At 32.1% G+C, this 144,179-nt stretch overlaps 3 protein-coding genes across 4 annotated transcripts; all 3 read right to left on the reverse strand.

Annotated features, from left to right (window-relative positions):
- Positions 1-48,881: 48,881 nt before the first annotated feature.
- LOC139511599 (toll-like receptor 13) lies at positions 48,882-63,267 on the reverse strand. Of its 2 annotated transcripts, XR_011662056.1 has the most exons (3): positions 63,149-63,267; positions 58,619-58,824; positions 48,882-52,165 (listed from the first exon to the last, which is right to left on the reverse strand). XR_011662056.1 is itself a non-coding variant. In XM_071298468.1 (2 exons), exon 2 carries the CDS (start codon positions 52,079-52,081, stop codon positions 49,886-49,888), a length of 2,196 nt encoding a protein of 731 aa, XP_071154569.1. In that variant the 5' UTR covers positions 52,082-52,165; positions 63,149-63,194; the 3' UTR covers positions 48,882-49,885. The 2 variants fall into 2 exon arrangements, 1 of the variants encoding a protein (XP_071154569.1); XM_071298468.1 differs by lacking the exon at positions 58,619-58,824 and having other exon boundaries at positions 63,149-63,194.
- A 13,687-nt stretch (positions 63,268-76,954) lies between these two features.
- LOC139511600 (signal transducer and activator of transcription 5B-like) lies at positions 76,955-109,910 on the reverse strand. Its single transcript, XM_071298470.1, has 21 exons — positions 109,697-109,910; positions 105,818-105,950; positions 105,288-105,420; positions 104,188-104,277; positions 103,664-103,756; positions 101,210-101,291; positions 100,324-100,520; positions 97,799-97,953; positions 97,010-97,168; positions 95,117-95,251; positions 94,380-94,506; positions 93,620-93,661; positions 92,760-92,840; positions 91,830-91,922; positions 91,060-91,195; positions 87,581-87,633; positions 83,997-84,091; positions 81,965-82,092; positions 78,872-79,012; positions 78,593-78,653; positions 76,955-77,671 (listed from the first exon to the last, which is right to left on the reverse strand). The coding sequence occupies exons 2-21, from the start codon at positions 105,946-105,948 to the stop codon at positions 77,554-77,556; spliced, it is 2,250 nt and encodes a 749-aa protein (XP_071154571.1). The 5' UTR covers positions 105,949-105,950; positions 109,697-109,910; the 3' UTR covers positions 76,955-77,553.
- Positions 109,911-120,308: 10,398 nt separating this feature from the next.
- LOC139511598 (putative nuclease HARBI1) lies at positions 120,309-132,444 on the reverse strand. The gene is made up of 3 exons (XM_071298467.1): positions 131,713-132,444; positions 130,614-130,900; positions 120,309-121,189 (listed from the first exon to the last, which is right to left on the reverse strand). Exons 1-3 carry the CDS (start codon positions 132,248-132,250, stop codon positions 120,986-120,988), a joined length of 1,029 nt encoding a protein of 342 aa, XP_071154568.1. The 5' UTR covers positions 132,251-132,444; the 3' UTR covers positions 120,309-120,985.
- Positions 132,445-144,179: the final 11,735 nt, after the last annotated feature.

Here is a 144,179-nt window from a genome sequence, read left to right on the forward strand (position 1 = left end):
AATATGCAAAAATTTAGAGGACACTTATATAATACAGAAATTACAAATTATTGATAAAAAAGTAATTTGTGATTATCTTTTAAAACAAAAAAGATATGCATATCTGTCTAAAGGGAAAATATGGTCAGAAATCCGAATTTTTAGCAAATATACAATAAATCTACCTCATTTTACCCAACAAGTAGCACATGAAGGTATATTTTTTATTACATATTTGATTTATTCAGGCAGAACATAGCCTATATGCAAATTTTCATCAACATTTCAATATGGGATTAAAACTGTATCGTATGCCCTTCACACATTACATGATCACTTGTTTTATTCGAGCGTCACTGATGAGTCTGTGGTACTAGGCAAAACTATTTCATGAAATATATCGTATGTTATTCTTTTGTTTAAATTTGAGTATGTCATTTAAAGTATATAGGGCTATGATATGTGTTTTTTAATGATTTCACATCGAAAAAGCAGGAACGGAGTCTTTTCATTATTTCTCTGTTGTTAAAAGAACAAGACAAGAAACACATCAAATTAAAAAGAAAAGGCATATCCAAGACCATATGACACCCTAGCTAACTGCCTCAGTTTGAAACACCATGCAAAAAGACGACATCAAACATTTAGTGGGTCATAAGTATACTCGTCTTGAGAGATGAGGAAGGCCTAAATGCTACCAAATATTTAAATTAGTTTATGGAAGATAACATTGAGAATGGAAATGGGGAATATGTTAAAGAGAAAACAACCCGAACATAGAAAAGACAACAGCAGAAGGTCACCAATAGTTTAAAGCAGCGAGAAATTCCCGCACCCGGATGCGTCCTTCAGCTGGCCTCTAAAACAAAAGTTCTATCTAATGCTGTAACATCTAATTGCCTTGCAGCAAATATTTGATATACATATACAACGTAAAATGAGTTTAATTCTGAAAGGATATATGACAAAAGCCGCTATTAGGTTCCTTAATATGTGCAAATAAATCACGCCAATATTAATACATAACATTATATAAATTGTGTTATTATAGTATTGGATGATATATTAGGAATGGTAATTTTGATGCACAAAATGTTATGCTTGATATCTCTAGGATCCACTTATCATGACGTAATAAAAAAATATAGGCATACTAACATTCTTAACTCACAAATAATACAAAAAGCCATTTATTAACTGAAATAACTGAACAGCAGTCTTTGAGTCAAATAAAAAGGAATTTGACTAACATCAGCATCTTTTGACAAAACATTTTTAAGGAGAAAGATGTTTTTAAGATTAAGTTGTTGTTGGTATATCTATATCTCTAGGGTCACAAACGAATTTTGACAGATTTCGCTAGTTTTACTTAAATGTAAGAAGTTTGAAGGATTAATTTGAATATGCTTAAGGCTTCAGGCTTCAAGATATAGAATTGCTAATATCTGACAACTTGCCTAATGTATCGTAATCATCGCATATCAAAAGGATAATATTTGTAGACTTGTAAGTTGTGATTTTTCACTTGGGGGAAAAGTAGTTTTACTTTATCGTGACGATATTAAAATTATTAGTGCATTTCTATTCAACAATGGTATTATGCATTAAGCCTGAGAATGACAACATTGGTTTATATAAGCAATGAATGAAATATAATTGTGATAGTTCTTTGGAAATTTACCATCATGACACTTTCTCCGAATGGCATACATATTTCATAACGCCATGTTTTTTTAGATGTAAAAAAATCAAAGCAATGCCATGCTGTCAAAATTTGTAAAATTTACATGCCCCTCTACAGAAATGATTTTTAAAGATTACGTTATATCAGTAAATATAAATCAATAGTACACTTTATAGAAATACGCTGTTGAAATGTTAAGTTCTCAAGAATAAACAGACAATTGCATGAAGGTCTTTTCACTGATATGTCAAAAAGGTTGGTTACTTTTAAGCGATATTTAAGAAGTGTTAAATACAACTTTTCAATGAAATATCTTGAGCAACAACGTCCTGTTGCAATGGGAATGTTAAATTCGATGCCTCTATTAAAAAAAGATCCACACACTCTGCACGTTAAAGAACCTTAACTGCATGTATCAATTTTGAGATGTCTGTAGGATCTTGTTGAAAAGCAAACTATGTATCGAAAGTATTGTTAGTGTTCTTTTTGAGATCCAAAGTCCTCTTCATATCAACTCTACAAAAGAAACCAAACAATTTATACAATATAAAATTGAGAAAGGAAATGGGGAATATATGCATTGAAAGATAAAGACAATATATAACATGTACTTATAAACATACGCTGATACTCATATACATGTTTTTACCTTTTTTGAAGAGTTACAGAGTAAAAGAAATCACAATAAGAAATGCAAGATAGCCTACTTTATAACAATAACGATTAATGCCCTATATGTTTTTTTTTCTTCAAGGATCATCACCTGAAATTAACAAATATACAACATTTATGTACAAAATGCAATTTAAAGTTAGATTCTGCTAAATATCTTTGTATCAATTGTTTAGTTGATCAACTGAATTTTCCATTTAACTTTTCAATCAATATGTATTATGTTATTTCAGATATAAAAGCATATATATTTGCAACAATGAAACTATGAAATGGATCAATGCAACATCAAACTATATATGTACTCTACAGACAGAAACATCACATTATCATTATGTAGTTGAAATTTTGTCTAATAATAAGAAATGGGTTATTTATTTCGGGGCGCTTTAAATCACACCCTGTTTTTTGTTGGGTTTGTGTTGCATCACTCTTTAGTTTTCTATGTTGTGATATTTACTGTTGTTTGGCTTTATAAATATTTTGATATGAGCGTCACTGATGAGTCTTATGTAGACGAGAGTGTGTCTGGCGTACTAAATTATAATTCTGGTACCTTTGATAACTATTTACACCACTGGGTCGAGGCCACTGCCAGTGGACGTTTTGTCCCCGAGGGTATCACCAACCTAGTAGTCAACACTTCGGTGTTGACATGAATATCAATAATGTGGTCATTTTTTATTAATTTCCTGTTTACAAAAGTTTGAATTTTTCGAAAAACTGAGGATTTTTCTATCCCACGCATAGATTACCTTAGCCGTATCTGGCACAACTTTTTGGAATTTTGGATCCTCAATGCTCTTCAACTTTGTACTAGTTTGGCTTTATAAATATTTTGATATGAGCGTCACTGATGAGTCTTATGTAGACGAAACGCAGGTCTGGCGTACTAAATTATAATTCTGGTACCTTTGATAACTATTTACGTTTTTGTTTACTTGGCATTTTCAGTTTGATTCGACTCGAGTTTTAAATTTAAAAACGTAACTTTCTCGGGTTGATAAATATCGTGACGTCCATTTTCATTGAACTAGTACATTGCGTTTAGAGGACAGCTGAAGCCCGGCTGCGTGCAGAGAATTTTCCCGCTGTAATGAAGACACATTGCTGCTCTTTGATCGGGTTGTTGTCACTTTGACACATTCCCAAATACAAGTATCAAATTTACTTAAAACCCAGCAGCACTCATTTCTAAAAAACATATATTCTCAGGCTGTTATTGTTAAGGGAAAATGATGTGTAATATCAACTTAAAGTAACAAACAATAATCCCTCGTATGAGAAGCAAAATGGCAGAGACCTAATAACATAGAATTAATTACGAATTAGTTACAACCAATACAAAATGACCAAATAAAAAAGGAACTAGCATATTTCAATACGTATCACCTTGACTTCCAAATATTTGACTTTGAGCAATCATGATGAAGGTAAATCCAGTAAAGCCCTTAGGACGGATGAAATTTATATAACAAATGTACTACGTGTATCATGTTTTACAGCAATGAATATCATCCCGATGGTATCGCCAGCTCAGTAGTTAGTAATTTGTACGTTGACATGATTTAATTCTTTAATGGTTATTTTTATAAATTTTATAATCTATTATTAAAATAAGGTTTCAACTCCGTCACGCAAATATGACCTTATTTTTTTTACTATTATTTCATGTCTTTTTTGTCAAATTGTTCATTCCCAGTTCAAATATTTGGATTTGAGTGTTCTTAATGAAAGTAAATTAAGAGATCACTTGGGGACGCATGCACTTAATAAAATGCTGTTTTACTGTTTGTTCTTTTAAAAATAAATATGTTGACACCACCAAAGCAACCCACATGAGGAAATTAAAAATTAAACTTATTTGTTTTCTCTGCACTTTTAAGAAAATAGCGATCTCAGTTTTGTATATGTCACCGAAGTGGCAAACTACAATTTCCGTTATTTATCACTCGGAAAACATGTTTCATTTTGAAATATACTGCAGCCTGTGGTTATCATCGGGTATTTATATATACTTGACTGTTTGTTTTTTTAAAACAATTTCCTTCCGAAATAAATGATTGTGTCCACAAAAAGACTGAATTTTTTAGAAAATTTAAATCATTGAAATATACTTGAATACTTTTATTCCAGTCTGGTATCAGATTTTATTTACAATTTTCTCTATCATCCGCGTAATATTAGAAGAGACTTCCGTGAGCAAACTAAACTGCGCATATTATTGTTTTTTTAAAGGAACTTAGGACAAACATAGGAACTATAATACTTTTAATACCATCAACAATGAGCAATACCTATTCCGTACAGTAGGCTATAATATATATATAACAAAGAAACAAGTATAACTTTTTAATAGTTTAACTATTTGAATAAATCTATCAACGGCTTTGCATTCTATGTCAACTGTTCAAACGAAACATTAAGTGAGTAAAACTTTTGTATTATTTTAGTAATTTTGATTTGGACCTTAGATAAAATGATCTCAAAATGGAAAGAGATCTTCCTCTCATATAATATGATATGCTATCACATATCCAAGGAAAGTTGTAAGTTCAAATGCAGTATATTTAGTTAATGATTTAGACTCCGAAACAGTAATTATAATAATACTTTATTCAGAAGCAATAAAGCTTATAGAATATACAATTTTACAATATATTTTTGAATGCATCAGTGAAATATGAATACAATAATTATACACAATACATGTATGGCGGAGAATGAAAATAAATTCATATGATAAATAATTAATACAACTACATATTACGATTTTTTTCAATATTAAACAAAAATTTACCTTAATTATTAAGTTCTTTCACATAGTGAACTGATAACAACTGTATAAGTTTAAACGTGGATGGATATTGCCAATAATATTTCTTAATATATGTAGTTATGTACACATTGCAAACATTTGATAGAAATTTGACCTTCAACATAGTGACATGAAAAGCAATAGGGATCGATATCTCATTGTATGTGACCATGTATGGTTTTAATCCGAAATATAAAGTATATACAGCTTAGATTCCGAAAAATACTGTTGTGCTCCATTTGTCTCTATAATAATATTAAGTTACTTTGACCTTGACCTATTAGATGTTGACCTTTAATTCGACAGTGATCTTCCTTTAACTATACATTTATGTAACAACGTGTGCAAGTAAGGTTGGCTTAGTCCAGTTTGTAGTATTTGATTAAGCATCTGGAAACCACTTATATAATTGTACATTTTCATTTTATTTCTTGCAACTTTGACCTAAAATACAATACGTATCAAGATCTTATCAAAATCTTATTATATATGTGCACATGAATGTGACCATTTATATCCAAGTATGGTCGCAATCCGATATCATTAGTTACATGGCATGTTAGTGATTTGATACGATATATATGGGGTCAGTGCATTCCATATATATGATATTAGGTCACTATCACACCGTGTAACGAATTTATCTTACCGACTATCTTCACATGTGGTATTTTGACTAGCGGCCTATCAAAGTGATCAAGTTTTCAATACATAGTGATAAGGTCTTACTTCTATTTGTCTATACAGAAAAATATGCCAACAATAACAACTTATAAGCTTTAGATTTGTTTTATGAATTTATTTCAATCGTTCATTACATATATCCATTTCTTCGTCGGTTGTATCCTTTCAGATTTCTTTTTTTTTGTTTTGAAAGGGAAGTAACTCCGTTATGCAAGCAATACCAACTTGGAAGTTTAATAATGTTTTATGATCTTATTTCAACTTTTCATCATCAAGGACTTCGTCTGTTGAATCCTTTCCGATTTGTCCTCATCACCGTGTTGTTTCTATAAAGGGTTGTGGCATCGTTTTTGTTTTGAAAAGGGAAGTAACTCCTTACTAACCCCATATGGTAACTAACTCTATACTATTTAGGACAGACTTTATCAAATATACATAGTCACCACGTGAAGTCCTTTAACCAATATCTTTATAAGTCTATAGGAGGTAGATAAAAAGTATTACTGCATCTGGAAACTAAAATTACAGATCAGTCAACAACAAGGAGCCCTACTCTAAACAACTTAAGAAAATCCTATGTTTTTTCGAAACATTCAAAGTTTGGTAAACATGAAATTTTAAAAAAGTGACCACATAATTGATATTCATCTCAACACCGAAGTGCTGACTAGTGGGCTGGTGATACCCTCGGGGACGAAACGTCCACTAGCAGTGGCATCGACCCAGTTTTTTTTTTAAATAGTTATCAAAGGTACCGTGGTTATAATTTAGTACAGATGAGGAATTAATAATGTTCAATGATGATTTTCGGGCGGTTAAAAAAAACCATGGGCAAGTTTCCATTTCTTAACTTCATTTTTAAAGTATTAAAATCATTATTTTATTTATATATAATTTTGTAATTGTTTTGTTTTTATTAATATATTAAAACTAATATTATAAATTACCAAAAGAAGAGATTGTGGTATATATTTTTAGTTTAGACTTGAAACATCCCTCTGTAATAATGATCTTCTGTACTAATTTTCAATGCACCATTTATTCAAAATAAACATTTGTTTCAGAGTAACATTGCTATTCTATAAATTTTATAAACTATTTAAAAACTAAGATTTCAACTCACTCAGGCAAATGTGACCTTAGGTTCTTTGGGCTATCATTTTAGGTCTTTTTTGTCAAATTGGTCTTTCACAGTTTTGGTTGTTACATTTATCATTGGCTGTCAAATATTTGGACTTGAGAACGTTCATAATGAAATTTATTAAAATGCTGTTTGTTCTTTTGAAATAAATATGTTGACACCACCAAAGCAGCCCACATGAGGAAATCGTGAATTAAACTTATTTGATTTCTCTGCACTTTTAAGATAAAGATCTCAGTCTTGGATATGTCATTGAAGTGGCAAAATACAATTTCCTTTATTTATCACTCGGAAAACATGTTACAATTTGGAAATGTATTGCCCGCCCGTGGTTATCAACGGGTTTTATATATATATTTCACTGTTTGTTTTTTAAAACAATTTCCTTCCGGGATTATTGATTGTGTCAACAAGAAGACTATATAGAAAATTTATATCATTTAAATATACTTGAATACATTTATTCAATATCCGATTTCAAATGTTCTCTATCAGCTGTGTATTTATAAAAGGGACTTCCGTGAGCAAACAAAACTGCGAATATATCTTTTTTACAAAAGACTCATCAGTGGTGCTCAAATAAAAAAAAAGTTAAAAAGGCCAAATAAAGTTAAGTACGAAGTTGAAGAGCAATGAGGACAAAAAAATCCTAAAAATTTTGCCGCAATTACAGCAAACCATAAATATTTTTTTTTTATAAATTGCAAATATATATTTATTGCAAATGGCACATAGACTTGACAGTCCTTCTTAATTCGATCATCAATACTAAAAATATTCCCAACATGTATAAAAATAGGACTTTAAAATTATAAAACTTTTGCTGGAAAATGATAAAAATAATTTTCTCTTTGCAATAGTCATATTACATTATTAAAGTCAATATTTAGCATAAGCATAGGAAGGGTAAGCGATTAATTTGTTTCAATTGTATAGTCACGGCTACAATCATATATTCCCTAGATTTTTGAAATCACCGAATGTCCTCTTACAATGAGTCATATGACGGGTGCCAATAGTGGGATGGAATTCTTACCCTTCCGGTTCGTATGCTAAAGTATTTAACTTTAATAATGTCATATGACTATTGAAAATATTTTTTTTTAGTTTTAATGATCGAAGTTAGAATAGAACTGTCAAGTCTATGCGCCATTTGCAATAAATATGTTTGAAATTTATAATATAAAAACTTTGAGATAGGCTTGCAAAATAAAAATTTTGAATTGTAAAGTCTAATATAAATCAAACATCATCTTTGACCTGAATTAAAAAAAAAAATCAAATTTTACATTAAAAGACATATTAGAAATAAACTTTCAGAATTACTTTAAACTAACTGTAAAAAGGAATATTCACATGTGTCTAAAATTTATCAGACAAATGAACTCCATCAGATAAAATATTTGTTTTGAAAAATATTGTTTATCTTGTATTAATTTTTCTAGAAAGAAAATACCTAAATATGACGGAAGTTGGTTCTGAGATTTATCCATTTAAACAGTTGTATATATTTAAAAATTTATTCAAAACAATTTTCCGGGTTTACAGTTGCGATCGTTAGTGCATACAGCATTTTACTGTTTTTAAACATCAATATTAAGTTTCGATATATAGTGTACTCAAAATTGTATTGTTCTTACTTTGTAAAAAAAAATATTTAATAAACCGGAAATACGTGGGAAAACTTGAAAACACAGATAACATATTTTGATCATATTGTCGTTAACCGTTTCTTAGAAACTTTAAGCAATTATAAGTATTATACATAATTGTCATGGGGATTTTTGATATTTTAGAATACTTCATGCAATAAATAAAGTGCCTTAATTTCCATGCGATATTTTTAACATAAAACTAGGGAAACATTTGAATATGTAAATTTTAGAATGAAAATGTAAATATTCTATGCAGTACAATATTTGTTCGGAATTTTTTAATATAATCTTTATTGCAAAATTACACACATAAGGGTCAAGCAATGCAAACAAACAATTATACATTTTAAATACAAAACAATGAAATACAATACAATATATATAATAGAACATATTTTAAGAGTTCAAATTATAAATTGATGTGTAAAACACAATAACAAGTTGCTTTCTTTAAAAAAAGAAATGCAATCGTAAACCCAAATGCTTGATTTTCATTATATATTAGATAACTGTTGAATAAAGATGTATTGTTTTACATTACTTTTGTTGTATAAGAATTGGGAACTGACATTGATTGTTTACTTTTTTTAAAATGTAATACCGGTTTCACTCATCAACGTATAGCTCCGACGTACGTTGGTCGTGGTAAAAAAAATCATGCACGCTACAAATACGCTAGGTTGGATGCATTCAACCTGTCAGTCATATCTGTATCGTGTGCACAACGAACTTAACGCGTGTATTGGGGTGCGAGAAGCGTACCTAAGCGTTTATCGGGCGTTCAGGTGACGTATGTTGGCGTTTGTCTAACGTAGATGGAATGTACGCTACGAAGGAAAAAAGTCATGATGATTGAACGTATTTGAGACGTGTCCCGGTCGTATCTGGAACGATAATCCGTGCTTTCGGAGTGTCTGGGACGTTATGGTGTGTTTATTTTAAGTAAAGTAAAACGATTTTGAAGCGTATACAACGTGCCCTTAACGTGTCTCAAACTTATCTGTAGCGTTTTCAACAACCTTGTAGCGTGCATATATTTTGTGCGTGTAGTGTAAAGGTATACGCTTGACACACGCTTGAGCTGAATGAAAATTTTTATGCTCCATTTCATGTAGTAAAAGCGTTCACTAAAGCGTATACCTTTTCATTTCGACGTACTTCAAACTTATGCAACGCGCGTTTAACGCTTGCTTAGCGTTCCTCTGGCGAGCAACTAAGTTACGCATACGGACTTTGTTCATTTTCTGTTTTGACTGATTGTTTTACATTGTCATTTCGGGGCCTTTTTTAGCCGACTATGCGGTATATGTGCTTTGCTCATTGTTGAAGGCCGTACTGTGACCCATAGTTTGTTATTTCTGTTATTTTGGTTTCTTGTAGATAGTTGTCTCATTGACATCATACCACATCTTCTTTTTTTATATTTGATATCTTATCGCCGACCATGCTAACATTGCATGCATGATTAATTTTAAGGGTATCAGTCGTAATTAAAGTGGCACATTTAATTCGTTGTGTCATTGCTTGAAGTATTATTTGAGATTTATGATCGAAATTAAAGCGGCACCTTTAGTGTGCAATTGTTTCTAACTAAAGTTTTGAAAACGTTTTGAGGCGTTTGTTCTTATTTTCTAGCTGCTACAGAAGTAGAAACATCGTTTAATAATTCTTTTCTGACTCTATTTGAACTTTCAATAATTCATGCTCATGTTGTTGAAAAACATACTTTAAAGTTAGAAACAAATTAAATTTGCATGTATTGTATTAACAAACGAAAAACGACAAAACATTTGCATAGTGGTTTTTTTAATATATTTTAGTTGTAGGTTTCCGTTTTATTTTATTTTTTCATATTCAATATCTATTTAAGTACATTTTTAATAACCAATAATCACAAACAATAACTGTAATTTAATCATATGCAAGAAAGACTTCCCTTTAATTTCAGTATAAAAAAATAAATAGCTTTCTTTTTACATCATGAACATCTTCCCTAAACTTAAAATCTAAAATAAAATGCTACTTATACTTTTTTAAAGTTTTATTTTTAATTATTCTCGTTCAGAATATAAATCGCATTGTTTACATGAAATCTTATCTCATATCTAAACACAGCTGGTTTCAACGTTTGACTCTAATTAAAATACTACGCATGTAGGTTAATATTGGCAGCTTGTAATCGTGTGCAAGGAAATATTATATCATAATAAATTTCAGATCATACGTAAAATATCTCTATAGCAACTTAAGATGCTAATGCTTATTCAACAGATTAGTAAGCTATTGCGCATGTAATTGAAAGGTGGTCATAGAAGCTATTGCGCATGTTTTTTAAAGGTGGTCATAGAAAGAACAGAAGTGTTCCGAATAATATCCGGTGTTCCGAAAGACTACAGATATCGTCCAATATATACTGCGTAAACCCTCAGGGTAATTTAATAATTTATAATAAGTAATAATAATTTAAAAGCCCGTTTCCGAGCATATACATAGACTAGATAGTTTTAATCATACAGTACATTTATAATTAATAAGATATATTACATTGACAATAAATGAATAAATAACTTTGCTCTATTGTTTGCACTTTGTAAATACTGCTGTTTCACAAGTCACGCCTCTTTTAGGGAGATATATAATTTTCACAGATATGTTAATTTGTTAACGTTCTGGGGCCGTGTCAATGAAAGTATCCTAGGACATGTCCTAAGATAGGTCTTAGGACATTATTTAGGATGGTCTTAGGACGTGTCTGAGACATGTCTTAGGATGTAAAACAAAGCTGTCTTAGGACAGTCCTAACGGCTACGATGATCCCAAGACCATCCTAACACGTCATGTAGAGATTTGTATGACATAGATTGAATTGTATTTTAGAACCTATATGTAAAGAGAGGGAGGATGACTCTTATATAGAAAACAATTAACGCAAAAAAAAGAAGTTTTTACGGAATACTAATAAATACGTTATTAAATATGATCAAAGATATAAATGATTTTAATACGAAAACAAAAGTAAATGGTCACAAAACTTTGTGATATTCGTGCTGCAATTTTAGTACATAAACTAGTTTTGTCCTTAGGTCCACTCGATTTCATTACATGTATCGAATCAGGATTAAGTAAAAAAAGAAGTAAACTTTTTCCCATATTTGAATTATTTAAAATATGTTGCTTATGATGATAGTATTGTTTAGGCTTCAAAAAAGACAACACGAAATAATTTAATATAATACAATTAAATCTTTAACAAACATTAAACAATATTCTTTTTTATTAATTTTATCTAATGATAGTTTAATATTGTATTAGTATTTTTAGTATTGAGTTTATGCCATATTTTTGTTTTTATTACGTTTTAGGACGATGTCACCTTTAGGACTATCCTAAGACACCTAATTGTATATCCTAACTTTAGGACCAAATTTAGGACATATCTTATTTTAGGAGACTTTCGTTAACCCGACTTAGGACTAAGACGTGTCCTAAGACTATCATAAGACATGTCTTAGTCCTAGGACAGCTTCGTTGACACGGCCCCTGGTTCCCAGATATGATCTATGTGTTTCATCTCATAGAGACATAACTTGCGAATTTTACCAGGATGATAGCGCCTAAATTCTTATTAGGTCCATAAATGGAGGTAAGGGTGGTTTTTAATTTTAGTGTAAGTTTAAACTTTTAGAAGTTCAGGGCATATAAAGGTTGAAAATATGCCGCACAGTCCTATATTTTGACCTTTGAAAAAAATAGTGCAAATCAACTTTCCGTTCTGGGATATAATTTTTCACGAAACTTCACAGTACAATTGGCATAGTTTTAGCCGCATTGGGAGTTCATATGGAAAATTCCATGGTCTATATTCACAGAATTGCATCCTATACACTATCATGGTGTTTAAAAATTAATTAAATACAATATTAACCCAAGAACAAATACCACATCCGTACTAAAATTAAATTTAGTGTCTGGAATGTATTTTTAAAAAATTATTTACTAATTAATATTGACACTGATAAATTAACATTTGTAGACGACTCTCTATATATCAACAAAATAAACTTTTTGCACTTTGATATATATGGGAAGTTTTTAGTTTCCTTTAATCTAGGTCGATTTTATATATCATACAGAAACAGGTACACTAACATAAAAGAGGTTTTAAATGACTATTAGACATTAATTTGATTGAAAAGAAATAGTTGATGATTGAAATAGAGGATTTACTATCCCACGCATAAATTAAGTTTCTTTGAATAAGTGTAAGTTCTATGTCATCAAATGTCAATCATACATGTGTAAACCTCACGTATACCGTGATTGAACGTTGTTGTACAATAAATAAACTCATCATAGATACCAGGACTAAATTTAGGATATACGCCATACGCTGTTTCGTCTACAAAAGACTCATCAGTGACGCTCACATATTAGTTTTTAATATACTTTTTTAAACTCAAACCACTCCGCAATTTCTCGTTTAATTTTTTTACTGTAAAGTTGCCATTTTGGGGCCTTTTATAGCTAACTATACAGTATGGGTTTTGCTCGTTGCTGAAGGTCGTACGGTAACTTCTCTATTATTTGTCCTCAGATGGAGAATTTTCTCATTGGGCAATCATACCGCATCTTCTCATTTGTATACGTACTATCTAATGATAGTTATGACATGTTGAATGTGGCCAACCGAATTAGATTACCAGGTATTTATCACAGATTTTGTATTTAATTAAATTATTATCACGACGGGTGCAACATGTTTAGCAGGACCTGCATACACTTCTCTACCTCAGTCATAGATTACCTTGGCTGTATTTGGCAAAACTTTTAGGAATTTTGGTCCTTAATGCTCTTCAAGTTCGTACTTTATTTGGCCCTTTTAATTTTTGTTGGATTCGAGCGTCACTGATAAGTCTTTTGTAGACAAAACGCGCGTCTGGCGTATATACAAAATTTAGTCCTGGTATCTCTGATGAGTTTATTTCAGGAGCACCTTTTGATTCGTTTTGCTCAGTCTTCAGTTTTTTATGTTGCATTTTGTTTACTATTGTTTGTCTTTTTGTCTTTTAATAATAAGGGGCCCCCAATGACATGAGGAAAAGGAGCGCGCTCCAGTCACTCTTCTTTTGTTACCGCAAACTACTAGATTTTGGTTTTGTAACTGGGAATTATTTCAATCAGTAAAGCGGAATTCAACATACTGTTTTTCACGGTAATACAGTCAGTAAATATAGATACGATTAATCTGAGCTTATTGTTCATTGATTAATCTTAATCTTAAAGGTTTTTCATTTAACACCGTAGTAAAATGATTGAATACTGTTTTATCGGCAGTTGCACGATTTGGTTTTGATAACATAAATAACGTAGCAGAACGGGATGAATAAATAATGCTGTACAGTTGAGTGTTTTATCCTCCATCCAGTCGATCCCATTCACTTATATTTTAGTTCAATGTATTTCTCAGATTGTTTTCTCGTCTTCATATCAAATCATGTGGGTGTGTTCTAATTGATACTTTAGTCTGAAAGTACATGATTATTTTAACAGTTGAAATCCACTTTAAACTAGCTTTCAGTACATGTATTTACAAGTAACTAGCTTTCAGTACATGTATCTACAAGTACCCTTTGATCGACATTTTGTGTCTTTTATTTCTTTGCTATTAGTTCTTTTGTGCTTTGAATCAACCTATCAAATGTATACCTTTTGTAATAGTTATCATTATGGTACAAATCAGTCCTTTAATCCATCACACTCTCTCAAGGATGGTCTAAATTAATTTCAAATGCATAATTAGGCTTTAATACAATTACATCCACTGGTAGGTTATTCCCGGTCTTATTATCAATTTTCTCTTTTCTTTAGTTTTTGTCCTATTTTTCTTAATTATTCTTATTCTTTAAGACAACTATTTTGCACATTTTGCCTCATATTTTCTATTCTGTAAACCCCATCCAGCCACCACAATAAGCATTTATAATTGTTCCTGATAACACAAATTTAGTGCTGATGATATACATTTTATATTCTATCGTCTATAATTTTCAGCAGATGTTTCAATACCATAATATTCTGAATGTGATCTTGGTTTAAGTTATTACAGTCATTTGAGATAATTATAGCAAAATGTTTAATAAATTGCTTTTATTTACCGTAACGGTTATTTTCTTGGCTGGAAGATTATTTTGTAAAAACGTCTTTATGAATAAAGAAACAAATCTGCGAGAGGGGCAGTCATTTCTTGAAAAAAATATGTGCTTCAAATGTAAAACAAATGTTTTGTCAATACACTATATATATCTAATAAAGCATTTTGATGTTTTCAGGCCACGAACATCACTGAAGAGACATGTATTGTCGAAATGTGCATCTGGTGCAGGAAAATTGGTACCGTTAATGTTATTATTAGGTCGAATCAAGAGTGCTTTGTTTTGATATATCAAATGTTTGATTTATTTCTTCCTACTAAATCCAACAAAATATACGAATCGTCGCTGGCTTATCTATTAAATGAAACGAGGTCCTTCTAATTCCTTCAGTTAGTTACATATGTATGAATGGGGATTACTAGCGAATGAGTAGAGAAGTCAAAAGTTATATGCTTTTGTAAGAGAGAGGAAAAAAGGATTTTGAAGCTGAAGAATGCATCCTCATATGATCCACGCCTCCCAAGAGATGGTAGGTTTTTTTCTAACTGCTAATAAAAACAGACTGTACAAACGAATTTCAAAAGGTTATCAATTTAACACTGTAATGCGATGTTTGTGTTTATAAATTAAAATATTACCATCCTAAAATAACAATGGATGTGAATTATGTTTTCTATTTTTTAGTTTGCTTGTGATATAATCAACGTCACAGTGTTTTACCAGGTTTAACCCACCATTTCTTCTTAAAATGTCCTGTACCAAGTCAAGAAAATGACAGTTATTGTCTTATAGCTCGTTTCAGTGTGTGTTGCATTGTCGTTCTTGTTTTTTGTTGCACTTTAGTGTCTCTGATGTTTCGTTGTTTTTCTTTTATACTTGATGTGTTTACCTCAGGTTTATGTTTGTTACCCGGATTTTTTTTCTTTTAATCGAATTATGACAATCGAACACAGCGGAGTACTTCTGTTGCCTTTATTCATCCTTTTTTTGGATTTCCTTTATGCAAACGAACTCTCGTTTACATAGAATATAAGAAATATATTAAATTGGCTTCCATGCACATTTATTATAGCGATATCGTCTTTGTAAATTATTATTTTAAATTTACTGTTTGGTCTATTTCAAATAATATCCATTTGACGTGGCTCGGTACTTGTACATCCCGTCATTATGCTATCAATGACACATTTTTGTATCTTGTCTTTCATGTTTGCTAATGTGCTTTCTCTAAATGCCTTTTTGTTTGTCTTTGTTGACATGTTTGCTACTTTATTAGATTATAACACAATGTTGACTGCTGTACCCCTATTTTGGACATATTCACCAATTACCTTTTTTCAGACTGTTTTAAATATAGTGGAATTTTATGCGACTACCATACACGACGTGGGAGGTTTAGCTAGCTATAAAACCAGATTTAATCGACCATTATCTACATAAGAAATGTCCGAACAAGTCACGAATATTGATATTGTTATCCATTCATTTGATGTGTTTGAGCTTTTGAGTTTGCCATTTGATTAGGGACTTTCCGTTTTTTGAATTTTCCTCGGAGTTCAGTATTTTTGTTATTTTTACTTTATTGAAAACCTTGACAGCATGACATTGTCCATTTCCTATCCTTCTCTAGTCTTACATATGTCTATTGAAAAGTATTTGATTTAAACAATTATAGAATATTTATTTCTTGAATTTTATTATTTGTAAAAGAAACGTGTTTAAACCTTTTACTTTGATTAAAAAGCACGATTAACACAACTGCTTACATGAAATAGAAAAAATATGTCTGCTTATTAAAAGATCTAGTGTGAATTCTAAATACGATTGCTTTTAAAATTGTGATGCGGAGTATTTTTGAAATTAATGTGTTATTTTTTGAGTCATTAAAAGAGAGACGAAAGATACCAAAGGGACAGTCAAACTCATAAATCGAAAATAAACTGACAACGCCATGGCTAAAAAGGAAAAAGACCAACAAACAATAGTACACATCACACAACATAGAAACTAAAGAATAAACAACACGAACCCCATCAAAAACTAGGGGTGATCTCAGGTGCTCCGGAAGCGTAAGCAGATCCTGCTCCACATGTGGCAAAAGAGGGACGAAAGATACCAAAGGGACAGTCAAACTCATAAATCTAAAACAAACTGACAACGCCATGGCTAAAAATAAAAAAGACAAACAGAAAAACAATAGTACACACGACACAACATAGAAAACTAAAGAATAAACAACACGAACCCCACCAAAAACTAGGGGTGATCTCAGGTGCTCCGGAAGGGTAAGCAGATCCTGCTCCACATGTGGCACCCGTCGTGTTGCTTAAGTGATTACAAATCCGGTAAATAGTCTAATTCGGTAGGTCATATTCATGAAAGCGGATTGTAGTTACGACGTAAGGAACATATCCGATATCATTTGTGAAACGGTTATTCCATAACGGTCAACCAACTCGTGATGGCGTCCGTAAAATTTACGAAGGGATGATTTCAACTTCACCATTTGGAACTCTTGGTTTAATAGCTTCCTTGTGAGCAGCAAACCTCTATCAAGAAAATCATGATAGGAAATGCAAGCACGGGAATATCGTATCAATTGGGAGATATATACCCCGTATGCAGGTGCTGCTGGAATGTTGCTACTTAGAAATGGAAAGTTCACAATTGGAAAGCTGAAATCATCTCTTTTGTCGTAAAGTTTTGTTTTCAACCGACCCTCATTGTCAATTTCTAGATGTAAGTCAAGATATGAAGCCGACTTAACTGTATCTGTAGTATCCTTTATCTCTAGTTCGATTGGATAGATGCGTTCCACATAGTCACCAAATTTTGAATTGTTTAGTGAAAGAACATCATCTATATAGCGGAAAGTAGAGTTAAAGGATATTGCTAACTTCTTATCTTTCTTCCTAAGAAGTTCCTGCCGTCGTGTTGCTTATGTGATAAAAAAATCCGGTAAATAGTCTAATTCGGTAGGTCACATTCATGAAAGGGAAGGGGATTGTAGTTACAACGTAAGGAATATATCCGATATCATTTGTGAAACGGTTATTCCATAACGGTCAACCAACTCGTGATGGCGTCCGTAAAATTTACGAAGGGATGATTTCAACTTCACCATTTGGAACTCTTGGTTTAATAGCGTCCTTGTGAGCAGCAACCCTCTATCAAGAAAATCATGATAGGGAATGCAAACACGGGAATATCGTATCAATTTGGAGATATATACCCCGAATGCAGGTGCTGCTGGTATGTTACTACTTAGAAATGAAAAGTTCACAATTGGAAAGCTGAAATCATCTCTTTTGTCGTAAAGTTTTGATTTCAACCTACCCTCATTGTCAATTTCTAGATGTAAGTCAAGACATGAGGTCGACTTAACTGTATCTGTAGTATCATTTGTCTCTAGTTCGATGGGATAGATGCGTTCCACATAGTCACCAAATTTTGAATCATTTAGTGAAAGAACATCATCTATATAGCGGAAAGTAGAGTTAAAGGATATCGCTAACTTCTTTCTTCCTAAGAAGTTCCTGCATGAAGTCAGCCTCATAATAATAAAAAAAAAAAAAAACAAGTCGGCAAGTAGAGGGACACACTTTGTTCCCATGGGAATGCCGACAGTCTGTTGAAAAATACGTCCTCCGAACGTAACAAATATGTTGTCTATCAAGAAATCAAGCGTCTTGATAATATCAGTTTCAGAGAATTTTTTATTTGAATCAGAGTGATCCTTTACAAAGTAGGATTTATCCCTCCTTAAGACAAGATACTTGTATCTACGTTGGCCATTCTTTTTAATGAAGCAAAGCAATACCAACTCTTTCAATTTGTCTTTTAGTTTGGAATGTGGAATACTTGTGTAAAGAGTAGAAAAGTCAAATGTTTTAATACTGTTACAAGATGAAAGAGAGTTAGATTGTATGTCTTTGATTACTTATAAAATAGATGTTAATAATTTAGAAAGAGGTTTCGTGGAGCACTTGGAAGACCTAGCAATATACCGTTGTTTGTAAGGACACTTATGTAGTTAAGGTATCCAATACAGTGATGGAAGATCCAGTTCTTCATCTTTGGTTGAAATTCCAAAGGAACATAGAACAGACCTATGATTATCCAGGATTTCCTCTTTGGTAAGTGTCGTGAGGATATATAATAAAATTGAGAATGGAAATGGGGAATGTGTCAAAGAGACAACAACCCGACCAAATAAAAAACAACAGCAGAGGGTCACCAACAGGTCTTCAATGTAGCGAGAAATTCCCTCACCCGGAGGCGTCCTTCAGCTGGCTCCTAAACAAATATATACTAGTCCAGTGATAATGAACGCCATACTAATTTCCAAATTGTACACAAGAAACTAAAATTAAAATAATACAAGACTAACAAAGGCCAGAGGCTCCTGACTTGGGACAGGCGCAAAAATGCGGCGGGGTTAAACATGTTTGTGAGATCTCAACCCTCCCCCTATACCTCTAACCAATGTAGAAAAGTAAATGCATAACAATACGCACATTAAAATTCAGTTCAAGAGAAGTCCGAGTCTGATGTCAGAAGATGTAACCAAAGAAAATAAACAAAATGACAATAATACATAAATAACAACAGACTACTAGCAGTTAACTGACATGCCAGCTCCAGACTTCAATTTAACTGACTGAAAATTATGATTTCATCATATGAACATCAGGAACAATCCTTCCCGTTAGGGGTTTAGTATCATACCATCATAACATATATGAGAAGAACATAACCCGTGTCATGCCAACAACTGTTTTTAGAATAAATGTGTTTAGTTCCGATGTTATGTTGAATTTCCAAGTGAATTGTCAATACCTAATTTGTTTATCAAGCAGTTAATGTTATGAGTTTTACACACAAAACGATGTTGTTTGGAACTTTATCTGCGGGGACAACAACATATCTGTCATGGAGGTAGGATAAGTGTTTTGCAACATTTGGGTCTTTAAAGATTGACGTAGCATGGGCATTGATAGACCCATTCAGTTTCTTAATTCTGATTTGTATCAACGACCTCACTGCCTTAATCAATTCGGAATGAGTGTCTACGTCTTCCTTCTCGCGCTTAGCCCATTGCCTGGCATAATCCTCGACTGAATCCATCAAAATTTTAAAGTTGTATTTCCAATTGATGGATTTAGGCTCACAATATTTCGGACCTTTCCAAAATACATTTCGTAGAGAAGTGTTATTAATAATGTTGAGGTCACCGGTAATAACGTGGCCAGTCGGATTATATGTGAATTGGGAACTAGCACAAGTGCAATCAGGAGCTTTAGACTTGAAGTCGTCAATATCGAGATCCTGCAAAACTTGTTTGTAATTGAATATTTTCGTTGCAATAAGTTTGGTATAGGTATAAAAAATGGTTGGTACAGACTGGTCTTTGAAATAAGGAGGTATTTTCGATTGAACTAATTTATGATGAAGGAAATTGCCCAAGTTGACGCCATCGAGACCTTTGTTGACAAAGGAAAGATTAAGGAAAGATCTTTTCTTTTTTTCATCTTTTCCAATGCGGACTGGCTTGAAAAGTCTGTGACTTTCAATATCCGAAATTATAGCTTCAAGTTTGTATTGAATGAGTGTTTGTAACAGTGGATTCCAAACATTAATTGAACAGAGAATGAAGTTTTGAAAGGGGTAATGAATAAAGTTTCGTGCGAATGTGATGAATACCTAACGGCTTTTGTATAAATGGCAGGAAGGCATTAATAGATTCATCATGCAGAGAAGGTGATGTATAATGACGATGACCATGACTGCGTCTACGTCGAGGAGTAGAGTTGAAAATATTCATCACATTCACCGAGTAGATGGACAATTTTATCGATACTGCAGAAAACCTGAAGACTTAGGAAACATGTTTTAATTACAATACTGGTAGATCTGAAATCTGTCTGCATCACCAGCAGTTATAGAAATAAGCTGTGACTAATGATCAATAGGACGCTGTCTTTTATGTCTTAAAATTCACAAAAAGTTCTATGGTTAATTACGACATCGCTTTAGAAATAAGCGAAGAGATGGATTTATGCTTTTCAAATTAAGTTTATCTACTGCATGAACAATTAAAAACATCAATATTAAAATTTAAAGACAATTTCAAAAGAATATATCGTTTAGGGCTCACCAGGAGTTGAAAATATGGCCGTGTTAGCACCACACAATTCACTTGCAGTACTGACAAACAAACCTGCGTCTGGAAATTTTTTAAAGCATGACATTATCATTGCTTTTTCACATACAAATGAGGTTATGACTGGCCACGGGCTGCTCACACCCTTTCAAAAACCTAACCCTATTGGTTGTCTTCATCTTGCATCATCTTAAAATATATTTCTTAAAATGAATATACCGGTAATATATTGGCATTATCTTTATTTTGGGTAATATTGCTGGATTGGAAAAGTCAAGGTTTCGACCATTTCTTCTATGATCTTTTTTGGTTAATAATCTGATAACCTAGTTATACAGTTACATCACCTTAAAATTAAATTCAAATATGATTTATTATATATAGTTACACATCAGAAGAAATTTACTCTTGTTCTATATTTGTACATAGTGCCACAGGTTGCGATGATAATAATTGACGTGTCTGCATCTATGGCTTCTTTGAGAGCACATGTCTAATGTTAATGGTATTTGTTATTAGCTTAGAAAAGTCCCATTTCTATGTCAAGTCACAGTTATTATATGTGAAGAGAGTGCATAAATATATTGCTGACATATCTCAAGAAATCTTTTTTTTTTAGGAAGATCAAGCTGACATATTTAAATATTGTTTACATCTTTATATACAGATCATTATAAAATAGATAATGTACAAAAAATAGGAGATAAATAGAAAGAAATATGTGATTATATTTCACGTTTTATAAAGAATTTTCATGAAAGAAAAACACTTTTTTCTTTTGATCGAGGATGGAAAATGCTGGCATGTAATAACAATAAACGTGGAATTTCTTAATTTCTTTCATGAACGTTCATAGTGATGGTACAGAGATACAGGCAATCCACTCTATATTGTAAATGACGTCTACAAAATGCACATAATTGACGAACTATTACGTTTAGGGCTATATAACCAGGTTCAATCCACCATTTTCTACATTTGAAAATGCCTGTACCAAGTCAGGAATATGACAGTTGTTGTCCATTCGTTTGATGTGCAGCTCCTACTCAGACTTTGTAAAAGGTCACCAGTATATTCGAGATCTTACAGCTCTTACTCAGACTTTGTAAAATGTCACCAGTATATTCAAGAGCTTGCAGCTCCTACTCAGACTTTGTAAAACGTCACCAGTATAGTTAAGAGCTTGCAGCTCCTACTCAGACTTTGTAAAACGTCAGCAGTATATTCAAGAGCTTGCAGCTCCTACTCAGACTTCGTAAAACGTCAGCAGTATATTCAAGAGCTTGCAGCTCCTACTCAGACTTTGTTAAACGTCAGCAGTATATTCAAGAGCTTGCAGCTTCTACCTAAACTTTATAAAACGTAAAAAGTTGATTAACCAGGGGTATGTAAAAGAGCTTGCAGCTACTCTCAGACTATGAAAAATGTCACCAGTGTCTGAGCAGAAAGTTGATGAACCAGGGGTATGTAAAAGAGCGTCTCGTCCTTTTTCTAAAAAAGTTCATCGGAAGGTACCAAGACCTTGTTGATAAATATTTCGTATCAACTTAACAATTGATACATGAGGTTCTTGATGTATAAATTCTGCGTACTGATGTTGTTTATAATCTAAAAAACGTGTTAAGGTATCCGACCCACAATAACGATTTCCGGAAAATTTTCCGGAGTTTACCGAGATCTCAATTTTCTTACCACCTGGTTATTTTACGCCTAGGAAGTGAAAGTGTAACTATTATTTTTTTAAATGATTTCTAAAATGTCAGAAAGGCTTAATTAAAGTATTTTTTCATAAACAATAAAGTAAACGCTCATTCTTTGTAAAAAATCTTTATATTGTGTCAATCAGGAAACAGAAGTTAAGGTAAACAAATATGGCTGACTCGATCGGCTGCCGAGACATACGGGGTCGTTTTAGCAAATAAAATAAGCAGATTGACGTCTCTTCGTCTCTTCGCTTTGTGGAAAACATTGAGATAGAACACAATTATGAGTGTGGAAACCATGTGTGTGACTTGGGTGCAACTGGCTGTGAAATGTGTTGTCCCGGCATAGGCAAATTGGTAGGAAGTAGGAAAGTAAATACATCGCGCACTTGGTCCTCTGGGAGAAGATTGGTAGAATGGGCAGTTCTTTTAGACAATTTGAAGTTCTGCAAACAGTGCAACATGGATCTGACCGATGACTTTGTGAAAGGGGAAATGAAGTGTGGTTTGTCTGCGTATCTGTATGTTCAATGCAGCTCATGCATGGAGTTGAACCGTGTGCCTTGTGGCTCCCAGCATAGAGACCCCCAGTAAACCAAAGGCCAAGGGGATGCCAAGCTTCAGTGTCAACACCACACTTGGAGCAGGTAATTTGCATTTACAAATATAAACATTTTAAAACATGAACATTGAACGACATATACATGTACACATTGACCAACCCTATAAATGATATATCAACATGCCTGCACTGAACAACATGATATCATGATATGAAAAGCTAGATTATTTTTAATCCAGGTCAGTTCAATTTTGTAATAATTCAGAAACAAACATCAAATCATTGAAGTCAAGTTCATTTAAGGACCTGTAGGCTGTTGTCTCAGTCTAATAATTCTAAAATTTACTTTAAATTGTAAAAATATTGGAATTAGCTCTCACTGCACTCAATGTAGGCGTGTTGGGCTCATGCATCAAACACCAACCAATCAACCAAGTCATTGAAGTTGAAGCAAAAAACTTAAGTCAAATCAAACATTTTACAAAAGTTGAGTGTGACAGTGGAACTATTTGGAAGAAAATATTGCATGATTAAGACAGTTGAGGTATTCACGGCTACTCTCCAACATGTCAAACAGTTGGCATGATTTGATGAACTAACATGGCTTTCATACTTGTCACCTGGACATGGACACTGCCATGAGTCATGACATTAATAAATTGATACTTTGTCATACATGTCAAGTGACATGATATTGGCGTGCAATACACGCTTTTTCAACGGTTTACACGCGAGGATTTTGTCGCATGGCGTGTACACGCTTTTCACCACTTTACACGCAATTACACGCTTTTTCGTTCTTTTCATGTTTTGGTCGATAGTGATATCGCTATTCTTGGGTTTTTTCCTTATTCGGCGATACATACCGAATAATTCGAAGTGGTCTGGCTGTCATATTGTTTATTTTTCTATATGGACAAACAGTAAAATGTAAGTAAAGGACAAAAGGGGGGGGGGGGCACTGTAACCCAGATCTGTTGTTAACCACAAATATTTTGCGGATTCTTTTTTTATAGTAAGAACTCTTACATTCCTTGATAAAAATGTTAACTATTTTGCATGTTGTTTATTTGCTAATTATGGGTCGGATACCTTAAATTGTTCTTTCAAATGTCTTTCTCCTATTATTATTAGTACTTTTACTGTGTGGATTGTTTTCTGCGATATCCATTTAACGTGGCTTGGTACTTATACATCCCGTCAATTTGTTTGTATTATCTTTCAATTTTGCTGATGAGTTTTGTATATGCGACTTTTTGTGTTTCTTTGGATTAAATTAGTTACATACTTTTGATTTTAAAACCCTGTATGCCAACATTACCATGTGAAATTATAAAATTGTTTTGTCTAAACATAGAACGACAAAATTTCTTCCTAAGTGACGTATAAATTTTCTGACGTCAGACACGCGAAGCAATGAATGTGTTTTTAATTTGATAGATGCTTGTCTGCTTTTTTTGTAAAATTGTAACACCGTGATGACTGGTGAACCCATATCTTTTGACTATTTCATTTATTATGTCTGTTTTGTTCACGCATCGTTGTAAATATAACGGAATTTGTTGTATTAATTGTTATGGACTTTCCGAATGGATTTTCCACTGAGTTCAGTATTTTTGTGATTTTACTTTTTTTTGTAAAAGTGAGAGGTTAAGCGCAATAAAACCAGTTTCAATCCATTTTTTTCATTAAATTTGAAAATGCCTGTACCAAGTCAGGAATATGACAGGTGTTGTCCATTCCTTTGATGCGTTTTGTCATTTGATGAAAGACATAACTCTGCCAAGTTTTTCAAATTTTATTCAAATTTTATTTGAAAAATACAGAATAAACAAGATAAGGAGGTATAATTACGATGCACGCTGGAACGTGTAGTAAATAAGGCGTGCATTTATATTTACCCATCTTTTGCCATTCGAGATAGTTGTTTAGTTTACTATATATATACAATGTTTACTGTCAACGACATTTTTTTTTGGTTGACGTCATTGTCAAAAAAAAAGTAAAATCGCAAAAATACTGAACTCGAGAGGAAAATCTAACGGAAAGTCCATAATCACATGGCAAAATCATATGACAAAACACATAAAAAAAATAAATAACGGTCTATTTCTGAAAATTACTTCTTACATACTTTGGAGTTTTTAACCCTGTATGCCAATATTGCCCATGACAAATTTTTAAATTGTTTGTATATACATTGAACGACAAATATATGTGACGTATAAAATTTTCTGACGCTAGACACGCGAATCAATGAATGTGCTTGTAGATAGATGTTTTTTTTATTCTGTTAAATTGTTCCTTTTAAAATTGTTACACGGTGAGGACTGCTGTACCCATATTTTGACTATTTTATTTAGTATGCCTGTTTAGTTCACGCATCATTGTAAATATGACGTAATTTTATAAGACTCATCAAAGGGGGTTGTTTAGCGCTGTAAAACCAGGTTCAATCCACCATTTTCTACATTTAAAAATGCCTGTACCAAGTCAGGAATATGACAGTTGTTATCCATTCGTTTTGATGTGTTTTGTCATTCAATTTTGATTTGGCCATGATTAGGGACTTTCCTCTTTGATTTTCCTGAAGTGAGGAATATGACAGTTGTTATCCATTCGTTTTGATGTGTTTTGTCATTCAATTTTGATTTGGCCATGATTAGGGACTTTCCTATTTGATTTTCCTCTGAGTTAAGTATTTTTGTGATTTTACTTTTGATTAGTTTAATTCCATCTATCTAGCAGCATTATATTAAAGAAATTATGAAAATAAATTATGAAAGTACTACAAAAAATGTATCAAATGTGTGATATATGATCAACAAGCAGCTGTTACAGAAATATTACATAATTCAAAAAGAAAATGTAACGACAAATGAAATATATATTCGGTCTGAAGAGAACTGTTTCCCTGCATAAGACAGCTTAAGTAAACCCTTTAAGAATATTGCAAGGTTTCTTTCCAATTCGTACTAGACGTGTCATTTTTTTTATCTCATCTTGAGGATTGCTCCATGATTTAGGAGCATATGATTTAGTATTTTTCGTATTTGATCCGTCTCTTGTTTTTGTAAATCTCACGTTATAGGATAGACACTGAGTTTCGTTCCTGTCAGTTTCAAGTTTTAAATCTTCCCACTTTAGTTGTCCAAGTTCATGTGACCCGCGTAGACCGAAATGTATGGTATTCAGGTACCAAATGGTACTAAGCAAGCTGTCCGGATCATCTGTACCAAAACCCCCCGATCCTTATAGTTTTTCCTCGTCTTCGGACTCTTAAGCTTCTGCATGATTTGGATGATACCCGAGGTAGAATTATTTTAAATGCTTTTTTTGTCTGTTAAGCAATCTCGAGATTGTTTTCAATTGCTCATCTTTCATTATATCCAATGGATATTTATTTATCATTGACTGAAATCAATCAAGATTTTCAGGTTGAATTCTCTGTCAATATCTGGAATGTCATTTCTGTTTTTTACTTTATATCTTTCCGTATCCCAACAAAATTTCTTGATCCAAATCTTGTGGTTGCATTGAGTGTATTTCCCTGAATTAAATTTTGGTATTAATGAAAACTGCATAAAAGATTTTACTGCTGAGTTCATTTTCCTAATAGTGTTTAAGTTTTCCATTTGTTCTATAAATAAACTCATCATAGATACCAGGATTAAAACTTTATATTTACGCCGGACGCCAGTTTCGTCTACAAAAGACTCATCAGTGACGCTAAAATCAAAAAATGTTTAAAAAGCCAAATAGAGTACAAAGTTGAAGAGCATTGAGGACCAAAAATTCTAAAGGTTTTGCCAAAAACAGCTAAGGTAATCTATTCCTGAGGTAGAAAATCCTTAGTAAAATTTTTCAAAAAATTCAAAGTTTTGTTAATAGTTAATTTAAAATTATGAACATATTAATGATAACTCAAGTCAACACAGAAGTGCTGAAGATTGGGCTAGTGATAGCCTCGGGGAAATGAATCTCCACCAGCAGTGGCATCAAAAGTTGCTGTTTCATTTTCATCATTTTTTAACAAATCTACTGTTAATATAAAAAAGAAGATATATAATCTATAAAAGGCCCCGAAATGACAATGTAAAACAATCCAAAAGTGAAAAACTAACGGCCTTATCTATGTACAAAAAATGAACGAAAAACAAATATATAACACATAAACAAACCACAACCACCGAGTTACAGGCTCCTGATTTGGTACAGGCACATACATACATAATATGGCGGAGTTAAATATGTTAGCGGGATCGGGACAGGAACACACATACATACTGTGGTGGGGTTAAATATGTTAGCGGGATCCCAACCCTCCCCAACCAGGGTCAGTGGTGTTACAGTACAACATAAGAACGAACTATAAAAGTCAGTTGAAAAAGGTTTAACTCATCAAATGGACAAAAATGCAAGTGAACGTGACCGGGTACTTGGACTTCCCAACAACAAAAACAATAGGTACAGATCTGAGAGTACTCGCAGTTAACTGATTACTAGTTCTAAGCCACTATCAACTAATAAAAAAAATCATGCATGTAAGACTAAATTATCAATCCGGACACATCCAGCATCAAATGGATTAAGTGTAAGGACGTCATAAACAGTCAGATGAAAAACATGACCTTGTGCAAAAACATGATACAGGTATCGACATATTGTAGATCCATGAATATATATATATATATAACATACTAGCAATTTACTGATAACAAAATCAATATTTATACCAATACCAATAAAACAATATTCAATGATCTTATTACAGTGTTCCATTGGTTACCTTTTAGAATAAGTTTATTTAAAGAAGCGATAGGTTTACCATGATCATTTCTAAATTTCCGGACACGGTTAACAACATTTCCGTAAAAATTAGGATGTGCTATCCCGTTTGAATTAGGTACAAGCAAACTTCAAAACCAAATCTTTATATCCATGGAAAAAGTATTAAGGTTTTAAGTATTTAAGTAATTTATGGTAACGAAATCCCTAGCTTAATAATTTACCAGTAATACGTTCTTTAAAATTATGCGTTTTGTTCAGCCATTAGGTTAAGATTTTCTTCCGAAATAGTGCTCAAAACATTTCGAAATCCCAATTCGGTATTGTTGGATTTTGTCAGTTAAAGCTATCATCGAGGAAATCTATGTCTGGTATTTGTGGTATTTGTTGAGTTTCTTATGTTTGTTGCTGGGTGTAAGTGTCAGCACTATCAACGTGTAGTCATTTTTTTACGGTGGTGCATTTTGCACATCAAATTGTGGGACTTCATAGTCAGTTTGCAAGTATAATGGGTCTAAATACTCACCAAAGACGTCAGAGTAGGGATCCATGTTTATGAAAGCAGACGAATTGTTTGGAACGTGACTTACAAAACTATAGAGATTTTTTTTTCATCTATTATCAGTGTGTTTGTGTTATGTTTAAATACAACATTATATCAATTAAGATTCTTTTTATTTAAATACTTAGAGACTTCGTTTGAAATAACACGTTGTTTCGATTTGTTACATTAGCTACGAGAACGACAGAACCCTACAGTTTCCATCACAGCGGTTAATGATATGAATGACGTAACGCTTTTTCATTGGTTAACAAAACAAAACATATCCTGCCCCACTACTTTAGCGCATGTCAATTACGAACTGACCCAATAATTTTCATTTCAAGGACGGTACACTAAAACTGACATTATTAGCGAGTACACATCAAAGGAAAAATACACAAACTACAGATAAGATAGTGTCCTGGATAGAATATCATAATAAAAAAATATATAAAATAGTGTCAGCAGACATAAAATTTACTCTACGTTAAATTATGTCCGACGAAGATTTATTTCAAGGGGAGAATATATTATATATTACACAGCCGTTTGCGTTTCATTTGTTTGATTTAAAAAAAAAATATGTAGCACCGTAGTTTATAAAATACCCTTCCTTCTTTATCTCCGAGCCAAGCAAATTACTCTGCTATGTATAATGGCATTCAATGGGTTGATGATTATGCACCTTTTCTTATTCATGTTCATGAGCACTTAAAAAATAAGCGATTTACCATAACCAGATGGCAAGACAATCATTGAATTACTATGGTATGCAGCTGACACAGATTTAAACTGCAGAGGTTTTAAAATCGAGAACTCTTGTCTTCCTTTTTTGTTTATTGTTGCCAATGCTATTTTCGTATGTAGCAGGGCGTTATTGCTGGCATCGTCATTTTGTCTCACTATAGGATATTCCTTTCTAAATATATAGATTTTGGTCTGGTTCCCTGTATTTTTTTATGTCAATTAGGGAAATGTAAAAACGGATGGTTAGTCATTACCGGATCCTTACCGGTATATCTGTCAGAGCCAAACAGATACAGGACAGGGAACCAGTGTAGCGATAGTGTCGATTGATTCCTCCTGCTGCTGAATTGATGTTCACAGAAACTTTTATACTTTCAATTATTTTCCATTCCCCTAAATTGGCCTTGAAGATTGCATTTAGTTGCAATATCTTCCATAATTTCCATATTCTTGTTCTTCCTAACACATTGTTCATTCTTGTGCTTCCTAACACATTGTTCAAATACCAAACTTCTGTACTCGAACGGTTTTTTAAGTTCGAATATAAAACCAACCATTCAAAGTCCCATTTGCTTTGTGTATCTTCATCGGGAAAATAATTATCTTCCGTCACTGCGAATGCATTTGGAAGGGCTGGTCTGCAATCTCCAGAATATATGTTATTGTTGAAGACCATACAGTTGCCTATAATTGGTAACATCCACTTCGTTTGAACTGTAAATTTTTAACTACAGGAGTTGTCTCCTTTGCATTCATATAACAAAATATGTTAAGACGGGGTACTAGGAAACGGACTGATGGCAGTGTCGGGAGAACCTCTGTTACGTTTATGAATCTGCATCAGTAAATCAACTCGTAAAAGATGGCAGGACATTTCAATTGTCACGAGTGTGTACCATTCCATTCCAATAGTCTTCAAGGAGGTTCGAACCATCTATTCCTCAAACTACTAGTCAAGTCTTCCACGGAATTCAGTCAACCAGAAATGATTATTTACATATTCCTGATTTACCGCTGGATTAACAACAACGCTTTAGTGAGCTGCAAGTTTATTATGCCGACTAGTTTCACCGATTAGATCGGCGTCTTCAGGACAAATTTTATATAATTTACAATGACTGAAGTACAAAAAAATGGTATCAAAATTATTACGTCATAAAGTATTTACTCCATTGTCTTTGTTGTTCCTGGTTACCAATGTATGAATGAATGAAATGAATAGATTACAAATGTATGTACATAAAGGTAGTAAATTAATGAAATAAAATGAAATAAAAAGTTAAATATTATTGTCAATTGTTTTTAAATACTAATATATTCCTGATTTGTAAATAAAATAGCTTTATGTTTGATATATTCAACCTATTCCGATATTTATTAATCCATGTATAAGTGAAACAAGATGCATCTTACCCATGAATCTTTCCATAAGTAAATATTTAAATTTGATTTGAATAATCATAAAGCAGTGGCAAATACTACAAATCAAATTTTTGTTTTACCAGTCATCTTGAATAGAAGATACAGTCATACACAAATTAATATATTTAAAGTAATGATCTTTCTATGATAAGTTATGCTAAGGAGAAGTGAAAATACCTAAAAGAAAATTCAAATTCATAAGTCGAAAATAAACTGTTAATGAAATGGCAAAAATGAAGACAAAGACACATTACACAAAAAAGTACACCAACCCAACATGTAACCCGGTAGGGTAAGCATATTCTGTTCCACACGTGACCCCCGTCTTGTTGCTCATGTAAGTACGATTAGAGCATATCCGTCGTCATCTGTTAAACACGTATTTCATAACGGTAAATCAATTCGTGATGTTGTCTTTTAATTTAAGAAGGTGTTTCAAATACCTGTATTAATTTAATATCTTTATTGTTAGCAGCAATCCTATATCATGGAAATACAAGTGCTGAAATATAGTATCAACTGGGAGATATATTATGTATAACAGTAAGAATAGAAATTCCCTGTAAAAAGGCAGTCAAATCTTAACAGAACTGTAACTTAATGATACATGTATATCAAGATCCAGCACCTCACCCAGCACACTGAGTTACCAAACTGGTGTGTGTCAGTCCATATTACTTCCATGGTCAGTCTTATAATATAAAACTGCGTAGGTTCATATCGTTAGATTTATCGTTTGTTTGGATATTTTTAGGATCGTTGTAAAATTATATATCTTAAACTTTGTTAAAATACTATTTTAAATTGTTCAATTCGTTATATTTCATAATTTTGTCAAGTGTACTTTTTAAAGTTTTAAATTTTAAAGATATAAAAATGAATATATATATATATATTCCATTTTGATTTGAGGAAAATCTGTTTGAACTGTAATGACATGGTCAGTCAACTGATTTGTTGCAAAGCTGATTACAGGTAATTATAACATACAGTAATTTTCCATTCAACAGTGCGTGTACTCTCCGGTGTGTATACTGTAAAGTTTTCTAGAGAACATCCTGTCTACGTGTAATACAGATTGATGGCATTACACACAATTTCTTCTGTTAAATGTGCTTAGGTATCTATGTTTATTCCCTATTTAAACACCACAAATTTTTCGAAGAAATTAATAAAAAAAATCAATTATATGAAATAAAGAAGAAAAGTAGCAAATATCAACTTCAGTAACTAGTAACTGCGCATTGAGTAAACATAATTTCAATATTGCATGAACCAACAAATGGAAGTTTTTAACGAATACAGCCCTTGCACGGTCGGTAATGAATCAACCTTTGACAAAACGTATACATGTAGGTCTATGTATAGAAGTGTTTAAAAAGACCAATTCCTATTGGTTATATTTCTCACTATAGGACCTTAGATAACTAGAACTAAGCAGTGGTTGATCCAGATATTTTCATAAGTGGGGACCCATTGACTGCCAGTCATGCTTCGGTGATTCCCTATATAATCTCCCATTTTCCAAGATAAGTGTGTGGGTGTGGGGGGGGGGGGGGGGGGGGGCTTGAAAAAAACCTAAATCCGCCTCTGCTAATTGGGAAGTCATTTTGTCTGATACACACATATAAATACCTATTATGTACAAAAGGTAAACGGACAGAAAGTCACAGGACAAAAAGTCACAGGACATAAAGTCACAATGTTGGTTTATATACAATAGTTATAAAAAAAATACAAAAGTATTTTTGTGGAAATAAGTGTTTTTTATTCAAAGAAAATATTCAGAAAAAATTAATTGTGACTTTTTGTCCTGTGACTTTTTGTCCGTGACTTTTTATCCTGTGACTTTCTGTCCTACATTCGTACAAAATGCTTCAAATATATGCATATATAATAATGGTGCGTGTAAAAACCGTTAAGGATCTCCTCGGTGCACGCAAGACATGTAAAAAGTCACTAAGGACATGTATTTTAGTGTTGAGGGTATTCATTCGATTCATAACTTATTTCATAATCTTGTAATTTTTGTTTTGATAAAATTTGAGACATAAATACATGTATTGAAACATATATTACATGTATTATATGTCTCTGATAAAATAAAACCAACTTTAAAGAAGTTATTTAAGTTTGAATCGGCTGTCACCTGTGTTTTGCATTGGGATGCCAAAACATTAATGTTATTTACAAAAATGCCAAAACCTGCAAATATATTTTAGGCAAAAAGAGACATTTATAAATCGATGATTTTTACACTAAACGTTTTTGTAATTTGTTATAGAAATATTAATAAGTACATGTACATAGTTTTATCGAGGATTTGTATAGTAACTATACACATCCTTGGTTTTATAAAGTCCTTCATTGCTTCAACCCTTGGTGAAATTTAAATGGCGAGACGATAATTAATAAACTATCTATTTATCTATCGACATGCGCCGTTATTTGGGATTTTAGAATACGTCACGGATGACCGATGATCATATTCAATACCAATCATCATTTGAATTTTGTCAATTGCATGATCTTTAATGATAAGGACTGATTGGTGATGGCAGAGAATGTGTCTCTGTTGATGGTTATAAACACATAGAAGTAAACTTTACAAAAAAAAGTTTACTTGGAAAAAAATATAAAATTATATGAATATGCTAAATAAATTTTTCTTTGGTATGTAATAATTGAAGACGTTTAGAAATATAAAAAATCTTCACATAGTTGGGAAATTTTCTATTCAAGTTATATCATTTAAAAACGTTTAGAAATATAGATCTTTTTCGATGTACAATTTTGCCCGCTTGGAGATCTTAATAATTGTTTGTCTACTTTCGTCTATTTATATTGCTGAAATTCTTTAATCAAGGATTTGTACAAGCCCTTGCTATAATATAATGAATCTCGTCGACAATATCTTCATAATAACTTAAAGAACAGATACAATATTATCCTAAATAGTTTGCCATCTAACAATTCAAAAAGAAATTTTGAGTCGAGACTGAAGTACCAAATCTTTAAAATCTTTAGAAGTAAGTGAGCGTATTACCCCCCCCCCCCCCCCCCTTTTTCCTTCTATAATAAACTATTGAATGAATCTGAATCTATAAAATTTCTTTGTAAACGATTTTGTGTCTTAATTTGTGTTTGCTAATTAATTGCGGTCCATGCTGTCAAAAGTCAAAAATGTCACCTTGTGTATAAGTTATTGATAAAAAAAAATATTTGAATCCGCCAGAAGAATAAATCATTTCCTGAACTTAAATACATTTATCTGTAAATAAAGACAATTTGCCTAAAACATTCTCGCATATATTTCAACAATTGTAAAATAATTAATTCAACTACTTTCTTTTCCTTTTTACTTTTCTTCTTCATTTTTTTTAATACCCATTTCTTTTTTATCCTATTTTCGGATAACACGTTAGCAGTTGAACGGAATTAAGTACATTTTTTCAGGAATTTACAACTTAAATTTTCAACAACAAAATTCCACAATTTTTTACTTGATTTTTTTTTCTGTTTTGAAGGCGCCACCAGTGACCCCGTAGCACACATAACCAACACCTCACATGGCGTATTCACGATGTTGAGGTATAGACATCACATTTATCAATATACAGCAAGTAGGTGCCAGTAGTAGGCGAGTGACTTTAACCATAAAATTAAATTTTTAATGCACCTACCTAACACACGGCTAAATTATATACCATTTGAAAGCTACACATCTGTACTATCTGTTTTGCCCGGTCGTAAAAAAATCGTACGGTGCAATTTCCGTCAAATCAAGATCAAAGGTCAAGGACGAATAAGTACATATTTTCTAAGATTTCATCTTGATTGCATAATATGACTTTTATACACTAAATTCATATATGCAAACAATTTAAACTTTTAGCAGAGAGATTAACAGACATTAATCATATGCATTTTTAAATATTTAAAGCGTTTTTTTGCTAGACAGCACATGTTTCCTGAAATTCGAGCAAAAGTTAACAAAATGTGTGAAAACCCAAATTTTTCTATCTGATGCAACTGCTAATCACTTAAAACTAAGTAAAACCCTGTTATGACTATCAAAGAAGTTTTTGACATCATAAATTTCTTAAAATTATGCTTACTTCTAATCAAACAGCAAATCATAACAACTCATACAGTTGCCCAAAATACCACCATCTGCGAAAAAACAGCATTTCTTCCTATTTAAACATTGTATGTTGTCAATATAAGATTTATTCAACAAATTCTTAAGAAATTGAAAAATTTAAAAGTAAAAAAATATGTGCGCAAATTATACTAATGCTTGAAATAAAGGGGGCGAAACTAAGATATTGCAATCTGCATTTTAACTACCAGACTGAAATAATTTAAACATCTTTCGACTTTTCTAATTGTTTGATTTGTAGCTTTATTATAAATATTGATGTAGTGAAAAGACCTTTTATTTATTAAATGTGAACCATAAAAAAGAAATTGAAGATTTAGACAAACATAAATAGAAAATAAATTGAAATTTCAAAGAATTAAAAAACTAGTAAAAACATTAGAAAAACATGACTTCTTGATTGCTTAAATTGCGTTGTTCATTGTTTAAATGCATTAATTCATCAAATAAGAATAATTGTGAAGAAAAAAATCCATTATTACGCAACGATTCTAGTTACAACTAGACTTCCTGAATAGCTTGAATGACTAGTTCATTTTCATACGAGGATGACTTCATGCAAAGAGTTTCTGATGACGACTGAAAAGAAGCTAGCATTATCTTGAAACTTCACTTTCCACTATATAGATGATGTCATCTCACTGAATAGTGCCAAATTTGTGACGATGTTGGAATCGTATTTTCCATTCAAATTGAAATTAAAAGACTCAACAGATATAGTTAACTCTATCACGTATCTTGAAATCGACGATGAGGGTTGGTTGAAAACAAGTTTTACGACAAAAGAGAAGAGCATAAATCAACCCATAAAAACACTCCTTACTACCAAATTATAAATTTTTCATTTCTATGTAGCAATATTATAGCAACGGCTGCATATCTATACTACTAAAGGAGGAGACCGATTTCATTGAAAATCCTCTGAAACAATAACAAGTCCGAAATATTTATGATATGACGTATAAATGTAGGGTTTTGTATTTCCTTAATTTGTCTTTGCATGCTCAGTCGACGTATTGCCCGCGAAATTAAATAAACCTTTTTATTTAAACACTTGCCCAATTGTAACGCGATTTCGCGGAATCTTCTTGTGAAGTATATATCTCCAAGTTGATGCAATATTTCAGAGCTTGCATTTACTTTCACGATTTTCGTAAAAGTGCGTAACTGCTCACAATGAAGATATTAAATAAAGGCAACTATAGTTTACCGCTATTCAATAGTCATCAATCGATTTACTAGTAACTGAAACAAATCCAGGTCACAAACCAAAACCAAGGAAAATGCATCAACTATAAGAGGAACACAACGATATAACAGAAACACTGAACTGCTTCAAAAACAAACGCCAACACACAAAGAAACAGATTAATGGATACCAACTGTCATATGCCTCACTTGGTACAGGACATTTGAAGGAAAATGGTGGTTCGAATATGGTTTTAAACCAAAGTTCAAATGCAAAATTGAAATTATCCCTTAGAACATTTTATGGACGCCACTACTAGTTGGTTGACAATTATGAAATATCTGTTTCGCCAGATGACGACTGATAAGTTCCAATCGACGTAACCAAAATACCGTCATCTCTGCCTCGATTGTCACCTACCGAATAAGGCTTGGCACCGAGTTAGGAATTACATAGCCACAAGACGGGTGTCACATGTGGAACATGATCTGCTTACCCTTTAGGAGCCCCTGAGTTCAAAGTTCAAAGTAAAATAATACCAAAGGGACAATCAACATCTCAAACCATGAATCAAATAAACTTAATTAAAACAATGAACAAAATTAAATTAAAGTCCAAGAGACGAACAACAGTCCACAAAACACAGCATACCATGAAAACGATCACTGCCTAAAACAGCGAATGATCTTATGAGGTCAGGAAGGGTATTCAACTTTTTCATTTTTTTTATTTCACAACTGCTTATAGTGTTTTACATACACACTGACCTGCATTTGTATTTTAAAAGCTTATGTTGAAAATGATCAAAGCATCTTTTATTCAAACAATTAAAGCGATTAAACTTCTAAACACATTTAATATGACTAACACGATTTTAAACTAAATAAGAAGCAGCAGAATTCTATTTAGTTCGTTTACATCCCGCTTTTGACAAGCAAGTGTTTCTTTACAAGGTTACTTATTTCAATGTTGCCTACGATTAAGTCGCAAAGTCATGTTTTCATTTAAACATGATTACAAAAAGTAAATAAGTTTGACTTCGTAAAAAACATCTTTTTACCAAATTTTCTCGAATATATTCTTTTCGAACTTTAAATACCCCTTCTTTTATTATGGACAATCATTCTCCTCCCTGATATTGACAATAAGCGATGTGTTATCTTAACATAGCATAACAAAATGATCACTATTTGCAGCTGGCAGATTTTTGGGCAACTGCAAACACTTCAATACAAGGCTGTTCTATGAACAATAATTAATAATTGCATCTTAAAATTACAAAACAAATATTCCTTGACCTAAAACATATACATTTATCTATTCTTTTAGCATACAAATGTCGATTCCCCAAGATATATTTTGCTTTTGGAACAATTTTTCAATTTTTTAGGATTGATGATAAATTTCAATTTTTCGGGAAGTATTGCGCATCTAACCTCTTATGTTTTGTTTGATTTGGAAATAATGTATCATGTTCCATAAAGTTCATATGATCTTTTGGAAAATTTTATAGTACAAGATTTAGAAAATGGCTTTTTGTTTAGTAATTGCAAAAATTGGAATGTTTATTCATGACCTTTGACCTTGATTTAACAGAAAATGCACCGTATGATTTTTTTACGACCGGGCAAAACAGAAAGTACAGGTTATTAGCTTTCGAATGATATATAATACAGCCGTGTGTTAGGTGGGTGCATTAAAGTCGTTAACTAAGCGTCTTTTTGAAATAAGTCACTCGCCTATAGGTCAGAATTTGTTAATTGAATTTTACCTGTAAAAGGGTCACTACTAGCTGTCAAATTCATGTTCATCGATTTTAATCAAATTCACATAACGTGTGGTGTTGAATTGCTTATTAAAATTTCACGCACAGTCTTGGCTGATATGCATAAAACCATTATTTCATGAACCTGCATGAAATATTGACTTATCACAGAACTAAAAAAATAAACCACCGAAAGTCCACATAAGAGGGTATGGTATGGTGGATGTGAATTAACAGAATAGACAATAGACAATAGACAATAGACAAACGGGCAAAGAAAAAAAGGAACAAAGAATAGTGAAAGAAAAAGAATAATGGTAAAACGTGTAAGTCATTAAAAATATAGCTTAAGAAAAGAAGCCTCTGTCATCACATTGAGGAATTTACCCAAGGTTAATTTTACGGCGGATTTTATTTTGGATTAAAAATAAACACAATTGACAAGTTTCCTTCCCCTGCATTTTCGATCGCACCTGTAAATAGCACGTTGGTCTCAAATAAAACACTGATACATTACAACACTTGCCGTCAGTATATGAAAATATTAATTAAGAAGGTAAAGAAAATTAATGCACGCACACTATTGATCACTATTATCCTTCACAGGCCTAAATCGTTAGTCCGCAAACCACGAGGGTGATAAAAAAAACCCAGCACTTTGAACACAGCAACCGGCATGCTATGAATTTGAAAGCTTCCCAAATTAGCAACTATCAATTTCTACCCATAGAAAACTTTTGTCCTTCTTTATGAAAAATGAAATATGTTGATATTAATGGTATAAAGGTTAAATCAATTTATTCATATATTTGACCGACTAGAATTAATTGGGGAATTTAAACCAATTCCTATTTTAAGTGATAAAATTATTAAAATTTATATCAGATCATATCAGGGTGATTGAAATGAGGAAAAGGGGGGGGGGTGGTGGTGGTCAGGTATTTTTTGGGGAAGAAAGAAGAGAGGGTGAGTCCCTTGGGGGTAATCCCCACCCCCTTCAATTTGAGAATATGCTATTATCTTGTAAACGGTTTAGATCCCCACCCCTATACCATATATATTCTTGAATGGGACAATAAAATGAATCAATAAAAATTAAAGGGAAATCCCTGGGGTCACCCCACCCCGTTCAATTTGAGAATGTGCTATTATCTTGTAAACGGTTTATAAACCATATATATTCTTGAATGGGACTATAAAACAAATCAATTAAAATTAAAGGTTAGTCCCTTGGGGTCACCCATCCCTGTCAATTTGAGAATGTGCTATTATCTTGTAAACGGTCCAGATCCCCACCCCTAAACCATATATATTCTTGAATGGGACGATAAAACAAATCAATTAAAATTAAGGAAGTCCCTGGGGGTCACCCCATCCCGTTCAATTTGAGAATGTGCTATTATCTTGTAAACGATCCAGATCCCCACCCCTAAACCATATATATTCTTGTATTGAACAATTAAACACATCAAATGAAATATAGGGAGAGTCCATGGGGGGTCACCCCCACCCTCACATGTTTGAAAAACTTTTAAATGGTTGAGATCCCCAGTGGTTGAGTGAAAATAATTCCGGATCACAGGGGGAGGATTCTAGGGGTTGGAAGTTCAACTTGGAACCCCCCCTTTTTTTTTGGACAATCAATGCATTTGAATGGGAACATATAGTTGGAACCACCCCTCCTAAATCCTGGGTTGGGAACAGGGAACCCCCTTTATAAAATGGCTGGATCCATCCAGGCATACAATCTAGCTATAAAAATATGAAATAAATCAAACAAGGAAATTAACGGTGTAGGCAACTGTTTTGAATTAAAAAAAAAAAAAGCCTTTATTAACAATGTTAAATTTTGTGTGCATTTATTTTTGCTTATTTTCAATAACAAATAAATAATGGACAGAACTGCGTGATTGATTATTGTAATTTACGAAAAATCTGCATACATGTTATAAAATGGGAAGTAGAAACTGGGAATTTGTCAAAGAGACAACAACACAACCAAAGAGCAGACAACGGCCGAAGGTCACCTATGGGTCTTCAATGCAGTGAGAAAATTTTGGCACTGGTCTTCAGCTCATAAATATGTCTCAGAAATGAGAATGATATACAGCTCTCATTTGCATTAATAAAAACCTCACAATATGTTCTGAATATCAGAATATACAGTATTGCAAGATACTCTCATATTGTACACATGGAGCTGAGAAACTGTAAAATTAATCATGCTAATTTAACATTTAAGTCCTCGGAATTAATCTTAATATGCATACAAAGGAATATAAGTATGCAAAAGACATATATAATATAATATAATATATATGGTCTTCAAAAATAAGAGTATCAATGCTATTAATTTATGACAAGGTCTTAATCAAGTAATAATTTTGGTTTGTTTAAATATTTTGCAGGTTAGTATGACCTCCTTTTTTGTGATGATGTTTTCCTTTTAAGCTGGGAAAAATTGTTTGTATCAACAAAAATAAAAACACAAAGTTAATCTAGAATTATGTTTTTATCATTTTTTTTTATGTTTAGATCATGTAGATTGTCAGCAAGATGAAAAAAAAAAAAAATATGCAGCTCAAAAGTCAAAATGTGGATAAGCTGAGGTCCAAGGTCCTACTTTTGCAGATTTTCATATTTTGCATGAATGAATTTAAAGTTTATACCATGGACAGCAGAGAAAGAAAAAAAAACTTTTCAATTTTCCTGCTTCTGAAGAATAAATGTAAAACATCTTGTTTTTGGTAAGTTTTATGCTCTGTCTTAATAGTGTTTGTGTATCCATCTGTCCAGTCCTTCCTCTAAATTGTATCCTCTTTAATTTTTTGGTGAGTGTTTGCCATGAATTTCAGTAAGTAGCCTGAGGATTTACATATATATATATACTCAAAATTTAGTACTAATATTAAGGGGTTTTAGCATGACATCCTGTCGAATGCTTGTTAATCATGTTTATGTTCCAGAACATATGAGTATTAAGACTACGCGTACAGTCTGCCCAATTTTAAGAAGTTGGTCAAGTTTATTAGAAACAAATATACATTACAGATCAACATAACTGAAATCTTTAATAGATTAATACAAAAAGTTTAATTGCAGTAGAAATAAAAATACATGTTTGGTTGAGCTCTGGTATTAGACAGTACAAGTACCGGGTATACTCAAATGGTCTGATTGTATGCATATGGTCGGACTGTAAGAGTATACTTATATGGTTCGGACCGTAAACGTACGATTCAAATACTTATAAGGTCTGGAACATTTATACATGTCTTAAAACTAGTATCTGACAAACACGTTGGTGTTTGTGAACTTGGTAATAAGTTATTCGATAGAAATATAATGTTTTCAGATTATAAAAATAATATCCCATATTTACTTTTAATAAAGAAGAAGATTATTGATGTATGTATAACTGTAAAATGAGACAGCAAGCCAACAACACAAAAAATAAGTATAAAACAATATATTTTTTTGTATCAATGTTATAATTTCCAATATGTCCGAAGATTTCAAGGTATTTTTACATTGAAATTAAACACAAATTGAACTCTGTCAGAACTTCAAAAGCTTAAAGATATATTGTTTCTGTTGTCTGCATTTTGTATAATATATTGAACATTCTAGTGAATAATGGAATATGTTATTATAATTGCCTAAAGTTTTAACATTAATCTGTATATATGTATATGATATATATAACTTGGGAAAATACCCAAATATTTTAAAGAAGAATAAATTAATTGATTGTTATATACCGGTAGTATTAGAATAGGAAGATGTGGTATATTGCTAATTTGACAACTCTCCATCAGAGACCAAAGGATGTAAGAGGTTAGAAACTGATGACACTGGACAACCTTTAACAATCAGTAAAATCCATACCGCATAGCTATTTTTATTAAAAATCATATTATTGCTACATGTATGCAAAAAAAATAATATAATACTTCAGATTTTATTGGTTCTTTTTCAGAATGATTGAAATTCATCGCCTAGAATAAATGGAGAAAACATAGAAACAAGACCAGAATAAATTCAAAGACAAAAGTTGGATCAGCTATTATTTTCATCACTCAGTCAATGATTTGAAGATCTTTTAAATACCAAAAGATATTGAAACCACAATAATGTCAATGTTCTGTGCTGAATAACCAAAAAGTGGACTATAAGATCACACAATGCTGGATGATAAGAAACTATAAATGTTTTGTGTGGAGAGATATTGTGAAAAAAAAAATAGATTTACTTAAATAGCTGCTGTAAATTCAAGAATTATTGTGAGGGTTTATATTTGCAAAAATTGCAACACAGTTGTAAAAGCAATAATTTAAACTCCCATTTAGAATTATTTTATATGAATAAAACTGATCTCAAAATCGTAAAAAATTAAAATCTCATTTTAGTCTTAAATGACAAAAATCCAATAATAAATGCACGCAATAATTTCTGAATTTACAGTACTAGTATGTTCAGCCTTATATTAGAGTTTTTCATTGATTTCAAATGGTAAATAATAGTGTTTCAAAGTATTCTATAATTCATAAATAAACATATATTGATACTTACATTATCTACTTTGCTGTTTAAAAGTTAAGTTTTGAACAGTTATAGAACAATATGTTGAATTAACATTTCCAAAGAAAAAAGATATTCAATTAAAAAGATTCATCTTATAACAATTTACTACCAAATAGAATACATTGTAACATACACATTACTGTATATTTATATCTATATATTTATAATTTGAATCCCATAGGATTTTATTTTGTCCCATGGGATATTAAAAATCCAATGGAATAATAATAATCCCATGGGATTTTTTGTGTCCCATGGGACAACAAATATCCCATGGGACTACAATTATCCTATGGGACCAAAAAAAATCCCATGGGATAATGGTAAATCCCATGGGATTTTGCCCTGTCCCATGGGATATTGAAAATCCCATGTTTTAATAAATCAAATTGCAAAATAAATATAATAGTAACAGTAGAAAACAAATGAAATTATTGAATCCCATGTAATTCCGCACATTGTGGTTATATACATGACACTGTAGCTCTTATTTGAGGCGGCGGCGGATTTGCAAATGAGTGTTTTGCAAATTTAAAGTGTCCAGTGTTTATATATACTCCATATGCAGATGTTGCCTGACTGACTGTTGATATATTATACATTTTATAGAAATAGAAAGTTAACAATTGCAAAGCTAAAATTATTTCCTTTGTAGTACAGTTTTGATTTTAAACATGCTAAGCGTACTTATACGAAGAATCTTGCAGATCTGCCTACTATCAACATGTATATAACTACTGGAGACCAGGTAAGAATACTATAAGAGATATAGTACTTTTGTATAACATATATGCGACTAGTTTCCAGAATAATGATTATAGGCTTGTTTGTATGTCAGAGATTGCGTTAACTATTATTTATTCCCTTTCAGAACATGCATGACATATTTGCCGCTGGACGTATACATTTATCAACAATCTGTTTTGAGATATGCCTTTGCTTCGTAATCAATCTCTGCACGAGGCATATATCAATACAAACATTACAATGTATAAATTCATATTTAATCACATTTTCTGTATATAGCAGCGTTTAATGAAAGCGGCGTTTGGTATTGATAGATGCTCCGAATATTCTTTTAAATCCCTAGGCTGCATCTGTTTGAATGTAATTTTTGAACACATGACATATCTATGAGAAAAATAACATAGGTCTTTTTTTAAACCAGTCCAAAAAATTTAAAAACCACATGTATTGGAAGGTTTGGGAATTTTAGTGACCGCGTTACGTTGAAGGACTGCGTGTTGGCTTGTTTATTCTGTTGTTTTAGGTGGATGAATACACAAACATAAGTATGCTGGATGTTGATTAGTTGAGAGTCGGTCTACATTTTTCTTTCAAGTCTTTACGTTTCACATATTTCACATGCTATATTTGCATCATTTAAAAGATCATCACACCAAGAGAAACATTCAAACTTTTGACGTCTGTTATACATCTATTATAGCAATGCACAAAGGGTTTGTGAAATGTATCTACAATGTACGTTTTGGGTTTGAATGTATTTATTCATCCGCGTCCGTAAATAAGAAGTACAGTTCTATCAGTTGCCAATCAGATTTGCGCCTCAAAAACTGGTTGGTTTATCAGCTTAAAAGACTGTTTTGTCCATCGGCTTCAAAAAACTGTTTTGTCAATCAGATGCAAAATATTGTTTTAGTTTGGAACTCTAATTGGTTGTCTCTCAATCAGTTTGTGAATTTTTAACAGGGGTATTCTACTGTTGCCTTTATTTGCCCGTCACCTTCAAAAGACTGTTTTGACACTCAGCTTAAAAAAAGAATATTAAGACCGCACTCTCTACGGGAAACGGCAACTGATTCTGTTGACGAACATATATTATATTTATTGTTATACTGGTGTAATGGAATTTCAAAATTACCTAGGAAAACAAACGCGGAATAATTTGGATTTGAATCAAACCTTACTAATTGTGGGTATTAAACTCATAATAGATAACAGTATTAAATTATTGCACGCCACACAAAGCTCGAATCAAGATAGCTGCTATTGTTCTAATGTAATAATATATCTTGTCAATCTCGTATTCATGCACATAAGTTAATGCGGGTTTTAGCAAACAAAAAATTGGCATGATTTGTTGTAGACGCCATGAAAAAATAATTCAAAAATAAACGATATATTTGGGGAAAACCAACTAAATGTCCCTACAACCGCACTTGAAACATTATGCAAACTCAATGATCTTCCTTGAAACCTGTATTTTGAAATGAACAAATTACTGTCATAAACCTTTTGGTTATATATAATACTTGAAACAAGAATTATCAACTGTACACTTAACAACAGGAAGGAATGAATAAGATGTATTGTCCAAACGTTAATTTATTTCTTTGTATTTACAAATTGAATGTTCTACGTGACCTATACCTCTATATCACTTCTCATTTCCCTTCGTCCAGATTTGTCATAACAGAAAATATTGGATCTCGTAAATGTGCGTGAAACACACAAATGCTACATTGTATATTTTGATGTTTACTGCCGTAAATTTCCTGATGCTCCAATGGACGTCCGGTAGTAGACATTTCCGTATACGTTATTGTCTGTTGTCTATAGCGTGTCTGTGAATATCAAGATAACTGAGTTGTATGACCTTGTCACTGACAATAATTGTTCAGAAACCGCATAGTTCAACAAGTTTATCAATTATTGTTATGTTATTGCTCTTTTAAATGATTAAAAAGACAAATGTCTCTTGTCTTATCAATTAAAACAGTGTCTATAAACACTATCATTTTTCTAAAGAGTATGACATGTTAGAAAAAAGAGAGACGAAAGATACCACAGGGAAATTCAAACTCATTACCACAGGTTAACAGACAAAATATACAGACAAACATTTAGACCCAAAACACAACATAGAAAACGAAGGGACAATTTCAACTTCACCACTTAGAACTCTTGGTGCCATAGCTTCCTAGTAAACAGCGGCCCACTATCAGAGAAATCATGAAAGAAAAAATAAGCCTTGAAAAATCGTTTCAGCTGGGAGGTATATACTATGTATGCAGGCGCTGCTGAAATATTGCTACATAGGAATGGAAAATTCATAATTAAGAACCTGAAACAATCTCTTGTGTCGAACAGCTCACTTTCAACCGACCCTCAATGTCAATATCTGGATGTTTTAAGATATAAGGCAGACTTAACTACTATATCTATTGTGACCCTTTTCTCAAGGTGTAATACCACAAAATCATGGTACGTCACATCCATTTGTATACGAAGATAGGTCGATAAAAAATATTCCCTTGAATATTATAGTTGTAAGTAATAATGCTTCATTTTAGTGCATTAAGCATTTCTGTGTCATAAAAATATGTCTTGGGTATTTCAAAGCACCATTATTTTTTTTATTTGGGGTTTCTTTAGAATATTTTGTAAACTTATGGTTACATGGTTACTAAATCTTGTACACATGTTTAATAAGGGGAAAATTTTGATTGTTTAACTTCCAGTGATATTTATTTTTTGATGTGCATTGAAATGTTTTTTGAAATTTTTCTATTGTACTGGACAGGATAAAACTTAACTCATGCCAAGTAATTCTTTATTTGAAACAAAGATAAATTCTGCACATTTTTTGAAAAGTGTAAATTTAACAAAGACTAATAGGGGAAATCAATGATAGTATTACACCTCAAGATCGATGGGATTCAAAATAGTCACTAAAGTTTGAGTCATTGTTTATCTCATTACTTGATTCAATATTTGTATCATCACCTTCACCTTCTCTGTCACAATTGTCTTCATGATATATAGATTTTCCAATGTGATTAGTTAATGTCCTTATTTTAATTTAAACCTTCCAAGCTTATGATGCTGAATATGTTCAAAGCATTGAAAATTTATTTCTATTTTCATTTCTTCAAAGAGTTGCTTCCAGTTGTTTTGTCCATAAATAATGTCAATATCATCATTGTTTATTATGTGTTTGTCTTATATTATCTAAAAAGGTAACAATACAGCCTGTGCTGGAAAATATTTATCTGATGGTTATTTCCCGATACCAAAAGATACAGCAAATCAGATTTATAGATATTGGGCAATCTTTTGAAGAATAAAAACAGTAATGATGACTCGCTCTGATGCCAGAATGGCCGTTTGCAGTCTGTGAGACAATCGTTTCATATTTTAATAAAGACACTATTCATGAAATTAACATTTTTATAAATAAGAAGTTATAAGAAATAAAAACTAAATTAAAAAACATTAAAGATCAGTGCAAAATATAAGCATGGAGAAGCAGGTAAAGGGCAACTTCCATGTTATTGAAAAAAAAGACAAAATCAATGGAAAATGGAGACAAGAGCCAAAAGAAGTAATTATGCAGGTGCAAAGAAATTTATGAAATTTTAGAAGGGGGGCTATTTCCCGATTATTTTACACCTGCAATAGGTGCATATTAAATAACTGAAATAGATTACTTTAGTGAATTTTTTTCTGGGAATTTCAATGAATTTAACGGAAAATGTTAAGGATGTATATTTGAAGAATACGTTTTCCGGGAATCTGCCTTAGAAACTGTTGGGGGAAATTCTAAATTGTTAAATGTATTTGTCATTTACTGACATAAACTCATGAAAAAGAAAAATTGTGCATTGAATTCTCATCATGCTTATATAAAATATGAATTTATCTGTTAACATATATAACCTTATTGTTGTAATACAAAACAAACCATGAACCCCTTTGAAGAAAACAATTTTAACATTTCGTAAACTCAGTGATCTTTATTGATGCCTGCTTTACCCTAAGGGTGACTGAGGAATTGAAATAGCCTTCGTTTTCTTCCACCTTTTAGGTGGGTACGTTTGAATGTACGGGATGTCCAAATACCTAACCACATCCAGTGAAAATGGAGACCTTAAATCTGATGCCTCAAGCAAAGAGTGCCACTCTCTACATTAAAAATAGTTGCAACAACACTTTGAGTGGTCGGCAGATAATTTGTTGTGAAATATAATTTATGTCTCCATTCAATGTATTTGCCACATGACGTTAATTTACCAACAATCAATGAGTTATTGAAATATATTTTGAAATAAACAAATAATTTCCAATAACTATTATGGCATACTTTTTATATGTAAAACATGTAAAAAACGCAAAAAATAAAATGTTGTGTTTACAAATTAGAATGCAGTTACACTTTAGATTGCAGTGTCATTTTTTATATTTCTGTAACTCATTATTTAATGTTCATATAAGGGATATCAGATGAAATGGTTCTGGCATGTGTGGTAAACGCCCGAAATGTAACATTGTATATGCTAAAATAAATGTTTAGTTAGGACAAATGACCTTAATTTCAATGAACGCCCAGTTGTAGATATTTCCGGTGACATTATTGTCTGTTGGTTAAAGCCTCTCTGTGAACATAAAATCCGACTACGTTTTTGTGTCCCTGTACAACTTGGAAAAAAACCCTGCATAGTTCTAACTTAAAAAGAAGGCCGACTATGGATTAAAAATAAATTCACTCTTGATTTTACTTTGATCGGCAGTTAAACATGAGTCGTAGTGGGAAGTAAGTTTGGTTTGTGCGAAATGTATAAATATGCACCTTCGTTCGGTAAGTATAGTGACGTTAAATCCGATGCCTCGTGAAAAATATCCTTTTAACTCAACGTACATTGTAGGTGGTGTGATGCTTAATTTTTGTTCCTATTTGTTTTCCTGGTGCAGTGCTAATTTTCCTCTAACCCCTTATTACAAGAATATTGTAATGTTTTAGTTAATGCGTTTTATTCTTTTGATCTATATGGTTTGAGATTTTACCGTTACTTATATCGTAAGCCTCCAAATTTCCAAATAACAGTAGACGATGTAGGTAAAGTATATTAAAATTATGTTGCTCTTTCCTGATGATGGAGCTGAACCAGCATTACTACGATGTTTACAAGGTAAACTAATTAGAATGTACATTGTCATTGGTTTTACTTGATTGTTGAAAATACAATACATTGTATTTGACACAAATACGAGATATTCAAAGAGGAATAACTTTAACTAACAACTAAACATACAACTATGACCAAAAAAAAAAAACTTCTAACAAAATACGGAAAAATTGCAGTGTGAGCAATTTAAACGCTATAATAAAAACATCGTCATATCTTGAAATAAATGAAATGTGAACGGTGGTCAACAGTAAAACGTAAGAAACAATAAAAATACAACATTTGGGATAATAATATATATATAGCTAGTTCTAACCTCTCGTTAGAACTGTCAGCATAATCTGCCATGGATCTGTTATGAATAGTTTAAGACAGTTCTAGGATGAAAAGGTAATATATTTTCGAAGGTAGAACTGTAAAGTACCAGTTCTGGTGTAGATCTAATTTTTGTTTGTCATAAAACATGTTGATGTCTAAAATAATGACATATACCATGGGAGTAATGACACATGTTTTGCTCGCATCAAAATTCAAATGATCTTAAACAACAATCCATTATAGATTTATTTGATATTTACTGTCATAAAATTTAGAATTGATTTTAAATCAATGTATCTCCTCGTGCACAGCTCTGATTATTTGTCCTATTTTGGTTTGATCAGCTCCAACGTTTGTAGATGATTCTGGATGACTCAAGCATCACTTAAAAGACATTAATTGTTGCAATGCGCATCTAATTCAATAAACTTACTTCTCGTTATTTATCATTTAAATCTTTTTCGTCAAGGTTATTTGTCAAATAGTGGTGGTTTGTACATAACCAGCCACTTCTGATGTTGATATGGAATTCAAAACAAGTGTTTTTTGTTTAATCGCGTCGTTTTAGAGTATTGCCGCAAAATGCATATACATTAACGTGTCTCTTTGCCAGTCTGTTGCAGAATCCATAAAGTCTGAACTGCTTTTTTGGCAAATAAATTGTCAAAGACGTGGATTTTAGTACTGATTTCTTTAACTTCGGTCTCCATTGAGAATTATATTATGTTTATGCGCATTTAGCCATTTTTCGTTCTCTGTAGCAGTCGGAGCTGTCCAATACGGTCACTTCGAAGTCAAAATTGTCTGTAAGGGACAAATGCATCCTTGCCGAATGAAAACCTGCTGATCTATAAACCTTCTTTTACATCATTATTTTCTATCGAGAATATGGTGGGTTTTTTTTGTTTTTTTTTTTGCTGGTAACCATCTGCATGTATTGTAGCATCTTTTGTTAATTAGGTCCTAAAAGTGCAATATGTTTCTACCTCTTTCTTTTGTGTGTCTGTATTATCCTTTTAGTAGTGATGGTTGACTAAGGAATTATGAAATCTACCAGAGTCTGGCTGTATAACTATTGCTTCTATATTTTTCCATATATTTTAATTCATAGTCCGTTTTCATGCTCATAAGTATACACCAGCTAAACTATATATAACCTTTTAACAACGAACATTTATAGAAAAGATTGTAATATTTTAATGAACTTAACCTGAAATTTTGGTTTATTACGTCAGAATTTCAGAATCAAAACTCTGTATAGAAAAGCTTGCGGAGGAGTCGCGATTTTCATTCTTAGTGTAACTTGAAGGGATACACTCGACTACTTTTTTCCAAAATAATTCTGACGCTGAACCATCTTCTGACCATACCATACAATCCGTATTGTTTATTACATTATAAATTGATTCATTTAAGGAATTAAAACTTATGTCTTTTAATATAAGAGGTATAATAGACAAATCAACTCTGGAAATCCCAATATGGTTTGCAATATCTAACTGAAACTTACACCACTTGTCTCTTGCAAAATTGTCGGACAGTATAAGAAGACATGTTCTACTTGCTTCAATGTTTTCTGTTATGTGATCTGAAAACACTGTCCCCAGTCGGAAATCACGATCCCGTATACAAAGCTGTAAATGATGCAGGGTCTCAAGTTTGGGAATCAAGTGTTGTTTTACCCAATTGAGATCGTTATAACTATATGCTACGAAACTATCATAGACATATCCTTTGTTTGATATCAGGTTATAACCATCTCTCCTCGATTTACACCGGTACAGTTTAAGTTTTATTTGAAATCGAAATATATAGCATATAAACGATGTCACCAATATTGCAAAGAGAGCCATCAACGATGGTATAATATATGTAACTAAACACAAAAATGTTCGCATCGGATGATATTTCAATACTTTAGAATTTGAAATAGAACATCTCCATACGTGTTTGTCTGTTGTTATGTTTTTGGCGGAAGTAGTATCCATCCATTGCCTTAGCCATGCTAGTCCACAGGTACAGGAAAACGGATTTCCCACTAACAATAGTGTTTTTAAAGATCCTTCTCCGTTATTCCATGATTCGGGAAAAGATGTTTTGTTGATTAAAGAAATACGATTGCCACGTAGATTTAAAATTCTCAAATATTTCATTTCATCAAAAGGTTCACTATCTTTCCATGATGATATTCTATTTGAAGCCAAATTAAGTTCTTCCAACACGGGGAAAATATTTTGTTTGAAAGTTGGTAAATATTCAATTTTGGCATTTTTTAGTCTGAGTTCCTTCAATCTTTTCAATGGTTTAAAAATTTGAAACCAGTGATATTCAGTTAACTGAATTCTATTATCAGACAGGTCAAGAAATTCCAATTGATTGCAATTAAAAAAAAGTGATTCTGGATGAAATCTTTCAATATTATATTCATTAAAATAAAGAATACTAGTGACGGAAAACGTCAGATTTTTCAGAGATTTACTACTAAAAGCCTCAGGTTCTATTCTTTGAAGCTGGGTTCCAAGTCGATCCAAATTTAATACTTCCAAGGATGTCAGCTTTGAGAAGGTGTTGTTGTTAAGTACACGAAGAGATAATTCCATTAGATAAAGAGTTCTTAAATTATCCAAACACGTTAAAGGAGTAAACAGAGAGTCTATTTTACTGTCATCTAAATCAAGTCGTTTCAAATTCGGAAGATAGCTCTGGTTTCCATTGCAGAAATTAGGGACCTTGGAAAACCATGTACCCGAGAGTGATAACGTCTCTAAGCTTGATAATCCTGCAAAGTTATAATGGAAGTCAGAAATTCCTGTCCATGACAGATCTAGTATGCGTAAGTGGATCAATTTCCTGAAGACTTCACCATCTAGAGACTTTATAAAGTTGTGATTAAGATAAATCTCAGATATGTGTGTCGATATAAGCCCGGCAAACATGTTCATTGGCAAGTGTGTCAATTCCATATGTGTTAAATATAGTCTTTCTATTCTTGAAACAGAAATACTATGTAAACTCTCAGCAATAACTTCAGGAACAAGTCCATTGTTACCGGACAAATCAAATTCAATCACTTTATTTAACCCTTTGAAAGCATCTTTACTTATGAGTTGTATCATGCAATTTTTCAATTTCAGAATTTTAACTGAACTGTTTTCTACGTTATAAAACGTTTCCCGTGATACATTAGAAAAAATACCATTTTGTATAGTAAGATTGTTGATATAGCTCGGAATAAATGGTATTCTATTCATCGTTTTATTCCCATCACATACAAATGAATTCTTTATTATTTTGCAGTATGCCGGACTTCTATTTTTATTTACAATTTCGTTTTGATAAAACGTTCTTCTTGTACAAGTGATAATCATTATCAAATAGAATGCGTAATAGTACCGTACCAGGAAGTAAATCATCTTAATCATATTAATCGTTTTATAAATTGATAATATTAAGCACTATATTCTCCGTCTATACGTACTCTTAATTTTTTGATGTTGGGTCTATACCTAAAATTAGAAGAATGTATTTTAATATATATTTATCAATACGAATTAGTCTGTCGAATCCCAGTTGATTTCTATTGTTTTATGAATTGAATCCTCTTTTTTTGTTATTTTGTTGGGGTTTAAAAGTACATTTTGTATGTAGCGGAAGCCCTTCGTTCTCAATTTTGCGCGCAGTCAACGCTTTTGGAACCTTTTCAGTCTATGGAAGAAGCGAATCGATAAGAACTTTTCTTACATCACATAACGAAATTGTCTTATATCAATTGTAAATATGCAGACATTCCATGCGGAAAATATTGTTTTCGGCAACGAGAAATTAAGAAAATACTAACTTTCAAACTTTTTGTTCAAATATAAACAACAATTGATAAAATTGAGAATGGAAATGGGGAATGTGCCAAAGAGACAACAACCCAACCATAGAAAAAAACAACAGCAGAAGGTCATCAACAGGTCTTCAATGTAGCGAGAAATTCCCGCACCCGGAGGCGTCCTTCAGCTGGCCCCTAAACAAATATATACTAGTTCAGTGATAATGACCGCCATACTAATTTCCAAATTGTACACAAGAAACTAAAATTAAAATAATACAAGACTAACAAAGGCCAGAGGCTCCTGACTTGGGACAGGCACAAAAATGCGGCGGGGTTAAACATGTTTATGAGATCTCAACTCTCCCCCTATATCTCTAGCCAATGTATTAAAGTAAACGAAGAACAACAGATAACATAAAAACACTAGGTATTCACCATGGTTATAACATTGACAATGACAAAATTTGGAAATTAATATAAGAAAAAGTACAAAATTGTGTACACGTCTGGAAAAGTCGAAAATTGACTTACTCTGGAAAAGTCCTTATTATTAAAAATTTAATTATATCAGTGTGTGGATATGAGTTAGAAATAAGAGGTATACCCGAAAAATACAAAAAAGAATTGAATAAGATAATATGGAATTTTATTTGGGATGGGAAAGTGAATCAAGTAGACCGGAAGGTTTGTTGTTAAGATGTTAAAAAGGGGGGCATGGGGATGGTAAATTTAGATAGTTGGATAGAAAGTAAATATATCAAATCTTTATATTCGATATTACATAAGCCATTATCTAGTTGGAATGCAATAGGTAAATTTTGGTTAAAAAAATGTGATAAGAAATTTGAGGATGAACTTTTTCTGTGTAAATGTTCTGACCTTTCAGGTCTTGAGATAAAAAACCTACCATATTATTACAAAAGCGCTTTACAATCGTGGTCAAAATTGACAAAGATCACACAGGGTATATTTAACGAAATGGAAGTAAAGAAACAGCGATTATTTGGAAACTCAAATATTTTATTTCAGGGCGAATCTTTATTTTATTCTTCCTTTTCAAAAAGTCATATCAAAACTATTGGTGATATATGGGACGATAATACCAAAGATTTTAAATCGTGCAATGAAATATATAGACAATTAATAGATAAACGTAATTGTATTTCGGAATATTCACGAATTAAAAGTTCCATACCACAAACATTCATGCAGATTTTAAAAAATAACGATGATCAACCTGCTTTAAAAAGCAACAAAATAAAAATGTCTGAAAACCTTGAATTTTTAAATCCAGACAATAAAATTATTAAAATCAAGGATTTGACATTAAAATATGTTCAATTAAACATTAACATAACTGAGACCCCTAAGTGTCAAACAAAATGGGAAAATTTGTATAGCGAGTGTATATAAATTGGGAAAAAATTTGGCTAAATCTAAGTAAAATGAATATTAATAGAAAAGTTAAAGAATTTCAATGGAAATGTATACACAGGATTATATATACTGAAAACAGACTGAAAATAATGCACATGTCAAATGGAAAATGTCACTTATGTGATGAAATTAATAATATTGAAACTCTTGAGCATTTATTTTATCAATGTATCAATGTTAAACCATTGATAGAAACGGTTGTTAGAAATTTACAACTTTGTAACCTTATAAGCGACGAGGTTCTCGTTGAAAAAGATATTTTATTAGGAACTTGTACAGAGAATTCGAATAATTCCATTGTTAATGCAATAATACTTTATTTCAAATGGGCTATTTGGAAAATACGTAATAAATGCAAATTCGATAAAATTAAACTGAATGTACAGTCTATACAGGCTTTTCTAAAACTGCACATGAAAAACGAATTAAAATTTCTTCTGCTACGCTCGGATATAAAGTATATATGCAAAACGAAAATTAAACTCTTTATCGAAAAAATTTAGGAAGATGTACTTAGTTCTACTGCTCTAAACGAAAGGTGTGTTCGATTCCATATATATATATACTTATCTTATTGTATGTTGTGTATAAAGTAGTGAACAATATTTTATTATAACAGAAAGAAAAAACAATATTTTGTATTGTAATTATTATTTAAATCTATGTCTGTGCATATTAGTTACATTAGTAAATTACCACATATATTATGCTTCGTAATACATTTGTACTCACCACATGTGCTTTATCCTTTTTTTATAATCCATAAATATATATTAAAGAATACTTTCAAATTCTGTTCAATCACATCAAAATTTTTCAAGTCAAACTATAACTTATTTTCGCAATCAAATTTTAAAGTTTTTCCAGTTTAAATCAACACATGTTTGTTCAGTGAACCGGATATACGATAGTGATTTTATACAGTGATGCTTATCAGGTGTGAAAATCAATTGTATTGGTTATTTAAATATAATTATGTATGTAAAACTATTGTATAAACTCATTTGATATTTTCCCTGTTCAAGTGAGGCTGTTAAAATACAGGGGCCCCTAAGTATGCGACCTGGACTACTTAGGTATTTATATAGCAGGAAATGATTGAATAAAATATTTGTTATCGTTAAAAAAAAAAAAAAAAAAAAAAAGTAAACGCATAACAATACGCACATTAAAATTCAGTTCAAGAGAATTATCATTCTGTCATTGATATTCGCTTAAAAAGTTAAATATAGCCTTACATTGCTTTTATTACAAAGGACAGAATAACGCCATTTTCACACACATACCAATGCAAATGTCGACGGAAATGTAAACATGCTTGAAGACCGTACAGTGACATATAGTTGTTAATGTCTGTGTCATTTTGATCTCTTCTGGACACTTGTCTCATTGGCAATCATAATACATCTTCTTTTTTATATGGAACCTATAGATCATTAGATATTCAGACACTTTACAAAAATTATTTTTATTGCATTGAAAACGACATTTTGTGACTAAATTTATTTCTTCCGTACGGGCTTTTTCGAGAGCAGTCCGGGCTATTTCGAGTGCGTCCTTGTTTTATCGAGTGATTCTCCACATTTCGTATTGCTAAAATTGTTATGTGTTGGTGTATTTACGTTTAAAATCTATGAAATAAAGTTTGGAATTAAGTACTTTCAAGGCACATGGTGTATTATTGCGAACCCAATTGAACCTTTCCATAGATTCACCTGATAGTTACCTGTCCATTTAAACTTTTGGCAGTTCTATTGTCCCATCTAAAAAATACAACTGGTATTGTTCTCTGTATAGTTTATTCACTCAGACCTTTAAATTTCTTCTAAGAGAAATCTATCACTCATTGATTAATCTACCCGAGTAAAAAATTAACTGCTAAATTAGATGGAAATAACATGTTTACTATTTATAAAAAACTGTATATGAGTTTGAATGTATTATATTTTCAATCTGTTGAATGTAAACACTGATTCAAACATTAATAAAAGTTGATTTCTGAAAAAAAATCAACATTATTCCTATTTCGAAAAAAAAATTGATAAAAAAAACCTAAAAATGTTTATGTTCATATATTAAGGCCTTCTTAAAAGTATTCTATAACTAAACAAAAACTAAAAGATGCAAATTTTCATACGAACAATACTTTTTATTTTAAAACAAACTTTTTATGATTAAATTATTATTTATTTTGAACAGATTGAAAAAAATATTTAATTTATTTTAATAAACATCAAATTACAGGCATTTTTTTTTATGTGAAACATGTAATTTCCATCAATTTAGCAGATAAACTTTTTACTCGGGTAGATTAATCAATGAGTGATAGATTTCTCTCAGAAGAAATTTAAAGGTCTGAGTGAATAAACTATACAGAGAACAATACCTGTTGTATTTGTTCAATGGGACAATAGAACTGCCAAAAGTTTAAATGGACAGGTAGTTATCAGGTGAATCTATGGAAAGGTTCAATTGGGTTCGCAATAACACTTGCATTTTATAAACACGTATCGTTCATTTGTATGTTTTCTTTTTCTCACATCTTATAAATTGCATGTACATTATATATTCGTGATGTCAAAAATCTTATGAAACTTATAGCATAGACAATTCGGATTGAGAAGTACATACATATTTTGTGTGAGATGAGATATACATGTATGTTTGTTTTTAAAAGAATATACATCCGATAATTTGTCTTGTATCTTGTATTATTTATTTTATTTGTTTAAGAAATGGAACCGAAAGTGTTTAAATGCTACTACTGTGAGGAGGAGTCTGATTATGCACATGTAATAATTGGTCATACAGCAACTAAACACTATCAGAACGTCCTTTCAATAAAAGAAAAGTGCCTAAAAAATAAAATTTATGGATATCTATCTATTACTATGTTGTTCCTGATGGCGATCAAAGCACTGGACCATATAGCTGTTGATAGCATATAATATACACATTTTGTATTTTCCATCATTTCTAAAGGATTTAGGCTTATGAATTATTCATCTCATTGTTGATTATATATGCAATTTTATTCAAATTTTATTTTCAATGGCAATACAAATGGGGTGGATAAAGTGTGTGTGTGTGTGTTTTTTTTTGTTTTTTTTAATTTATTAATTTTTATGAGGGTGGGGGCAGGACTCTTTTAGTAGAATATCTCTTATTACATAGCATTTTTCTGATTCATCACTGTTGTCTATTAGGTTTCTTACTCCTTGTTTTTTAATCTCCGGGGTTCACCACATGAAATATTTTTAACTGTAAAATCAAAAGTAGCATGAAATGAAGTTAAAATAAATATGAGTTCCCTGCACTTTGTTCTACATTTTGTAAACACCGCTTTGTTAAGGATCAAGTAATTTCTAAATGAACACTGGAAAGTAGTTAATTTGTAGAACGCCATACGAACAGAAAATTTGCATTAAATTAAAAAAAGCTTCATTTTGATCAACGTAGTAATATCTTTTTGATGATTTATTGGGTATATATGATATTGTCCTTCACTTAATTAAAGTTATAAACTAGAAAAGTCATTTTTTTAATTCTAGAATACCTTTTTCTTATTTAAATTTTCTGTAAAAAAAAACCCGGACGATTTCATAGTTGCTCTCGACAAACCCCGGACAATAACAAACACTGAATTATTTGGTTAAATACAAGGAAATTGTGCCTCTTTATTGATCAAAACATGTATAGTAGTCAATATAAGATGGATAGTTACAAAACACTATTATAATTACGAAATAGCAGTTAATTGAACTTATCGCATGTTTCATCACTAGAAAAAAAAATCCGTTTGAAATGAAGGTTGATATTAGAAGGACGCGATATTGCTGTTATGCAATCAAAATAACGTATCATAACGGTAGGTATAGTGTCCGGCTAGGATCGTGTTTTTTCGAGTGATTTGGTCCATTTTTTTCGAGCGTAGTTCGGGCTTTTTTAAGTGATAAAACATGCGATAAGTTCAATTATAGAATATTTCGTAATTATAACAATTTTTAACATTACTACCCATCTTAATATATTGATTACTATATATGTTTTGATCAATAAAGAAGCTCAATTTCCTTGTATTTAATTAAATAAATCAGTGTTTGTTATTGTCCGGTTTTTTTTCGAGAGCAACTGTGAATTCGTCCGGGTTTTAAGACAAATGGTCCGGGTTTTTTACAGAAAATGTGAAGGTATTCTAGGTTTAAAAATTACTTTTTTCTAGTTTATAACTGTAATATTAATTAAGTGAAGGACACTATAATATATTCCCAATAATTAAGTCATCAAAAACATACCAAATGAATCTTTTTTTTCAATTTAATGCAAATCTTCTGTTTGGAGAGCGTTATACAACTACTTTCCAGTGTTCATTTAGAAATAACTTGATCCTCAACAAAAAGGTGTCTAGAACATTATGCAGGGAACTCATATTCATTTTAACTTCATTTCATGCTACTTTTGATTTTACAGTTAATAATATTTCTTTTGATGAACTCCGGAGATTAATAAGAGAAACCTATTAATAAAAAACATAAAAAAAAACACACACACTTAATCCACCCCATTTGTATTGCCATTGAACACAAAATTTGAATAAAATTTTAGATAAAATCAAATGAAATGAAAAGTTCATTAGCCTAAATATGATCCTTTAGCAATGATAGACAAATACAAAATGTGTATATCATATGCATTCCATTACCGGCTAGATGGTCCAGTTCTTTGAACGACACCAGGAACAACATTGTAATGTCTTGAGTAATATTCATATTTTCCACTTTTTAGACACTTTTCTTTTATTGAAAGGAAGTTATCATGGTGTTTAGTTGCTGTATGACCAATTATTAAATTTGCATAATCAGACTCCTCCTCACAGTTGTAGCATTTAGTCATTTTCGGTTTCCATTTCTTAAACAATAAAATAAATAATACAAGATACAAGACAAATAGATAATGAAATATCTAAGATGTATACTTTTTTAAGAACATACATCTCATCTTAAAGAATATATGTATGTACGTCTCAAATCGAAATGTCTATGCTTATGTTCCGGACCATATGAGTATACTCATATGGTAAAACTGTACGCGTATGGTCTGACCTTAAGATAGATATAGGAAGATGTGGTATTAGTGCCGATGAGACAACTCTCCATCCAAATAACAATTTATAAAAGTATACCATTATAGGCCAAGTTACGGCCTTCAACACGGGGCCTTGGCTCACACGGAACAACAAGCTATGAAGGGCCCCCAAAATAACAAGTTCAAAACCATTCAAACGGGAAAACTAACGGTGTAGGGGTGGGTGGGTCGATTTTTTTTTTATAAACGAAAGATATATTTATGTTACTTGGCGAAAAAAGTAATAAAGTGGCGAAAAAAATATTGTTTTGGCGAAAGAGGTGCCGAAAAGATAAATAATGAAACCCAATTTGGGACCATATATGTATACATTAGAAACGATTCAATAATACAATAAACTAATCATAACAATGACGGGTACATGAAATGTATTAATTTTATAGTTCAAAAGCTACACAAAACAACACAAGTTACAAGTTGAAACCCATTGTCTTTCAATTTATTTTCTTAATATGGGTGTATCTGTTTTCTGTCCGTCTCTAGTATCAATTATTAGACTCTTTATCATATTGATTTTTTTTTGTCAGTTAGTAAAACAGTTGAAGTTCAACTCTTGTTTAACAGTTCATGAAGACATTGTTGGAAGTTATCTTCCAAGTCGGCATTTTGCTGTTCAGTAATAGTTATCCCATGAGGTCCAAATACTTACATGGTCCGGAACACTAACATTTGATGGTTGACATCACGGATATATACTGTACATGTAATTTAAGATGTAAGAAAAAGAATATATACAAATGAAAGATACTTGTTTCATGATAAAATGCAAGTGTTGATACACCATGTGCCTTAATTTGGACATTTATTTTGTAGTTTTTAAATGTAAACGCATAACATTTTTAGCTTTAAGAAATGTGTATAATCACTCGATAAAAAAAGGACACACTTGAAAAAGCTCGGACATAAAAAACTAGCTGAATTTACTCTCAAAATTTCGTGTTCAATGCAATAACAATAGTTTTTGTAAAGTGTCTATATCTAAGGATATATAGATTCCATGTATGCATTTCCGTCGACGTTTGCATTGGTATGTGTAAGAAAATGGCTTTATTCGGTATTTTGGAATAAAAGCATTTTAAGGCTTAATTTAACTTTTTAAACGAAAAGCAATGTCAGAATGATACTATCTTTATATCTCAGATGCTAACATATCATGCATAACCTTGTATATATTAAACTCAAGCTTCTTTATCACGTCTTGTTAGAAAAGAAGTCTGTTTGTTTACATTTTTGATCATATTCACTCGAAAAAGCCCGATAAAATCACCCTAAAATTCACGATCCTAGTCGGACACTATACCTACCGTGATTTTAATGATACATACATGTAATGTATTAAGAAGAAATATTGAGGTTGGATTTTAAGATACGTTTATCTGAATTACATCGAAGTTATTTACCTTTTATATCGTATTGTTCTCTATGAAAAATGAACTTGAAATTTAGGATACTACAGACTCAATTTAACTGCATGTGTCTAATGCGACATATGGATATAAGGATTGGCATCATACGGGAGACAGAAAATGATATCACTTCGAACAAGTAAGGCCAGCAAAACCATTAGATATTGAATTATTAATTTTACTAGGCATTATAAGTTAAGGAAAGGTAATTCAGTGAATGCACATCAAATATTAAAAAGATTTGAATACAAGTCATTATATGTATAGGAAATATAAGAACATTCACGCACTCTATATACTAGCTTCTGTTTCGTGTGTTTGAGAGCAGTTTTTTTAAATTGTATTCATTCACATGTTCAATATGGCATATACTTTGTTAAAATTATGCGGAAATGAATATCAACTTGTTTATTTTGAATTTTTAACCTCAGAGAAATTCTCTATTTTTAAAGAGTATGAGTCGTTTCCGGTCACGATTGTTTACATGTGAATCAGATCAATTGTATAATAGATTGAAAAAGAAATCCTTAATATATTTGCGATCTGTAATTTCGCATTACGCAGTTGAACATATACATGTACCATAAATAGCACAATTTCACAAAAGACAGACCTGTGCAATGGAACAGACAGATTACTGTAAATTCATCGAAATTGTTAAGTTTAATGTCTATTATTAGATTAAAAAAAAATACATTTACCTAATAACTATGCAGACGAGCATTTCAAAATTTCAAACGGAAGTGAAAATTGATTTTTTGAAAAAGTATAAAGTTCAATTACCGTAGATACATGTAAATGTAGTTCTAAAGAAGACAAATATAAAACAGAACAATTGATTCGATGTCCCCACTCATAATATTAAGTGTGAAAATGTTGATACCAGTTAATTCACATAAAGGTTTACTTAAACTAAAAAGTAACGGAAAACGATAGGGGTATTTCACCAATTGATAACGATGTGTATTTCATAAAATAGGTCCTGTTATGATTCATTTTGCCAGCTTGATATTACTATACGATTGCATGGATTGGATATGATATTATTCAAATTGATTAAACGAAAATTACTGTTAAACAACGTATTATGAAAGTAATTTTAGTATATTAAAAACAATTCTATTTTGTAGTTAGCCAATAGACAGAAAGGTTCTCATTACTAGTTTGTAGCAAGATGAAAATGTTTGAACACTCTTTGTCATGAATAGGGAATAAGAAAAAGTCATCATCGAAATGCATTTAACGTATTTTCGTTTGCCTGAAAGCACAGCTTTTGTTGGCGAAAAAAACTCTAAAGATACTGCCAACTTTTATACTTGAAGCTATGAATTCTGTTCAATTAGATACGTTCTCAGTTATATGTTCGTTTATGCATTAAATAAACTAATAAAAGAAACATTTCTAAAACTAAATTTTTAAATTCGCAATTAAAATACAAGTAAGATGCAGTTTGAATTCAAGATGGACGAAAGGTATTTTGTCACTCCAGAAAGGAAACTTATGATTTACAAAATTAGGAAAATTTAGTGCGAGTGACAACAAGATTGCTTCTCCACAGGGACCAAATCTTTAATGTCAAAGAAATTTACATCTGTAGGCCACCTTACACCAATTCAACAATAAACAAACAAATCCGTACCACCAAGTCAATGTAATGGTGTCAGACCAATTACTCCCTCCAATTTAGAACGTAAAAGTATCCCTACTCTGACACAAAATAGTGCTTTTGATGTCCTTGTTTACTTACACTAACCAACAAATTTACAGAAATGAAACTTTTGGTGAAAGGGAAATATATCTAGACCATTTTGAGCCAAAATTTACTTGTCTATGAGTTTGCATTAAAAAATTGAGGATTAATACGCTCCATAGTATACTTAGTCAAGATTTCCAGAAAACCAGGGGTTATTTTTGGAGTACCTCTGTTTGAAGGTCAGTTATTTTGTTAGAAGGCTTTAAAGGTATTCTGAAAATTGGCATGTAGAAAGCTGATACATGTACAATTCAGGATATACCTGGTTTCTATGAAGTTAAACTTAAGGTAAAATATTGAGAAAGCTGTGAAAATGGCAAAATTTGGTTGAACAGATAGGGATTTTTAATTGGTGGTCTGACACCTAAAGGGCCCCGAAATGAGATATGTAAACAATTCAAACGAGAAACAAATGGCATTATATAGGAGGACAACAAAGAACGAAATACAAATAGAACATACAAAAATAGGGGGAGGGTTAAGTACTAACAGTATGATATTGCTCATAACAAGAGCCTCGCGAGTGTTGTTTATACACACATATCCAAATGTTTTTGTCCTGCAGTAAGTAGTGTGTGATGCTTGTGGATCTTTGGTTCGAAGAACGGAAGTTTTTGAAATAGGCTACATTTTTTTTCGGAGTTGATTGTTAACATTTGAGTTCCATTAGATTTGATAAACTTGAACTTAAGTTTTTTTTGTTTATGGCAAAGTAAATTGGATGATCGAGTTATAATAACTGTCTTATACATTGTTACATACTGTGACAGACTGACTGTGACATCACCCGTTTGTTCGGATTAGTTAGTAAACCAATCACTTTCAAATAAACAGCTGACGGAAGTTCTTCTACAAGACTGACAAGCTAAGGACAACATAATATGGACAACATGAACAAACGTGAACAAACGTATCAAGAACTACTTACGCTATATCTTGCTGGACGAGTTTGATGTTAATAACTTCCGTGTTATAGTTACAGATGTGTACTTTTATAATATCACTTACAGTTTTGCTAAACGGCATTTAAACACACATCATAATTATGTGTGTACTTATAAAAACTAGTTTTACCTTTCTTTAAAAACCTTGTCTGACCTCAGCATCTCAAATACAGTTTATAGTAAATGTTTTGAGAACCGATAAAATATGTCTAGTTAAAGATTTTTTTCTTTAGCTTTCTTTCATTAGTTTTACATCAAATTGATTATTTTCAAGAAAAAATAAATAAATAGAAAATCTCTATCTAACTTGATGTTTTCTCAAATTGACCACGAAAACATCACTTATCCATGTATTTACATGCAATTAATGTGCCGTTTAAATTGAATTAATCACCTGAAAAACATAAAATCTAGGAGTATTCAGTAAAGAATTTGTAAAAAAACGATATTACTTAAAATTTATGCTTTGATAATTTCCCTGCAGAGGAATTTCACATCCTTACCTCTGATTAATAATTTATGCAAGTATATAATTCAGTACGTTTAGATTTTTTTTTCAAATATTCGAAGAAGACATTTTGTATGTACTGTGTTAAAACCAAGATAGATTTGACGAAGAAACGTGCTTTGTTTTTTACATTAGGTAGAGGTAGATCAAATAGAACCGATAACTTTAAATGTCAACGCATAGATCGATCTGCATTAGTACGATTGAATCGAAAATAATATATGCGCATGTATAGCGGCAAAACTACATGTGTATAACAAAATGCAGGATCAGAATAAAAGGGCCGATGCATGGACCCACGAAGAAACGGTCCTTTTAATTGAATTATTTGGGGATGAAAGAGAACACAATAAATTGGAAAACACATCAAGACGAAACCAGGAAGTTTTCCGTAGAAGAAGGACGAAAGATACCAGAGGGACAGTCAAACTCATAAATCGAAAATGAACTGACAACGTCATGGCTAAAATTGAAAAAGACAAACAGACAAACAATTATAGTAGACATGACACAACATAGAAAACTAAAGAATAAGCAACACGTACCCCACCAATCCGTAGAATATGCACGGTTTATATGAAGGATAGAGTATTACACTTTATTCGATCAACCAGGATTGTAGTCGGAGAATTAAGAGATTAAAAGCAAATTAAAAGGCAAGAATAAAAAGTATAGAGGGAAAACAAGGATATCGTTTCCGTACCACGATAGAATAGACACCATAATAGGAATACGACCTTCATTGAGTCCTGTATCACCATCAGAATTATTAAATTCCAAGGATAACGCGAGTGATAATGCCGGGGAAAATAATCCCAATGAAAACAATTGGAGATTTGTGTATTTATTTTTGCCTTTCTTGTATTTTAAAAGCGTATTCGAAATATCAATACATTTTTGCACTTACACTCGGTTGTAACTTTATTACATTGAAAATTATAAAAAAAAAACACAATTTTTCTGTGTACATCCCGTTAGTAATTTCAGAATTATATGTTGTATATGGAAATTACTTGTGTAGACAGAGGCTTATTAAAAGGGGGTACCTACATTTGTGGTTGCTTCATGTTCATTTTATATGTCTCAATCAAAACTTATCCTAGTTTGATTGACTCGGGTTCCCTTTTTAAAGAACCTCGATACGCATTTAACATACAAATGAAATATATGTCAAGCAATGGGCTATCTAGTCCAGAAGGCGTCACAGATTATTAGCCTTTCAAGACGTCATAATCTTATGGAACAAGCTAAGGGCTCACAGTTACTACCAATGAATGAACACACTTTGTATTCCATATAAAATGAATTGAAGCTTTATATATTTAGACACGGAAGATGAAGATGACACAAGTGACATGTCCAGGCAACCTGGGACTCGACCAAGATCAGAAATTCCCGGACCATCAAGATCTGGAACCATCCAGACCAGGGTCAACAGGAATACCAACAAAGCAGAGGTGAAATATAGCACTATTATTTAAAAGAAAACATATGATCCATCAATCCTTGAGACAACTAAAAAATATTACACGGTAATTCGCAAAATGTAAAGAAACATCGCTTTAATTTTTGTTTCTCGTCTTCCACTCGGAGCAAACAACTCTCACTTAACCATAAATATTTAAGACGACTCCTTGCACAGGTCTGAGCAGAATTCTTACCAATTTGGCTAACGTCACTGTATTGTGAACATCACTGCAGCTATGAAGATGTCAATAAATTAAAATAAAGCTTTGACATATTCTGTCATAATAATACCGGAATAGCCCGACAAACATACTTGGCTGCATAGATCATATTTTGTGTTAATTTCTTTTTAGAAGGTAAAAAATCATTTTTAAAATAATGCAATCTAAACTACGTTGCATACTCGCACATTTTATATGATTGCACTGTATTGAATTTTCTAGGAACAAAAATGTAAACAACAAAAAGAAGAGACTTAGCTGAAAATATGAGGCAATGGAGAAAACATCAGAAACATACAGTTTTGGGAGTTTGAGGAAGCACGTTCAAAACTAGAAACAGCGCAGGAAGAAAACAAGTAGAAAGAAGATCTTTAATGATGGAAAGTTAACTAGTCTTAGATGCATGAAATTTTTTAATAGCTGTTAATTACTTTGAACAAGCAGTAAATGCGAGTATTCTTGTATCTGTTCCTAAGTTTCCATTTTGTTGTTGGGATATACAAGTACCCTTCTACGTCTACTTTGTGTTTTTGTTAGATGTATTCTTATTTGTATCCATCTGATGAGTTTACCCTTTTTCAATTGATTTTAGTCTGTTCTTCTGTTGTACTGTTACACCATTGTCCCAGGTTAGGGGGAGGGTTTAGCACCTAGGCTATTAATATGTTAAACCCCGTTACATTTTGTATGTGCTTGATTTAAGTCAGGAGCCTGTAATTCTGTGGTTGTCGTTTGTTGATGTGTTAAATATTCGTTTTCTGTTCATTTATTGTAAGTTAATTAGGCCGTTAGTTTTCTCGTTTATGTCATATTGGGGTCTTTTATTGCTGACTATGCGGCATGTACTTCGGTCATTGGTGAAGGCCGTACGGTGACCTGTAGTTCTTAATTTCTTGTTCATTTGGTCTCTTGTGGGGAGTTGTTTCATTTGCAGTTATACTAAAAAAAATTTTTATTCTTGGTCGATCATTTACGCAGTTTTTCAACATACCATTAACGCAGTTTTTCTACTTATGAATTCGACGTTTACTCAGATACCTGAATATTTTGACACATTTGGACAAACTCTCGCGTTATCCTCAATGAACTTTTCAAACTACTGTGCGCTTAGACAAGTTAAAGGCATGTAAATGTGTAGAACGTAAATAAGATTTCACGGTATTTCTTTTGATTCATTTTGGATTGTTAGCTGGTTCACTTGACAAATACTTAATTGATATTTTTCTAATTGCTACTGATATTTTGACCAATTTATGACAATTTTATTACAGAAAAATTGTTCGTCCGATCTAATAAATCGAGGATAATGAATGACGTAAAAACAACAAAACTCAACAGTTACGGATACCCTTTTATAAAAAAATAATACAGTTACGGATATCAGTTTTTACAGTTACCAATATCATCGCGTGTTTTTCGACGACCAAATTTTCCATTTAGCGGTCAAACTAGTAAAAAACCCATAGTATATCAGGTTCAAATTTAGTAAATAATTTTAAAAGACACGAAATACCGAAGAATAGAACATAGTTATAACAAAATCGACAAAAGAAATATTGACCAGAAACATCGTCCACCATCTTTGGATATACGTTATCGCAGTTACGGAGATCACATTTACACCAGTGATTATGCAAGTTCCTTGACACACTTTTTTGCTCTAAAATGACTGAAAACTTGAAGAACACCAATATCAAAATTTGAACTTGGCAATCAACAGAAACAATAACTTCATTCAAGTTTTGTCAAGTGTGTGTATCAGTGTATTAACACATACATTTTATTAATTATTTCTATTTATACACAATGGTTACAGTTTTACGGGTAATTAGGTCTAATCGATTGCATTTTTTAATTGAATTGTGAACACAAGAGGTTTATATATAACCGATAGAGATCGTTAAGAATAAAGAAAATGTGAACGCTAACTGGTTCTATTTACATCGATTAAAATTAGATCGATAAAAAACAAATGCTAGTGTGAATGGGATCCTAGATCACATTTATGTTAAGAGACCAGCTAAATCCCGCCTCCGGGTGCGGATTTTTTTGCTGTGTGGAAGACCCATTGGTGGCCTTTTGCTGTTTTCTGCTCTTTGGTCGGGATCTTGTCACATTGATACATCCCCCCTTTCCATTTGAAATTGTATTACTCGACTTAAAAAAAAGCTATATTTAAAGAAGATGTGATAGAATTTCCAATGAGACAACTTTCTAATAGAGACCATATGATAAGGAAATACCTACAGGTCGATAGCTTAAAACGCTTGGCACAGTGCAGGCGGTGAAGTCACGTTGTCACAGACGCAGGTGTTTGATATCCAGGTGCTAAAAGAACCAAAAAAAGTGCTAATACAAAGTTGCAGTTTTAACTTTAATTTGTTGGGATATATTTTATTACTTACACAGGGTGCTAGTGACCTTATACGATTTGTATACCTGCTTTATTGATTTCAAAAAAGCCTTTGATAAAGTTTGGCATGAAGGCTTATTTTATAAATTAAGAAAACTTGGTGTTAGTGATCTATTTTATAATGTTGTTAAAGATATATATAGTAAAACTTTATTGTCAGTGAAAATTGACCCTACAGTTGAACGGCAAACGATTTAATGGCTTCATTGGTCACGTGATAAAAGGTCAGAGTTTACGATTTTTTTGTAAACGTGCATGCCTCGTGGTTTTTGGACTCGTATCGTCTTATTTGTACTCGTACATTAATAAAAACCAAAGTGTTCAATTCTAGATTGAATAAGCTTTCTTATTTTATATAATTATAATAAAAAAGTATTGTTAAAATGTTATAAATTCACGAGCGAAGTGAAACTTTTTTTCTGAAAATTTGCGTAGGTCCACGGAAAATCCTTAATAAATCCTTAAATAGGTTTGGTAACGTGTTGAGAGGTATAAAATATGAAGTAAAACCATTTTTTGCTCCTAATATTACAATATCAGATCACAAAAACCCCGGATACGCAATTCTGTCAGATTATTCGTGGCGAAGCGGAGATCAAAGGGAGATAACTCGGTACGCGCATCGTAGGAAATTGCAAGTTCACAATAGTAAATATGAGTAAAATTAATGATTGCAGATCTATTTCGACGAGTTCTTGAATACCGTTCAATATTCCATGTTCCTCTACTGTTGTAACATTAAAATAGTCATGGAAGTTCAAGTTCTTACAGGTTTTTGAACACTTCCAAAGAAGACACTTACCAACATTTTATATCAGACTGACTCTCTGAAACTTGAATATATTGTATATATGCTCAAACACCCTTTTAGTAGATACAAGGATACAAGATGGGTTTATCAGTCATTTGTCAGAAGAACCTGTGTAACAATAGAAGCAGAAGCAGAAGATTACATTTAAACAAAAATATGGGGGAAAAAAGGAAATACATGTATATAGTCTTCAAAATTGTGACCATTACCATAGATTGAAAATAAAATCAATCTGAAGTAGCCAGAAGTACATGTACAATTTTTGTTTTATTATAGCTGCTTTAAGATACAGTTGCAGATCTCAGGGAGTCTGATGATTGGAACCTCCTCTTTTTATGGAAGATTAATGCATTTGAATGGGATCATGCATATAGTTGGAACCCTCCTTTTTATCCTTGGTTGAGAATACCACCACTTATGTTTAAAATTTTCTGGATTCACCCTGAGATAAGAAACTACATAAGTTGCACAAGTTCTGTTGCTTGCCTTAATCAAGAGAAAAAATCTGAACATTCAAAGAACCAGAAAGGGATTTAAAACATAATAATCAACACAAAGATCACTGAACAAAAGCTGACTATTGTAATCTGACATATCCTGCAGTTATCATAAATCCTGTTATATGTATAAATATTTGAAGTTTTGCTTTATATTTTTTCTTCTTTCTTATATTTGAATTCAAAAGTCCTGCAACCAACTGTTAAGTGCTTGATAATCAATTATTGATTGGATAATAACATCAGCTGACCAGTAAATAAAATTTGAAAATGCTTAGTTGAAATAAAATAGTGGTATTATGTCATTAGATATACTGAATCAACTTCAAATTTAATCCAAATTCACATTTACCTGCACTAAAATGCATAGTCAATTGGACTACAAAAACCTGAGACTACTTCAATGTATAACATAGAGATTGTGGTCACCTCCCATGTTATAGTAGTCTTAAACAAAAACAAAACTGACTTCACTTAAATACAGTATGTTCAGAATTTTTTTGAAAAAGGACAAAGTTCAAAAAGAAATTTATTATTCTGATATCAGAAATAATCTCATAGTATCAAAGCAGAATGTCAGTTCTTTTAATTGAGATAACCAGTTCAATCACATTATTTTCTTTTATAAAAAAAAAATGATATTATCTGGATTTACAATCATTGACTAAGCTTGTCATCAACTCACTTACTTTACAAATGCTTTTAAAAGTTAACCTGTCAGTACTAAAATAAATAATTGTGGTATAAGACAAGATATTTTATTCAAATTAAAGGGCATATGAAGAGCAAAGTAATGTACATGTATTACAATGATTTATATATGTGTATATATAATGGATCAATGATGTTGATATAAATCAGATAAATATGGAGATAACCAACTCCATTCTTAGATTTTAAACCACAGCTAGTTCAGAGCCACACATATATTTGAAAAGGCATATAATAATTATATCTTCAATTAACAGGCAAATATTCCCAAATGCCCAATTAAAACATTATCTGTACTCTCTATATATATTGATAACTTTCTGAGTTCAAACCATTTATTTTAAATTGCAACACAGTCACTTTTCAATGCCTCTAGGTTTTCTTAAAATAAAGAGCCAATTAGATTTGTCACTTGTGCTTAACTTTTCACAACTTTTTTTTTAACTTATTATTATAAGAGAGGGACGAAAGATACCAAAGGGACAGTCAAACTCATAAATCTAAAACAAACTGACAACGCCATGGCTAAAAATAAAAAAGACAAACAGAAAAACAATAGTACACACGACACAACATAGAAAACTAAAGAATAAACAACACGAACCCCACCAAAAACTAGGGGTGATCTCAGGTGCTCCGGAAGGGTAAGCAGATCCTGCTCCACATGTGGCACCCGTCGTGTTGCTTAAGTGATTACAAATCCGGTAAATAGTCTAATTCGGTAGGTCATATTCATGAAAGGGAAGGGGATTGTAGTTACGACGTAAGGAACATATCCAATATCATTTGTGAAACGGTTATTCCATAAGGTTATTCCATAACGGTCAACCAACTCGTGATGGCGTCCGTAAAATTTACGAAGGGATGATTTCAACTTCACCATTTGGAACTCTTGGTTTAATAGCTTCCTGGTGAGCAGCAAACCTCTATCAAGAAAATCATGATAGGAAATGCAAGCACGGGAATATCGTATCAATTGGGAGATATATACCCCGTATGCAGGTGCTGCTGGAATGTTGCTACTTAGAAATGGAAAGTTCACAATTGGAAAGCTGAAATCATCTCTTTTGTCGTAAAGTTTTGTTTTCAACCGACCCTCATTGTCAATTTCTAGATGTAAGTCAAGATATGAAGCCGACTTAACTGTATCTGTAGTATCCTTTATCTCTAGTTCGATTGGATGGATGCGTTCCACATAGTCACCAAATTTTGAATTGTTTAGTGAAAGAACATCATCTATATAGCGGAAAGTAGAGTTAAAGGATATTGCTAACTTCTTATCTTTCTTCCTAAGAAGTTCCTGCATGAAGTCAGCCTCATAATAATAAAGAAACAAGTCGGCGAGTAGAGGGGCACAGTTTGTTCCCATTGGAATGCCGACAGTCTGTTGAAAAACACGTCCTCCGAACGTAACAAATATGTTGTCAATCAAGAAATCAAGCATCTTGATAATATCAGTTTCAGAGAATTTTTTGTTTGAATCAGAGTGATTCTTTACAAAGTAGGATTTATCCCTCCCTAAGACAAGATACTTGTATCTACGTTGGCCATTCTTTTTTATGAAGCAAAGTAATATCAACTCTTTCAATTTGTCTTTTAGTTTGGAATGTGGAATACTTGTGTACAGGGTAGAAAAGTCAAATGTTTTAATACTGTTACAAGATGAAAGAGAGTTAGATTGTATGTACTCTAAAAGATCTTTTGAATTTTTAAGTATCCACATCTGATTCACGCCACCTCTAGAATAGGCAGTTTCACAATAACTTTGAAGCCCGTCTTTGATTGCTGATAAAATAGATGTTAATAATTTAGAAAGAGGTTTCGTGGAGCACTGGGAAGACCCAGCAATATACCGTTGTTTGTAAGGACACTTATGTAGTTTAGGTATCCAATACAGTGATGGAAGATCCAGTTCTTCATCTTTGGTTCTTAAAAACTTATAAAGGGGAAACTGACATTTATGGTATAGTTGCCAATGACATAACAGCCTGGAAACTTATCACCAGAGTCCAAGTCTCTGTTAGCAGTGACAGTTAAATTACAAGTCACTTGACATACATCAACAATTAATACATTCCATTGTTTTAAGGCAAATGAGGAAAATAAGAGTAACAATAGCTTTTGCCTTACTACATGCACAAGAGAATATTAGAAATTATAATATAAATTAGAAAATATCAGAGGCAAAAAAGACAGGACTTAGCCACTGGACTTTTAGTAAAGTACCCTTACTAACCCTTAGAGGAGCTGCTGTATACTAGAAAAAATTATATTGATGATTTGACCCCATCAATCAGCATTTTAGCATTACATTATTGTCAATTGCTATCTGCTCTATTTGTTCCAACCTGTCATGAGAGTCAAAATGTATTCCTAGGGTGGGAATTAAACCCATGTACGTTCATTTACTTTATTGTTCTTTGTGTACACAAAATGTACATGTCCATGAAATATATCAAATGCAAAAAATGCTGTAATGTATCATTACACCCTCATTAGTTAAGGACCAAGTAAAAGAAGTCCCTGCACCTACCTAGACGTATTTCTTGGGTAAGATTTATTATATAACTATTGAAAGTATAACACCATAAAGGTTATTGGTAAGTATATAGTAACATAAACGTGCAATTCAAGTAAACAAACTGTCAAACATAAACAATCTACCACGTGTTTGTCTGCTGTGCTTGAAAACGACCCATCAGGCTTATTTACACGAATTTTTGCTCAAGCAGACAGTTAAATATGTCCGTTTACGTTATGGGGTCTGTTAAGAATGTATTTGCTGTTATAAAATGTGTATGCATGGAAATATAAGGAAGATAACATTGATTTTTACCGTAACTTTTGAATACACAACATTCCCAAGGTATCCCCACAAAACACATGGCTACTTTGTAACGACGGCTGGTAACGTGTAGCCACTTTCTAACGGCAAATGCCATTGGATGATCTTCAAAGATCAATAATAAAATTGCTAATAAATGATTGGATACGAAATTCTGTCAGATTATAAATAGGTGAAAAATGTAAACATTGAAATCCGCCATCTTGACGTAGGAAACAAACTAATTTTCAGTCTTGGATGAAAGGACATTGCGCACATTGCCAGCGTATCATGCATAAACAGTCATCTGCAAATATATCTTTCAATTTGTGTTTTACACTTACTTTTCTATGTTTTAGTTAATTTAATGTTTTAATTTACTACAGAATGGGACATCGTTCTCAAAGATGCCGTAACAAAAATTATAGGTGGCGCTGTTTGTGGGCGTAAACATTTTACATACGGGTTCTTTTTTTGTCGACAAATTGACCTCTATCTGTCAGATTCAGGCGTTTGCCTTCCAACTGCTAATCATGTAACTGACACTTTTTCATCTTTTAAATAGGAGTGAGACAGGGAGCTATTTTAAGTCCCATCTTATACAACATTTTTGTTAATGATATTCCAGAAATATTTGATGAGGATTGCTTTCCAGTTAAACTAAATAATACAAAACTTAATTGTCTGATGTATGCAGATGATCTAATTTTGCTTTCTGAAACTCCTAGGGGTCTACAAGAATGTCTTGATAAACTACAGATCTATTGCAATAATTGGGGACTGGAAGTTAATATTACTAAATCCAAAGTCATGATTTTTAGCAATTCTGGTAGACTTCTTTCTACTCAATTTCATTTAAATAATACCCCCCTAACGAACACAAAAAATTATACCTTCTTGGGTGTCAAATTTAGTATTAATGGCAAATTTACAGATGCCCAACATGAAATGTATAATAAAGGGTTAAAGGCCTTATTTAAACTAAAAAAATGTTTCTCAGGTCATAAACCAAAAATAAAAACTCTCATTCATGTTTTTGACCATACAGTTAAATCCGTCTTAATGTATGGCAGTGAAATATGGGGTGACATTAACTTTCACAAACTAAACACTCAAGGGGATAACTATTTCAAAAAACTATGTGGAGACCTGGCAGTAGAGAAGGCTCATTTAAGCTTTTGTAAATTTATACTTGGCGTAAGTAAAAAAGCAACAAATATTGCAGTTATGGGTGAACTGGGCAGATATCCTCTATTTTTGGAGGTTTTGTTAAATATGTTTAAATATTACATACTTTAAAAAAATCTGATGACTTATTATTAAAAGAGGCTTTCAACCTCTCAAAATCTCTACATGATGAGCAGAAAAAGAGCTGGTATACCAGTATTCAAACTTTATTTAAATACTTTAGCATCAATGAAAATTATGCACTTAATTTAAAGACGAAGTTAAAAAACTATTTATGCAAAAAGATGCAATCAAAATATGATTTAATATGGCAAACTGAGCTTAATAATGATTTCAGAGGCAATAAACTATATGGTAACAAGCTCAGAACTTATAGACTTTTTAAAAGCAGATTTCGCTTAGAAAATTACCTTTTGCAGGAAAATTTTAGATATAGACATTATTTAACAAAATTCTGTATCAGTGCTCACGATTTAGAGATTGAGAGGGGAAGGTACAAAAATCTGACAGTGTCAGAACGTATCTGTAAATTGTGCGGTACCGAGGTTGAGGATGAAATTCATTTTCTTCTTCAGTGCCACAAACTTTCAAATATTCGTTTCAACTTTTTAAATGAAATAAAACAACGGTTTAAAAATTTTAGTGGTTTAGATATTAAATCACAATTTATTTGGCTAATGTCCTATGAAGATATTTTCATACTCCAGAAACTCGGAGAATTATTGGAAAATTTATCCTCATATAGGAAAGTTTCCTTAAATGATATATTGATATAGAAATGCCCAGTGACCCCCCTTATATTATTAATTTAAACACTGTGCTTGTTGTATTCTTGTAAATATTTTTTGGTTTGATTGGTTTTTTTTTTTTTTTTTTTTTTTTTTTTTTTATAACATTGTGTCTTAATCATATTGAATCACTTGTAATCATTTGTATGTAATTAATGTTGATTGTTCTGCTCCTTGTGGGCGCTTTGATTAGCAATAAAATATATTTGAAATTTGTATGTGGAGTCAGTAAATTCAATATGGGATGAGAGCGAAGATCAAATCTCCATATGTAATTAATTGACCCCATATATATCGTATTGGGTCACTAGCACACTATGTATCAAATTTATCCTACCGACTATAGTCAAATTTGGTATTTAGACAAGTGACCTATCAAGTTATCTATTATTTAAAACATAGTATTTCTAACCTACTCAAATTTGGTTATACATTTGAAAAAAGACCAATGCTAACAATAGCAACTGGTAAGCAGTACATGTGTTTTATGGATTCCTTTCAATCGTTTATCAATTACTTCGTCTGTTGAAACCTTTCAGATTTTTCCTCAACACCGTGTTGTTCTTAACTAACGCGATTGGTTTGAACCAATCATATTCAAATTTTTCAAATTCAAAATTCAAAATTCAAATATTTATTGCCATGTAAACTTTAAACATTAAGTTTGTGACATACAAAATAATAAACAATATAACTATATTTCACATATATATATATACACAATCATTCATTTACAGTAAATATTCCAGTGTCCCCTGTCCTCAGTTCTAATGACCTTTTGATGTAGGACCCCAATTTATTTACTTGTGATGGTGTTGATGGATTGAGTATAAAAATCAACTTTTCTTCATCAGATAAATCTTTAACAGAAAAATTAAAATCCAAATTGTTAAAAAAGTTATTTCTTAGTTCCAAATTTAATTTACAATCTAATATAAAATGTTTTTCGTTTTCTAATGTTTTATATTTAAGGCATAATCTCTGCTCTTTAGGAATATTAGTATGTCTGCCTTTTTCTATATCTAAATTATGGTCACTAATTCTTAGTTTTGTTATTAATTTTCTATATGTAAAGTTTGATGTTCTTAAATAGTCTTCAAAACATAAATTTTGTTTAAGATTCTTATATAAATAAAGTTTACTTTTTTCATCAATGTTTTGCATCTTGTCATGTATCAAATTTTCAAAGTAGTTTTTAGAGCTTGTTTTTATATAAACTTTAAATGAATTATTTATTTTTTTGTCTGAACTAGTATTTTGTTGAATTTGTGCTATATCTAAATTAAGTTCACTTAGAATATTTTTTACATATGTAAACCAGGAGTATACTCCTTCTGAGTCTAAGTTTTTACTAAGCGTGTAAGCTTCTTTCAAAAGAGGATTTAACTTACAGCATTCAAATCTCTTTAAATATAATAAAGTTTGTGTTTTAATATTAAATTCTATAAGAAGTCTCCCCAATTCAGCTCTAGTTGCAAGATTAGATGCATTCTTTCTTGTTCCTAGTAAAAATTTACAAAAATGCAAGTGTAATTTTTCAATTGGACTTTGTTCTGCAAAACTTAAAATATCTACTTCTTTTCCAGAATTTAAAGCTCTATTTTTTGCTCTAAAAAGAGATATATATGTGTCTAAATATGTAACTTCAGAGTTGTATATCATTATTGGTTTTATGAGGGAATCAAAGAGGTGGCATGCAACTTTGTAAGTTTGGTAAATTATTCAAAGACTTTGTGTAAGCTTTCAACCCAAATAATGCTTTGGGCTTTTTTGACAAGTTCTTTAGTACTATGAGACATGTTGCCATTGCATTTAATTAATAAGCCTAAAAATGAGTATTCTGATACATTATCAATGTTACTGTTTTTAAAATTTAAAAATGATTTTTCTAGTTTAGAGCATGTCCTATTAAATATCATAGATTTTCATATTACTAGCAATGTTAAGTAGTTAAGCTAAATATGTATGCGTAGTTTCTAGTTTCTGTTTATATATCTATGTCATCATCTTAATTTGTTTATGTGCAGGGAAGAAGCTACACAAGTCAACTAATACCAAAAAGTCAACTGTACAATGTACGCCAATTTGTAAACAGCCATTGTATTAGCCATCCTGTGCTTATCGACGACAGAGAATACCACCATCCTATGACCAACATGAATATGCGTTCTAAGATAGTTATGGTTTGGAAAAATATCTATTGACATCAATACCTTACTAGTCGCAAAACGAAATCTGAAATAATTGGTGACAGGTCATCGCAGATAACACAACAGCCTTACTGATTTCTTTAAGTGTATTTCATTATACAATGCCATATAATTGCAATTGGAACCAATAGTCGAGAATGTAAAGCTTTAAATCAGAATTGTATGTTTTAATATAACAATAATATAACAATTAAAATAAAAGAGCTGAGCTCGAATGCCCGACGTAATGCACATATTTTATTTATACAAGGGCACTTATTAAAAAATATATAACACTTTTTATAAATATCAAAGAGAAATGAAGGTTTCAGAGGACCTGTAATGCGATTTCTATTATAATGAATATTTCTAAGAATTGAACATATGAGAGCACTATTAGTGCATAATGCAATCAATGTTTCCAAGGGAAATAAATATTTTTTTAAGTAAATGATCAGCACGGATTTCCGATTGAGGCCGAGACATAAATGATATAAACCTTAAAATATACATAATGCGGGATTTCTCGCTACATTGAAGACCTGTTGGTGACCTTCTGCTGGTTTTTTTCTATGGTCGGGTTGTTGTCTCTTTGGCACATTCCCCATTTCCATTCTCAATTTTATAAAAATCTTACGAGAACTGCAACAATGCAATTTCCAGTTATATCAATATATCAAAGTGGCATGACCGAGCGGACGGACACCCCGATTTGTATTTCCATCGAAACGCTTTGCACGGGAAACAAAAGAGAAAGTTATCGGCTAGTGTATCATCTCATCTCAAAATCTTCCTTCAAAAGTTTATCGAAATCGGTGCCAGCTATGAATTCCATTAAAGCAGCGTCACAATCCTGATCAGTGATATCTTCTTGTTCGTCTTCTGATGAACTACAAAAATTATGGAAAAAGTTCAGAAATATAATATTGTGAAACATTTTTTTTTTATTGTCACTTTTGGCAGTCGTTATTCCAATGTCATTGTGACAAAAGTTCATGGTAAAACTTTATCAGGTACTCTTAAAGAACGAATTACGCTAAAAGTAATTTATTTTTTCAAAACAACCCAGTAGTAGTAAGATACAAACATGTATACGTCAAGAGTTTATGAAATGTTCCACATGATACATAATCATAAATGCATAATATACTTAATGTTTGAACTATTAGCTAAATAAATTACTTTCAATGAAAAACAGGCCTAAAAATATTGAACAAGAAAGTAAAAGCAAACTAAGTGATTGAAAAACAAGAACTATCTTTAAAAAAAGATATCCGACGTATGTAAATTTGAGTATTATGTTTAAAACTATCATTTCGATAACCTTCAGAAGCACAAAAATACTATTTAACTAACGTTTTCTCTGTTTGTGTTCAGTATTCTCGGTCCTCGTATCTTTCTGTTTACATTCACCAAAACCCCGCGGAAATCTCATATGCGTAGGTGCGTTCTTAAAGTCATGTACGTTCGTACAACAAAGTTTACATAAAAAATTATATAATAATTATTGTCCCGAATAAACAGCTGTCACGGATGCAAAGAGCTATTGGAGAAACAATTATTTTAATAAAAATATAAATCTTTGTAAGATCTAGTTCAAATATTTATAGTTTTTCACTTGCTTTCCATCACGATATAATTAACGAGACGTTTTTTTCAAACACAACCAAATCACCCACCATGACAGCATTTTGTCCAATCACAGAAAGGATTTTCGAGTATGCGTATTCTGTTGCCATAGTTAAGCGTCCTTAAGTTCAAAGGGCACAAACCGAAACTATACCGACTACGTCGGTAAAACATCAGATTACCTCATTTTTATTGTCCATATAAATTTCTCATATTCGGACTTTCCGTCTGTCTTCGGAGAATCTGAAAAACAAATTTGTGATATAATATGGAACATGAAATAAGCATTTCTTTTTTCGAAGCCTTTAATTTATAGGCGCAATTTTAATTACTTGGAAAAATTGCATTACTAATCAAATGTACATTATAACGTAATGTATTCAAGCGATGGCACTGCCACTCTGAATAGTTTGGCATCATTCAGAGAATATATATTTTGTTACTATCAGAATTTGTCTTACCATCAGAATTTGTCCCAAAATTGTGTTCCTTTGGTTTATTTGGGTATAAATGTGTCCATTTTGGTGTGTCCATTATGAGAAGTGGCAATGAACGTATCTGTAGATCTTTACATGTAAAAGGAGACGTGTGATGAACACCATCTGAAGTAATAAAAAAAATCATAAATAAAGACTTGCATGTTATGGTAGTGTTTTATGTGAAGTGATTTGTTTTTAGCTCACCTGGCCTAAAAGGCCATGTGAGCTTTTCTCATCACTTGGCGTCCGTCGTCGTCGTCGTCGTTAACAATTTTTCAAACATCTTCTCCTCTGAAACTACTGAATGGATTTGAATGAAACTTAACATGATTGTTCCTTAGTATATCCTGCACAAAATGTGCGCTTCGATTTTTGATCCGTCAAAAAACATGGCCGCCGTTACTTAAAATAGAACATAGGGGTCAAATGCAGTTTTTGGCTTATATCTCAAAAACAAAAGCATTTAGAGCAAATCTGAAATGGAGTAAAAATGTTCATTAGGTCAAGATCTATCAGCCCTGAAATTTTCAGATGAATCAAACAAACCATTGTTGGGTTGCTGCCACTTAATTGGTAATTTTAAGGAAATTTTGCAGTTTTTGGTCATTATCTTGAATATTATTATAGATAAAGATAAACTGTAAACAGCAAAAAAGATCAGCAAAGTAAGATCTACAAATAAGGTAAATGACCAAAATTGTCAATTGACCCCTTAAGGGGTTATTGTCCTTTAATGACAATTTTTCACAATTTGTTCATCATATTTGCTAACTTTAAAAAATCTTCTCCTCTGAAACTACTGAATGGATTTGGTTAAAACTTAGCATGATTGTTCCTTAGATTATCCTGCACAAAGTGTGTGCTTTGATTTTTGATCCGTCAAAAAACATGGCCGCCGTTACTTAAAATAGAACATAGGGGTCAAATGCAGTTTTTGGCTTATATCTCAAAAACGAAAGCATTAAGGGCAAATCTGACATGGAGTAAAAATGTTCATTAGGTCAAGATCTATCAGCCCTGAAATTTTCAGATGAATCAAACAAACCATTGTTGGGTTGCTGCCACTTAATTGGTAATTTTAAGGAAATTTTGCAGTTTTTGGTCATTATCTTGAATATTATTATAGATAAAGATAAACTGTAAACAGCAAAAAAGATCAGCAAAGTAAGATCAGCAAAGTAAGATCTACAAATAAGTTAATATGACCAAAATTGTCAATTGACCCCTTAAGGGGTTATTGTCCTTTAATGACAATTTTTCACAATTTGTTCATCATATTTGCTTACTTTAAAAAATCTTCTCCTCTGAAACTACTGAATGGATTTGGTTAAAACTTAGCATGGTTGTTCCTTAGATTATCCTGCACAAAGTGTGTGCTTTGATTTTTGATCAGTCAAAAAACATGGCCGCCGTTACTTAAAATAGAACATAGGGGTCAAATGCAGTTTTTGGCTTATATCTCAAAAACGAAAGCATTAAGAGCAAATCTGACATGGAGTAAAAATGTTCATTAGGTCAATATCTATCAGCCCTGAAATTTTCAGATGAATCAAACATCCAATTGTTGGGTTGCTGCCACTTAATTGGTAATTTTAAGGAAATTTTGCAGTTTTTGGTCATTATCTTGAATATTATTATAGATAAAGATAAACTGTAATCAGCAAATATGATCAGCAAAGTAAGATCTACAAATAAGTCAATTTGACCAAAATTGTCAATTGACCTCTTTAGGAGTTATTGCCCTTTAAAGACTTTTTTCACAATTTGTTCATCATGTTGACTTACTTTAAAAAATCTTCTCTTATGAAACTGCTGTATCAATTTCAGCCAAACTTAGGCTAAATGAGTTTCAGAGTTTCAGAGTATCTAGTATAAATTTTATATTTCATTTCCTTGTATGTCAAGAAACATAGCTCCTATGGCTAAAATAGAACATAGGAGAAAATGATTTTTTTTTGCTTTTGAAGAAAATAGGACGATTCAAAGAACATTTAAATAAATTGAAGAGCCAAAATAATCATTGATGAGAGATTAAACCAAAAAAATTCAGGTGAGCGATTCAGGCTCTTGAGAGCCTCTTGTTTATAAGTTAGTGTAATGACTTATCGTTTAAATTAATATGAAAGATTACAATATATGGACTATTAACCGTACTGAAAATTGTCAATTGAGGTAGTATTGCCTATAATTATAGTTGATCGTTGATCATCTCAACGAGATTGATTTTCTCGCTTGAGCCGGTACGGCGAAAGTGAGAAAAGCAATCGATTTGAGATGACCAATGATAATCTGTTTATCGTTATTTTACCTTTGACAACAGTGTCAATTTCAAGTCAATTTCATTAGCAACGCCACGTGCGCCCTTAGTTTCAGCGATAATGTTCATATTACTCGAGTCTTCTGAGATAGGAAATTACCAGTCAGTAAGATGAAAGGAAAATTTCGTAAATAGGGATAATCTGCTTAATTCTTTAATACAAACCGTACACATTTTTGAATGAAAGGTTTTTCAGGAATTTTTTTGTGGGGTTTATTTTGGAAATAATCGTCAGTTTTCATAAATGGTTCTAATTGTTACTACAAGCATCGCCTGTGTATGGTGTATATCTATCTTAGTTCAAGATTTTCATGATAGAGGTATGCTGCTCAGAAGAAAATAAATAATCAAAGAGTATTATAGGAGGCAGATGAAATCATTCCTTTGACAATTTAACAGTTTGTTTGACCGTTCTGGAATGTCTGTTTAACAGATGGCTACGTAAAAATTCCTCATGTTGTAATCACAACCCCGTCCTTCTCTTCTTGAATTAATTCAACCCTTTTCACTGGGTTTGTACTTTCATGAACAACATGAAAACTGCTACATGTAGATCAGTACCTACTTACCCTTCTGGGTCACCATTTTTGGTGAGTTTCGTGTTGCTTAGTTTTAAGCTTTTAATGTTGTGTTTTAAATCGTTTTTTTGTCTTTTAATCGTTTTCCGTTTTGTTGTTTTTGAAATACTAGTTCGAAGCCCCTTTTGATGTATTTGCCACTCGTTTTTAATTCAAGTATAATTAAGCCAAAGTACTTACTGCCACGGCTGTAAGAAATTGAAACTCCTCCCAACAGTGAGGCACTGAAACGGCAGATGAAATTTCCCGGAGAAGAATCTTTCAAACACATCTCAGCTTCGGCTTTACTTATAAAACCAGCAATGTTTCTAAAAGTAAAAGTAAACTAGAACACACCCGCGAAATCGCGGGCATTCAGAGCGGAGTATGTAAAGTGTTGTTAGAAGTTTTATACCTCCTCCTTCATTTCCAAACTTCCCAATTTTTGGTTTTCTATCAATTTTAATATGAACATACATTTAGTATGTTATGAACATTTAAGTAAGGAGCCTGTAGTTCAATGGTTGTCGTTTGTTTGTGTGTTACATATTTGTTTCTCGTTCCTTTTTTGTACATAAATAAGGCCGCTAGTTTTCTCGTTTGAATTTTTTTACATCGTCATTTCGGGGCCTTTTAAAGCTGAGTATGCGGCGGTATGGGCTTTGCTCGTTGTTGAAGGCCGTACGGTGAACTATAGTCGTAAATTTCTGTGTCATTTTGGTTTCTTGTTGAGAGTTGTTTCAACATGGCAATCATACCACATCTTTTTTTTTTGTAATCAATGAATTTTGTAAAATATCTAATGAATGGAGAATTTCAGAAAAGGTATCAAAAGTTCACATGAATAATTTTAGCGCTTATCTGTATATTACTATATAAATAAAGTGTATTTACTTTCAATTCTTAGTTTAGTAATCATTCATGGTGGTCAATTGACATAGTATACAGACCCTCCATTTAATAAACTTTGAACAGAATTAAAATACACTTCATTCGTACTATTTGTTTGTTCAAAGTATACAGAAAAACGCAAACCGGAAGTATAATCTGACTTAAAATTTCGTCCAATGACGGGACAATATCCGGATGCCTTTTTTCTCGTTTTTCTCCCAAAATAACTCAATCTGAATAATCATATGAATGGATGACAAATGCGACTATGCACTGTACATATAGGACACAGAGTCGTGTTGATTAATTTACTGTGGAAAGAAGAGAAGCGACACCAAAAATGAGGTCTTCTCGTTTAATAGTATAGATACGTGTTTAGGATATCTAATATTTTTCGTCTCCAGTAAACATTTTGTTATTTATACTGTTAGTGTTTTACACCGCAAAAACGCTATGTGGAGAATAGCAGATATAACGGTCGTCCGTCCGTTTATCCTCCTGTTTGTTCATTTAAGCACCATGAAATGTCCAATGCTTGCTATATTTATTTATCTTTTAATTTAAATCAAGGGTTTATCACCAATGCCTTTACGATATCAATTTATGCCATTTTGCATTACAGTCAAATCTACATAAAACTACATTTTGCATTACAGTCAAATCTACATAAAACTACATTGTTAGCCAGGTCACATGTACAACTATTGTTCGTCTTCTACAATTACTACATATTAGTTGTCTATGAAGCAGTTATTCCTTATTCAAATAAAATCAAAAACACTTTCAAGCCTCCATTTCATAATTATTTTTTTTTAAATTTAAGATCTGTATTCCTAATGTTACTGGTGACTGACGCTATTCAAAAACTTTGTACACCAGTTATGTTCCATTGAAATAGAAATTATATGGACATGTTCATTGCTAGTGCCTCAAATATTATTATAAGTTATCCCAAGCGTTTACTTTTCGCAATATGTATGTCTAAGGCGAGTTCTCAAATCAATCGGTTCGAATTATTTCAAGAGAACTTATGCCGCTTGAAATATAATTTATATATTATATCTAAAGACCTGCACTTTTTGTCAGATTTTTACTTACTGTATATCAAATGGATATTTCAGCAAGGTCTTAAACCAGCACTTATAAACTTTTTTCACAAGATGTATGTCCAATGGAAATCATAAAATATTAAAAATGCAATGTTAGCGATCTGACAATAAAACAAATTTATTTTAACCACTTTAAATAAATAAAAAAAGAGCGAACAGAACAAATTGTAATTTAATTAAGACATTTGTGACATTAAATTTGCCTTTAAAGGTTAAAAGAATACTTAACTTACCCTTCGTTCCAAGCGACATACAAATAATCCTTTGTAAGACGCATGGTATTATAAAACAGGTCCCAGAAAGTGAAATCATGCTTCCTCAAGTTATCCTGAAAAAGAATAATAAATAAGACGACGTTTATCAATTTTCCGTTAACTACAAATCATTTGAAAATCTTAAAATTATGTGTAAATTATTTAATGTTTTACAGGTAATGTATACAGAAGATACATTATTATTTTGGATTAGTGTTGTCTGTTACGAATCGTCACTTATTCATTGTGCCAATTGTTTATATGGACATTAAAATTCAAAGATCGAAAATAGACTGACAATGGCATTGTTAAAAAAGGAAACTACAAACAGACAAATAATAGTACATAAGACACCAAAGACTAAGCAACTCGAACGCCATTAAAAACTGGGAGTGCTCGCCGGTGCTCTGGAAGGGTAGGCAGATCCTCCTCTGCATACGGAACTACACATTAAAATATGTTTTGTTTCGAACATACATATAAGCAGAATTGTAAAATAATATTTCATTTTTGACAAAATAAGCTAAAAGAACATGTATCATTGGCTTGCAAGTCGAAAGTTAGTCATTTGAATCTTTATTCATGCAAACCTCTCAACCCTGACTACGCTCAGCTTGGATGTCGAATGTTTAAAAAGAAAAAGAATATCATTATGGAAAGTGAGACTAGGCAGGCAACAGAAATGGTTTTTTTATTGACAGGTTCTGCCCACAAAAATCATCGATATACCGATACAATGGTAATTAATCGGTTGCTTTAAGGCTTTGCAATGGAATCAATTAAATATGGAGCCTTTATAGGAAGTTGTGACGTGTGAGCCATGGCTACGTGTTAAAGGTCGTACGTTGACCTATAATTGTTGTTTTACACATTGAGACTTGGATGGTGAGTTGTCTCATGGACACTATCACATCTTATTTCTATTTCATTGCTACCTTAGTGCCTGCATTTCTTTTGCCTAGGATTTAGTATTCTTATCATTTTGGTGCTATTTCCGTTATTTTGAATAGATCTTTAGAACGCTTTGAAGTTATTTGTTGTATTGTGTAGCGTCTACTGGCAATTTGGTGCAATTAGGATTGATTTATTATAATGTGCGACAAATAATGAATTAGAAAATATATAACCAGATGCTCCGCAGGGCGCAGCTTTATACGACCGCAGAGGTTGAACCCTGAACGGTTGGGGCAAGTGTGGACACAACATTCAAGCTGGATTCAGCTCTAAATTTGGATTGTGATTAAATAGTTGACACAGCATAGGTTTCTGACACAGAATGAATGTGGTCTAATGAACTTAAAAAAAATATGTTTGCCTTTGAACAATTCACTATGCTGTTGAATATTAATCCTCTCAAAAAAAGGTTTGAAGAAATTTTCTTTTTATTTATGAAATCTGAAATGAAAAAAATTGACCCCCCAATTTTTTTTTCACATCCCCCTTTCCCTTATTTCAAAACTGATCTCAATTCAAATTTCTAATGAAGTTTGCAACAATAACTACTCATTTAAATACATCATAAAATATTAAAATGTAAAAAAAGTTCTTGTTATTACTGAATGGTAAAGATTGTTTTAATCTATCAGTTGGTAGTAATAGTGAATATACATTGTATATTGTATAAAACAATGATTTAAGTTGATTCAACTACTATTCTGGACAAAGAAAGATAACTCCAATTGAAATCCAATTGGAATTTCTTGCTATTGCACAATATTGTGCAATTAGATATTTCTTGCTATTGTGCAATACTGTGCAATTGAAAATATTTGCTATTGCACAATACTGTGCAATTGAAGATTTCTTGCTATTGCACAATACTGTGCAATTGAAGATTTCTTGCTATTGCTGAATACTGTGCAATTGAAAATTTCTTGCTATTGCACAATACTTAATATAATAATTTTGGATCCTGATTTGGACCAACTTGAAAACTGGGCCCATAATCAAAAATCTAAGTACATGTTTAGATTCAGCATATCAAAAAGGCCCAAGAATTCAATTTTTGTTAAAATCAAAATTAGTTTAATTTTGGACCCTTTGGACCTTAATGTAGACCAATTTTAAAACGGGACCAAAAATTAAGAATTTACATACACAGTTAGATTTGGCATATCAAAGAACCCCAATTATTCAATTTTTGATGAAATCAAACAAAGTTTAATTTTGGACCCCGATTTTGACCAACTTGAAAACTGGGCCAATAATAAGAAATCTAAGTACATTTTAAGATTCAGCATATCAAAGAACCCCAAGGATTCAATTTTTGTTAAAATCAAACTAAGTTTAATTTTGGACCCTTTGGACCTTAATGTAGACCAATTTGAAAACGGGACCAAAAATTAAGAATCTACATACACAGTTAGATTCGGCATATCAAAGAACCCCAATTATTCAATTTTTGATGAAATCAAACAAAGTTTAATTTTGGACCCTTTGGGCCCTTTATTCCTAAACTGTTGGGACCAAAACTCCCAAAATCAATACCAACCTTCCTTTTGTGGTCATAAACATTGTGTTTAAATTTCATTGATTTCTATTTACTTAAACTAAAGTTATTGTGCAAAAACCAAGAATAATGCTTATTTGGCCCTTTTTTGGCCCCTTATTCCTAAACTGTTGGAACCAAAACTCCCAAAATCAATCCCAACCTTTCTTTTGTGGTCATAAACCTTGTGTCAAAATTTCATAGATTTCTATTAACTTCAACTAAAGTTATAGTGCGAAAACCAAGAAAATGCTTATTTGGGCCCTTTTTGGCCCATAATTCCTAAAATGTTGGGACCAAAACTCCCAAAATCAATCCCAACCTTCCTTTTGTGGTCATAAACCTTGTGTTAAAATTTCATAGATTTCTATTTACTTTTACTAAAGTTAGAGTGCGAAAACTAAAAGTATTCGGACGACGGACGACGACGCCGACGCCAACGTGATAGCAATATACGACGAAATTTTTTTTCAAATTTTGCGGTCGTATAAAAACAAGCTTAAACAAAACAAGCATAGATACAATTAAGAGTCTGTCGTCGTTAGTTCGATTGCATGTAATGTTTCCATAATGGTACAATGTACTCTAGAAAAAGGCGGCATTACATTAAGAGGGTTATAATTGATAAACATGATGATCCTTTATAAACAAAACACTGTTGTTCATTAAACCTACGCTCGGATTTTAACTGCGATGAGTGTACACTTTTTGCATGTTAGTATTAAAAGTTATTTGGATCAGCCAGATATCCTTAAACCCTTCCTGCAATTAATGTATTATGAGCATCCAAATCATGTTTCTCAAGAATACATTACAGACATGTATTATCATCAATATAAACAAGTGCCAACATCAAGAAGTTAGCTCTGAAATAGCACGAGAAACGACTGTTCGTTTGATAAACAAATATTGCTTTACGAAATGAACCATATCGAGATACAGAACAGGAGTATATCATTGGAAGGAACCTTTTCATATGTTAATAAAGGAAATTGTGAAACATTCACTGCAATTAATGTTATTGATACTCGGATATTGTGAAGAATAAGTCTGAATATATTCTAGGATTACTAACCTTACAGAACATATCAAAGGTCACGTGGCAACTTGCATAATTACTTGATTCTCCTGTAATATATCATAAACATCTATAATACTAAAATACTGAGGTCCAATTTTTCAGCCGTCATGGGGTAAAAACGACAAATCAAAGAATTCAACTTTATATATAGCTAATATAAGATAATGGTGTAGATTAAAAATTACACCACTCCAGACCCTTTTGTTTTCCCACATAATTAATATTGCTAATAATTAACAAGTTCCGGGTCGAATCCGATACCGATAGTATATTCACCTGTTACCTGTTATATATGGAGAAGACGAAACTAAGTTGAAAAACTTGTGTTTAATCCATTTGTTTTGAACAATAAAATATGTGTAAACTAAACCTGTTACCTATTATCTTATCTGTACGTTCCGCATCTGACAGGCGCACCACCAAACGGTGTATTTAGGATTTTGGTATATACACGGGTCATAATCACAGGGTTGACATTACTTAATTCAATCATTGTCAAATTGTTCCCTATAGTATTTTAATCAGTAAGACTTTCTAAGATAACAATACGAATACTAAGTCGTATAGTTACAGTTTTGAATTTGTTTTCAACTAATATAGGACAAAGCTGTTGATTAAAAAAAACTCCATTCCAGGACCTTTTGTTTTCCAAATAATTAATATTACCAATAATTGATAAGTTCCAGGTCGACGGGTTCACACAGAAAGAGTTTGAAAGCAGAGAAAACTTTGTATCTTATAATCGGCATGACTTTATCAGATGACAATACCAATACTAAAACAAGGCTTACGCATAGTTATATACTTCAATTCAGTCACGGGTGTGTTCTAGTAAAGATAAAAGTTACCTCGACAAACATTGCATATGAACGTCATAATCTTACATCAAGTCACGAAAGGTATCCCTTTCACGATCAAACACGTCTAAACGGTCATTTTGATCCTCAGATGATTTGAAAAGTCTGAACCAAGGAGTATGAAAGTCATGTTCAGTCCATTTTTCAGATTTATAAACTACGGTAATTTCAGTTCTGTTAAAAAAAAATGTTTGCAGTCAATTCAGTACTGTTCAGTAACTTTTCAATTTGGTATGTTGTCAATTCATACAGGTAAATTGGTATGTTGTTAACTTATACAGGTAAATAACAAGTACTGAACAGTCTGAATAGATTTAAAGTGAGTTGTCTGAATTTTACTGGATTAACTGCAGTAGATAAGTCTGAAAATTGACTACAAAACCCATAAAATGTTACCCAAGGCATGACTTTATACGACCGCAGAAGTCGAACGTTGATCAGGTGGTGCAAATATGAACAGGTACAGCACTTAATTTGGATTGTAATCAATTATTAGACACAGCATAGGTTATTGACACGTATGAATGTCTTCGAACTAAAAAAAAAATATTTACCTATTATGATCCAAAATCCAAAATTTATATACGCTGTTGGATTCGGCATACCAAAGAACGTCAAGAATTCGAAAGAAGGCTAACATTTGGACATCACTTTTGATCAATTTGATAATAGGTCCCAAAACAAATTTAGTCTTGAAAATAACTTTCAACTTCATTGGGGAATCTTACAGGCAGATATCCAGTACAGCCATTGGAGCACAAGTTGTTCCAACTTATACCAGTTAAGGAATGGCGTATTTGGAATCTCAAAAGTACGAACGATCTAAATAACAGTTCGATTTCAAATTCCAAACATACATTTTAGATAATTGTAAACGTTAACTAGATTGCTTTTTTCATATTGTGGACATCCAGTTTAGAGAAATTAAATAAATTTAAAAACTTAATCAATGATATCAACAAAAGTTTCCAGTTCACTATGGAATTGAGTGCTATACAATTACCGTTTCTTCATATTTTAATAATAGAAAAAAAAATACTGAAATGGAAACCGATATTTACTTTAAACCGACAGATTCCAAGCAATACTTACTTTTCAATTCTTGTCATCCAAAACACACAAGAACAAACATACCGTTCAGTTTGGGGAGAAGAATTTGTACTATTGTCTCTAGTGTTGAAATGAGAAATAAAAGACTTCAAGAATTAAACGAAATACTATGTATTGAAATGAGAAATAAAAGACTTTAAGAATTAAACGAAATACTATGAGAAAGACAGTATCCAAAATCGTTAATCAATAGTAGAATTGAACGTGCAAAAGCTATAGATATCCAAAAACTAAGAAGACCAAAAAACATTCTGACCCAGGAAGTAATTTTTGACATTTAAAAAAAAAATCATTGTCGAGCCGCGGACGAGATGCCCGTAAAAACACGGTAATTAATACGAAACAAGTATTACCATACGTCTCATCATACAACCCGAGAAATATAGAAGTGTTAGCGTATATAACATTATTTATCTAAATGTACCAACACGGATGAAAGATCAAAGAATAAAAAGAGCCCTTGCCACACAGAAAATTATAAAAAGGAAAAGACATTCAAAATCTTTAAAGAAGTTACTCACCAATGCAAAATTAAATAAAGATGATATATCTTCTTCTGTCAAAAAATGCGGGTTTTCGTATTGTGGGATATGTAATTAGTTACCGAAGGTACCAGTATTTTAATTTAACACGCCAGACGCGCGTTTCGTCTACAAAAGACTCATTAGTGACGCTCAGATCAATATAGTTATAAAACCAAACAAGTACAAAGTTGAAGAGCATTGATAACCCAAAATTCCAAAAAGTAAAAAAAAAATTGTTATGGAAGGAGTATCATATGAATTTAAATTGGGGGATATTTTCACTATTAAGAACTCTTTTATATGCGTCGGGAAATTTAATTTATGTTATTGTAATAGTGCCAAAAAGATTATATTGACCAAACAGGAAACACATCACAGAAGAGATTTACTGTTCACCCTAAACACATCCGACATCCAGAAATTAGTATCATTAACGTTAGTGAACACCTGGATTTATGCGCTACCAATAAATTATCAAAATAATATATTTTCACATTCTACCAGTTTTGACGACCTGAAGAACTGAGAATAAATAAGAAAATATGTTCAGTCAAAAGTAAAAAGCAAGCATAAACAGATAAGACGCTCCTTGTGTAATGGTTAAGTCCCTTTTATATATTGTTACGGACTAATTATCGTGACGTTAAATTATCATTAGCCACATTCATAATCATCAATGATTATCACAAAGATGTAAAACCGGTTGGAGAAAAATGAAGAAAACTAGAGGACTTAAAGAGCATTTTGAAAATACTTTTTTTATACTTCTACTAGTGTGGACGCAGAATTCAATTTGAAGTAATAAATATATTATTTGTCTGAATATCAGCCCAACAATGTTAGATCTTTAGATTTGAGGACGCAGAACTCGTGCTACTGAGATATCGTGGCACCAAATCGCCTTGCACTATGCCCAATGTGCTAAACCACTCGACCACCTAGGCTCTATTTGATATATACTCATAAACATTCAGATTCTTACCAAAGAGTTTGGAAGCAAGATAATTAAGATGATCTTCAGTTAGTCCTCGTCCTGTTTCATGTTTAAATTTTGCATTCAAGAGGTTCGCTAATTCATGCCATGGCACTGATGACGGCACTTCAAATAAAGTCCTGGGCTGTGAAAAAAATTGAACGTACTACTTTTAATGAATGGAAAAATAAAATTACTATTACAAAATCTTAAATTAAATACCTTTTCCGATTGAAATACTTCATCACTAAAGTTAATAGTGAACAGATCAATGTGTATGCTAGCCTCGATGCTAACTCAAGCTTTCCTTAGCAAAAAAAACCTAGATTCGTTTAGTTTCCGATGATTATATTTTGGTTTTGCCATTAGGATTTATTTGTTGTGCTACATGTTCCTGTGTGTCATTTAATACAGTATGTCGTATTTCTCTCAGTGTTTCAATTAGACCAAACACTCTCCTTCATACAATTGAAAGGTTAAGCACGCTATAAGACCAGGTTCAATCCACCATTTTCTACATAAGAAAAATGCCTGTACCAATCAGGAATATGACAGTTGTTATCCATTCGTTTGATGTGTTTGAGCTTTTGATTTGCCATTTGATTTGGAACTACCCTTTTCGAATTTTCCTCGGAGTTCTGTATTTTGGTGATTTGATTTTTTACAAGCACCTAATTCATTTTTTTTTACCGGAAAGTTATAAATTTCTAAATGTGTTGTTTTTATTGAATTTATTAGACTTGATTTTTACGCCGTACAATCGTGCAGATCACACTTACCAGAGTAGAGAATTGATGATCCCATGAAATTGTTGCAAGAGCCTGACACTCCTGATTAACATGACTAGTAATTATCACAGGAACTGACAATGCCTTAAAAGTAAGATGAAATATTTCAATGACCCCATTCCACATAAAACACAAAATATATCAAACTAAAATGAGCAGTTTCACAATGTGGTCTTTATAAAACGGCATTCACATGACATTCTTCAGTTTAAAAACAAAAAAAAGTGCCGCCGTGTGCCACATGTGGGGCAGGATCTGTTCACCCTTCCGGAGCACCTGAGGTCACCCCTAGTTTTTGGTGGGGTTCGTGTTGCTTATCCTTTAGTGTTCTATTGTCTGATTGTCTACTTTCATTTTTAGCCAGGCGTCGTCAGTTTTTTTATTTCGATTTACGGTTTGACTGTCCCACTGGTATCTTTCGTCCCTCTTTTATGCCCAACAACTATTATTTTTACATAAGAATAATCATGAGGAATAAGAAGTGAAATCGTCTTGAAAAATTGGCACACTAGGAGCAGGACCTGGTTACATCCTTAGCACCTGAGCACACCCCAAGTTTTGTTGAGAATTGGTTTGTCTTGCCGATGCTTAGGTTACAGTGTTCTTTTTTTTGTAGCTGTGTAATGTTAAACGATTATTGTGTCGTCTTTACTTTGACAAGTGGATATTGCTTCAACTGAGAAAACTTACAAAATAATGTTCGAAAAATAAAATGACAGACATGAACCAACGACCAGTGTACTCTTTTTGGTCGTGTAGCTCTTTACCTAATCGAGTATCTATACTATTTGTGGTAAAATCAAACTGCGAGCAGAGCTTCGGATCGATGCATCATATTTTGAATGTGCTACTTTCAAATTAAACGAATGGTAACTAGGTATTGTTTCACAATGGTAAAATCGTATACTGATATGTACTTACCATGAGAGGTGTGTGTAAATCAAATTCTCCTATTTTTATTTTTGTTTCGAAGAGTATGCAATATTTTTCCTCAGCTATTCTCTAAAAATAGATATTGATAAATAGATTCGGTTTTTGTTCAGAGAAAAGGGTTAACTAAAGTTATGTCTGATTTACTTTCCCAAATGTTACGTAAATTTTGTTTACATTTACTGACCGAATCATAATTGTTGAATGCGCGAAATTTACAACCCCAATACAATTCTAAAACTGAGCATTCATTTATAAACTTCATATGGTAGAAACTAAGATATACTAATATATTAGGAAAAGTAACAAAATGATAGAGAGGAGCAAGATGATAGATCAGATTAAAGCAATACAACTAAACTTGTCATAGGTACCAGGATTAAATTTGGATTTACGCCTACAAAAGACTCGTCAGTGACGCTCGAATCCATAAAAGTTAAAAAGCCATTTAAAGTACGAAGTTGAAGAGCATTGAGGACCAAAATTCCTAAACGTTTTGCCAAAGGTAATTTATTCCTGAAGTAGAAAAGCCTTAGTATTTCAAAAATTCAAAAGTTTAGAAAACAGTAGTTTTATAAATATGACCATATCAATTATGATTCATGTCAGTACAGAAATGATGACTACTGGGCTGGTGATACCCTTGGGGAATTAAAACTCCACTAGCAGTGGCATCGACCCATTGGTTGTAAATAAACTCATCATAGATACCAGGATTAACTTTGTTTTTACGCCAGACGCGCGTTTACAATTGTTGTAGTTATTGTCAAACTGTTTTCTGATCAAATTGTTATTAGAACGATTTGAATTGACGATTGATTTGTAAGCAATGGTATACAGAAAGACAATACCTGACCACCCTTTCTTGATTCTCGTTTGAAGTCCTTTAAAACCTACAATATAAATAAATGAACGTACTTAAAATCTGAATATTACACTAACCAACCCTTATATATGAAAATAAAAAGCATCAACACCAAACCCGACAAGTCTCTTTTGAATTGGTTTTCATTTTTTTCTGTAGCTGATTATACCGCATTGGTTTTGCTCATAACTACAGGCAGGCCGTAAACTACGTAACATTTCTTGCATCCCCGTCATTAGGAAATATGTTATGTAGTTGTCTCATTAGCAATCATACTGCGAACTGGTTAATATAAAGATCATATGTCCACGATTTGCGTACATTTATACATGGATCTGAAAACACTGGGTTCTACTTTAATGGAAATAAGTACAAAGAAGGTGTGTACCATGACGACAAAATAAGTTGATCACACAACAGGTCGTTAAAACAGAACGTAGATTAGAGCGTTTTCAAATTCTTGTAAGTGAAACAGGATCTGTGTATCAAAATGTTAATGATAGATCATTAGATCTTCTTATTTTCAAGAGAACAATAAATATATTCGTGACGCGTATCACAAAATTTCTGTAGCCCACAACCCAACTACACAGCGTTACCTAAATTCACTGATTTACAGTTCCTTTTCTACTAAATACATTTTATAGTTGAAAAGTATGTACAAATTTTATCATTTCAAATGGGTTCAACCCTTAAAATTAAGATTTCAATACGAAATTGTTATTGTAGCAATATGGAGAACGTACCAGGTTTTTAAACTTAGCATGAACTTTTCCAGATGGAAGAATCTCGACTGTAGATTCATTGTTCAAAAGGTCTCTTATTGTTGACATATCAAACTTATGTGTGTGAACTGTCCGAGCTTGTGCTTCACTAAAACAAAGAAATAAAATGTGCTTTACCACTGTTTACTATAACAAAGAAACAATTTGTGCGTCTCTAAAACAAATAAATGAAAAAATATCTATATCAGGTTTGTTCTATTCTAGAATTTGGCATTCTAATTATGAAGCAGTTAAGTTATACACCTTTATTTGTATTCATGCCACATGTCTACAATCGCCATCCTTGTTATTGTTTACCAAATCAGTTTCACATATCAGCTGTCTGCGACAAATATAAAATAGGCCAAAAAAATAAACGACGTATGAGTTTGGTTTGTAATTCTATGATCTGTAATACATTTTGCTTGTTAAATGACAACATAACCGGCGAAACGCATCGGTGTATTTAGATGAGGCAAATGTTGTTTGAAGTACTTTGGTCATACAACTTCCTCGTTTCTATGTATTTAATACATCACTGGCTTACAAATTCTTTGCTAATGTTATTTGAACCCACGAAATTTTTTAATTATATATTCATGTGCATATATATACAGGTACATTATATGTCGAGTTCAATTTATTTATCATATTTTACTTGTATGAATTCTAGAGTTATATTATAATTATAACTAATGCATAAAAGTAATCGTACTTACTTCAATATGTAGGCGTGCACCGTTGGCAAACGAGACTGCACATTTAGCGTCTTACCAGCTAGAAAGGAAACACTTGCCTCAAATTTATTATCTTTCCTCAAAACCTGTGGTGGCTGCTGCTCAACGATAAATGTTCTACATTGGAAGCAAATAAAATATATGATATCAAACGAAAAACAAAATTAACCCAGAGGCGCTTTAAAGGGGCACTAGCTGCCATTTCATGTTCACCGATTTGACTCAAATTCTCATATTTTATTTATAACAATGTAAAATAGTTATCAAAGGTACCAGGATTTTAATTTAGTACGCCAGACGCGCGTTTCGTCTACATAAGACTCATCAGTGACGCTCATATCAAAATATTTATAAAGCCAAACAAGTACAAAGTTGAAGAGCATTGAGGATCCAAAATTCCAAAAAGTTGTGCCAAATACGGCTAAGGTAATCTATGCCTGGGATAAGAAAATCCTTAATTTTTCAAAAATTCAAAGTTTGGTAAACAGGAAATTTATAAAAATGACCACATTATTGATATTCATGTCAACACCGAAGTGTTGACTACTGGGCTGGTGATACCCTCGGGGACGAAACGTCCACCAGCAGTGTCATCGACCCAGTGGTGTAAATAGTTATCAAAGGTACCAGGATTTTAATTTAGTACGCCAGACGCGCGTTTTTCCAAACAATCAAAAGTATAAAATAAACAATTTACAGGACATGGTCTTAATAAGACGAAGCTTCGTTTCGTGTGAATTTTAGCCAAGACGCCATCTAATTAATTTTCGAGTTGACCTTATATGACCATATAAGCGATGTAAACATAAACGTAGATTTATATAAAGATTAAGCAACTCGTGCAATTGGATTTTTATAGGTCTGTTAAATTTTGTATTAAAGATTAAACATTTATGTTTACAGTCGTTTAGACCTTTAAAGAAAGTTTTTGTGTGCATCAAATCAGTCAATCAAATTATTTACATTTATTTCACTTTCAATCTTGACATTCTTTTCCTTTAAGTAACCATACACGGACAATGCATGCGTTATACTATCTCTTTCTACGGGGTTTAATTGGAGTTCACATGAATACGGATTTAATGAGGTCGAATTATTCACTTGCAAGTGAATAATTCATTATCAATGTTTATTAGCTTAATTTGACAAAATTGAACCATTTTAGCTGATAAAAGCAAATTAGTATTTCACTTTTTCACTTTCATAAATGATTGAACCAACACAATCATCTTTTCGATTTTTCGTATGTCTCGTAGCTAGTGCCCCTTTAACAAATAGATGGAAAGAGATCATCAATGTAAGCAGTAACAATAACACGGCTAAACAGTAATAGTTGGTATAGTAATTATAGTTGGTGGTGAATTTATTCAGGCACAGTATGATGGCAGTTTTTATTAGAAACTCCACAGCTATGTTCTTCCGTGCACTGAGAAAGCGTGTTTTTAATTTATCATTGACCTCCTCTCAAACTGGTGCTTTCGATATATTGTACCTTGTTACATCTTCGTTTGCATTAGACGAAAGTAGCAGCACATCGTTTTTGTTTGGGTTTTGTGTAATCATTTTATAATGTCCTACATCCTTGCGTTTCTATTGATCAATATTTTTGTTCAGTATATTTGTGATTTTACTGTTTACCAAACAATCAACTTAAACTATTTAGATACCATTTACATTGCAAATTACTGGTTTCTCGTTCAAAAATGATATTAAAAATTGAACTTATACAAATGGATGTAGTGAAGATAACAAAATGTTGTATTAATGAACTGATTGGCCTTTCTTAAACATCTTTTCTTCTGTTCCATTTTAAGATATACCAAGAAGCTCTTAATTTTAAAACACACAAAAAAATAATTGAACAGAAATGCTTACCCGCAAACCAAATCGACTAATAACTGTGCTAGCCTTTGCTGAACTGATGTTGTAGTGAGTGAATTTTCAGGTTTTTCCAGTGGTAAGAGCTGTAATATTTCCTCTAGCTTTTGAATGTCTTGAAGATTTTTTACTATAAGAGTCTGTAACTTCTCACATCTGTCGACATAAAAGCAGATTGTTTTGGTATTACTAAGAATTTGAACATGTTAAATATCTTAAGAAAAACTTTTTTTAAAGGTTTTACATACGCCTTGGGTTTTGCCACAAATGACATGACAAACATCATCTAAAGGTATGAATCATATTTAGTCTCGTACTCATATAATGTACGTGTCCTGTACCATATACAATTTCTTCCTTGGAATAACATAGATATAGGAAGATGTGGTGTAAGTGCCAATGAGACAACTCTCCATCCAAATAACAATTTAAAAAAAAGTAAACCATTACAGGTCAATGTACGGCCTTCAACACGGTGCCTTGGCTCACATCGAACAACAAGCTATATACATAGTAAAAAAGCGGCATTCAAAAGTGTTTTTATAACAACTTGATTTATCCAATATACAAATGTAGATATATTTTACGAAATGATTAATATCATTCAACACTATAATATTCAAGTACTTTAAGAATTGTTAAATAAACAACTTTCAAAACGGTTTTTAAACCTATCAGTTAGAAGGCAACATTCATAGTGATCGAAAGCAATTAACAAACAATAAAACAAATAACAAAAGGATAAATTGGAACACTAATCAATTGCATTCTAAGTAAGATAATTACTTTTTCTGGAGAAACTGTAAGATGGACGAATCTAATGGAACTCCATTACACGCAATCTGTTGTCTGTGTTTCCATTTAGGAAGATCCATGTCAAGAAAGGTTTGTTGAATCTGAATTAATTCTTCAACAGATAGTTGCAATGTCTGAACAATGCTCTTAAATAAAAAAAAAAAGATTTAAAGTAACATATTTACATTTATATCAGGAAAATGTTATTAGGTAATGCTAAAGGGACACTTGCTACGAGATATTCATTTTTTTAAGTATGAATTGTTTTGTTCAATTAATTATGAAAAGAAAAGTGAAAGAGTGAAAAAATAATTCGCTTTTAGCAGGCAGTATGGTTCATTTTTGTCAAATTAAGCTAAGAAACATTGATGATGAATACAAAATTACTATTCACTTGCAAGAGATTGATAGTTCGACCTCATTAAATCCGTTTTCATGTGAATTTCAATTTAACCTCTAACCTATAGATAGATATTGCATGCAGTGTGCGTGTTCGGTTATTAACAGAAAAAGAATGTTAACATTGAAAGTGAAACAACGGTACATCATTTAATAGACTGATTCGATTCAGAAAAAACATTCTTATACAGGTAAATACGATGATTAACATATAATTACAACCTATAATATGAAATTAAACCGATCTAGAAATATCTATTTGCACGTGTCCGCTTTGTATTCATATCTGTATTTATGTTCATACGGCTTACATGACAATCGGAGAAATTCGGTCAACTCGATAGTTAATGAGATGGCGTAAAGACTAAAATAAATACACACTTATCAAGTCTTAGTCATAGTATTGAGCCCATGCTCTGTAAATTATTTATTTTAGACTTTTTTTTTTAGATAAAAGGGGGACGAAAGATACCAGAGGGACAGTCAAACTCATAAATCGAAAATAAACTGACATCGCCATGGCTAAAAATGAAAAAGACAAAGAGACAAACAATAGTACACATGCCACATCATAGAAAACTAAGGACTAAGCAACACGAACCCCCTCAAAATCTGGCGGTGATTTCAGGTGCTCCAGAAGGTCAATCAGATCCTGCACCACCCGGTAAATAGTATAATTCGGTAGGTCACATTCGTTGTGAAAAGGAAAGTGAATTGTAGTTACGACATAAGGGACCTATCCGATATCATCTGTGAAACGGTTATTACCGGAATCTGATGTACAGTAGTTGTCGTTTGTTAATGTAATTTATACGTGTTTCTCGTTTCTCGTTTTTATATAGATTAGATCGTTGGTTTTCCCGTTTGAATTGTTTTACACTATTATTTTTGGGGCCCTTTATAGCTTTTGATTCGGTGCGAGCCAAGCCTCCGTGTTGAACGACAGTACATTGACCTATAATGGTTTACTTTTAAAAATTGTTATTTGGATGGAGAGTTGTCTCAATTGCACTCACACCACATCTTCCTATATCTAATTACATAACGGTCAGCAACTCGTGATGACGTCCTTAAATTTTACGAAGGGATGATTTCAACTTCACCATTTTATATTTTGGGATTTTTAAACTTGATTAAAATAGAAAATCAATAAAATGTGATCAATTAATTTAAATATTTATATATGTTAACGAGATTCATGTATGCAGTTATTCCATATAAGGTAGATTCATGGTATACCGCCGTCTTGGATTGTACAATCACAGTACAAAATCGGTCTAGTTATTTCCCTAAATCTGCAAATTTGGAGACAGATTTGCAATTCAATGGTTAAACTGTTTTTATCTATTTAAAGAAAACTTGTTAATTAATCGTATTATACAAAATATTTTAACAAATTAAAGAAAACTTGTTAATTAATCGTATTATACAAAATATTTTAACAAATATAATTTTTTTAGGTGTTAAAATCATTTTATTCAAATGAGCCTTATAAGGGAAAATAACTCTTTTAGTACAAAAGTTATACTGAGCTAATAGGGATTTTATTTTATTTTTATTTGTAGCAAGAAAACAACTTCGGTGACACCATGTTTTCTTTTTATTTTCTTAAAATATATTATGAAACCTTTCTTCTCAAAATTTATTTTAAAATTCTATCTCATAAATGTTTTTTTGTATGCACACTAATGTGTTTTTTCATGAACAAACTAACCAAATTTTGGCAATTTTCAATGACTCATAGCTTGAAAAATAGCACAGTGACCCATACTTTTTATTAAATTTTTGAAAAGAGCATAGTAAAATCTTCATTTCGGCAAATTATAAAAACATTCTGTCTCAAAAAATATATACTTGTGATCTACCATAATTGCCACCTTCATAAATGTCAAGATACATAATACATGTACTAAAGATAAAGGATTTATTCTTTTATTTATGTCTCAAAATCACCATACGCACTTGAAAAATATCAAAATCAAGGGAACAGCGCTTTTATTGCTAAAAATCACAGTTCAGCTTAACCTCAAGCAAACACCCTTACGTCACTGTTAGCTCAAATTTCAGAGACATTTTTGGCATGATGTCTTGGACGATCTTGACAGTATAATACTTACATTAACAAGATCCCAGATATGTTTTATGGATATTTTCAAGTGTTGACCTATGAATTCTTTTCTAGATCTAGTTTTTTCACTTTCCTCATGGAGTTGTAATATTGCGTCCATGTCATCCTGCTTTAAAACATCTGAATTGCGATTTTCCACTTCAGCAACTCTTTCCTTTATGTCTTGTTCAGCTTTTTTGAAATGCGCTGGTAAATATATAATTCAAATACAATACATAATATTATAAAAAGAACAGAAATACCTCGCATAGTGTATGTATGTCATTGTTCATATTCTATTTATAATCAGATTTTAAAATGTTATACATTGTACTATGGAAATATTAGATTGTATACATAAATGCCGGTATACGATAACTTTTGCATTTTAAAAAGAATAACTTTAAGAAAATAATATCACAGGAGATGGTAAGTGTTTTGTCGTTACTTTAAAATACTAACATTTGTCTGTTTGTCTCTTTCTTTTTTAGCCATGTCGTTGTCAGGTATTTTTTTTAGATCTGTGAGTTTAACTGTCCCTTGAGTATCTTTCGCCGCTCCTCTTTTATTTCCCTTTTGGGTTTGTTTAATTGGACAATTTTGTATTGATTTTAAATAAACTCATCATAGATACTATGCACATCATTTTTGTACGCCACATGCACGTGTTGTCCACAAAAAAACCTTCACTAGTCTGGTAAAGCTCAAATCACAAAAGTTAAAAAATATCACAAATACAGTAGGAAGTTGAAGAGTATCGAGGACCCGCAGATCTTTTACTATTTCTGCTAAAGTTATTACAGATTTTTAAATTATAATCCAGCTAGAATTAAATGATGCTTGGAAAGAACATTTATAACAAATAGCTATGGAAAACATGTTTGTTTACAATCTACCTGTAACTATTGGTAGTTCCCTCAATAGTATCACAAATTCCTCTTGTTTCTTTTTGAATTCTTTGAGACCACCATCAATTGCCTATAAGAAATATTTGTATATTCTGACGTCAAATATATACTTTGCAACATATATAAAATTAGTTTTAATGCTTTCCGAACCACACATGTTTGAAATGGGCCTAGGAGTCGTGTTTGCTTCTTCAAGAGCGATTGTATGTCTATATTTTTAACGCAAACCATAAACCTTTAACCAGATGGCACAGCTTTATATGACCACAGAGGCCGAACCCTGAACAGTTTGGGCAAGTATGGACACAACATTTAAGGTTGATACAGCTCTGAATTTGGATTGTGATTAAATAGTTGACACAACATAGGTTTCTGACACAGACTGAATGTGGTCTAAGAACTTAAACTTAAAAACTTTAAAATTTGAAATTGGACATTTACATATTATGGTCTAAAATCTAAATACATGGTTAGATTCAGCATATCATAGAACCCTAAGAACTCAATTTTTGATGAAATCAAATAATGTTCAATTTTATACCCTTTAGACCTCAATGTGGACCAATTTGATAACCAGGCCCAAATATTAAAAACCTAAATACATGGTTAGTTTCAGCATATTGAAGAACCCCATATCTTCAATTGTTATTGAAATCAAACAAAGTTTAATTTTTGACCCTTTGGACCTTAATGTAGACCAATTTGAAAACGGGACAATACTGTGCAATTGAATATTTCTTGCTATTGCGCAAAACTGTGTGATTGAAAGTTTCTTGCTATTGCGCAATACTGTGCAATTGAAGATTTCTTGCTATTGCACAATACTGTGCAATTGAAGATGTCTTGCTATTGCGCAATACTGTGCAATTGAACATTTCTTGCTATTGCACAATACTGTGCAATTGAAGATTTCTTGCTATTGCGGACTGTGCAATTGAAAATTTCTTGCTATTGCACAATACTTACTTGAAAACTTGGCCCATAATCAAAAATCTAAGTACATGTTTAGATTCAGCATATCAAAGAACCCCAAGAAATCAATTTTTGTTAAAATCAAGCTAAGTTTAATTTTGGACCCTTTGGACCTTAATGTTGACCAATTTGAAAACAGGACCAAAAATTAAGAATCTGAATACACGGTTAGATTTGGCATATCAAAGAACCCCAATAAATCATTTTTGATGAAATCAAACAAAGTTTAATTATGGACCCTTTTTGCCCTTAATTCGTTGGGACCAAACTCCCAAAATCAATCTAAACCATCCTTTTGTGGTCATAAACGTTGTGATAAAGTTTCAAAGCTTTCTATTAACTTATACTAAAGTTATTGTGCAAAAACCAAGAAAAATGCTTATTTGGGACCTGTTTTTGGCCCCTAATTCCTAAACTGTTGGGAACAAAACACCCAAAATCAATTACAATCATTCTTTTATGGTCATAAACGTTGTGTTTAAATTTCATAGATTTCTATATTCTTTTACTAAAGTTAGAGTGCGAAAACCAAATGTCTTCGGACGACGAAGACGACGACGACGACGACGCCTACGTGATACCAATATACGACCAAAACATTTTCAATTTGTGCGGTCGTATAAAAACCTTGAATATAAAGTGTTTAGTAACAAAAGGATGTAGATCATATTATGTGTAGCAAATGCAAAAACAAAATCACTGTGTTAAATTGAATAAATCTATATTGTTAAATTTCTTATATTTCTCTACAACAATGTCAACATGTATAACAATTAAACATGTAATGCTTGTTATTAAAAACAATCTTAATATTGTATAGGAATAAAAGGAAACGGGGAAGACCTTTTAAAAATCCTTTTGGTTAGTTTAAACATATTTATTTATAGTGGTTTGGGAAACAAGTTTTTGCAACTTATATTAATCCCTTTCCACTTTGCGGGTGCGAGTGCTGCCTTGTAGCGGCATTAGCCTGCTCTATTTCGACATCAACAAGGGTGTCTTTAACGTGCAAGAGATATGGCTCTCTCTTAATACGGGTCAGCCATTTATCGTCCCCTTCCGACGGACTATCATCGTTTCCTCGGGACCATACTCGCAAATGGTGTCAAGGGAGAGCCGAAAATTCAGTTCCTGAAATTTTCATCCCAGACGGGAATCGAACCAGGAACCTTTGTGTTAGTAGTCCGATTCACTAACCACTACACCAAGGCTCTCCTTTTGGTTGATGTTAGAAGCCCGAGTATTTTAAAAAAGTATATCACGGACTGGTAAGAAATATGTTGCCTAATACCTAATTAAAATAAATATTCTGCTCAACAGGACGCAGGAAATAGTTGTGTACTAAATCTCAAATCAATTTTCGGAATCAATTTACACGACCTAACAACTCATGTGGAAACGAATATTCTATTTGCAACAAAGCATTCCTCCACCAGAATATCAAACTGACATGCCCAAATACAGACTTACCGCATCCCAATTATTTAAGTTATGGAACTCCTCAGACATTTGTAGAATGTTCCCGTCAGTATATTCGTCATGGCCTTGTGTTGTTATTATATCCTACAACAATGAAATGAAAAGATCTTTAATTTTCTAGTCATATCAAAAAGGTTAGGAATATTTCTATTGCAATCATTAGTAGAATATTGTTATTATGCGTCATATTGCGAACTCTTCACTCACATTGACTTAGCTGGATAACACTTTTCATTATTTAAAAATATTTGAATTATCTAGTTAATAAAAGAAGAATATCAACAATGATACGAACTTAAAGTTCCTGAACGTTTATCATTTAACACCAACCGATACCTATTTTCTTTTATGTTGTTCTAGTTTGTTTAATTCATTTTTCAATTCAATGAGATTGAAACATTTGTAAAGAAACGTTTGATGGTCTTTTTGGTTAAAGTCTTCATCTGAGCTTAAGTCCCTGAATCGGCAGTATGAAAAAATAAAAACGCACTCTGTTACCTCTAAATACAACTTACACTTTGAGATGCTGCCAGCAACTGTTCTTCATACTTAAGACATATCTTCATATCCCTTACAAAATTGAGCGGTTCATTGATATACTTATTCTGAAAGTATTTTAAATGTGTATATCAGATAATTGAACTTGATCATGAAAACAACTTATTGTATTGCTCTTAAAACTATGTTATATATAGATATTAATAACGCAAAAACAATAGCCGGCATATACCAAGGTGACATTAAAAACTTACAAAAGAAAAGACGACGAAAATACAAACAAGTTCATAAAAAGAATACAAAGTCTGAGAACGACGTACTCTCGATTCAATATTATGTTTAAGGTGGTACCTAACACTACAGGGAGATAACTCTGTAAAGTCAGCTAATCGTTTTGATTACGTTGTGTTGTAAATGGAATATTAAGCTTCTCAATGATCAAAATTGATTTTTGTCAAACTGCTATATAACCAGTGTAATTTTTCTGACAAAACAGTTGGTTCAAAAATTTAGAAATTTAGAAATTTTTGTTTTAGGGTCAAAGTAAATAGAGCCAAATTAATTTTATTGAAAGTGTTGGGTACCACCTTAAGCAAAGTTAATATACTGATTCATAAGTGGCACCAGTCATGATGTTCGTGTCAGGATTATCACTTGATTATAAAGTTCATATAATGTGAACATGCAAGGGCGTAACATGTCAAGTATTATTCTCCAATTATTTGTGATTTAAATCTTTTTTCTTCACTCTTTCTACATATAGCCATTCCAATATATTGTTTAGGGGTATATTTAAACAACGATGTCAATCAGAGCTGACTCAAAGAATCAATATTTACAATCACTACTCATTTGTAACTACTACATGTAATGTACTTACCAGTAAGTAATTTGAATAAAGAAATAAAACTTAAACCCCTTTGTCACTAGCTTTCATTCAAAAGCACCAAACATAAGTATGTATGTATTTCCCGTTTGCGGTTTTGGCAAAAAAGGAAAGTTTCAAATAAAATTGTTTCTAAATAATTTTTAAACGATAAATGATTTGTTTCCCTAATTTTCGTGTATATATTTGTGTGTGCATATCTTACTGTTCAGAATTATTTGAATGCGTTACCTCTATAGAAATCAGGCATCCTTTGAATTCAGGAATCACTTTTGCTTTATTTTGAATAAGTTGAAGCAGACCTTGCAGCAGAGGTAAGGCATTATTATTCCTATGACTGTCATCGTTTTCGTCAATTTGATTCCTATGTGTTTATGATAGAACCGAATCAAATGGTCAACAACATAAAAACAATACTTAAAATTATTAAAACTATGATAAATGAAAATATCCGATCCATCTGATCGTGTGGATCTCATTTAACATTAAACGTCATCTCTAAATTAATTATTGTTCTTTTTTTTATACTTTGGACAATATTAACAATTGTATTTGCTTTCCAATTAATTAATCAATATTTGTAAAAAGTAAAAAAAATGGTACGATTTCTTATAAACCTATTTTAAATAAAGATAAAAAAAAGATAATATTTCAAGTTACAGGACGGTGTTAACAAAGGTAAAAATAAATTACAACATGAATGAATATGTGCGCTTTTATAGCTGACTATGCAGTATGGATCGTATGCAACACAAACTTACCAAGGTTGTTCGTCTATCCATACAGAAAAACAATCTCTGATTTGTATTGGGAAAATTTCAGCATACGTAGAACTCAATTTTGACAGGAATTCTACAGGCATCTCTTGAACTTGAGTCCATTGCTGTGACATTACTTTAAATGAAAAAAAAAAAAATACAATACAATTTGATGCCACTCAACTTCTATGTGTTATTACAGTTAAGTTCTAAGATGATTTTAATGATTTTGACTAAATTTTTAAAACATTGTAAATTGCACGATCCGCAGACAGATATTCTAATCTACATTGTTGAAATGTGAAGCAATTTAATATTTATGCTTCTAAGTTATCAAATATATTTGATTAAATTCTTAAAACTTTGCAAATAGCAAGATCCGCACACAGATAAACAAATATGAAATCTGTACAATCTTCTACAAGCAAATTCGGAATATGATAAAATATAAATTTGGCATTTATACTACAAAAAAAATATCATGCTAAGTGATTAAATTTTCTGTGAGTTACAATATTATATCTGTTAGTTCCAAGAAGTAAACAAAAAAACCATAACATTTATTGAAATAAGACATGTTGACTACATTTAGTTATTTAGAGGTTATACATAAATGTTAAGAATGATAAAAAGATAGAAATGGCAATATAAAACCAGAGGCTCTGAAGGTATAAAACCACTAATTCAGGGCCGGTCTGAAAGAACATACAAGAAAGTAGTACATATTTTAAACAAAATAGTTTCTACGCATAGATGTATCTTTGTCAATAGCTGGTATATTTGGGTATTTTTGGAATCAAATGAAAGCTTGGTGACTAGGGATCACTTCCGGGAACCAGTACACTGTAATATGCAATATATAAGGTATATTGAATTTTTTCAGCACAAGTTCGGATAAGGTACAGTTTTGACAGGAAATAATAGCCAATTTATTTGAACTTAAGACAAAGTAACCATCAATGCTCCATTGAAGAATTTAACATAGAAAGCAATGTGGCTATGCATTAGTGGTTTTATACATGAAGAGCCTGTGTATATCACCTGTATTAACTGATAGTTTGGATATCCTGTAATGTTTCAATCATATTTAATAGTTTTTGATATTAGATATTATAATGATATCTAGGATAATAACAAAAAAACCTGCACAATTTTCGTTGAATCACTAACTCAGGGGCAGCAATCCATCAACGGGTTATCGAATTCGTCTGAAAATTTCAGGGCAGATAAATCTAAATCTGATAAACATTTGTGTTTCCTATCAGATTTTTGCTAAAGGATCAAAAACTGCATTTCATCCCCATAGTTCCATTTTTAACCATGTCGGCCATGATGGTTGGAAGACGGGGTCATCGGACACATTATTACAACTAGATACTTTAGTGATAATTGTGGCACATTTTGGTTAAATTTGGGCCATTAGTTTCAGAGAAGAAGGTTTTTTTGTTAAAGTTAACAGACGACAACGACGTCAAGTGATGGGAAAAGGTCACTTGACCTGGGATAAAAATGTATACTACAAAAATAAAATGCTGAATGAATGTACAGTTTCTTAAGATTTCATCGACTTTTTTATGTCTTATAAACCTCAAAATAAGTAGTTAACGCTTTGTTTTTAGTAAGGTCCTATAATTTAAATATTATTTGATCAAAGAAAAAAACAAATTTACTGTTGAAAGTGATTTCTGCCATTCAAAGAAGGGACTCTATTCGAGATTAAATTCCTTTATTTGACTTTTTAATATTTCGTTTTTTTCGAGCGTTACTATTGAGTCTTTTGTTGACGAATGCAAGTCTGGCACAAATACCAAATGTCAATCCCGGTATCTGTGATTGAGTTTAATTACAACCACTAGGTCGATGCCACTGTTTGTGGAGTTTTTATTCCCCGCGGGTATGACCAACCAAGAAGTCAGCACTTCTGTGTAGACATAACTTATCATTGATTTGTCATAATTATCAATTCGCTGTTTACAAAACTTTTGATTTTTGAAACACTTAGGCTTATCGACCTCAAAAATACAAAATTCCAATCCATGTCTCTACGACAAGTTTATTTATATATGGACAAGTTTATTTTTATATATAGCAGTACAATTGTTTTCTTTTTGCGTGTTTAAACCGATGTGAATATTAAATAACTAGAGGCTCTAAAGAGCATGTGTCGCTCACCTTGGTCTATGTGCATATTAAACAAGGGACACAGATAGATTCTTGCTGCTTACAATCGACAATTATCTTTATCTATAATAAACTTGGCCAAGAAATTACAGTGAAAACTATTTTGTAGAAATTTACAAAATTAGTGAAAATAGTAAAATTTGACTATAAAGGGCAACTCCTAAAGGGGTCAATTGACCATTTTGGTCATGATGACTTACTCTTAGGTCTTAAATAAACTCATCATAGATACCAGGAATAAATTTTGTATATACGCCAGACGCCCGTTTCGTCTTCAAAAGACTCATCAGTGACGCTCGAATCCAAAAAAAAAAAATAAAAAAATAATAAAGTACAAAGTTAAAGAGCATTGGGATCGAAAATTAATATGCTGTACAGTATTGCTGTTTACAGTTTATCTCTATCTTTGATATTATTGAAGATAATAACCAAACACGGGAAAATTTTCTTAAAATTACTAGTTCAGGGGTAGCAACCCAACAACGAGTTGCCTGATTGGTCTAAAATTTCCGGGCAGATAGATTTTGACCTGATGAACAATTTAATCCTTGTCAGATATGCTCTAAATACTTTTGTTTCAGTGATATGAGCCAAAAACTGCATTTTACTCTATGTACTCTTGTTAACCATGTCGGTTATCTTCGTTCGCGGCAGGGTCATCGGACACAATGTTAAAACTATATACCCTAATGATGATTGTGTACAAGTTTGTTTAAATATGTTTCAGTAGTTTCAGAGGAGAAAATTTTGGTAAAAGATTACAAAAATTACAAAAAATTGCTTAAAACTAACTATAACGGGCAATAACTCCTGAAGGGGTCAACTGCCATTTTGGTCATGTTGACTTATATGTAGATCTGACTTTGCTACACCAGTATTGCTGGTTACAGATTATCTATGATTATATTCAAGATAATAACCCAAAACGGCAAAATGTCCTTAAATTTATCAATTTAGGGGCAGCAACCTAACAACAGGTTGTCCGATTCATCTGAAAATTTCAGGGCAGATAGATCTTGACTTGATAAACAATTTTACCATTGTCAGATTTGCTCTTAATGCTTTGGTTTCAGAGATATAAGCCAAAATCTACATTTTACCCCTTTGTTCTATTTTTAGCCATGGCGGCCATGTTGGTTGGTTGGCCAGGTTTACGGACTCATTTTTAAAACTAAATACTCCAATGTTGATTGTGGCCAAGTTTGGTTAAATTTGACCCAGTAGTTTTAGAGGAGAAGGTTTTTGTAAAAGTTAACGACGACGGACGCCAAGTGATGAGAAAAGCTCACTTGGCCCTTCGGACCCGTAGAGCTAAAAAGTTGGTAAAAAGTTTAAATTAATTCATGCATCACACAAACGTGACAAGCCTCAAATCTAATTACATCTTTATCCGAGCACTTAATACATTCGGAAATTGAATTATGGTTTTTCCCCTAATAAGCTCTTCTTAATGATCCCGGATTGTCTGTTCTGAATATCTATAAGATTATTAAACTAAACTTCGTAGTATAAATATACAGTATTTGACTTTTGATTAAAGTATAAACCGCACAGAAGACAGATTGTACTAATTTATCATTGTTTAAATTTAAACCCTCGCAAATTATGTCTGAACAAGATTACCATGTTAAAAGATGACTATTTTATATTGATTTTATACCTTTGAAACAACCTAAATATTCAATAGTGCGTAGTACTTACCGAGAATGGTCTCCTGCTTCAGTTCTATGAAACTATCCCTATAAGACTTTTGTTATTGTAAATTGAAAGTACCAAATATAAATGTTTTTTTTTATAACAAAAGGTTTGATTGGTCTCTCCGAAAAATATATCCAATCACAATGGATGTTGTAAACAACTATTATTAGCAATTTAAACTCCATTTCATATAAATGAATACACATTTCGGCGAAACGGATTAAAATAGAAATCTTTATTTAGAACTAGAAATTTTAGTTCTATTTTTAAATAACATTTAATATTATATACCGAAAGAAATAATACGAAATTTTAACTCTAGATTTGATGTATGATTATTTTTTTGGAATACCAAGATATACATACCTTTGCTAACATATGCTTATTGTTTATCTCAAACTTCAGATTGATTTCATGCATGAGTATAATCAATGAATAAAAACACATTTCAAATAATCAATACAGTAAAGATTGCGCCTTTAGTCATTAATGATCCAATTCAATAGTCTGTTTGAAATATTCAAAGTTATATCTGTTTTAAATTCTAATTCATCAACCTGCTGCCATTAATCTCGAGTTCGTTTAACTCATTTAGAAACGAATATTATACTTCATTCAGTATAAATAATGTCAATAATATTTGTTACGATTTCAATACAGGGTGTCATAAACGCAATGTATTTGATGATAAACACAACAGGTAACTGGTTTACATTTAAATAACATTATCAAGATTATTTGTGACTTCATTTTAATTTGTTTTGATTATAACATGTATAATTCGAACATACTTTCGCCTATTTGTTAGGTGTTTTTTTTAATTTGTAAACCTTTGTAACAAAGCAAAAAAAGAACAATGAGATAACTACCGAACCAAAACTTCATATTTGCATATTAAATTTAAGCAATTGAATTGAAATATTCGGCATACAGATTTGAGTTTTCCTCGATTTCTGTATTTTCTTTTAAAATGACCTGAACATGCTGAATGATGAAATATGTTTCTAAACTGTTAAAAAATGTACAACAGTATGTTATCATTAATGTCAGCTTTGTTCATAACTGACTTAACAAAATCAAAAACTAATTTTAGACTGAAAAATTTACTAGTATCCGGCGAAAACAAATAAAAAAATATTCTTATAATTTAAAAATGGAAACACCCATCTAAAAACAGATATAAATGTACGTCATTTCATAAAAAAAAACAACAATATATTCATATGTTCATGGTCTCATTATTAATACATTTCAATCTGAAATGCCCATTTTGATCTTAACATTATCTGAAAAAAATCTGAACCTCGGAATCCATTCATTTAGAAATTCTTCTGATGTTTTTGGTCTTTTTGTTCTGTAGCTCTTATACTTGTGACAAAAGTACGAGGTTAAGGCTGCTATCAAACCACTTAAAGCAACCAAAAATCAACCGATTGTTACAAAACTGACCATTTTATCGAGGAGTTAGTTGTAAAAAGTCAGATACATTACAGATATTGTCCATTTAATTGTTCCATTGGTTCATATAGTCAAGCATTTAGCTTTGTCAGGTTCTATTGAATCCACCTTGGATTTTATTTTATCTTTTATTAACTTACATTCAGTAACTTCACGTCGCTTTTCGAAGGCTAATTGTTGTTTTTGGTTTAAATGAATGAATTAGTGAAAAATTTGAAAGTAGACCTAGTTAATTTTAATGACTGAAATCAAGTGTCTAAACAGTACTGAATTTACATAGTGTATCACTTGAATGTATACTAACAGACTGATCGTAACTTTGATAATTAATTGACCATTTTTTTTTTAAATCGGTTTATCGCAAAAAGCTGTGTCACTGATTTATTTAACTATCTGTATAATTAATTAGTTAATCATATATAATGTCATATAAGTTATTTATTACAAATAATTATACATTCATCTATCAATTTTTACCTTTATACCCGAGAGGTTAGTTATAGAGAGAGACGATAGAAGTAAAAAACCAAAATAAAACTACGCATAGTTTAACCTTTCTAAACGAGATGCAATATTAGTTACAGAGAGAGACTAGAAAATCGAAACTGACATATTAACTTGAATTATTACAAGATCAGCCTTAAGTCGATACACTTACACAAATGTAGTTTAACCTTTCCAAATGAGGTGCGAGGTTTTAAGAGAGAAAGACTATAAAAGTAGAAAACCGACATATGTAAATTTATTACAATCATGATTAAATGAGGCATTGAGTGCTTCACAGTTTCATTTTTTTTTTGCGTCAGCTTTTATCATTTTGTTTTTGTAATATTAATAGAAAATAGTTTTACTTTATTTATTATTATTAATTAAATGAAACAGATTTTAACCTAACCTAACATAGAATAAGCTCAGTTCTAGATAATGGTCATGCTTAAGGTACTGTAAAAGAAAATTTAAAATTGTAAAACTTAACACTTATTCATTAAACCAATATTTCATATTGGGATCTTCCTGATCGTCCGATACCATTAGTTCTGACTGAATGTGTGTACTCCTTCTAATAATTTAAACTATTTCGGACAGATAGAGGACAATTGATACTCTTGACTTCATTGTAACCTAACGATCACAGCGAGAGTAACGAATAATATCAGGCTTTTAATTTACATTGGTCCGAGGATTACATCTATATTACTAACGTTCAACACCTGTGTATAATTTCTTTTGTGTTGTTCCTTGATGCGTTATTGAAGACCCATTCAAAAACTTAAAACTGATTAATGTGATCATATAAGAAATTACCTTCAGCAAGCTACATATTGGTCAGTGTTCAGAGCTATATCATATGTTATATCTCATTTCTAATAGCATGTAATCACTGATGATATGATATTAATATCACTAAACCATCGTTACTGCACAGTGTAACTTATTTTGAATCAAATAAACATGATAAAGTGAAGATCATATAACTATCGCTACAATATTGTTAAATGTATACTACAAAAATATTAATTACTGTTTTACATCACTAGGTCGATGCCACTGCTGACGGACGTTTCGTCCCCGAGGGTAACACTAGCCCAGTAGTAAGCACTTCGGTGTTGACATAAATATCAATTATATGGTCATTTTTATAAATGTCCTGTTTACAAAACTTTAAATTTTCGAAAAACCAAGGGTTTTCTTAGCCCAGGAATAGATTATCTCAGCCGTATTTGGCACAACTTTTTTTTGAGTTTTGGGTCCTCAATGCTCTTTAACTATGTACTTGTTTGGCTTTATAACTATTTTGATCCGATCGTAACTGATGAGTCTTATGTAGACTAAAACGCGCGTCTGGCATATTAAATTATAATCCTGGTACCTTCGATAACTATTCAATCATTTCAATTTTTATCACATTCATATCTTTAACATATTTTAATTACAAACTATTCTCAATTTCTATAAAGGAAGAGCCACGTAATTAGATGACAAATATTGTATCCTCGAACCCAAATATTAGATTGCAGACAAAAGAGAGAAAAAACAATTGATCTGAATTACTGCATTTACAATTGTTGGATAAATACTATGCCATACATTTAATTAACCGGGAAAATACCATTAATCCAGAGAGAAAACCTCAGCATCCCCCTTCCTGTGAAGGTATCATAACATAAATAACTTAATCAAAATTGTATTGTTCCTGATGTTTTTATCTATTTAAAAAAGAATAACAGGTTCAATATATTTGCTTAAACGAACACCTATCCAGTCAGGATTCTACTTCGACAAAGTAGGGATGACGCGCTGTCAATATTGCTCTTGGAAACCGATAAATTTATCCACATTGCACCATTACGAGCCGTATATGTCAGTTGTATTTTAAAAGACAAATGTATCAACTACCTAATAAGCATCAGTTGATGATCTTGTCTGCATTGATTCAACATAAAATTATTGTATTATCGTTTGTCAGGTGGAATTTTCAAAAATTCATAAATATTTAAAAAAAATTCTAATTAAATACTTCGTGGAAGGGCAGACTAGATTTTTTTAGTGGTTAAAGACTATAAACCCTAGTTATCACACACAAAAAATTATAATTTTTCAAAGATATGCATTTTCGTCATCCAACTTGAAAGACTGTCGTCAAGTATTTTAAGTAAAACAATAGCTATACGAACACACCTTCTCTGTTTTTGTGATTCATTAGATAGCTAAATATATTTCACTTGACCCATATATTTCATCTTTTAGTACTGTGATTTTTTTATGTTATAAAGTCAACTTGTAGCTTTGATATATAAAAATGATAGAATCTGAAGCGAGACGATGTATGACATATTCCTGCTTTGTGCGTTATCAAGACAAAATAGTCAACTCAAACACGCCCTAACATAAAAAAAGTGCACTCGATTTTCTCTTTTGATACAATTGTTACCCATTTTTTGGAATTCTTTCTTGAGTAACATAATGGAAGGGCAGACACGAACATTACTGAACTAATAGATTGATATGTTTTCTGTCCATGGTAAAAAATCAAAAAAAATCGGAGGTTATGCATTTCTACATCCAACTTGAAAGATACCCATGTCGTAGACTTGATATCTAATTGTTCTGCTTAACTATGTATTAGATAAATTGAAAACTTATGCAAATGGTGTTTTTAAAATAAAACACTTCATAATTGAGAAGAAAGTTGTCATTTTATTTGATTCTATTAACTTTTAAAATGTTTGTCACTATAGTAAACATTACAGTAAGCATTTATCGCCTTCTCTAACAAAGAGCTTCGATTCTTTTGTTTTCTTTCAACCGGGTTTCCACCTGTATCTATTTGTTCGTATTATTGCATTTATAGAATTGAACTTGTTTTCATAAAGTGTAAACTATAAAAATCTACTTATATATTAATATTCATTAACAAATATTTTAAAGAAATAGCATATTGGATAGTTTTACAAACCACCCAGCATAACTTTAATAACACTATTGAATGCAACTGTTTTTTTTTAAATAAATAATTGAATATTTACTATAAACGTGTTTTTGTTATGGTTACCTTTTACGTATTAAAAGTTTTATTGTAATACTATTACAACGCATTTATCAAATAGTTGTTATCAAATACTTTGTTTTTATGTTTAGAGTAAAATAACAAAAATATCGAAATCAGATGAAAATTCAAAACTTAAAGTCAGTAAGCAAATGACAAAACCAAAAGCTCAAACACGTCAAACAACAGATAACAACTGTTATATTCCTGACTTGGTACAGGCATTTTGGTATGTAGAAAATGTTGGATTAAACCTGAATATATAACTACCTAAACCTTTTGTATGACAGTTGCATAGTTTTCCATTTTATTGACAATGGGTGAACGAACAAAACGGCCATTATATTAGGTAATAATGTCAAAAGTAAGATCACAGCAGTCAACATTGGGTTATAATCTTAATAATAACAAAAAAAGAGACAAATTTTTCATTAAAGACAAACAAAAAGCTATAAAGAAAAAGAATATATATATATATGTTGGCATTAATTTTTGTTGCACTTCAGTGTTCGCGTTGTTCCATTTGGATTTTCTCTTACAGTTTATGTATTTCCTTCGGTTTTGGTTTGGAATCCGGATTTGTTCTCTCTAAATCTATTAATGATGGTTGAACAGCGATATACTTCTGTTGTCTTTATTAGTCTTTAAGATATACCTCAAACTTGACTATATAGTATATTGTATTACAATTGTATATCACCCTGATAAAGCCTTTGCATGTTAAATTAGTTTTTTAAAAGCTAACAACGAGCCTGCGTTGTGGCCGATTGGCTGATGTGTTTTTTTTTTTTAAATAGTTCTTTTTTTTACCCTATTTTCTCCTCCGCACTTCAACTTACACTGTAAAAAAAATGATTTTGAACAAAAAAATCAGTTCGAAAGCCATGTTTAGTCTTTCAGTCATTTCTCACACAGGTTGACTTGCTGTAAAATATAGTATTTTTTGAATGATTAACATACAGTCATTTTAAATCTCTTCATTAGTTGTTAATTATCTATACAAAACTACATAATACTGAATTTTCTGAAATGCTACTAAACTCAACTGGGTTTATGTTAAGAAAAGACTAATACTATCTTGAGACAAAACTACGTAATTGAAACAATAAACAAGATATATTAGTCTTATGTCACTCTTGACGATTTTTATATACCAAAGTCAAATTGCATAACTCGTCCGGAACATGCATGAAATATTTGCCACTAGACGTTTAGCAACAAACAATCAAAGAATCAAATTTCATGGACAATTTTTAATCAAGAATATACCTGCGCCCAGTTGTTGCTTGTAGGCCAAGACCTGTTTAACATAGTAGTCTTAGGATAAGGACGTGTCCTAATGAAATAAAGGACACATTATTGTCATAAGTGGGTTGATCAAACATATTGCAACTAAGGATATTCCTAGGAATTGTGTCTTAAAATGGTCTTTGGATGGCCCTGACTTAAGAAAATATTAAGTATGGTATATTAAAAAAACAAACATGGCTGCCGAATATATAAGTTTACAAATACGAGCAAATAATAATCCTAGACTATCGTATTCCTCTGGACTATCTGGATGACATTGACATTATACGCATGAATATATTATCACGTTCATTGATTCTAGACCTTTGTAGACTGTTTGAAAATGACTTTCAACAACCCACAATGAGATCACGAGAATTCCTAGTATCATTGGAGATAATGGTGGCTTTTCGATTTTACGCAACTCTAAGTTTTTGGTTCGTGAATGCAAATGTTCACATCATCTCAGAGTAAAGTCTCGAAAACATTACCCGGGATGTAACCGAATGTTTTAGTGAGAGTTTGTCAATCGTATGTCATAATGCCTACAAAACCAGTAGAGTTCCAAAGTGTTATTAAGAATTCTAGATCTATAAAGTAGCTAAGGTTCCAAATGTTGTGGATGCAATAAACGGCACACATATTATAATTTGATCCCCGCATGTAGATAAATATATGTATATATGTGAACAGCAAGAAGTATATCTCCGTTAATGTTCAAGATGTATGTGACTCTGATATGAATATATTTACCAAGTGCAAAGACATTTCTGTATATCATAAGATTTGACAGTACTAATTTATAAAGATTTCCCGCCAAAATGGTCTCCCTTCAATTAAACTTCTTTCTGTTGACAATATGGCTCCATAAATAATTAAATTTTATTTCAAATCCAAGCCATCCTCTAATAAGTGTTGATCAAAAATATTATTTAATTACTTTTCATCGAAGATTGGTTACCATACGAGATATTTATTGATGAAAATTTGCCTTTCGTTTGTTTTTTTTTTTTCATTGAAGAACAAGTTGTGTTTGCAAGTTTTTCTCAAAAACGAACTTGTAACAACTCCCTAAACAACTGGGACCGGTTGTTCAACTTGTCGTTAACTTAACGTAAGCGTTAAATTTAACGTGTCGTTAAATACTCTAACGTATCGTTACTTAACCCATGGTTAAAATGGTGTTGTTCAACTTGGTTTAACGCCGTCGTTAGTTAACGATGACGTTAAATAATTTAACCACTCGTTAAATATTTAACTAAAGTTTAGAGATTATTCTCTTTACCCACAATGCATTGGTTTGTTAATATTTACTTCAACATGGCTGACAGGTCTTCTGCTAAAACACAAAGGGACAGAAAACCTAACTTCAACCAAGAAGAAGTAAATGTAATTCAAGATCAAGTGCAAAAGAATTACAAAGTGATTAACGAAAAGTTTGGGGATGGTATAACCAATTCCAGAAAGAATGCTGTCTGGAGCAGGATTTCCATCTTGGTCAGTGCTCTGGGTGTTGCCAACAGGTCTTCCAAAGACTGTAAAGACAAGTGGGCTAACACCAAGAAGGTGGCTAAGAAGGTTTTTAACAACCGTAACAAGGAGCAGAGGGCTACTGGTGGTGGTCCACAGCCAAAAAAACTGAGTCTGGCCATTGAAAGAACAATAGACCTTTGTAAAGACTCAGCTTCTTTCAAAGGTCTTGAAGGAGTTGAAAGTGTACTTGGTATGTATCAGTAACTAATCTATACTCTTTTGTGAATATGTTAAAATAATAAATCTTTAAATGCTATTAATTATTCTCTCCGATTTCATGCAACCTTTGTTAAAAAAAATCGCCGATTATTTATACCATGTCATCAAAATTTGACAGGCATTTAGCTGATTTATTAATCTTTAATAATGTGTAAGCTTAGTATTTAAATGGCATTCGGCTATATTCAGTTTTACTCAGTGAATAATAAGTATTTCAATTCATTTGGTCAATTATTTATGTCGTCTGCATTCTAGTATTTACGTCCTAAATATTAACCTTGAAAGACGCTCAGCATGCTAATGAACATATTTGTTTTTGAGCCTTATTACCTCATGACACACATTTTTCTAGCGATGGATGATTTCAAATATTGTCATTTGACAATATTGTAATGATAGTTTGGAACAATACATGTTCAGTTCAATTTTTTTGTTTATCCACGAAAGAACCTCCTTGCTGTTATTTCCCTTTGATTTGTAGCCGACAGGACCATGTTTCTCGGACCCTGGCTAACCCGTACCTTAAATTCGACCGTGGCATTCGCTCGTAAAGGCCAAGATTTTAACAATTTTAATAATCATCTATGTTGATCGTTCAAGATTTGGAAAATAAATATATATAGATGGTGTTAAACTTTGTGGGATATGAGTGAAAAAAAATGTGGATAAAAAGGGGGAGGGCTATACAGTGAGAAATGTATGCACAGAAGTGCCACTGGAATAGGTCATTTTTATTTTGTCAAATATACCGAAGGGGACGCAATATCAACACTGTAAAATGTAGATGGGCCAGCAATTTTCATTTAACAATAAGCAATGTAAAGATAATTTTTTTGACAGCGAGTGAGATTGCGAGTTTAAATCCAGCATGGGCAGGTGCCCTCTAATCCTTGATGATAATTGACTAAGGATTGGATACCCTACCTAATGTCGGGTGTTTACTCCAGCTTCATCCATCAATAAAAACTGACTTCAACGAAATAGCACGATTGTGCTGAAAGCAGCGTTAAACACCAATATTCATTATTCATCAAAACCAATAGATTTACTAGAAAATTATTTAAAATTGTGCAATACTGCCTTACAATTGAACAGAAGTTGTCTTATGATATATAGTTTTGTTACTGACCGTCTCGTTTTGGTTGTCATTGATGCATATGGTTTGTCAGGCTAGGTCAATGAAAGCAAAGAAAGAATGTCTGACAAAAAAACTCTCTTTAAGTAAGAAAATTTAACAATAGACACACGTCTATTCATCATCATGATAATTATAAAAATAACAATCTCCTTATTATATTTTCTAGATGACAACTCAGCAGCATTGCCAGAGGAGAGTGCAAGTAATTCCCAGGACCTGTTTGATACCCCTCCAAGCCAACCACTTTCCCAATCTGGATCTGAATCCATTCTTCAGCCATTACCACTAATATCGCTTCTACCGGCTGTAAATATCCAGGTGCCACGCCCAGTGGCTGCAGTAGTTGAGCTGGGGACTCTAACAGCACAGAAAGCAGAAAATCCAAAGAAAAGGAAAGCAACTGCTGATGATGTTTATGGGCTTAATCCAAAATAATAAAAATCGATTAACATATTATTGTCTTATAATGAATGGCTCGGTGTTAGTTTGAAGACTGTCATTATACTCGGGAAAATAAAAAGGTAAAATTCAATTATCAACACTAAGAAAAGTTGACTTTATGGGTCCCCATCGATTAGTTTGTATCATACAGATACAGATCCAGGGGACTAGGGGCCCGGTCAATGCCCTCCCCTTTGTGGTCAGTCAGTACCCGCTTACAAAAAGTTCTGGATCTACCACTGGTATAGGCAATGATGTGAGACCGTGTATCGATCTTAAATTACACAAAATCAACATCTTTATGAAAATCTTCTAATATAAATATTTAAAATTTATGGTCTTCCAGCTGCTGGCCAAAGCATAGGTCCAACAGGTCATACACTTTATCTGGAAATCTCAATTTCATTCAATACTTCTGTAAATTCCACAAGAGTTGTAAGGTATACAGACACATATAAAGATATATGTTAAAATAATCATATGGATCTACATGTATCATTTTTATTTCAGGTACTGTATTTGAAGGGTTAAATGGAAAAGCAGACAAAAGAGATGAAGAAATTAGACCTTCAGATAGAGTTGCTAGAATTAATGAAACAAGACAAAGAGAATACTCCACTAACATTTTCTCAACTTTTAATGAATTAAAATATTTATTTTTCTCATCAATTAACAATTCTTTGCCAGACAGTTTTCACTTGACCTCGACCTCATTTAATGGCTCAGTGAACAAGGTTAAGTTTTGGTGGTCAAGTCCATATCTCAGATACTATCAGCAATAGGTCTAGTATATTGGGTGCATGGAAGGACTGTAAGGTGTTCATGTACAACTGGCAGGTGTCATTTGACTTTGTCCTCATTTTCATGGTTCATTGGTCGATGTTTAGTCTTCTTGGTTAATGTTAAGTTTATGTGACAGTTGTAATATAGCTTTATTATGTAAATCAATCGTATCTGATTTATGCCCTTTATGGGCCCTGTAATTTTGGAAATAAAAATATTCTATTCTATTCTATATTAAGGACTATCCACATAACATCAATGATTAATAAAGAAGGCTAGATATTTTAGCGTGTGTACTCTTGTTTTAATTCTGGCTATGCATTTATTTGGTATGTTTATATTCGTTCATATCGTTTGCTTTACATCCAGTGGCAAATATTTCATGCATGTTCATGATGAGAACAAATTAACAAAGAGTACAATATGTATAATCAGACCCCTCACACGATTTTGTTATATGCATGGCGTTACACTTATCCATACAACGCAATCAGATTATACATCCCCTTTCCAACCAGATGTGCCGGCATTTTTACACACCCAACAGTCTATGGAAGACCCACTTTACGACAAGGGTTTCACTGATTGGACGAACAAATTCCAAAGGATGACCTTAAATGTATACCTTAATCAAGCCTTGGGGTAAAATGTCATTCAGTGTACAATTAACAATGAGATGATGTTTAAAATAGCGTGACGACTGACACTTCGTAGTGCCAATAACTCATATTACCGCAAGTGTATTTATGAACTCATTATTTGCTAAGCCTTCAATTCACTGACATGTCGAATGCATGTGTTTTGAGAAAAAATAACTTGTATTATTTATCACAATTTTATATTGGATGAAAAAATAAAGACTCTTGTGTATTAAACATGTATTTCAGTTGAAGAAAACTCTTGCGATATGCTCTGTAATGTGTCTACCATCCTGTTCTCCTTCAAAATTCGGAACTTGCACTGGCTGGTCTTGCTGAACATGTACACCACAAACATCTTCCAAAGGTTCATTCCTTGTTAAAGCTATGTTATGTAGAACAGCACAAGCACCAAACACTCGACAGACTTTTTCTGGTTTCATTCTGACCTGAAATTTAATTTCATAATTATGGGCAGGAAAATATCTTTCAAATTAAAAAAAAACTGTTTCAGAAGTGTATTCCCATCTACAATATTGTCTCCTGGAAAATTACCCATGCAGATATCCACTTTAACAAAAAATACCATGTTAATGATTATTTGCACGGCATTCTAAAAAAACCAATACCGATAGCTACTTAAATAACAGGTTCACTATAATCCCTATTAACTGCGGCTCTTTCTGTAACAATTGTCTCTAGTTTTTCAGAGCTTCCATTTAATTTTTATGGGGATAGTGTCGCTTGTATGAAATTTAAAAAGTCAGGACAAGAGTTTGAGTAAAAAAGAGGCAGGATGACAATTTATGTATGAAAGTGTGAAAAATAAAAAGGCATTTTTCATACTAGCCCCCCCTCAAACAATAAATGGTAGCTCCCTAATTAGTATCCTTTTAATAATTAGTTTCTTTTGTTTGTGTCCCTTTTTACTCAATATATTTTTTTCTTCATGGCTGAAGTTTTTTTGGCATTTTTTGTATGAAACTGCTGAGGTTAATTAACCATTTAAGCTATGCATCTATGACCAGACCGGATTGCATGTCAATAAGTGAGGGAACTAGCTGACATTCTGCGACCCAGTTCCTATCATATTATTTTGTAGGGGAACTAACTCTGAATAGTGATGGTAGAGCATAGGTATCTCATTGTCTGGTTTTCTTCATATAACGCACAAGAAGTCAATAAAACACTAAGTTCAATGATAGTATATTAATTATTCTCGTATAGATAAAACATTCTTATTTTACAACACAAGAAATACATGTATAAGAATATGCAACATTGCTGCCGATATCCAGACAGGCCGGGATCGACTGACACCTATCATAACAAGAAATTCGCTATTGATTTCATAGCGGCTTAATAAGTTTAAATACTAAGTTCTGAATGTCCTAGCAAGTAACAAACAAAAGAATGTATGATTTATGAGTTATCGACAAAATGTATAATACACAAATAAAGTTGCAGATGTCGCTTGACCGTTGTCCGAACTTTTAAGATGCTCTTTATAACTTTACTAGACATATATATAATTTGGTAACTGCTGCAGTCTCATTGTCCAGACAAGATCAATAGTTTATAAAAGTGCTTATTTGACATTGGTTGAAGTATCCTACGCTTGAAATGTATAGAACATTTAAACAATAATTTTATGTAAAATAGTTTACAAAGTAGAACCCGCATACATTAACTAATAAACCATATGAAATAAAATAAACTACATTTTTCTATTACAATACAAAACTATTCAAAAATATTGCTAAGGAAAAATACCTCATTTTTCCTTGGTGATATACTCTCCCTTCTTCCACAAAAGATTTTTTTTCTTATAGAAAGAAGAAATAACAATAAAAAAAAAAATCTTTTCATACATGTGCATAATATATATACTACATGGTAACACACATTATTTAAATTAACATTAAACAGGCTATTATTTAAACTTGGAATCACCATCAACTATGGAACTCCCACAACTTCCCGTGCTAGAAATTTCTAACAAATTCCATGCCTATTCCGCACTTCAATGTTCTGTGCTGCGCACAACACTTTCTTTTACAAAAAAAATAGTACATGTTCAATAGAATGTACTGTGCCGCGCACAACACCATCTATACAAAATACATTATATGGAAAGTGCTATGAACCGCTCAAAACATTATTATGCCAAACAAACACGGAACCCATCAAAAACCTCCAGCACAGAAAATTCCGCAAATTCCACAATCAAAAATAATTCCAAGCCCAAACAATAGCCTGTTATTATTTCATTAAAGCAAATTATTCTACAATAATTGAAATATCCTCATTGAAAGTAAACACATCCTGAATTATGTACATGAATATCATTATTAACGTCATTGAACAAAAAATGTATTGTCATTCGAACACAGTCTTTTGGTTTTGCTTCTATTGATATTAATCTTTTGGTTTTGCTTCAATTGATATGAATCCTTTGACATAAATCTCATTATTAACGAAATGAATAGTTATTTTAACACAGTCTAATGATTTGAATCTTTTGATATGAATCTTTTGATACAAATCTTTTGATAATAGTCTATTGGTCTGAAATATTCTGGAACACATCTGTTCTGTTGCACGAACACGACAAATCTTCTGGACACAAAACAAACCTTCCTCTCAGAAGAGAGTGGTACCCGAAGGATGTTTTATCGGCATAAACCAGTTGCCTGGTTTGAAGTCTCAATCCACATGAAACTTCTAAATCCCATTTCTGCATGGCGATTCATACCTTATATATGGTTTTCCTGACCTTCGAAGTTTCAATCCGCATGAAACTGAAGAAATTTACATATGACAGATGTAAACTGTGAATTCCATATCCACATGGAGATTCACCTGATCCACTGATGTTTTACATCAACGAATGTAAAACTTTGAAATCAATATCCACATGGAAGTTTCAAAAAAAGACACACAATGAAATGTTACATATTCCGAAATGTAACATGAAATCCATAACCTAATGGATTTTTCCTTTATATAATATTTGACAAGCATGAGGAACCGACACTAGAATGAGGCTGAATATATCTCTTTTTCCCACGAGCAAAGCACAGAACTTGATTGCTTAACTGCAATTTACTTTGAAAATGTCTTGTATTCTGGTTCTTTTCTGTACTAGAATCCTCTGAAATAGTCTAATTTGATAATCATAAATGTTATTGAAACTTCTTCCATACTACTGAGTATAATGAGACACAGCTTACCAAAATCACCTTGTGACAATTTATTTTGGCCTTAATACATGAAATATTAATATCCTATAAACTTGAAAAACTATTTATTCTTAGCCCTATGAAAAGCGATGAGCAGAGTTTATATTTAATAGAGAAACGTTTAGTATCTACATGTACATAGCATTAATATTATTCTTTAGTTGATCTTTGAATTTATTAAAAACTATAAAGTACAAACCCTTGGGATTAACTAACACATTACTTAAGAAATATAGGGTAAAAATAAATTTTCGGACTTTTATAACTGACTGATTAGATATAAATATTAATATTTCAAAAACCAAAAATAACAATGATGTATCATAATCTTAAGAAATCAATGAAAATGAATTCCCCGAATTTGATAATAATTCAGCATGGAGTCGTCACTTCCATACTAAACTGCCTGTAAGAAGTAAGGTTTGGTTGACGAGACCAACCCTTACTCTACAGTTTAAAAATGTTTCTAAATATTTGTCATCACATTAAACAATCATTGTTATTTTTAATTTATGTCTTATTACTTTATTTTAGTGTTGAATGATAAGAACAACAAAAATTACATTACTATTGGAAAAAAAATTGTATTCCATGGTCTTTGTCTAGGACAAGAGCATGAACAATGCTGAAATAAGTATATAGATCCTTAAAAACTTATACGAGCATGTCTTTTTAAGAACAAAAGCTCGATTAAAGCAGAACCTATAACATACCCAGTTTTGGTAAGGAACTAGTACAGACTTGGATCATTGCCATTAACCCTTGCATAATGTTCAATAAGTTTTAATCTGAACCTGTTAATGCCATGACCAGATGAATATTGAGTGGGTATTGCTCTTCGTGTTGTAGGTGTAAAATGGTGCATAAATTTCATTGTTTCAATATCAAACTGGGATACTGGCACAAAATCATTTGGTTGTACTGGATTTTGAGAGTTTGCACACATATTTTCTTCTTGTTTTAGGACTTTTAAGAACTGCCTAAACACATCAGGTCTTAAATCCTCACTCATAAATAGAGTACTTCTTGGACCTTGACAGACATTACCATTTGAAAACTTTACTAAATATCTGGACTGTTTTTGATCTTTGTCTAATAGAACGCTTACAATTTGTTGATTAGGTACTTGACTGAATTGTTGACTATTTCCCTGGTTTTGAAATGAATTTGGTTTTGTTTTGGGAAATGCCTTATAAGTTTGAATGACTTGAACTGACGGACTTTTAGTTGACTCAAAAAACTTGTGTTTTCCTGGACGTTTCCGCTTTCGTCCTTTTGCATTGTATTGTCTATGGTAATCCTGTTTTAAATTTTCTGGAATACGTGAACCATCTTGCCAACTAGTTCCTGGCTTACCAGTCAATTTTACTTTGTATATAGGTTTACCCTGATAAAGACTATATTCAACAAGTTTTTCAATTTCATTGGACTGAAATGCGGTATGCTGAGGGTTTTGTAATCTGTTTTGATTTTGTGATGCCCCTTGGTTTGCCTTTTGTGAATTTTTGACCTGTGAATTATGTTTGTCTTGAATATTTGTATCATTTTGAACTGAACTTTGAGTCTGAACTTCATTTTGTGTCTGATTATTGTCTTCATTTTGCATGTTTTGTGAATCAATAAGGTCATCATTACGCTCAACATTTGTGGCTTCGTTATCATCTTGCTCTTCTACATCAAGTAGAATGTCTTCATATTCAGGCAGCAGATAATTTGGACGGTCTAGGGGATTATGGTAGTCTTTCAGTCTCTTAGCATGTACTAATGCCTTAACCTCTTTTTGTGTTTCAGTATTCTTAATCTTTAAGGTATTATTTGGCCCTTTGTACAGAATTCGGTAAGGACCTGTCCATCTTTGAACTAATTTGTGATTCTTGCCTTTTGGTGTTCTGCTACAATATAGCCATACTTTTGCCCCAGCAACGAAAGTTGGTTGAACTGCTTTTTTGTCGTGTTGAAAGGTATATTTGTCTTGTTTTTCTTTCTGGTTTTTAGCAGCAACTTCACGGTAGAGTTTTAATCTGTTTACCAATTCATTTACATGTTGTTTAGTTTCCCTTGGCATTGTTTGTTTTGGTATTAAAGACACATCAATAGGCAGCCTCATTGGTTGTCCAAACAGTATTTCAAATGGTGAGAATTGAGTTGACTGTGTTGCAGGTGTGGACCTGTAAGCCATCATGATTGGAGGTATAAAATCTGGCCAATCTGTCTGTTCTTTGTTACAATATGAACGAAGGGATTGAATGATATAAGAATTCATTCTTTCACAGGCTGCATTGGTTTGCGGATGATAGCTACTTGTATAGTGTCTAGTAACATCACATAACTCGCAAAGAGCTTGAACAAGCTTGGACATGAAATTGGAACCTCTGTCAGATATGATACAACGTGGACTTCCCCAGCGGCAAATTATCTCATTGAATAATACTTTAGCAACCACCTTTGCTCCCATTGATTTCAAGGGAAATGCCTCACACCATTTCGAGTAACTGTCAACCACTAGTAGCAAGTATCTGTGTTTGTCAGGTGTTGTTGATAGTTCTAAAAAATCCATATGCATTCTTTCAAACACATTTTCAATTGGCAAAGGAGTAAGGGGTACTGGTCTCTGATGTTTAGAGTTCTTTGATTTCTGGCACTGTTCACATGTTCTTACGTACTTGTCTATGTCGGAATACATATTTGGCCAATAGTATTTTAAACGTAAGGATGCATGGTTTCTCTCAACACCTGGATGAGCTGCCATTTTACTATCATGGTAACATAACATCACATCACGTCGTAGGACAGCTGGAACACAAAGTTGTTTTATGAAATTATGGCCTGGAGGAAGTTTTCTTGAATTTTCGGAAACCATATGGTACAAAATGCCTTCAATAATTTCATAATGGTACGCCTTTGCAACAAGAGAGCTTGCCTTTTGAACCTCATCTGGAACGAGTCCTTTTAGTTTATAATCAAAAATTGGTTTGAAGTCTGGACAGTTTCTTTGTAGCTGGTACAAGGTTTGACGTGTTGGTAACATCTCATCAGGATCTTTAGGTTGGTCCTCTTCAATAGCTAGAACTTCAGGAATCCGGATGCTGTTTTCCCAGCCAAACTCAAAGGTGACTGCTATATGTTCTTTCCTTTCAGCATGAAGTGAACCAATCTCTGGAAGGTCATCATCAGATTGGTATTCTTTGTCTTGGCTATCTATGGGATAATCTCTTCGTGACAATGCATCAGCATTTTGGTTCTGGGTGCCTGGTTTATGAACAATGTTGAAAGTGTACTGCTGTAAAAACAATGACCACCTCCCAAGTCGTCCAGTAGCGTCCTTTGAGTTATTTAGCCATCGCACGGTTATACTATCAGTGTAAACTGTAAACTGATTGTTTGCTATATACGGTTTGAAAGTTTTTATAGCTTCAATTAGAGCTAACCCTTCTTTGTGATTGATATGCCAACGTTTTTCCTGATCTCTTAAACCTCTACCTCCATATGCAATAACTTTTTCTAGTCCTTCATGATGTTTTTGACCTAATACATAACCAATTGCTGAATCTGACGCATCTATTGACAGGAAAAACTCTTTTTCAAAGTCAGGAAATGCAAGGATTGGTGCAGATGTCAGTTTTTGTTTTAATGTATTGAATGCATCATCTTGTTTTGTTGTCCAATCAAATTTTACATCTTTCTTTAATAGTGTTGTAAGAGAGGAACAAATTTTACTGTAGTTTTGAATAAATTTTCTGTAATAGTTGCACATACCAAGAAAGCTACGTAATTGTTTGACTGATTTTGGAATGGGATATTCAGAAACTGCAACTGTTTTAGATTTGTCAACCTGTATGCCATGTTCAGAGATAATGTGTCCTAAATATTTTACTTGTTTTGCCGCAAAATGACATTTTGAGGGTTGTAAAGTTAACTTTGCTTGTTTTAATTTTTGAAATACCAGATTCAAATGTTCAAGATGTTCATCAAAGTTTTTGGAAAACACTAATATGTCATCTATGTATATAAGTGCAACCTTCCAATTTAGTTCTTGTAAGACTTTAGTCATTAACATTTGAAATGTTGCAGGTGCATTTGTTAAACCAAAACACAATCTTTTAAATTGGTATTGACCTTGTGGTGTCATGAATGCTGTTTTGTGTTTTGACTGTTCATCAAGTGGCACCTGATGAAATCCACTAGCAAGATCAAGCGAACTGAAAATTTTAGCTCTTGAATAGCCAACTGTATCAACAACCTCTTCTATTTTAGGAATTGAGAAAGAAACTTTTTTAGTGACCTCATTCAATTTTCGAAAGTCTAAAACGAATCTGTATGTATTGTTTGGTTTTTTCACTAAGATTACACTGCTATGGTAAGGAGACATTGATTCTTCTATGATGTCATTTTCTTTGAGATTTTTGATTTGTGTCTCCATAACTTCTTGCATTTTTGGTGAATATTGAAACCGTTTAGACCTTACTGGTGCTTCATTTGTCGTTTCAATATTGTGATAATGCAAGTCTGTTTTGCCTAATTCAGACGCATCTTTTGCGAAAACATTCCTATTTGATCCTATTAACTTTAGAAGTTTTTGGTGTTGTTCTTTAGTAATGTTATCGGAATCAATTGTAACATTAAGATTTAATGCCTCTTTAATTGGGTCTTGAAATTGAACATCTGATTTTGATTTGTTATCTAAGGCACAGATTGGTTTTGTGGGTGATTTGCAAACTTTTGAAATTGGTGAATTTGCCTTTATAACAATGTCTTCATTTGTTGGATTTAGCACTCTGTAGTAAACTTTTGCATTTGTAACTACACTGAGACAATTTGAACCTAATATTTGTCTGTTGATCAAATTATCGTGTGGCTCTAACAGCACTGTTGTATTTGTTGGGAATTTATTGATAGAAAGTTGTATATCATTCTCTGTATATGCTTTTAAAGTCAGCGTTTTGTTTGTGTTTGCTATGAAATATCTCTCTAAATTCTTTCCAGACTCCAAGGCAGCAATAGTAAAATCATTATGAAATGAAACACAACCATTTGAAAAATCAATGTTTGCCTTATGAGTAGTCAAAAAATCTTGACCAAGGATTAAGTGAAATCCAACATCTCTTAAAATATAAAAAGAAAAGGGCATAACTAATCCATTGACATCTATGTCCAAATCAATTTTCCCTTGAACATTATGTACAGTATTGCATACTCCACGAATTTCATGTAAATCTGTAGTACTTATGACTGGTAATTCTTTCTTATAAAATGCTCTTCTAAGCAATTGCTCATTAATAACAGAAATTGTAGCACCAGAGTCTACAAGAGCATTAATATAAATATTACCTAATTTAACCCTTATTTTATTACTATTTACAATGGCTGTTTCTACATTAGCCATGAAGTTGTTCTTGAACTCAAAAGACTTTGCCATTTTAATAATATAATATTAGACTTCAGGAGGGATGAAAAATATAAGCCTTATCACTTATCAGACCTAATTATATGTTCAATAAATTAAAACTATTATTATATATAAAAGTGTCACAGGTGATTTAATAATAGGCTGTACTCACCCTCTGCAGTTACCAAGGAATAAGTAAATAGCTAAATTCCTATACGGTTTCCTGTCCTGGAGGTCTTCTATATTATGGCACTAGTCCTTAAAGTTCAGCAAGCATCTTCTTCACGAGAAACGAAGCCGGGTCCTCGAACCACTCTATGACCAGACCGGATTGCATGTCAATAAGTGAGGGAACTAGCTGACATTCTGCGACCCAGTTCCTATCATATTATTTTGTAGGGGAACTAACTCTGAATAGTGATGGTAGAGCATAGGTATCTCATTGTCTGGTTTTCTTCATATAACGCACAAGAAGTCAATAAAACACTAAGTTCAATGATAGTATATTAATTATTCTCGTATAGATAAAACATTCTTATTTTACAACACAAGAAATACATGTATAAGAATATGCAACATTGCTGCCGATATCCAGGCAGGCCGGGATCGACTGACACCTATCATAACAAGAAATTCGCTATTGATTTCATAGCGGCTTAATAAGTTTAAATACTAAGTTCTGAATGTCCTAGCAAGTAACAAACAAAAGAATGTATGATTTATGAGTTATCGACAAAATGTATAATACACAAATAAAGTTGCAGATGTCGCTTGACCGTTGTCCGAACTTTTAAGATGCTCTTTATAACTTTACTAGACATATATATAATTTGGTAACTGCTGCAGTCTCATTGTCCAGACAAGATCAATAGTTTATAAAAGTGCTTATTTGACATTGGTTGAAGTATCCTACGCTTGAAATGTATAGAACATTTAAACAATAATTTTATGTAAAATAGTTTACAAAGTAGAACCCGCATACATTAACTAATAAACCATATGAAATAAAATAAACTACATTTTTCTATTACAATACAAAACTATTCAAAAATATTGCTAAGGAAAAATACCTCATTTTTCCTTGGTGATACATCACTATATAGGATTATCTCATTGTTGAAGGCGGTACAGTTACCTATCGATGTTAACTTCCAAGAAATTTGGTCTCTAGTTTGGAGAATTCTCATTGGCAATCACACTACTTTTTTGTTATCATATTTTAAAGTATTCTATAATTATTTTTACCTCAGAGTGTAAAACATGAAATCTTCTCTTTAAGATTCCAAAAGCCCTTTCAATAATAGATCTTGTACTGGAGTGTGCTCTATTAAATCTTTGCTGGTGTCTTTCTCTGGGATTTAGATAGGGTGTCATGAGAAAAGGGCGACATGCATACCCGCTGTCTCCTAGTATCAAACCGTCTGCAAGTCCTCTGTTGTTTGTCTCCAGGTAGTGACATAGGTTTGATGTGTTGAAGATGTGGGAATCATGGGTTGACCCTGGCCAGTTAGCAGATATATTGGTAAATTTCCCTGAAAAAATATTAAACTAATTTAATTCTATGAAGAGTACTAAATAATGTTACAGTTAACTGCAGCTTGAACTGTTGAATAAAGGTCACTCAGTCTATTGCTGCTTGTGACAAATAAGAGGGGGTATAGGAACTTTATCGGGACTCCAGTTAATAATCATATTTTTTTTCAATTAAAAAGTGTAACTCAATTAGAACTAGTCTTATTTTCATTGAGGCTCATTGAGGCCCTAAAAAAATGCATACAGATGATTGAAACTATTAGTATACTCAATAATTTTATTATTTATGAATGTTCAAAATCGTTTTCAGTGAAAAAAATATGTGTTTCCTTCAGTATAAAAAAGGGGGGGGGTCCGGATCCAGAAATCCTGGGCTTAAAAACACAAAATCCCGAGATCCAGAAATTCGAAAAAAGAATTCCCGGATCCTGAAAGGGTCATTCCCGAAATCCCGAAAGGGTGTCATTCCTGAAATCTCGAGCTTAAAAACACCCGATCCCGTACAGAAAAATACAACAGTAATATTTATGCTTTCCTTCATCCACATTGTAAAGATTAGAAATAGCACATATAAATAAGTGGAACGTATAACCACACTGTTTGGAGTCACAGGTGCGCGGTCTTATTGGAAAAGATGGCACACAATGACCCGATCGTCGATCAATCACTTGTAATATTTGGGTCGTATAAGATCGAGGGCCGAAATGTTGGCTTACTGACGAGAAAGTTTAAGGGAGATAATAACAAAGGTAAACAAATAAACAGACGAAGAGGAGATCAGACACATAAGATTAACAAATTAAATAAGTACCTTCGTAATCACACACAGCCTGCACGTTCACACTATGGAACCCCTTTCTGTTGACAAAAGCTGCCTCGTCCTCTGATGGCCCTTGTATCTTGATGTGTGTGCAATCAATGCATCCCAAAACGTTTGGGAAGTTCATTTGTCTGTGGAAACCACACTTCATCCTGTTTTTAGAATTGATGTCTTTTGGCCACTGGATGAAGTTGTCTTTCACATCAAGTAAAGCATTGGTAACATCATTCACTGCTCTAGATACAGTTGCTTTGTCGTAGCCCATTGTATCTCCAATTACTTGTAAAAAAGACCCAGAGGCATAAAACCTCAAGGCTATGCATACTTGTTGCTCCACTGTTAGAGCAGTTTCCTTTGCTGTAGATCTTCTCAATTTATCTCCCACAATATTACATATGTAGGCTATAGAGTCTCTTCCAAACCTATATCTTATCCTCATTTCATTGTCAGTCAAATTGTTTAGATGTGAAACCATTCCTCTGAAGATTCTCTCTTTTCTTTGCCTAAGTACCATTAACAGAGCAGCCATTTTATCAATTAAAACGCTTCGTTAAGTATTTAACGAAGGTCTATAGCAGCGTTAGATTTTATAGAAGTTATCGACAGTTTAACGTTGCGTTAAATCTAACGTAGAGATGAACAACAGGATTAACCATACGTTAAATTTTAACGAAGCGTTAGCATATTTTAACGACAGCGTTAGACTTAACGACAAGTTGAACAACCGGCCCCTGGGGTTTATTTTTGAAGCTATTCAGATTCCAAAGCGTAACGAAAACTCTTAATAATAATGAATTAATCGTAGAGGCTTTCAAAAAGAGTGTTTAGAGAAGGTGATTACATGTGTTAAATCGTGACTTTGCATCAAAAATCAGTTGTCCGACTGGATTTTAGTTATTAGAATGATATAACTGGTAACCGGAAATCCGCTATTCTATTTTCCCTCTTTAATAACATTTGATCATTAAGCATTAAATGAATTTAATAAATTGAGATTATCGTCTGCTAAACTAGAGTTATCTTTTCTTTAATTTTGAAGGGCTTGAGCGTCCTTTATTTACCTACATACTTTCATAAGCGGGAACCCGCTTTTATTTGGTATAAAATTGCATGCATTTCATGATTTGTTCTTTGCGTGATTTGAACTGAAAGAACACAAAACCCACCCTATCCCACCCTTGAGAATATTTTCTGCTCTTTGTTGTATATTTTCAGATATTGTTAAAAGAAGCGTCATGAATTGGACAGAATTTGAACTGTATATATTGCTTTACTGAATGGCTGAATTTATTACAGTTTGCGTCATATAGCCCAGTTGCCATTCGGAGATTACATTTGATGGTTGCCCTACAGTGTTTTTATCTTGGACATTAATGAAACATTGTCGATGAATGCAAATTCATAGGCTGGTTGATATATAGTTGAACTGTCTTAATAAATCCATGACAAAAAATTGACAAAATTGACCCTTTTTTTTGGTTGTTTTATTATGATTATTCATTAGTTTGTCTTACAATTTAGCTACATGTGTGTAAGGAAGGTAATCTGGAGTCATTGGAAATATTAAAAGTGATTTCAATTAATTTGGGTTATCTTTTATCTGGTATATCGAATTCCTAAATTTACATATGTAGGTGCTTTCGAATATTTAATAATCAGGCAATCGAGTTTTCATTTTGGTACAGTTTTTACATTTACACGCCCGTGTTTTGGTTTATTATATCACGGGTTAAGGATAGGAATAAGATTCAATGCAAAATATTATTTGTCGCCAGCTGGCCGTTCAGGATGATAAATATATTCGCCCAGCCGAAAATTTGTTCGCATTGGACGAATATAAGTATAGTCCCTGACGCGGCCATGTTGAACCCATGAAGCATTTATCTGGGCCAATTCTAACATAAGCGAAATGATTGAAAATCGAACAATAGGACACGGGTGGCTATTAGGTGATAGTCGGTATCCATTGAGGCATTTACTGCTCAACCCTGTTCTTTATCCCGTGACTAGAAAACAATCAGGCTAAAACCAAGCGCACATGAAGACAGGAAGCAATATGTCGAGTAGCTTTAGTTTACTGAAATCTCGATCCCGATGCATTGACATAAGGGGTGGCAAACTATTGTATACACCTAAGAGTTTTTGTGACATTGTCACCGCAGAATGGGTCGTTAACACAGCAAAATATTACCACAAACTAAAGCGGACCTCAGTTGGTACCTTCACAAAAATATGAACTATTTCAGTGAAAATGGACGTCATACTTAACTCCAAAACATATAAATAACTAAGAATTAAAAATCATAAAGGCTTATAAAGGCCAGAGGCTCATGTTTTTGAACAGAATGAAAAATGCGGTGGGGTTGAACTTATTCAGCGATATCTTAACCCTCCCCCTTAAACTCTTGCCAATGTAGAAAAAAAACTTACAGCAATACGCACAGAAAAACTCAGTTTGAGAGTAGTCCAAGTCCGATGTTAGAATATGTAACAAAAGAAACTAAGCAAAATGACAATGATCCATAAATTACCTAAAAACTACTAGAAGTTACTGACATGCCAGCTCAAGACCGTAATTAAACTGATTGAAAAATTATGGTTTCATCAAATGAAAAGCAAGCAAAATTCCTCCCGTATGGGGTTAAGTATACCATCATTTGATAAATGAGAAGAAAATATCCCGTATCATGCCAACAACTGGTTTTAGAATAAATGTGTTTATTTCCGATGCAAATACCCTATGAGTAAATCATTATTATTACCAAGTAAAATTGAGAATGGAAATGGGGAATGTGCCAAAGAGACAACAACCCGACCATAGAAAAAAACAACAGCAGAAGGTCACCAACAGGTCTTCAATGTAGCGAGAAATTCCCGCACCCGGAGGCGTCCTTCAACTGGCCCCTAAACAAATATATACTAGTTCAGTGATAATGAACGCCATACTAATTTCCAAATTATACACAAGAAACTAAAATTAAAATAATACAAGACTAACAAAGGCCAGAGGCTCCTGACTTGGGACAGGCGCAAAAATGCGGCGGGGTTAAACATGTTTGTGAGATCTCAACCCTCCCTTTATACCTCTAGCCAATGTAGAAAATTAACGCATAACAATACGCACATTACAATTCAGTTCAAGAGAAGTCCGAGTCTGATGTCAGAAGATGTAACCAAAGAAAATAAACAAAATGACAATAATATATAAATAACAACAGACTACTAGCAGTTAACTGACATGCCAGCTCCAGACTTCAATTAAACTGACTGAAAGATTATGATTTCATCATATGAACATCAAGCACAATCCTTCCCATTAGGGGTTTAGTATCATACCATCATAACATATATGAGAAGAATATAACCCGTGTCATGCCAACAACTGGTTTTTGAATAAATGTGTTTAGTTCCGATGCAAAGACCCTATAAGTGAATCAATATTAACGCCAAAATATGCAATCTTTAATGACCTGACAACAGTATCGTAACTATATCCCTTCTTAATAAGTCTATTCAAAGGTTTTGTTAGTTTTTGAGGTTTTTGATGTGCATTATAAAGAATATTTCCATAAAAAATTGGATGTGAAATACCTGAACGTATAAGAAGTCTGCACGTTGAGCTATATTTACGAATGATGTCCTTATACCGATGATAAAATTTAGTAAATGTTTTGACTAGTTTGTGATATCGAACAAATAATGGTGTAATAATTTTTCAGTAATACATAAATTTCTCTCGTTAAAATCTAAAACATTGTTACATACACGAGCGAATCGTACAAGTTGAGATATATAAACACCGTAAGATGGTGACAAGGGAACGTCACCATCTAAAAATGGATAATTAACAATAGGAAATGAAAAATCATCTCTTTTATCATAAATTTTAGTATTCAGCTTTCCGTTAGTGATAAAGATATCAAGATCGAGGAAAGGACAGTGGTCATTGTTAGTATTAGCTTTATTTAAAGTAAGTTCAACAGGATAAATTTCTTTAATATACATACTGAAGTCGTCATTATTGAGAGCCAAAATATCATCCAAATATCTAAAAATATTATTAATTTTTTTTATCAGATGTTGTTTCGATGGGTCTTTGCTTATTTTTGTCATAAATTGTAACTCATAGCAATACAAAAACAGGTCCGCAATAAGTGGTGCACAGTTAGTCCCCATTGGAATTCCGATAATCTGACGATAGATGTTATCTAGTAAAAATTCAAGGGCATATATAGTATCAAAGCATGTCCAATTGACATAGGTTTTTTTTGTTTATTGCTACTAAAAAATTACCTAAAAGAGGTATGCCATCTTTATTACCTGACAACAGTTTCGTAAATATATCCCTTCTTAATAAGCCTCTTTAAGGTTTGTTTAGCTTTTGAGTTGAATGCCAACATGGGTGTGCTTTGTAAAGAATGTAACCATAACAGGTTGTGTTTGAAATACCTGAACGTATAAGATGCCCACATGTTTATTTATTTTTTACGAATAATGTCCTTGTACCGATGATAAAATTTAGTAAATGATCGACTCGTTTGTGATATTGAAAACCCTCGTGTAATAATATTTCAGAAGTACACAGATTTCTTTGGTTAAAATCAAATACATTGTTATATACACGAGCGAGTCGAACAAGTTTAGATAACTAAATACATAGACTTCTATTACCTGCAGACAAGTTTCAAGACTGCATTCGTCTGTGCAGACAACATCATAACGGTAATTTAAACGATAGAGCTGCTGTACGTCAGAGACTGATTAATGGCAGATTTTGTTGCAAAATCAAAAATTTCCAAAAACTAGTTTCCATTGCTCATTGTAAAAAGAGGGAGAGTGTTAGCAATCCCATATCAATGTACATTCACATTATCTCTTTTTTGTATTTTCAATTAAGTATTTTGTAGACTGAGATATGTTTTACAAACTTATTTTATATAAGTAACACGTGGGTAAACAGAACATGAATATGACATGTATTCATATATCTGTATTTTTGTTGTTTTTTTGTTAATAATATACATGTGTAAAATCAAAACTTTTGGTTTACAATATCGTTTACTAGAGCCTAAACGGAAATAATTAACAAAATACTTATACCAATATGTGACATTATCGCGTTGTATTTGTATGTTAAATATTTCTGACATACAGACGAACAGAGTTTTAGCTTGATGAATTGTCTTTCTTTGCACTGGTTGATGGTGGATCTGCTACATGTGACCCATTTGTGTCATGCTAATGTTGAGGTTTGCCATATATATAATTAATGCTTTTGCTGTTCGATTTTAAATAGGGAGATATTCCTTTTCAACTTCTAACCTCTCACCTTCTATTGTTATCAATTAACAATTCTCTAAAGATGGGTCACTATATACCCCCCTTCGAAGACTTTAAACATAAAGTACCAGAAGAATACAAAGTGCCACAAATTTTTCTAGAGAATCTCTTGTATGGATAGGCTCTTCAACGAGGACTTAATCCTGCATGGGAGTCAACTCTTTATGATGCGGTCCACCGCCAGTTTTCCTGAATTCTCTTCATTTCTTTCTAATTTTATCTACGGTTATGTTGTTGTTTTTGTTGTTTGCCTTAACATAACTACACGTTGAATCCAAAGCATTTTACTTTAAGTTTTACTCTTTTCCATTTCGTCCAGTGAAGTCTGAAGATCTTCATCTGTAAAACTCGATTTCGTCTCACGCTCATATCTACACGATTTGTATTTAGCCATAATAAAATAGTTGAAGTACTCTGTATTTTCGTTTTGACACAATTAGATTAGGGACTTTTTTTTTTTTTTTTTGAATTTTTGAATTTTCCTCGGAGTTCGGAATTTTGTGATTTAACTTTTTATATGAAACACGCATGCTATTTGCCCTTGATCTTTTTAAAGTATGAACTAGTGACACCTTGAATTAAACTCACTCAAAATACATAATGATTAATACCGATTATTTACCTAGTTTTAATTATTTTCAATTAGTTTTCCCAAATTTTATATTTATTGTAGTTATAATTTTTGTAATCTTATGGTTTTTACTAAAGTTTGAATGTACAATTACTGTATAAAAAATGTTTACTATCTTTAAAAATGATAATTACTTTTATTGTATAGCAATATAACTTTTCCCACAGAAATTAACCAAACGTTAGCGTGCAATACATTCCAATATTTATGCCGTCATCAACGTCAAAATCTTAGTGTAAACTTGACTTTCAAGTATTATATTGCTATACAATAAAAGAGTTATTGCATGAAAATTGGGGAATATTGTCCCTCGTAAGGTATGTATTTTACTCGCAAGCTCGTGCAATATAAAATTCTACTCGGACAATATTCCCCAGTATTCATGCAATAACCCTATATTATCAATAATCTTGCAACAATTTATAAAAATTATTATTCGCCTAATTTGATATATGTATATTTGTTTATATATTTATTTTGTTTATTTTTAATTTGCGTTGAGATATGTCGTAAGTCGGTCCTTACTTAATCTTAATTTCTGCCCTAGGAAATTGTTAGGACCAACCTTAAACTGATCTTAAGAACACTTTCGATAGGCACCACAGTCCTAATTATATATGATAAAAATGTATATGAATTTGCAGCTTACTGGTTTTATATTGAATGGTAACACCACTGAAGTTCATAATGTTTGCAAATAAACACATCATAGATTTTAAACAGAAGGAATACATGTTGGTAGTTTTTATTAATATCGACAAACAGAACATTCAATATAAACAAAATGCAAAGACTGATTATAACAAAAAGAGGATTGATAAAGGTTGAATAAAATAAAATGCTCGTTACTTACCTCAATGATAAAGAAGCCATTTTGAAAAAAAGTTAACAAAAAAGGATATGGATAGAAAACAACATAATTGATTTTGTTTTACCACTTCCGAAATAAGATCGTTATTAAATTTATTCAAAAAGTCATAAAAGAGTATGACAAAATTAAAGCGAAAGATGATAATTGGCCTTAAAAATAAAACATTGTCATATACTAAATTTACAAATAAAAACTTGAACAAAATAACAATAACTTCCAGAAATTAGAATCTGACAAAAACACCTTATTAGAATTATACTACGCACCCGTCTTATTAATCATGGTTAGTATAGATCCGGTACCGTGTCTCATTCGGTGATGTCAATTTCGAGGAAAAGAAGTCACAATAGTTGGTGCTAATGTTGACTATGTATCAGATTTGATTATATTGCAACATATATTACAATATCGTCTATATATTTGTATAGGATAAAACACATTTTTGTCTAGAGGTTATTGACTTAGGTAATTGACAATAGTGTACCCAATATAACATTAAGATACACCGTTTTTTTTCCACAAAGGTGAAATACACAGTGTACAGTTACTAATAGTTAAATATTCGTCAACATAGTTCAGAGTGACATTTGTTTCTTATTTTAATAGACTATTGTTACCTCTGTACTAGAAATACGTTTTGGTCGTACCGCAGGATTGATTGTTTTTCAAAAAATGTCAGCAATGTATTGACACAAATTACGAGGTTGATTTTTTTGTCAGTTTGAATTGTGCTTTTTTAAATGCCAGTATTTTGTTTATGTTGAATAGCAATTTTTGTTTGTCGACATTTATTAAACTACTAATATGGATTCCTTTTGTGAAAAATGTATAACTGTTTTTAAATTAGGTCTGTTGGTACTTCAGAACTTGTTAATATGTGTAATATTAGAGCAATGCATGTATAAATGTTCAAAATTTCATAATACCAAATTAACACGTGTTTATCAGTATTCTCCATATTTAAAGCATTCATTTCATACCAAATTACAATAATTGTTTTTTCTTCCCTTTTTTTTAATCGAGCGTCACTCATGAGTCTTTTGTAGACGAAACATGCGTTTGGCGCAAATACTAAATTTCAATCCTGGTATATATGATGAGTTGATGTAGATAGTCATGGTGGTATAATAACTTAACCAATGAGACGTTATATTACCACAATATTTGCCTACAACAATAAAAGGGAGTTTTATTCAGTTTATCTACTTCTTCGTCAATTTTTCCTTTTCTGCACCCAATGGATCAAAAAATTAATCGACGTGTGGTTCGTTTAATCTCAGTTCTTAGATGGTTAAAATTCGATTATGACGTCGAATTTTCTTGCTTTCCATTGGATTTTGTATTGTGATGGCATGACAAAAAGCGACCATGCCTGTTGACATCACACAGAAAGAACACATCTTTTTGTAGATCATTAGAAAAGAAGCATTAATTCTTAAAAATCATGAGAGAAACAGATTTCACCACCAAATCTCGTGTAATAGAATTTGTATCCACTCTCGACAGTTACAGTTTAAACTGTCTCGATGGAGAAATATCGCATCACAGTCGAGGCAGTGGTGGAATCTATATGTATCTACCTAGGACATTAGCACATAGATATGATTATGTTTGTATAAAAGACATTGTTGATAATAATACAAAAAAAGGGACACATCTGATTTTAGAGTAATGTAGTAACTAGTTATCAAAGGCTTTTAATTTAATAGACCATACGCGCGTTTCGCCTACACAAAACTCACCAGTCACGCTCAGATCAAAAAAGTTAAAAAGCCAAATAAGTATAAAGTTGAAGAGCATTGAAACCCAAAATTCCAAACAGGTGTGTCAGACTATCATGCTACAGTAGTCCTGAAAAAGTATCAATATATATCATAAAAAAAAATACTTAAAAGTATCACTAGATGTTTCTTTGTCTTTGAAAAAAAGGTGTAGTCGACCGAAGAGATCTTTGAAATGTTTGATCCCATCAGTAAACAATGCCATCTTTACATCAATTTATCTATGATGAGTTTATTGAAACAATGTCTTTTGTAAGTTGCAGTATAAATATCTCTTGTCCTAATCATTTTCGTGGATTTCGTAGGCACAGGTGAACTACGAAATTAAATGTTCAACGAATGACATATTTTCTATAGGACAGTACGCAGAGTGTTACAACACCACGAAATTAAATATACACGGATAAGTAAGTTTTCCTTCATCCAAGAAAATTGGTACCCACCACAAATTGAATGAATCCACAGTATGCAGCATTTTTGATAACAGGATTGCAATCCTTGACGTGCTGAACATATTCCCAAGCTTGCTGTCCGGTGTGAACATAGACTCCTATAGTGGTTTACTTTTATAAATTGTTATTTGGATGGAGAGTTGTCTCATTGGCACTTATACCAAATCTACCTATACCTATGTATTATCTACTTATTTTTGTAGATCTACAAATGCCCCTAGAATAGTAGGCTATGTATCTAGACTGGAGATAAAGACAACTCACCCACGGGAAACTTACAGGAAGACGTTTCCCATAACGTTGAGGCATTCCTGTCAGAAAAAACACAAAAAATGAAAGAGCAGAAAGAAAGGAGACTACAAGATAATATTTCATTTTCTAGTATAGACATCTACACGACCAATGTAATATACTTTGGCGTAAAGTTTGGAGTATATGTAGGCTCTTTTGTGTCACAACTACCATGTGACAAAAGCGATAATAAAGACGCGGTAAGATGTTCATTGTAAATGGGAAATGGAGACTTTGAAATTGTCAAGCAGGCGAATACCCAGTTAATATTAAACATTAGAGCAATTGAGCTCTTTGTTTTAGCAGGTAAAAACTCCATATTGGTATCTTGAAATTGTTTACATCTAATAAAAGTTTGGTAAATGAGCATGAACTTTGGATTTCTGAATCATTTATACGTCTTTTAACTTGAATTTTAGTATGGATCTTTGATATATTGACAACTTTTGAATTAAAGACAAAGTTTACATAAACAGTCAATTATAGTAGGTGCAAATACAAGTCGAACTGTTTTGTGCCTAAACATAAATTCCGCCAAACAAAAATAACATAGCAAGATAATAGAATGATCGTTTTAAAGCAAAAATGTTATTCTGCCCCTGACGATAGTGTGTTTTCTTTTAATGCTAAAAAAAGGCAATTATGGCATTGAAAAAAGAACTTCGACTGCGTACGTGCGTGTTTGAGTGGACTTTTCTATCTTGAAAACGTATAAAGAAAACATTAATACATCATCTCCCTTCAGATTCTTTTATTTGTATAAATTACGCTACAAGTTGATTTAAAACGTGTATGGGTAATGTAAAATACCTTTCTGACGAATCATTACAACACAATACGAAATACTAATATTTACATAAAAAAAAACTTGTGGCAGACTTAACAAAATAACAAAAATAGCGAAAGCCGGGAAAAATCATAACGGAAAGTCCCTAATCAAATGGCTAATTCAAAAACTCGTGGATAACCAATGTTATATTCCTGACTTAGTACAGACATTTTCTGATGTAGAAAATTGTTGATTTAACCAGGTTTTGAATTGTGTGAACAAAACAATCAATTGTAAAAGGAAAAAATGTCACAAATAGGGGTACAGCAGTTTTGTTATAATTAACAAGTTGGCCTTAAAATGTCAATAGGTCTTTGGTTGACTAAAGGCGCTTCTGGTGCAAATTTAAAATTCTCGTATCGATGATTAGTTGATTTACAAACACTGGGTCGATAACACTGATGTTGGAGTTTTATTCCCCGAGGATATCACCAGCCTAAAGATAAAATAACAAAAATACTGAACTCCTAGGAAAATTCAAAAAGAAAATCCCTCATCAAATGGCAAAATCAAACGATAAAACGCATCAAACGAATGAACTCTGTTGACAAGAATTATCATTGATAAGGTCGTAATTGTAAATTAAATGTTAATAAAACTTTGAGCTTTAATGCTACTTGTATTCAACCCCAGCAATAGATTACCTTAGCTATTTTTGGCGAAACTTTTATGAAGGTTTGGTCCTCAGTAGTCTATTTCTACTTTTGTATTATTCAAGCGTCACCGATAAGACTTTTGTAGACGAACGCGCATCTGGCGCAAATTTAAAAGTTCACTCATGGTATCTCTGCTGAGTTTATTTACCTTAAAAGAAAATAAAAATAATCTACAGAGGCTGTTGGTCTTAAATACAATGCACATGCTTTGTAGTTACCAGAACCTTTTTTTTGTAATAAGCGGAAAGGAGTAGGTCCTGTAAAACCCCTTTTTGACCCTTAAATATAGCAGTTTTACAAAATTGTTAAAATGAATACTTTTAATTATTTATTGGAAAGTAGAATACTACTGCTACATAAATGTGGGCGGTTTTTGACAATACAATGCCCACATATCGGGTACTAGCATCATTAAGTCATGCTAAATTACTTAAATCTTCACAATTTCAGTATTTTAGTTAAATTTTAGACCGTTTTCGTCTTAAATAAAGTGGCTATTTGTGTTCATTCTTAATATTGATATGTAAGTTGTATTTGATGATAATACATAACATATATAAAGGTATAGGATGAACACGGAGGCGGCCACTTTCATTTTTGGCGAACACCATCTGAAAAGTGACATCATATTTAAGCTTGAATTAGAGCGTTTTGAATGACTAAATCAGTTTAAATCTTTCACATAAATTAATTGAATCTACTTCTTTCTCAATTTAGTTTTTAATAAGTAAGCATCAATAATTTTATACATAAGGTCTTCTTTTCTATACCAAAATGTTTGAATACACTTCTTTATACATATCTAGTAACTATTAATACAGCTTATTATAATAAAGAAATCATAACAACTGGCATTTTGATACTGTTTTGTTTTACTTAAATTGAAACAAATACCAACATTTTATTGTGATATTCTGAATTTGTACTTACGACGGATACAACTTATGAAGAAAGATGTTCGTACTTTTTCTGAGCACCTGAGATAACCAAAGTTGTACTTGGGAGTTTTTGTTGCTCAGTCGTTAGCTTGTTTTGCTTGTTGTGTTTCATAAAAAGTGGTATGGGTTTGTTTTTGTTTCTTCTTTTTGCCGTTGTATCGTATGTTTTTCTTTGATTATTGAGATTGGAAATCCCTCTGGTATCTGCCGCCTCTCTCTTATCAAAATACATTTTTTTTGCAAAAATAACGGTTATTAAATTAATAGCTGTGGGTTCTATAACAATACCTATATTTTGTAGACCGAAATCCGTCAACCTACTGAATTAATTATATTTATAGGTACTTCCTGAAAAATGTGATATTATTTGAATATTCCTTCAGTTCTAATCCGGCCATTACTCATAATATTTGATCTACTACTTGTCATAATTTAATCAAGAAAAAATTAAATGTGGATGTAGAAAATCCGTCAAAAATGTGTTACTTTATTGACTGGCGATATATATATATCCGGTCAATATATATATATGTATCGGAAGATCAATAACATCTCAAACAATACACGGGTATCTTCTTAGGACAAAAGTCAGGATATATTTGATATTCACACGCAACTAAAAGGTCAGTGATATGATGTTAATGAATGAGGAAAGATTGTATCTTTAAT

The sequence above is a fragment of the Mytilus edulis genome, chromosome 2 (assembly GCF_963676685.1).
Source record: "Mytilus edulis chromosome 2, xbMytEdul2.2, whole genome shotgun sequence".
NCBI classification, from domain to species: domain Eukaryota; kingdom Metazoa; phylum Mollusca; class Bivalvia; order Mytilida; family Mytilidae; genus Mytilus; species Mytilus edulis.

Coding starts and splice junctions, on each gene's coding strand:
- LOC139511600 (XM_071298470.1), bottom strand. CDS start 105,948: ATGTCACAGCAATGGACTCAAGTTCAAGAGATGCCTGTAGAATTCCTG. Junction 104,278..105,287: donor GATGCCTGATTTCTATAGAG/GTAACGCATTCA, acceptor AAATACTTTCAG/AATAAGTATATCAATGAACC. Junction 79,013..81,964: donor AATTTCTTACAGCCGTGGCA/GTAAGTACTTTG, acceptor TTATTACTTCAG/ATGGTGTTCATCACACGTCT.
- LOC139511598 (XM_071298467.1), bottom strand. CDS start 132,250: ATGGCTGCTCTGTTAATGGTACTTAGGCAAAGAAAAGAGAGAATCTTC. Junction 130,901..131,712: donor GGCTGTGTGTGATTACGAAG/GTACTTATTTAA, acceptor ATATTTTTTCAG/GGAAATTTACCAATATATCT. Junction 121,190..130,613: donor TTCATGTTTTACACTCTGAG/GTAAAAATAATT, acceptor ATTAAATTTCAG/GTCAGAATGAAACCAGAAAA.
- LOC139511599 (XM_071298468.1), bottom strand. CDS start 52,081: ATGATTAAGATGATTTACTTCCTGGTACGGTACTATTACGCATTCTAT.